General features: G+C 36.9%; 1 protein-coding gene across 1 annotated transcript; it reads left to right on the forward strand.

Moving 5' to 3' along the window:
• Window positions 1-23,292: 23,292 nt before the first annotated feature.
• MEI4 (meiotic double-stranded break formation protein 4) lies at window positions 23,293-90,835 on the forward strand. Its single transcript, XM_058835692.1, has 7 exons — window positions 23,293-23,309; window positions 23,637-24,111; window positions 32,731-32,746; window positions 32,933-33,181; window positions 44,083-44,636; window positions 54,800-54,931; window positions 90,584-90,835. Exons 1-7 carry the CDS (start codon window positions 23,293-23,295, stop codon window positions 90,833-90,835), a joined length of 1,695 nt encoding a protein of 564 aa, XP_058691675.1.
• The last annotated feature ends 53,344 nt before the right edge of the window (window positions 90,836-144,179 follow it).

Below are 144,179 nucleotides of genomic sequence, written 5' to 3' on the forward strand. Positions count from 1 at the left end.
GACGCGGTCATTACTCCTACATTTTAATTTGTTTACCTCCTGGTAACACCTAACAGATCACCTATGCCTGTCCTAATTTTTCAGTACAAAGAGATTAAATTCCTTCTTCTGTATCCTTTTTTTGTGAGGGAGATAGTCATACTGAGAATGAAGCTGGCCATACTCAGACACAGAGCTGGTTTGGGGACAAGACCACGGGCAGCACACGGGGCAGCACACAGGGCAGCTGGCCACGTGTGCAGCACCACCAACATCACAGCCATGTCTGAACCTGCAGACACATGATACATGGTTCTGGGTGCACAGGGATGGAGGGTGTTCTCTTTCTTTGGAAAAATCAAGCAAGGTCTTGGGGCAAGCTAGGCATTTGCCACAGCTGGAGAGATTTATTCAGGCTGGAACTGACATAGCCATTGTTCATGAGCTATGTGTAGATCAAAAACTGATCTGGTTTGATGTGTCTGCCAAAGACCCCTTCAAGATAGGGGCTACAGCAGGGATACAGATAAGCTCTCTGTAGGTGCCACTCATGCCCATCTATCTCCAACTTGCTCAAGAATTCAAAAGCACTTTTAGCACAGGAAGACACTGGACTGACCCTTACTCATCTGAGGAATGGGAGCAGAAGAGGGATGCTGCCCAGCACAGGTACCCGTCCACTGCTGTTACACTGGCCTGTGCACTGCTGACACTTCTGGTTTCTTCTGTTTTCTCTCTGGGGTACCATTAAATTTCCTGAGAACTCTCACAGCTCAGCACAACAAAAATCTTCAGGCTTTAACACAGTGTATTGGGTTTGTGGTTTGTGCTTTTTTTGGGGCTAAACAAAACAAGTTATGCCAAATAAAGCAACGAAAAAACTTCAAACATCCCTCCTTTGCCTATTACCAGTGAATCCTGGGTCCTTAAATAATTCAAAAATATCTGGTACTCAGGGGTTTTTTGGCTGGCTTTCTCTTGAGTTTGTGTGAAGACTTTACTCCACAGCAGGGAGCCCTGACCATCTCAGTGGTGTATTGCAGGGCATGTATGCATACTTCCCATTATTTTGGGAACTACAGACAGAGCTACAATGCTATAGTTGGCCAAGATTTCACCATAAGGCTTTGGTAAGGTACATGAGCTTACACAGAGATGACTGCCCTGCTCTCCACCTTATGACTGAGTGAATAAAGGAACCACTTTTTCCCCCATATTCATACAACTAATTTCAAAATAATATTTTTTTAGAAAATTGTCTCCATTACAGCAATGTTGGAAGTGGTAGAGTGAGGCTGAACATTAAAAATTCTGGTTTAATATATTTTAGTAATAAATGTTCACAAACAAGCACAAATTAAGTTTGTTCTCTATATTTTAAATTGATTTTTCCTCTTCAGTTTATAAGACATGTCTCACTATATGATTTTAAGCAGTTTCACAAAATTGCTTCAAAAGAAATGATTCTGTAGAGTTTGCATATAGTTGATATATATCTTTGAAATTATTTGTTCTTGTGCATGTTTTTAGTTACAGAATAAAGACTGCTTAAACTTTTATTGAGACAATTCAAGTAATTTCTTTATAACTAAATGAAAAGCACATCATTAAAAGAAGATTTAAAGGCAAGAAAAAAGCCTTTTATGAGAGCACAACTCTTGAATAATTACTTCAGCTCTGGCAGTGAATTCTTAGTTATTTAATGAAATCTTAGTATGCAGTACTTTATCTCAAATGTGTCACGCGTTTTCAGTGAGAGAAAATGAGCTTTGGTCCTAATGTATACTCTGGGAGTGAAAAGCACATGGCAAATATTATAGCAGGTCATTTTAAATGTTATTTGCTCAGGTATCTTGGAGGTATCTTGGGTGGCAATAACAGCAATTTTGTATTCTCTGTCAGGCCGTGCAGGAAAAAATGCGTCATTGTCCTTTCTTCCCTCCCCACCCAGTTACGGATCACTCATGCTGATACACAATCCGTGTCCCCAGGTCTGTCCCCAGCCTCCCTCACAGTGACTCAGCTGCAGCTCTTCACCCCACTGTGGTGTCCACCCGAGCCCTTCTGTGCCTGTTCCGTGTGATACTGGGGCCAGCGCGGTGGCAGCTGCTGCCCTGAGGTACCGCCACACTGCTGGCCACACCTGAACCCCAGAGCCCAGTACAGTGTCTGCACTGAGGCTGCAATTCCTCTCACTTAACCTCAGCTTTCTAAAGGTTAGAAATATAGATACTACTCTATTCCCTTTCCAGCTAATGGAAGGAGACGGGAACAGCTGGCCAAGATTTCCCCGGGTGGACCTCAGCGCTCTCCAAAGGTGTCTGTCCTGCACCTACAGGGACATCAGCTGGCTAACGCTAACTGCTTGTGGCAGTGCCAGGTCTCAAGAGTTTGCAGAGACACAGCTTGACCTTAATGTGCACCAAAATTCTTTTAGCATTAACAGAACCTTTTTTGGCAAGCACGTTGCTCTACATAAGGAAAGATGTGCATATGGTCCTCCCAGTACTTTGGCCTAGTATTTCAAATGTTGCAGATTATAAGATGCAGGAGCAACACAAACAAAAAAGTTTTCTCAGTGATGAAGAAACATCATTAGAAGCTAGTGAAATACTTTTCCAAACCATTTAAAACCATTTTGCCAAACAGGTGAAGTGCAAACTAAGTTAACACAAAAGGACTACAAATACTGATTTTTGAAAATTAATAAAATAAATAAAATAATACTAACATTACCTGAACAAAATTAAAGGTGTAACCAAGAAAAGTAGAAGCAAATTATGTATATTTCTCAAAGATTATATTTATGTCTCTAAGTACAAAGAGGAAATTGAAAAACCTATAATTTATATCTCAGCACATTTAAAGTAGTATTACAGAAGTAATTCCAATGAGTATAGGTCCAATTAAAAGCCATATAGCATAGAAAAACTGTGCTCTCATTATGTGTAGTGCTTTCTAATAAATAAGTGAACCACTGACCAAATTCTTCTCATTCATAACCTGTACAGAAGAAGACAAGGGTAATCAGTAGGACAAAAAAATCTGTCAGTGTCCAATATGAAGTTCTTGTTTAGTGCCTAATTAAAATTTATCAGTTTTTGTCTGTCACTATTCTTTTATTTTTTTTATGTTAAAGATATATTTGAATAAAAAGCCATTTGCAAATATGAAAAAAATCTGAAATTTGATTAAATACATTTATCAGAATGTGATTTTTGAAGACCTTACAGTTTATTGAATGCATTTTAAGCTCTTTTTGGAGGGAAAAAAAAAAAATTCTTTGCTTTCTTTCTAGCACTACCAGTAACTTTTTTTACAAATACACTTTCTGTACCTTATTTTTTCATGATGGAGCTGTTTTGACTGATGTCACAGTTTTAAAAGTCAGTGAAAAATCTGTTTCACTGAAGTGGAAGCCCTGATCAGGCATTGTTTTTTCTTCTTAAACCTGAAACAAGAATAAAAGCATGTCTCTTAGAACATTTAGATCATTTTTTTCCTGCACATGAACAAAGAATTCAGGAGTGGAGGAAAAAGACAAGGCTTTCTCTGTGACAGGAGACAAAGGCAGGGGAAAAAAAAGCTAAGACAAAATAACAAAAAAAAGCCCCATAAAACAGCTCCTTAAAATCCTTAGGAGACCAACTCTCCCTCTCACTTTTTGTTTTGTGGCTGGAGAGGTTTGAGCTGATTTGTGACAGAGTTGGGTTAGCATAGGGAACATTAACTGAAATGAGGAAAAGTAGCTCTTCAGTCAAAGACTTCCATATCTTTTGCTTTTTCCAGTGCCTCCTCTGTGCTGTTTTCTGAAACAGCATGACTATGTTGATTACTGCTGCAAGAAGATTATTACTGTAAAAATGTTCAACTGACAAAGATTTCAGAGTGTATCATTTTGTATGAGTCAGACCTTTGTTGGCAAAATCTCAGTGGAATTTCAAAACACAGACGTACAACTCTAAGCACAATACCAGTTCCATGAATCAAAGGTTTTCAGCACGTTTCAAACCAAAAATAAACAAAAAATAAACCCAGAAAACCACAAATAAACCCCCAAAAAACCACCCACAAAAATTGTGTTTATCTCAGAAGATGCAAAACAACTGTCTGAATGTGAATGTGTATACACACACACACACTTATCCACACATGTGCTCTAACAAATACATGCAACATCAGTCAGGCTCCTAGTATCTACACCCAAAATTACAAAGAGGGACTGTTTGACACAAGAGCATACAAAGGCCCATACCGAACTGAAAAGGTGGGAATATATTTTTTAAACTGTTCCTCTCACTGTCACCACCAATATAACTGTCAGAGCTCTCCTATCTATAATCAATTAATTTTTTAATTGCTGTAGGTGAAAGCTAGATTTAAACAAAAGCCTTGGAGGCATAAAGTTCCATATAATACTTCACTAAATAGCCAGTGTTACCAGTTTAGATTTCCTTTACTTGTGAGGAAAGTACCAAAGAATCTGGAGATTTTATTTGAGCTGTTTACAAAAATTTAGAGATCAATAGTAAAAATCAATTTCTAATAGTATTACTGATTGATAGAAAAAAAAATAGAATTAGTGAAGAAATTTAAATTAAAATGTCCAAAACATCCAAAATTTTTAGAGGACTGAATTTCTTCTAAAAGCCTTTTTTTCTCATTTTAGCAGTGCTCAATAAAACTGAAAAGCTATTAAACTAAGTGAATAAACTATCAGAAGCTATCCACTTTTTGGTGAGCCAACATACACAGTTGTAACAACAGCCCTGGTGTCAGATTAGGAAAACTGATTGGTCTAGAGAGGATCTTAGAGGAGAAATTTCAATGTCAAAATAACAAATGGTTTCCATGCAGCTTTGAATTTTTATTTTGCTTCCTTAAATTATATCAGAAGAAGAAATTTTATTCTCTCGTACACCAAGGTGGAGCTAGGCAAATTTAGTAACAAATTCTGGATAGATGGTTACACATAACACACTGAGTATTGCAATAGGATGTGACATGCTGCACATTGCAAATGACATAAATCATTAAATGTTTTAATGTTAAAGGCCCTTAAGTAATTTATGCAATTTACTAGTTGGTCCATAAGTCAGTGTGTCAAGATTAATCTTATACTGCTGTGGGTTGTTGAGCAATGTCAGTGGTCAGTTCCCTTCTTTTCCCACTGCCTTATTTTGTGGTTGTCCTTAGCAATATTTCTTAACGCTTTATTGAACCCCCATTTTCCTGCTTTCACCCTATGTAGATACATTTCTGTTCCCTGTAGCCAAGTACCCACAGAATGATATGAATACTATTATCTTTAAAATGTATTGTCATTATGAATACTTGCTTAAGCACACAAAAATTGCTTGGGCTCAGAGGCCAGTAAGTAAGGAGTCAGGCCAATCTCTGGTGCTATTGTCAAAGTCTTATTTTTCTCCTTAGGTTTGTACATACATGGAATCATATGATTGCATAGTTCAAAAGAATATTGGGATCTCATTCATAATTTCTGTTGGTTTTGTAATAGTACAAAACCCCTTTATCATCTTAGAAAATTAAGAAAGGAAAAGGGAATTGTGAGTTTTGTTCACCACTGTTCAGCATCCAAAATGTTACTCCAATCTATTTGATGAAGTTCCACCTGAAAATTTTAGCACTAGTGATTATTGAAATACACACAGACAGAAAGAAGAATCCTATAAATTCAATTAAAATAGAAGCACAGATGTCAAGCCCAAAAAGTCCCAAAAATTGTCAGTTATTCCTTTAACATCATCCTGTTCTATAAGGCAGCTGTGAAAGCAAATTACCTCCTTGTTGGAGGAAATACCAAGACAAATGCTATTACTGTACCCTCTGATTTTAAAAGAAGATGCATAATGTCAAAATGTTTTATTCCCAAAATGTATCTGACATTTTATTTTCATGCCTGTTTGTATGTGCTATAAAACTTGTTTTGATGAAATGAATGGAAAAAAGAGGACAGTAGAAATAAAAAATTGAAGTCGAGGCAAAAATAATCTATTAATTATTATAGTATATCAGCATCTCTCTGTAAAAATACCAAATATCCCTGGCACTGGGATAATTATCTGCTTGATGTGACAACAGATATATAGGAGGCACTACCTCACTGTGGCAGCGGCCTCAGGGAGACAAAGAGTTACATTGTCCCACCCCAAACCCCTTGTGAAGGGCGGCCCAGGAGTTCTGATTGGGTTTGAGTCCCTGGGGGGTTCTCCCTTGGTGTGTTTCTAATGGTCCCTGACCCTGAACTCCACCCTCAAAGGTGTAAACCCTCGGTTCTGTCCCTCAAAAACCCCGGCTGTGCCTCTGTTCAGGGCTCTCTGTTCTGGACCTGAGTTTGTTCTCATGCTGAATAAATGGTTTCATGAACAGGAGCCCGTCTCGTTGGTGTTTCATGCTGGTCTCCAGAACCCTGCTGCTTCTCTGGACGAGATCCTGAGGTTGCAGACTGCAACAAATGGTGAGAGAATGCGTGGCATCCAGTGAAGCACCAGGAGAACAGCAGGACCCGGCTCCATGGACACCTCGTAAGTCCCCGGCTGATGGCTTGAGAGCCGGCGAGACCCCCGCCTTGGAAAGAAGGACTCGAGAGTACCTGGCAGGGAGACTGGGTTGAGAGTGCCTCGGGCATGGGGAAGAAAAGGGCTTACGGAGGTGGGGGAGCCGAGACCAGACACTGGGACAAGCACCTAACATCACCCAACGAGACGTATTATGGACGATATCAACATTATGGACGATTCTGGACGATATCAACATTATGGACGATTAACATTATGGACGATTAACATTATGGACGGTATGGCTCTTCCAGTAGACTGTTTTTTGTCTTCTGTGGAGTTCCTTTTTTGGTGTATGCCTCCCTGTACCTTCCCCTTTCCTCTGTTCCTAAGGGCAGGACAAAGGGTGAAAAAAGCCAAGGTGGCTCGGGGTTGCTACCGACTCCCCGTCACCCCGGTGTCTCTGCCATCCCATCCCCTGTTTTCCTGAAGGCAGGCAAGGGACGGAGAACATCCAGAGTGATGCGGGTCTGCTGCCGTCTGCCCGCCGTTCCATGTCCTCCTTCACCCCCTGTCTTTCCGTATTCCCGTTCCCTGTCCGGGAAAGTCCGTCCTGGCCTCCCCCCCCTTCCCAAGATGGCGCCGGCCACGCGGTCTGGGATCCCTTGTTTCCCGCCTTGCTCCTTCTTTTCCAGTCCCGAACCTTCCCGAACCTCCCAGTAACTCCTGCTTCGGTCCCAGCCCTTTGTTCGGTGCTCCACCCCTTGAGGCTCTGCCTTTTCCATCGTGGGCAACACCTCCTCTGGGGAAATCGAAACTGTAACCGAGCTCCGAAAGCCAGTGTTTCACCCAGATCATCTAAAGAGGCGACGCCCACATGGGAGCCGGAGCCGAAGCTGGAGATCGAAGAATTCTGCCCCTCGTAAGAGGAGATCTAAGAGCTGCACCCTTCCTAACAGAGAATCCTAAAGTGGAAGAGACTGAACAAAAAAAAAAAAAAAAAAAAAATTATGTTTGCATTAAGTACCATCACCGTTTAATTTGCCCGGCGTAGTCCGAGATTTAAGTGTTTGTTTCCAATTTTGTTTTTTCTGTTTGCTTAATGTGTTTTGTTATTGAGCTATTGGTGTCCCACAAAGCAAAGTGGGTGCTCTGTGGAGGAGGTGAGATTTTAAGGTGTATGTTTGGAAACATTTTAAGCTCCTAATTAAAATTTGAAAAAAAAAAAAAAAAAAAGGAGCAGATGTGGCAGCGGCCTCAGGGAGACAAAGAGTTACATTGTCCCACCCCAAACCCCTTGTGAAGGGCGGCCCAGGAGTTCTGATTGGGTTTGAGTCCCTGGGGGGTTCTCCCTTGGTGTGTTTCTAATGGTCCCTGACCCTGAACTCCACCCTCAAAGGTGTAAACCCTCGGTTCTGTCCCTCAAAAACCCCTGCTGTGCCTCTGTTCGGGGCTCTCTGTTCTGGACCTGAGTTTGTTCTCATGCTGAATAAATGGTTTCATGAACAGAAGCCCGTCTCGTTGGTGTTTCATGCTGGTCCCCAGAACCCTGCTGCTTCTCTGGACGAGATCCTGAGGTTGCAGACTGCAACACCTCACCACTGTATGCGCTTTCATTGGTGGCATCCAGTCTTCTCAGGTCCATGCAGCCCAAATTCGACCCAGAGAGAAGCTCCAGTTTCAGTTGCAGATCCACATCTCTGTGTCCCCTGACATGACTATTCTTGTCACATGAAATCTTCAAGGTTAGCATGAAGCAATTTTTGCTTCTTTAGAGAGGTAGGACAGGAACAGCACATCCTACCTGGGGTTGGTGCAAGCAGTGTTTGTCTCATTTTTTTATATCATGATTTCCTTTTGTCACCCACTGATGCAAAGAATGTAATTAGACTAATACTAAATTAAAAACTACTTCATATTACATCCACAAGCAGTGTTATTGCAGTGTAAATTCCTGACAGTTAATGGAGGATGGATAAAGAGGAATACTTTTCTCTTGTGCATTTGTCTTATTAATAATATCAATGAGCAACATCAGTTGTCTTCTTAGGCAGGTTGGGGAACAGAAGCAACTGTGGCTGTTCATTATCTCATTTACCCAAGTAGTCTTTGCTAAACAGGCACATATTCTTGTATCCTCACTCACAGACAAGACAAGATTGATGGGGATCAAAAAAAAAAACAAAGCAAAACAAAGAGAAACCCAGAGGGACCGCAGGTACTTATTTAGTCACAGGACCATTTACCTGATTTTCATAAGGTATTTGCTTATAATTCAAACCATTCATAATAAGGAATAAACAATTCACTGAAATTTGAGAATTAGACATAAACACAAGTCTGTTTGATCTGCTGAAGTAAACTGAAAAGAAAATTTCACAGTGTCTGGCACAGTCAAAGGTAGAAATCCTTCCTCTTTATTCCCCTCCCCCAGATGCTTACCCCTCATCTCCAGGAATACATCACGTGAGAAAGAAACTTGTCAATTACCAAAACTTTTAACTCTAAGACTGTGATTAGACAGAAAATAGAAATATGTTTCAAAATTAATGCAGTAAAGAACTGTGGCAGTAATAAAAGAAGCCTTATGCTTCATTTTAATATTTCCTCATTTTAGTTATTGGTTTGCAATATCAGTCTCCCATCAGAGTCTAAGCTACAAAGACTTCAAGATAATAGATTTTCCTTTAGGCACCAGCATTTGAAGGGAAAAGGACAATTTAATATTCTAAAATCAGTGGAACTGTGTGGGCAGTAAGGAAGAGGGGCTTATCTGTAGATTTACTGTGAAACAATTATGCTCCTGCAAGCTCTAAATCCCTCTCCTACTCACAATTAAAGGCATAGATAACTTCCTAATGTACAGCAGCTGACAGATCAGATGATGGAAAGCCAATATCTATCACTCTCTGTTTACTTCTTACTTTGTATGGGGAAAATCAGCCATATGCAGAATCCATTTGGGATGAAAAGAGCTTGGGCAGCAGAGCATAGTATGAAACGGTTTCATCCATCAACTCTCTTCAGAAAGACAGAACTGGATGTTTCATTTGCAGGGCAGAAGAGGAGATACCAAAGGAGGAAGCAATCAGTTCAATAACAAAGGAAAAACTCTCAAGCAGAATTTCAAGCTCCTAAATGACTTACTGAAAGGCTCTTGCACAGCTCCTTATTAGTTCTTTTGTTTGTCCTCAGAAAGGCAATTGCCAGAAACTTGATTTCAATTTGAAAGCTTTCATTTATAAAGAATGCAATGCCAAAGAAACCGGTATGTGATATTAACCGGTACAGTGAATCAAATCTTGAAGACTTTCTTCAGAGTTTATGTTTTGTAGCCTATAAAAAACTCTAAACCAGACCTGGCAGAATCTTTAGCACTTCAGGAACCCCAGAATTTGGCTTGCTGGGTTTACCTGTGAAGCTCATACCTCCAACTTTTAAACAGTTTGTACATCTAAATTCAGTTTCTGTCACTAGTAAAATTAATCCAATCCACCAACAAAGCTTACATTTAATGCAAATTACTGTTCTCTTGTGTCAGAGAAAGTTATGAAAGTGATCCTGCTGAATCTAAAGCATCCTATGACTCTCCTAAAGCTCTTTGGAAGCAGAGAGACTTGCCCATTGCAAAAGGAGAGATTTACTGCCTGGGAACTCAACATCTATGACACTTGGATTGTCAGCTTAAGTACTTTAAAACTTTCTTCTGTGTCCTTATTTTTCCTACTAATCTCTTATCTTATGCAATATAAAAAGAAGACTGACAAAATAAATTGTGCAAGTAGGAATCCAAATGAGTAGTTTGGCTTGCTTCCAAAATATCAGTAAAAACATCCTCATATTCACATTACTTTTCAAATTTCTGTATTCTTCCTTCTCCCCATCTCTTAATTTCTCAGGAGATTCCTGACTGATCCTTACTTGTCGTAAAGATTTTGCAAGGAATTTTTTAAGGGGGATTTAATTAAGATGGTTACTAATAGCTCACTTTTATTAACTCAAGCACAGCATCACCAGCTGGTGAGGGAATTGTCCTGCTCTGCTCTGCACTGGGGCTGGGGGCAGTTTTGGGTGCCACAGCGTGAGAAAGACATTAAGCCATTAGAGAGTGTCCAAAGGAGGGCACAAAGATGGTGAAGGGCCTTGAGGGAAAGCTGCATGAGGAGCAGCTGAGGGCACTGGGTCTGTTCAGCCTGGAGGAGGCTGAGGGGAGACCTCACTGCAGTTACAGCTTCCTCTTGAGGGGAAGAGGAGGGGAAGGCACTGAGCTCTTCTCTCTGGTGACAGTGACAGGACCCAAGGGAATGGCCTCAAGTTGTGATAGGGGAGGTTTAGGCTGGATATCAGGAAAAGGTTCTTCACCCAAAAGGTGACTGGGGTTCTTCACCCAAAAGGTGACTGGGCACTGGAAGAAGCTCCTTAGGGAAGTGGTCACAGCACCAAGCCTGACAGAGTTCAAGAAGTGTTTCCACAATGCTCTCAGGCACAGGGTGTGACTCTTGGCAACGGTCCTGTGTACTGATGGACTCAATGGGTCCCTTCCAACTGAGCATATTCTGTGCCTGAGGAGACCTACACCTTTCTCTATCTGCCAACACTTCTGGGTCCAAACCCCCATGCTTGATGTTTGAGCCTTGGTGTATGGGGAAAACTGCATGAAATAACTTGCACACAGTGTGCACTTCTCTGTCTGCTTGCCTGGGCCAGCCACTACACAGAAGCCTGACAGATTCCAGCTAAGAGCTGGAAAGCAGCAGGTGCTATGTTGACCTCAGAAGTAAACACACCCATTTCCTGGGCACTAACCCAAAGGTCCACTGCTGTAAGGGATATGTGAAAGGAGCTGAATCAAACCAATGAGAAATCTTTTTTGGAGAAAATCTATTCTGCTCATCTCTTGATAACAAAAGCAACACCTTGACCTCCAAAACATTTACCTAAGGGGATACCTTATCTCAGTCTGAAGAAAATCTGGGTACCTTTCACATTGTTATATCTCAATGACTGAAATAAAGTCAAAACCACTGTGCCAATTGTGCTCCTTCTGGATTACATTTCAGTCTCAGTGACATTGATGCAAACAAGAAATGGCCATGGCAGACGCTGGCCAACAAGTAAGTTACTTCCTTTTTATTCACTGACCCGTAGCTGAAGTGACTGGAAATCACTCTCCCAGAAAATGGTACCAAGAAGAGCAGATTCAGCTGTTTTTCATCCAATTGGCTGTTTAAGTTTTTGCAACAGATTTTATTTTTTAAAGAAAGGATGTTTGCTTTCATCTTATATATGTGTATAATTTTTTTAACCAGTTCAGTTGTACCTGAGTAGCATGTTTTGTGCTTAAACATATTGTGCAGAGACTTGCACAAAGGAAAACAATAAAAGGAATTGCAACAATTCTTGTTTCCAGTTTCTATAGAAGTTTCTATAGTTACTTCTATCCAGTTTCAGAGTCTTTAAATAGAGCAACTATTTAAACAAGAAGACACTTCTTTACAAGGCTTTGGAGGTTTATTTTAATGATAGACATCAGAAGTCGATGACCTGTTTCAACAGATTAAAAAACATACTTTAAAATGAGATCCTACTGTACTGGGTGCTTCTAAGACAGGGTTAGTTTTCCCCATTGCAGCTTTCATAGTAGGGGATCTAGAAAAGTGTTGGTAACACAGCATCAGTGCTGTCCCTCCAAGAGTCCTCTACTGCATCCAGTAGATTGGAGGTGGGCAAGGTCTTGGGAAGGGACATATCCAGGACAGCTGACCTAAAGCAAAAGGATATCTATACCATAGGACGTCTGCTCAGCAATAAAGGCTGAGAGGAGGGGGAAGGAGAGTTCATTAGTACAGCATTTGTCCTCCAAAACAACTGCTATTTATACTAAAGTCCTACCTGTGTAGGCTGAGTATCATCTGGGAATATTTTGTATATGAAGTTTTCCTTTGCTTCTATGTCCAACCTTTGCTTTTGCTTTATTAAAGTGCCTTTATTACCTTGAATCATGAGTTTTTCTGTGTCTTATTTTCTCCACCTGCATCCTGCCAAGGAGGGAAGAAATAGGGTGTCTTGGAAGGCACCTGGCTCCCAGCCCTGGTCAACCATCACAAATATCAAATATTTTTAGCATCTTTCAGAATCAGAGGTGAATTTACCCTTACAATTTTTGTCACGTTTTTTTGGTAGTACTTATAAGTAGGGGATTAAAGAACTCACTGCCAAGCATGACTGCTTACTTTTTTTTCTCCCATTGAAATAGTTAGCTGATTGTTTCATGTGCTAATCAATCATGCAAGAAATTTAGCTTCTAAGTGATCTCAGAAACCAAAAATCAAACTAGGGAAAAATAATGAACAGGATAGGAATATTTCCAATGCACAGATTCACCCTGTAGGTTTTGTGGAGGCTAAAAATTATTTTATGGTCTTATTATTTCTTTGTTTTAAATTGAAAATACAAATCCATGCTTTATAATTTTTTTTTATTTTAGTTTAACTGTTTTAGTCACCTAGCAATCCAATGTTCACTATTTTCTGATATTAGTAACTCAATATTTCTTTTAAATTATTTCATTTGAAATCTCACTGTCTAAGCCCTTATAACAGTCCAATTTGAATGGCATTTATGATTTTATAGTGAAGGATCTGCCAGTTTTTTAATTACAAAGTTTTATTTTCAAGGCAATTTACAGCATCATTTAATTGGTTCAGAGAAAACTGAATTTTTTTTTAGAATTTCCCATATTTGACAAGATTTTGCAAGGTTTCTGTAAGCTATTAAGATATTTCTCAGGGGCTTTCTTAGCCTTATGCTGCAAGCTAAGTGCATTTAAGTCATGCAACTGTAATTTAAGCATAGAAAATCTGTATGAGATGGCATTTGATGCAGTACTCAATCGCAACTCTTTCAGATACAAATGGTGTAGTACCTTTAGAGTTCTGTTAGAAAAATATAAATCTGCTGGAAACATGCAAAGAATTTAGATTTGAGGGATAGTGGCTTGGACACATGTAAAAACCTACTCTATTTCATTTATAACAAATTTATCTAAGCACCCAGTTATTCAAAACTAAATTAATATCTCTGATGCATAAATATATATATTTTTCAAAAATATAAATAGTGATGGTGTATATGGCTGCAGCCTGACTTACAGCTGTCATTTCACCAAGGAGAAAAAAGCCCAAAAATAATTCCAACCCATCAAAATAAGTCCTCTAGCAAAAAAACTGAAGTAAGGCTCCGTAAAATTTAATTGATGAGCTTTGAGGGTAATAAAAATGGAAAGAAGACACTTTTGAGAAAGGCAAATTAATGGAAATCAACTTCTCTTTGATGTCTCCAAATTCTTTGTTGCTTCAAGTTCTCTGTCAGCAATTGAACTCCTCCCTTTTGCTTTATTGAAGACAGTTTCATCTTACTGTCTTTCTTACTCTTACTATCTAAATTTAAAATGGTTTGGTATTTTCTGCTAATGGAGTCTCCAGTGGCTATCAGGGGACTTATCTCCTGTGGGTAATTAGCTGAAATCATCTTGACTATGATCAAGACACTATGATCAATAACACTGGGAACAAAAAAACACATTATTGATATTAGTAAAGACTATATGTATGAATTGCATTTAATTTTTGAACATAACAGACAAGAAGAAAACCTAGTGGATGATCTTGGAAACAAATATTATGACACTGAAGAAAGCTAAATAAATGAACAACTATGAAAGAGACTAGGTTAAAAAAAGCAACACTTAAGTCCAAGTTAGTTGATCATCAGTATTTTTCTTAATCACATGGGTCAAATAGGATAACTGACTTTATTCGATAGGGTGCTAGTAGAGAAGCCAGATACAAAAGTTTAGTTCCCTCACTCCGTGGCTGATTTCCTGTGTTACTCTGTTCAATGAAATTGAAGCAATGGCACATTCTTACCAAAAAGATACAAGCAAAACAGAAGGACCATAGAATCAGAAGATTATAGAATAGTCTGGGTTGGAGGGGACCTTAAAGATCATCTAGTTCCAGCCCCCCTGCCATGTGCTGGGACACACCTCACTAGACCAGGTTGCTCAGAGCCCCATCCAACTTGACTTTGATGAGGCATCTTCAACTTCCCTGGGCAACCTGTTCCAGTGCCTCACCACTTTCACAGGAAACAACTTCCTTCTGATATCTAATCTAAACCTACTTTCTTTTAGTATGAATCCATTCTTCCTTGTCCAGTTGATGCAAGCCCTTATAAAAAGTCCCTCTCTGTCTTTCTTGTAGGCTCTCTTTGTATACTGTAAAGCTGCAATTAGGTCACCTCAAAGTGTTCTCTTTACCAGGCTGAATAAACCAAATTCTTTCAGCCTTTCCTCATAGGAGAGGTGCTCCATCTCTCTTAATCATCTTAGAAGTGGCTTCCTCTGGGCATGTTTCAATAGGTTCATGTCTTATGCTGAGGTCCCCAGAGCTGGATGCAGCACAGGAAAAAAATACTGACCAGGAATGAAGGATGATAGTTTACAGCAGTAATGAAGAGCTCAACAGTGTCTACAAGCTGAAACAGCACACAATGGAGAAAATACGTGCCAGCAAGCAAACTCCAGAAAAACATTCTAACAGCCTTTCCCACTGCACTGTATGAGAGACAAAACTGGGCTAGATAGACCCTTGGTCTCACTGAGGTGTTCATTATGTTTCCAATGTGTGTTTCCCTTCTTGGTATTACTTGCTACTTGACTTAGAGAGGTCCAGGTGAAACGTATTGATTGACAGTCTAAGGAATGATCTGTGGGACACTGGGACCATCTCTTTGGCTCAGTATTGACTTTAAACTGAACTAACTCCCAGAGCATTCAGGCAGTCTATCTGATCCGTTTTCCACAAATAAAATGTAAGTAGCAAGGACAAGCTCGTCTTCATGAATATTGGCAGAACAACTTTTATCCCTGAAAACAAGTGTAGAAGTAATTCCTTATGAGGAAGAGAGAGTTTCTTAGCATATGAAGAAATGCCGGTGGCAGCATACATTTCTTTAAATTTTGACAGTACTTCAAAAACTCTGGACAGTCTGAGGCATTTAAAAGCTGAAGCATTTTAAATATCTGAAGACATTTAATAGCAAGGAGTAGTGTTCTGAGGGCTACATAACTGAATATTTCAAATGAGGAAACAAAGAGGAATTTATTTATTTTTTTACTAGAACCTCACTTGTAATGGCCACAATTCTGGTCAAGAAGGTATTTAATTTCTATTATGACATTTAGAGGTTTAAGAACATGATCTGTTGTGCTAATATAGTTCATGTTTGTTCATTACCAAATTATAAAATTATTATCAAAGTGTAATAAAAATTCAGTCTGGCTAGTTCTGAGGTATGGAATACAAGCAAACAGAAATTGAAAAAAATTGAAAAAACAAAATTGAAAAATGTTTTTTTACACTCCAGCTCATGTAGCTTTTATTTTGACATAAGCTTGACATATAACATATCTTGACATATCTTATATGTCTATATATAGTTATTATCTATAACTATATCTTGACATATAACAACCTCCTTTGACATGTTTGAAGAAATCTGGTTTTGAAATAATCAAGTCATGCATCTTAGAACTGCCTACCCTGGTCACAAATGTGCCACATTGCATATTTATTGAAAGCCACATTTTCTCTTGAGAGAATTATATTCATATGTGCATGGCTCTAATACATTCACACACATATCTGTGCGTTGGATATGGGAATAAAGCATAAATAAAATATTAGAGTTGAAGTAGAAATAAAAATTATGAAAGCTATTGTAAAACAACTCCTCTCCAAATGCAAGGTTCATGGGAATACAAGAAGATCATCTCCATAAATACACTTCATCCAATTTCACCTTAGGTTCTCACAGATCAGTGCAGAGCAAAACTTCTGATTAAACTTCAATTTAATTTTCTTACAGACCTTAAGGAAATTATATATAAAGCACATATATCAAGTATCATATGTACTCCACAGAACTCATATTTCTTTATTCTCAGACATGAATTATCCAAGTAACCTACATAAGGATTTCACTCTGCTGAGTTGCTGCTTTCATTGTTTCCTAAATCCTTGAGACAAGAAGTTATACAATCAATCAAGCTTACAGTAGAGAGCAAATGAATGTCACAGTCAAAATGAAGAACTGTGCATTTATTTTACATAACAGAAAGATCAAACAGTGAATTATTTCAACAAAAGTCTACAATTTAGTTAGAAGTAAACTAAACACAACTTAGTTAGAAGTGAATTTAGTTCATTTTATGAACTATACTTATACAGTAGTTTCCACAGATTTAAATGAAGTGTCCTTCCCTTTAATATGGGTTTTATTTTGTTGTAAGACATGACAACTATGTCTAGTCTCAAAATTATACATGTGATAAAATTTAGGTTCACTTTTATTGCAGACAATTCTTTTCAATCATTTTCTTCATTATTCCAGGGTTTGGCAATCCTGGTATCATTTTGGTTTTTTGGGGGGAGTGGGTGTGTTGCTTTGGGTTTCTTTGTATTTTTTCTGATGTTTTCTACTCATTCAGCAGAAACATGATTAAAGACAACACAGATATTTTGGCAGATGGGTGATTACCTCTTAAAACCTCCTATGGAATGGCTATTTGTAGCAACTTATGGGAACATGCAATTTTCTCCCCTTAAAATATGCACAGCCCAATCTTTCTAGTTCTAATGTGCAACCTGAGTCCCACATATGGACTTTCAGATTTCTGGACAGCTGCATGAGGACATAACTTGTACAGACTGATTTGAATTTTAAATTGTATCATTTGAGTCACATCATGCAACTTTTAAATGACATCTTCATTTGTTCTTACTGGTGCTCACATTTGTGTATCACCATCAGTTTATAATGAGCATGGGAACCATGGTAATGTGATCCTCTCTTGCTGCAAGCAATGCTCTTCTTCTCTGAAGCAACAGCCCAGCTGCTTGGAGAAAGGATTTATGTCAGTCCATGGCCCTTCCCTGATGAGTGCCCAGAGCCACAGAAAGCACAGATTAAGAGTTTTGAAGCAGATACAGTGTTGATTACAGCTACCTTGATCTGTCAGAATTACCTGTTGTTATAGTTGAAACATATTTATCAGATAAATGAAAGTACTATCTCTGTTTCTTTACCACAATCTGGTCCCCTTGTCAGCTGTGTACCTATCCATCTGTCTAAAACCATGTATATTTATATATATTTGTATATGGATACCTCTAGACATGACCTATTCTATTTATACAGCATTTGCTTTAGAAATTCCTTTTACTAGTCTAAAATATTTAAGTTTTTATGAAGAGTGTTTTTTTCTTCTCCAGTCTTCTTTACACAGTTGCCAGATACAAGGAATTCTGGGCTTCAGGATTCTACATTTTTAATACTAACCTGAAGCCTACATTTTGCACTAGGAAAAATGAATGAATTAATGGTTTAAGCCTGTTAAATTCAGTTGGACATATTTACAATTAGAGGAAACTGACAAAATTAGTTTTAAATGAATGAAATGGTGACAATTACATGGTTGAGCAGATGGCACTCCCTCTCCTCGCCTACAAGAGCAGTACAGTATAGTCGCTTTGAGGAAGGACATTAGCATAACTTTGAAGACTAAACTGGACTGCACAGTCTATATTAATAGATTTATTATGTACTACTTATATATGCAGCCAGCCTGACATGCCACAGCATGACCATGACTGTGCCACAATATAGCACAGGTCCATAAAACAGCTTCCATGTTGCTATGCAGTGCAAAGATTGTGGATTTTTTTAGCAGGAGACTTCTAAGCACTGCTGCCAAGGATCCTAGGAGGGATGGAATTGGCAAAGGCAGGTGCCATGGGGAAGATTCTTGCATAAATCAAAAATCTTACCTGTGTGTAAGACTGTCAGACCACATGCTATTTCCTTTGGTGTAGATCCACACGTATATCCACACATGGCTGACAACCTCCAAAAACTCTCCTGTGATTTTATATCTGGACTACTTAAATTATTAAAAAATACGGATAATAGCTATGCTAACCAGTTTCTGTCCAATAAGTCAGTAGCCAGAGGGCTGGCACGCACAAATTCCTTTTACATCTGTGTCAGTGTTACAGCCCATCTCCTTCACCTTGCAGCCCAATCCACCAGATTACAGTCAATCTTCAGGCGGTCAGGGAAAACGTCAGAGCGGAACACTGAATTTGGTTTGGTTTGGTTTGGTTTGGTTTGGTTTGGTTTGGTTTGGTTTGGTTTGGTTTGGTTTGGTTTGGTTTGGTTCAGTTGCCTGGTTTGGTTTGAAAGAATTTCTAGAAGGTGTCTATTCAGCCCAATGTCCCACTTTAAGTAAGACTATCACCAAGATAACACTGCTACTACAGCTCTTCCATCAAAGGAATGACTCTTTCGATGAGACAGCACAGGATCATAAAACCATTAGGAATCACTGGAAAAGATCTCTAAAATCATTGAGTCCAACAATTCACCCAACACTGCCAAGTCCGCCACTAAACCATGTCTCGAAGTACCACATCTGCATGCCATGTGGTATCATATATAATCCCTCAAATGAAGGTAATTTGATTTCTTATCAGAAAATAGAGCAAATTTCAGTTGTGTCTAAAGAAAAACACATGGTACCTGGATCAAGGAATCAAAACCAGCGCCCTCATCTTCCTGCCTGGTAATTACTCTTTCACCTTATTATAGCTCCCTGTAGCCTAAACACTTTTAATTTCATCCAAAGCAGAACATTTTTGGCAAAACATATTGAGACAAATCTCTCCCAGAACACCACTGTGATCGTTGGGTGCACAGCTCCTTTGGGAAACAAGGTGCAAACTACCACAAGAAAAGAATTTACTCTGTATACTTCAAGGTCTAAGCTGGTTAGACAAGTGAGGTGCAAGAAGCAATAGCACGACTACTGTGTCTGAAGTGTTCACCTGGCCCTTCTAGTGTGTGAAGTGTAATTAAGTCACTGTGTTCCAGGAAATGAAACTCATTTCATCAAAATCTATGCCTGACCCATCTGAGTCAACAGAAAGAAATGGACATTGCAACTCATGATTCAGCTGACACTGCATGCTTGCACAGAGGAATGCTAATCAAAATGTCTCAGGATTCAATCACAATAATGTGGATATTTCAATGCACTCGATTTTCTATATTATAAGGCAGTTAGCAAGGACTGCTCATATGTTGTTTGGTTAAAGTTCTGTGTTCAGAAGTGTAACTTGTATTTTTTATATCCTAGGACAGCTATATAAATTACCTGTTTACTTCTTTGCCTTTTTATGAACTTCATGAAGAAAACCTTGTGGAAATACAATAAAAAGTACTAAATTAAATTAAATTTAAATTAAATTAAAACTCTTTATATGTTCTTACTCTAATTCTTCTTTCTTCTCAGATGTCTGTTGCTGTACACAAGGATAGTCTTGCAACACTGTTTTGTTACTCTTAGATTAATGCTGAAATGTAAATGCAGAAAATTATCTGCTATACTGTCACATTAATTTTTAAGGATCATTCTGATTACTTGGTAGCATGCTTTTATCATTTTTCTTACCCAGCAAAGTAAGAGTCTTTCTGTACTGATTTCCAGACAGTTAAATTCTTTGAGAGAAAGGTTTTATCTTTCCTTAGGATATACTGTATAGAAAGGAATGGGATCTGTTGTCATTAATTTTTAAGAGATGAAAAAGCACTATAAAGTATCTATTCATGAGTGATGGCATGATGCCTATAAACAGTAGCAAGATTTTTAGTTTCCCTGTTCTTCTCATATCATGTCTAAATTTTTATATTGTTTTTATAGAACAAGGTTGTCATTGCATCAGACACTGAAATGTGATCCTTTTTTTCCTGATGATAATGCTTTGTCTCTGAACAGAAAAAAAGATGCCATTGCATAACTCACTGAACATCCTGGATCAGATGGATTTGTTTAGAATTGCAGATTATGCTCAGAGGGACCACTTCAGCCACATTGGTTCCATCAGAATTACATAGGAAAAATAGAGCCATCACAAACACATTATATTCTGTTTTGAAAACAGCTTGATGCTGAGTAATGAAGAATTATGTTGCCAATTTTTTTTATTTTTAATTAAATATAGCACTGAAACACATGAAAGGCTCAAATGAGTAGATTTTGATGTTCCTGCTCATGATTTTCACATGCTTTTTAAAAACATGCTTTTTAAAAATCTGTTGCCTATCCCCAGCTACAAATTTGCAGCTTTGATAGTTGAGACAGCATGTTTCATATATGTTTTCAGACACTTCCAGTTCTCAGGTAAATAGACATTCATTAAAATATAAAGATGTCTTATAAATTCTGACAGACTGTAGTTCTCCAAATGAAAATATATTATTCCATGCTCAAATTGTTGCTGATACTGTAACCATCCATTAAGAGGGGGCATGCCTGTTTGACAGTAATGTAATCCATTCACTTTTAACAACTCATTGAAGCCTGTGGTTTTTTTGGTTTGTTCTTAGTTAACTACTTAGTTGTTTGAAATCATTCAGCATTCAGGTCAAATACTAAGAACTCATGACCTCTTATGTGATTAAACACCTCACTGTTTTTATGTTTAATTAATAACAAAAACAGCTAATTATTTTCTATGACCTTTTGCCTCAAAGATATCCTTTGACTGTTCTTGAGATCAAAAGACATATTCATAAAAAGATCAAAAGAATTTATGTGCAACTAGTAGAATCAGCTTCCTTCACAAACTGCAAACTGCTTAATTCAAACTGAAGCTTCATTTCACTGTTGTTTCACTTGAGATTACATGCAGTGCTAATCCCCCCAGGTTTTGATAGCTTATTTTATATTCATTGGATATAGCATGAATTTTGCACCATACACCAATACATGCGCATATACACATTGTTTCTTTATGAAAAAGTAATGTTAGATTATGCTGCTTGGACATCACAAAGAAACTCTTCACTGAAAAGGTGGTCAAGCATTGGAATGAGCTGCTTAGAGAGGTGAAGGAGTCACTGTCCCTGGAGGTGTTCCAGAAATAACTGGATGTGGCACTCAGTGCCATGGTCTAAATAGGAGTGTGCTGATCAGTCAAAGATTGGACTTGATGATCTTGAAGGTCTTTTCCAGCCTTAATCATTCTATGATTCTATGTAAACACTGGGAACACTCACGGAAGCTAATGTAAGTTCTACGCATTACTTTTGAAAAGTGTTCAATAGAACAGGAACACACATCTCAGTGATTCTGCAGCTGATTGTGCCCAGATTTTGCTGCTTTCAGATGAAAAATAAGTTGTTAGAGATGCTCTGTTAATGGTGGGGGTGCAGCTTTTTTCCACCTAGAAAATACTGGGCTGCTTCAACTTATTTTAAAAGAAAACCTAAAAACTGTAGTAAGTTGTACCTGAATTTATACTCCTTTAATTTATATAGTTTAAGTACAAAGCAAAAACATGAAAAACATCCCTCCAGGCAGCCTAATGGTAGACAGCCTCAAGATTTTTAGATGCCTCTCAATAAGCCTACAATTGGAAGGAGAACAGGTACTCTCAGAAAAAGCAAAGCCACTTTCTTTTTTAGAACAGTAATATTACTACATAATAAAATAACAGTAATATAGGCTCCTGCCTAATTCTACTTTTTAGGTTCAGCTCTCTGTTTACACGTGACAGGTTTGCAAACTGATGTCTCTGAATCTTTTATTTCAGTCTCAGAAGATTATATGAAAACATGGATGTTCCAGTCTACATAATGAGTGTCCAGTTTGCAAAGCATCTGCATCACTTACATGCACAAAAGATGCACAGAAAATGATAGCAAAGCTGCTGATATGTCACTTTTATAGAAAACTGAAGAATGTTTTGTTATTTTTTTCCTTGAGTTTCAATGAGGAATAAGGAGTACTGTCAGAATGAAAATGCTAATTTATTCTATGTATTTTATTTTTATCATTTGAAGTCTAAAATGAATGTTTCAATGTGTTAACAGTTTTCTGTCATTCGGGAGGTAAATCTTTCAAAATTAAAAAAAAAAAAAACCAAACAGAAAATGTTTATTAGCTCAGAAGTTTTCCACAATGTATATTGATAAAAAATAAGTTTTTTTAGGAAAAGAATATGATAAAAATTATGCTGCTTAGATTATCCAAGAAATGGGTATGAGGGTTTTAAAAGTGTGTATTGTTTGTTACATCTGAATATTGCTGTGTTCAGAAACACTGACCCCCCCACCACTTAAAAACTTGATATATTGTGATAAGCCTAATTGCACCTAATGCATGTGACTTCATTACTCATTTCTTATCTCTTCCATCCTCTGTCCTCAGCCTCCTCAACCAAGTATTAGTAAAAATTTCTTCAGGCTGTCAAGCATTAGAACAGACTGCCCTGGGAAGTGGTGGAGCCACCATCCCTAAAGTATTTAAAAGGTGTGTAGATGTGGCACTGAGGGACACGATTGAGTGGTGGACTTGGAAGTGCTGAGTTAATGGTTGGGATCCATGATCTTAAAGGCCAAAATGATTCTATGGGTCTAGGCCTCTATAGACTCCATTTCTGGACAAGCCTTATCCCAGCCTCCTCAGCACAGTTGGTATAGAGAACAGAGTTTTTCACGGATAATTTCTCAACTGGTGAGCTTGGCTCACAGAGTTTCCACTAAAAGGCAGATTCTATTTCTAATCCAGTGTTAAAGAAATACTGTTCTTTAGTTTCATGAGCCTATTTCCTCTTAAGATACTGTGCTGGTTTTGGCTGGGATACAGTTAATTTTCTGCGCAGTCGCTAATATGGGGCTGTATTTTAGGTAAGAAAAGTTTAAAGAAGCGTAAGTTAATCAGTAAAACACTCTGAGAGACCTTGATGCAATTTATAGCAGTAACAAGTTTGAAAGCACAGGGGATGGTTCCGGGTGACCCCCGAGGCCCAGCGTGCGGCCGGACTCCAGGGCTGGGACAGGCAGGCCACGTTCGCTACAAGCCTGCCCACAGCTCCGCTCCCTTCCTTCCCGGGCGGAAGCACCAAGGGCCTTCAGATGTCTCATGTGGGGTTCCATGGCTTCCCCCTTCCTGCACCTTCCCGACTGAGGCGGCCTGTGCAGCCAGCTGGCCTTCGCGCTTCCCTTTCACTGCAGCCCCGGCAGCGGGAAGCGAGGCCCGCGACTCGGCGGGCTCTGCCGACTCCCGCAGGGCAGAGCCGTGTTCGGCCCAAATAAACACGAGCCGGAGCGAAGGGCCCGCACCGAGCAGCTGCCAGCACCGTACCGCGGGGCCGGGGCTGTGCCTGGCCGCAGCGGCGGCGGAGAGGCCGCGTTCCGGCCCCGGGCCATGGAGCCCCGCGGCGCGGCCGCCGCCGCTGCAGGTGGGACGGAGCGCGAGGCTGCCGGGGCTTCCGTGGAGGCTTGTGAGGGAGGATGGGAGAGGGCTCCCAGGGGAGAGCACCGGGCCCGGGAGATGCCCCCACCCAGCGGTGTCAGTGGCCTCTGGGGACATCCCTCATGTGCAAACTCTGTGCCCAGGGCTGCTTCGGACGGTGCTCCTGGTTCCCCTGGAACAACAACCTGGTTCCCCTGGGACGCCTGCCTCGTCCCCCTGCGGGAGGCCTTAGCGGTCAGCCCGAGGTGATCAAAGAGGGGGTTCCTGAGGAAAGGTTGAGTTCATTTGGGAGGAAATGGAAGCCTTCTTATGAAAACTGCACTGCTTTGGTTAATAATAATGAAGACTATCAACTATTTATTACATGTTTCTCTTTTTATAAGTTATAAATCTGAAGTTTTCTCCTGACCATTTCACCTGAGTCACAAGGAAAAACACTACTGTTGTGAAGTTTTGTTGGATGGATGCTGCGATTCAATTAATGTTGTTAGTGCTCCGGATTAAAAAAAAAAAAAAAAAAAAAAAAAAAAAAAAAAAAAAAGCAAAAAGTTGTGTGAATAAATAGATACAATAGAATATCAAAGAATTATCAAAGTTATCAATATTTTTACCTGATTACTTGTAATGTTAGTGAATTGAAACGGTAGTTTCTGGTGACTGACTTTAGGAATTCAGAAATCATAGGGCTTAGTCACTTGCATTTTTCTCATTGACTGACAGAAGAAAGTAATGATTAATATTGTATCATTACAGAATGACCTGGAGTTCTAGGTCCTTAAAGATTATATAGTTCCCACCCTTATGCTATGAGCAGGGACACCTTCCACTAGACCAGGTTGCTCAAAATCCAATCCATCCTTGTCTTGAACACTTCCAGCAATGGAGTTTAACCCTGGCTAGCAATGAAGTACCACACAGCCTTTTTGTTCAGTCCCCCAACCCCAGTGGGGATAGTCATAAAAAAAAAAAAATAATAAAAAAAAATAAACCTAATTGGTTGAGGTAAGTAAAACTTAATAATTGAAATAAAATATTATAAAAGCAATACTAAGTATGCTATTAATATGATTAAGAAGAATTGTCTTGGAAAGGAAAGGAGAATAACAGAACCAAAGAGAAATAAGTGATGAAGATAGTTGCTCAGCTCCTGATCACCAATGTCCGTCCCATTTCTGAAGAGAGATCCCAATATTCCTTTGGCCAGTTTGGGTCACCTCTCCTGGCCTTGCTCACCTCCCAGCTTTCTGTGCAGCTCCTCAGTAGCAGAGCATGAGACATAAAGTCCTTGACTTAGGGTAAACACTATATAGCATTAGCCAAAACATTCGCATGTTATCAACATAATTCTCATACTAAATCCAAAATCCACAGCTTTGTAACAGCTACTAAAAAGAAAATGTCCCAGCTAAAACCAAGATTTGCATCCACAGCTTCTCCAGGCAATCTGTTCCAATGGCTCATCACCCTCACAGTAAAGAATTTCTTTCTAATATCTAATGTAAATGTGCCATCTTCTAGTTTAAAGTCATTCCCTCTTGTCTTGCACTTGTAAAAGTCCCCCTCCAGTTTTCTTGTAATACCCTTTAGGTGCTGAAAGGCACACTGGAGCATTCTCTTCTCCAGGCTTAGCAGCTTCAACTCTCTCAACCTGCATTCAGAGGAGAGGTCTTCCAGCCTTCTGATCATCTTCATGGCTTAGATGTTGAGCCAGATTAAAGTGTAAAAAAGTACTTGTCTATGGACTTCGCTGTGAATCCTTGGCAAGTCTATTCTGTGGTTCGCTCCAGTGCTTCATAAATTATGATTTAGACACTACATATTTAAATGTGGGTATAGTTCTGTTAGTAGCTATAGTGTATGTAAGGATTCATTCTCTATTCCATGCTGTATGCTGGATTCCTAGCAGTATTCCCTTTTTTCCTTGTCCTCTATTAGAAACATTTCCTTCCTTCTGAACAACCTCATCTTTCTTTCAACCTGTATTAAATTTCTGTAAGAAGCACAAAACTAAGGTTTTTAAAATACAATGGATGCATTCTGGAAGGTTACTTGAGTGAATCAGTATCACTGAAAGATACTGATCTTTTAGGTTTAAAAACTTGTGGAAATGGAATTTTTCAGGTAAAGGCTGAAAGTGTGAAACTGGAAAGGAAATTATGGTGATATTTTAGGCACTATATTTTAACATGGGAAGAGGAGATAAGAAAATAGTCTTTGTATAATCCTCCAAACTCGTGATGATTACTTTTTTTTGAACTGTGCTTTGAAATTATGCATTCAAAAGCTACTATAGTCATGGCAATAGGTAAAACTGGGGAGTTACGGGCTGCTTTCTTGTTGTAACTTGACGGTGTATAAAGGCTGGGATTGTTTTCCACAGTCCCAAATGCCAGTTGTAAATTTATTCTTTATGTAATTATTATTAGCATATATGAAACTTTGTAAAAAAATGAGGGCTTGAATTTCATGGTTTCCAACATTTCATCTTATGAAGCTATAATGAAAGGTATCTCCTCAGTTCGCAAACCAAGTGGATTTACACGCAGCTGATTAAGTGAGCACAGTTCTGTTTTGGTAGCAGAAGAAATCTGTGCTGACATAAGAATAGATAAATTTACACCACTGAGTTATACTTTAATTTCTGAGCAGCAGGTTTTTTAGAATAAATTCCCTATTCTGGAAACACATTAGTGTCTTTAGTAGTCAGAATAGTAAAGAGAAACATAGTAATGGTACTGTGTGCCAGATTCACTAAATGTTGTGAGTGACACATAAAAAAGGCCTGTTGGAGGAGAAAAAGGAGTGCAAAAGGAAGAATAGGGAGAATATATATACACAGTTTGAAACTACTGTAAAACTCAGGCTTAATTTATTATTTTCAAATGATCTTGTTGAAGAGTGAGGCAAAGAAACTTTGAGGAGCCAAACTGATTTTTTATGCTCATATAATTCTGAATGTATTTGATGTTTCTCATGTCTTTTATTTGAACCTGTCTGCTATTGTGTGCACTGTAATATGTTCACTAGGTTATTCTCACAAACTTTTTTCCATGACTTTCGGGTTTTCTTCTAGAAGGCTTTTTTTTTTTTTTTTTTCCCTCCCAAGAGATAGCGAAAAGATCTAAAATTACAAACGCCTTTTAAGGGGTGCTGCTCTCAACCTTGCAGAATTTCTCTTGTTAGTTAGGTACCTTAAATAGGTCTTTGAAGGTCTCAGCTTTACTGCCTGTGGTGCACCAGCTCATCTCAGAGCAGTTGACTGTCCACAGTACATGTGTGTGCATCTGATGTAGGCTTAACACTCTTTGTAGTCCATGGGGGGAAACAAATGTTTCTGGCTCATGACTTTACCACAAAATGTACAAACGACTTGGCTTATTTTTAACATTAGAAATCTCTGTTTCTGCCCATAAAAGAAGTCTAGACAGCTAGCTCAGTTGTAGCCATCTAAACTGTAGGTTTCTGTCGTTAAGAGGCGATAAATCTACATCAAAAATGTTACAGAAATCCGGAAGGATTATGCTTGCTTATGTTCTTAAATTCTCTGAAATTGTTATAATACGGTAATAATAGTAAGTTCTAAAATTTTTTTTTCAACTCATTCTTGTTATTTGGATTTGGAGAATTTATAAGATTTGATTTTAGAATCTAAAATTATTTAAAAGTTATAGTTTGAAGAAATAAGTCATGCAACATTTAAGTTTCCTTGTGCTTTTGACTTAAAGTATTTTATATATTTATTACTTGCAATATTGTTTTACCATTTTGAGTCCATTTGAAAAAAATATGCTGGAGTTATTGTTAAGCTTGTTGTATGAAAAGCAAGTTCTTCACTCATTGACTATCTCCACATTACATATCTTTGTGTATTATGAGCATAGGTTGTTTAAAGATGACACTGTGGAGTAGCCTTGGTTTAATATACACTTTTACAATAAAAGCTGCTTAATTGGAACACAAGGCATACTTCAGTTCATCTTGATTATGTAGCTGTCCCATTATCATTGTTTATTATATACACAAATGACATTGTGCTAGGCATACCAATTAAATCAAGTTTATTTTATTGTTGCTTAATGTTGTGGCTGTAAGTGTCTGAGTTCAGCCCAGTTCCGTTAGAGCAATTGCAGCATTTTGTGCTCCATCATAATGAGTCAATGTCTTGGTTTCTGTTGTATAAAGCAGATGAGGTTACAAAGACGTGGGTAATTTTTTCACCTTATTTGCACTGTGTAATTGACAGGCTAGTTAAAGTGAAAATCATGGCAACAAAACAGTTTTTCCTTTAATGTTTTTACCTTTAAGGACAGACCATACTCTTAAATTTAGAAAGAAAAGCATTTTTTCTTATATTTAGGGCTGTCTGTGTAGTAGTGGTGAATGGTAATTTGTTCCTGTCCCAACAAATCTTATTTTTAAATAAAAATTTCACATGTGAAGAAAACTGAGCCCTGGAATGGCCTGGAAATTATATGAATTACAGTCTTTTTTGTATCTTATGCTATTAATTTTTTAAATTATTTTTGAAATTTATATGTTAGTGGTCTGAATAACAAATGAGTGTCCTGACATAATCAATAAGGTTTTGTCTATGACATTTGCAGCACTTTCCTCCATTATTAGCCATGAATTTTGTGGCCAAACTTGGAAATCACACCTAAGATCTATAATTCTTTGACATTAATGAGTCAAAGTGTTGAATTATTCCAAGTGAGTTTAGGTCTTGGGTTTGGTTTGAGATACCCTATAATTTTAAATCATAGCATAATTTAGCTATCTTCCCCCCATTTCTCTCTGAGTTACCTGTTTCCAAGGTCAGTGAGAAAACTGTATATACCACTCAGAAGAGTAAATTATATAAAATTCACCTCCTTTACCCATAAACATCCCTTAAAGACTTCTTAAAATCACCTTCTGCAAATGGCCGATTCTTTGAATCATTAACCCTTAACATTTCAATCTCTTCATGTGAGCTGCTGCATCAAATGCAGCTGCAAAACAGGACTGGCAGGTTGGTCAATTAGGGTAGTGCTTATGAATCAGATTTATCCTGGTTCTTTCTGTTATCCTGTTTCCTACTTATATCAAAGGTCCTCAGTAGATCTTGCACCATATCTCAGTTCCCCTTGATTAGGTTAAACAAAGCTGAACGAGACAGTTGATCATTTCTTTTGTAATTATTTCAGCAGGTGAATAATTGCTCAGCAGTCTTCTATGGCTGGGATCTCAGCAGGTCTGTGGGTTCTCAGTACCCTCTCCCTGCATGAGAGCTGGAAGCATGGGATGTCGTTCTTGTGTTGGAGATCTGTAGACTTAGCCGTGTTCAACAGTGTTTTTAACTAATTGTGTCCTGTGAGAGCTCTTCCAGTATCAGCTTGTGGATTGAGGGGTTTGCATAGGGAACCTGTCACCAGATGCTGTGTGTTGTTAGTGAGCTGGGCCCTGCTTCCAGCAGTTTGCAAGGAATTACTGGTTCTCTCCTTAACACTGAGTAATGACAGGAATGGAGCTTTGGATAATTCTTGAACCTTTCTCTTTGTCTTTATGTCATTTATATATTAGCAGCTAGAATTAGACTGGCGAGTGTTTTCTACTCTTGTTTGGAACTTGTCTCAGTCAAAGAAAGTTTTTGGTTTGCTTCTAAAACTTTTTTTCTGGCCAACCAGTGGTGTAATTTCTGTGCTGATAGGAGCAAAAACATTATTGATAAAACTCTGTAGCTGCCAATATGCTTTCAGTGGAATATATTTGGTGGTTCAGCACTTCCCGAGAGCAACAGATTGCTGTGCAATTTTTGCTAATGCACAGTTGGCCAGCATCCCCATATTTCTAATAGCATCATCCGGTGTGCTATTTTCTAGAAGAGTTACATAGTAGTTTCTGAGACAGCAGTTGTCCCTTTAGGGGAATGGTGAAAAACCTCAATCAACTCTTAGAGCTTCTGCTTTTCAATACACAAACTTATCTTTTCTTAATCAGAGAAGAAATGAGGAGAGATGGTGATAGTGTCACTAACAGAAAACAAGTGAAAGATCTGAATATGCTCCATAGAATCTTTAAGAAGTCTCTTCTTTCTGGAAATGCATTCAGGAATATTGCTATTTGTCATTAATTATCTGTTTTTAAACAAGAGACTTTGTGATTCCAACAGAATGACTTCTCCAAAAACTGCACTGTGTCTTTTTCCTAAGAACCAGCTGTGTTTTGTGATCTATCCTGCTGTAGAGCTGTTTGTTTTGTTTGTTTTTTTTTCTAACAGCATCTTTACAAGTAATTTTTCCAGAAAATGAGTGATTTTTTGCCACCAGAATATCTCCCTAAACTCATTCAGTGTAAGGCACTCCTACTATAGAAATGAGTCTGTATAAGATAATAAAGAGGAAAATGCCTCCCTCAAACCCCAAATTGCATTAATTCATTAATTAAATGTATGTCTTAAGTGTTAAGGTGGAATGCTATTTAAGATTCTCAAAGCAAAATTAGGTAATGGTTCATGTGGTTTATATGACTCACTAGGGATACATCTACTTCAGAAAATAGCATTTTGGAATGTTGTGGTGGAAAGTTCCTTTTACTTGTCTCCATTGTACTGTTATCTTGTGCACTAAGGTTTTTGTTATGCTTAAAACATATCAGTCCCTTTCAAAACAAAATGAAAAAGTGACTTTCGTTTTTTTTTGATAATGGGTGGGTGGTCAAAAAAATGCTACCAAAGTATCATTTCACACTAATAGCATAGTGGTAATATGTCAGTGGTCAGACAGCAAACTTTGTATTTTCTATGTAATACTATGCCCTGTAAGGACAAATAGAATACAGTAAATAAGGCATTGGTGGTGACTCTGATGATAAAAGGAACCTGAGCATTCATAAAATGCTGGAATAAATACCACTCCCTGGCCCATACTGGAATGTTGGTCATTTTGCAACTTCTGTGAAAATAATTTAAAGGAAAATATTAATACTGACAAAACATGTTGTGAAGCAGAAAGTAAATATGTGTTTATCCTTAAAAGGAAGATGAATCAGAAAGCTTTGGCAGAGTAGTCTCTGGAGGTACCAAAATGTTAAACAAGCGGTTTAAGACATTTTTCTTCCTGCCCTATTTTATCGTTCTGCTCTGCACAGGGACTTGGTAAAAATGGTGCTTGACAACCACTGTTTGAGTAATATCTGGGTGAAATTTCTGTTGATGAGATAATCTGGGAAGCACCTTTCAGATTCAAAGCCCAATGTTTTGGATACCTTACTGTTTAATCTTCTTTCAGTGTGTTCCATGTATTTCATTTTTTTCACAGCTTTGAAGGCAGTTCCATTACTTGCATGCTTTTGTATTTTTAAACATTTCCTTTGATGTATTAGGCAAGCAAGAGTCTTGTCCAATTAGACAAGAGTCCAGTTAGCTGTCCCACAGTTGTGATAATCCTTTGAGATTGAGAGAATCAATTTCTGCTTCTCACTGAAATTCTAGATATTAATTGAAAAGTTGTGTGAAATAGATTTTCTTTATTAGAAATTTTGCGAAAGTACCATTTAGTGTACAACTGCTTTAAGTAAGGGATATATACTGTATAGTTCAGTTTCTAAAGGTTTACTATTTAATTAACTTTAAGAATGCACTGGTGGCTTAGCTTAGATGATTTTGCCTTGACACACAACAGGAATGGAGTGTTTCAAGTAGAGAGAAGAGTAGCCTAAAATATAGCTGTAGGTAAATAGATCCAAAAGAATTTTTGCACTCTTGTCCTTTGTGCTCTGTACTACATAAAGTGTTAACTGTCTGCTGTGTCTGAATGGACAGTGTGCAAGGAGTGCACAGGGATTGTTTGTGCATTTCAGAAGTATTTTAAAAATGAAAGAAATACTTAAAAAGCAGTGCTTTCTGTAAGTGTCCCCGATGGATAAATGAATATATGATGATTTATGACTTACTATCCAAAGTTGAGTAGAACCAGAGGAAGAAATCAGCTTAGTGATAGCAGATGATGTGATGAAAGGATGACCTAAAATAACTTTTTCAAACCTGTGCTGTGACTTTTTCAGAGTTACTCAACAGAACTTATTAGTGCTTAACCTACAGTTTTGACAAGAAAAAAACAGCATTGGGAGAAAAACATAGAAGTCAAGGTTAGGGTAAAAGTGTAGGAAGTGATTTTTTTTTCTTAAATTATGATTTTGGGAGTGATGTTTTTTCAGGAAAAAAATACATTGAAAAACTGAATGAAAATGGTGTGGAATTAGGAAAAAAAAAGTAACTTTTCTAATTTGACAGAGTGGTTAATGTTAGTTTGTTTTAATTTCCCATTTTCCTTCTCTACTCTAGGCTCTGTGCTGTTGCACATGATGCAATTATCTATTTAGATATTTGTTTCTCTGACACTTAATAATGCCTTTTCCCCATCCTCACTGTTTGTAACAAAGCTTATAAAACTGTCTTCTCTTACCTTACTAGGCACTTGCATCACTTTGAAGCTGTCTGCTTAGCTTTCTGCAGGCTTGATGCTTAATGTAGACTTAAAACTTCAAGGGCATCAATACCAGGTGTACAAAACCAGAGACAACCTCAAAGTTTTATCTTTTGAGTACTGGGACTTTATGGTAAACTTTCAAGAAATTATATGTATTGTATTTAAGTATAAATAACCCCAAATTAATTTTTCTGTCATAGGTTTAGAATTCTTTTGCGGAGGGGAGGGAGTGTCCGGGTGGGTTTCTTGAGGTTAATATTTTTACTTCTTTCATCCTTGTTTTAGTGGAGATTATATCTGCCTTTAAAATTTTGATAGGATAAGCCTATTTGAAGTGCTTACTATTTCCACAGTTATTCTCAAACACTGGATTTTATTTTTATAGCTGAGCGCAGCTCATGGTATGTTCTGTTTTTGCACAGATGCTTGTGTTTCTGTTCTCCTTGGTGATTTAGGAATGCACTAGAAATTAAAGAATTGGTCTCACTATTGAACAGTTTTCAAACACAAGAAAATATTGTGCATAATTTCCTTAATGGAGTCATAGTGAAGTAACCTTTTTGTTTTCTGTTTTTCTAATGCAATAGAAATCAAAGGCAGAAGAGAAAATCAAATTTCATATTTGAAAATATCAAAACTAGCATTGGCTTTTGCAATTATCCACTCAAAACCACCAGGGAAGAGTTCCAAAGAATACACAGAGTACCTTTCCAAAATTGTATCCGAACAAGATTTTGGATGGAAATGGAAAGTGGAAGTGCTGGAAGCTGAAGTTCTTCGATTACGGCAGGAACTTCTTTTGAACAGGATCTCTCCAAGATTCTGCTTGGAAAATAGTAAGTTACTCAAATATTTCTGGCTGTGTTGCAATAGCAAGGAACCAAGCAGCTTTCATGTTGCCTGTACCATTTCTTGTACTTAGCTGTGAGAGTGTTCAGTGTACAGTTTTTTGTTTTCCCCAAAGTTCTGAGATAGTGGGACACTTAATTCATTTGAAATGGGATTGTGCTTGAAAATTTGATGCTTATGAAGAATTTATATATTTAACTTTCAGAATCAATATGTATTATACAAAAAAATTGCAGGCAAAACTTGTCAATACACAATGTCGCTATATAATCTTGAAAATACTAGTTTGTAAGAACTAATTTGTGTTTACATTTGGAACATGTCTTAAAGACATATTTCATATTTTTTAACCACCCTAAAGATTTTACAATCAGAATTTCAGCCTAAAGTGTTGGAAGCAATAATCCCTAATATAGGTAACAGGGCTATGTATTTGTTATTTCTGTGAATGTTTTTCACAGCATATGATAAAATATTATGAGTCTGATATTATTGATTCAGGAAAGCTTTTAGTCAAAGAAGATTAAAAAAAAAAGTCTCAAACAGCACTGTTTTTCAGACTTGTGCATGTGTAGTAAGTCATGCTCAATTTAAGATATCAGTGGCACTGTGTGAGCTTGAAAATAAGCAGTGGAGGATTTCTAAAGGCTCTGGGGAGATACTTTCCTGGAAGATGGAGGTCAAAACACTCTGGGCTGAAGGAGAGAGAAAGTTCACTGTTGAGGGAATCTCTAAAATCTGGATGTATAGCTAATTGTTTTATGACTTGATATTTTTAGAAGGTTCCCTGGTGGAAAACTTGATGAGGCTTTACCCCACTGCTTTTGTACTGAAACAGTAGTGTCTTTATTGCCTTGCCTAAAGATTTCTAATTTGTAACATTGACTGATGGGGGGATCATTAGACTTCAGCTACAAGCTCTAATGGTGTATGTATTTAATTTGTATAATAGAACTTTCTCTACAGAGAAGCGATTTAATGACTGTTCTTACTTTGTTGTTGTCTATTTTCTGCAACCTATTGCAAACATGACATTTAAGACTAAAAGTAACCTTTAAGATGCAGTTTCCAACAGGTGTCTTATGTTTTGAAGAACTGGCTGCAAATTATCAGGAGGAAGTTATAAACATGTAATGTCTGGAGAGGATATTCTAATTGTGGATTAAGCAGAACACAGCAAAAACTACCATTTAGCAAAACAGCAAAGAAAATCAATTCATTTGCAACTTCTGTGTTCTAATTTTTTGAAAGATTCTTCTGAACTCTAAATTTTAATTGTGAGATAGGCAGAGGAAACTGTCCCTGGCAGATAACACCTCTTGCAAGGGATGTTAATTTTAAGTACCCTAGTCACACTGAAGTTTGCTCACAGACTTAAAATGTGATAAATCTTTTCTAATTTTAGATGTCTTATACATACAGAGATGTCACTGTTTCTGCTGAGTGTGCATTCATGATTACAGTTCCACTGGATACAAATGCTTTTGAATAAAGAAAGATTGTTAATGGTACCTGATGGAATATCTGTGGGTGAGATCTATGCACTCCTTGGGGTATCAAGTTGATGATATATATCAATAGCAGAACATCTGTGGTTGGCATGTATGGGAACATGGTTGTAGAAACAGGGCCTACCTGAAACAGGGGCCACTGACATCTTTTGCCCCAAGATAAAAAACAATATTTTTGTGTGTGTTGTGCCAGTTTTGAGATTTCTCAAGCCCGTGGAGAGCAGAAGCTAAAGGGTGGCTACTGCTGAGATACAAAGGCACAAGGAGATTGAATCTAAGTTAGGAGAAAAAGTGGTAATAAGTGGTATTTCATCCATTCAAGTGAAACTGGAAACTGTTATAGATCCATCAAGCCATCATTTACAGGTTTACCACCTAATATTATACCAGAGGTATGTTCTTTAGGGCTGAGGATGATAACTAGGATTGTTCTTAGCACCAAGTAATCTGCAGAAATCCTGGATCCTTTTCCTCCTCCACTCATTTCTCCAGCCTCATTTCTAGAGTTAGTTTTCTGCTTTAAATAATGCAGCCTCTTAAAAATATTTCAAACCCCCAGCCTTTCTATGGCTTTCTTCTTTTTTCAGTAACAGCTCTTTAGATACAGGAATATCTGGGTTTCACAAAATCCACCACCAGAAAAATCTCATGCAGTAAGGATGAGACTGAATTTATTCCTGCTGGTGCCTCTTGAAAACTGAAGAGTTTGAGTTCTTCTGCCAAGGTTCACTTTGCACCTGTGTCTTTTCTGCTTTGCATCTCGAATGTGAGAGCTTTCCTTTCCCACCTGCTGTTTGTAGTAATAGTAGTAGGTCTTTCAGAAGCTTCAGGAATTATTAGAAACTGCCCATGGAGTTTTATTTCCCTAATGTAAGAAATTTGTGAGCTCTTTGAAGCTGTGGTACCTGTTTTCCCCCTCCACATACAGTTGAGCACAGTATGGATGTGCAAATACATGAAGGATAAATAAAAGAAAATCCATTTTTAAAAGAAGTGGTGCCTAAATTTCTTTGTCCCATCTGAATAGTTCTTTGTCCGCAGAGACACTAAAACAGTTGTGGGTTCCTAACTTAGGGGGAGAAGCATGCTTTGCTGCAGATAAGCTGCTTGGTGATATGAGTTCTTACAGATTAATGTGTTTTTTATGAAGTGCAGTGGTGAGTATTCATTGACTGTGCTGTGTCTGGAAGTTCCTTATTTGACTTATTGTTCAGTTGTCTTTCTGAATACATAGGCTCTATTCCTTGGTAGTGCTTTTGGCTGTATGTCAATCATATGAGGAGGAGGAGAAACAAATCTTTTTGCAATTTTCTGTTATTTTTCACCTTGACAGTGTTGTCCTGACAACTATGCTCATGGGTAGGAAAAGAAGTCAAATTTCATATTAAATCAAAGTTTCATGCCTTTCTTTGATTCAGGTTAAAATTTCACAGAAAGGAGGATAGAAACTTCTTGGTGTTATTCTAAGAATAAGCATTTATATTATTTGAGCGTTGTGCTGTCACTGCTTTGGAGCAACAAGAAAAGATAAAGGGTCTTACAAAGCATTGATGAATTGATAGGTTCATGGATTGGAGCACCCGTCCTCTAAGACAAATTCCTTCACTCTTACCAGTTCATAAAATCAATGATCGTATTGTTTCTTGGCAGAAAAAAAGTGTTAAAGGGCTCTGAAAAGCCTGCAGCTGTTACTCCAGCCCAAGAAGGCATAAATGCAGTATTCTACCCTTTTTTTGCCAAGCATATATTTTAGGAATGACAATTTAAAGGATAGATGTTTATTACCTTGGTTGCTTCCAGCTGATACTCTTGAAGGTTCCAAATCGATTATCCAGAGTATATGCTTAGCAAAACTTGTCACAAGTGTTCCCTCTTCCTTAGCTTCACCTTCAAACTTGGTTCAAATTATTCCATTCTTATGTACCAGGTAGAAATTCACTGAACTGCTTGCTCCTCTAATTAAAATAAAAACCAGATTCTTTTCACCATATACCTTTTTAGAATTCATTTACTCTTCCTTTTATAGATAATTTACAGTAGAACTCTGCTGTGTTCTGGAATTCCCTCCTGGTTTTAGCCTCCACAGTAGCACATGTGCCAGCCACCCTACCACAGTGTGTCTGTGTGTTTAGGGAAATGATGACCTCTGAGTCGCAGTGTGTTTAACCTGGATGTCTGATTTTTAACTGTATCCTGTTTTTTATCCTGGGACTGTGTTTCACCTTTCAGGAAACTGTCCCCTAGATTTATTCTCTGTGTCAAAGAAGCAGCTTGTATCTTTTTTGGGGAATATAATACACAGAGAAAAAAAAAGAATTTTTATCTCCTGCTTCACTCATTAATTTGGTGTGTTTCTTGAGGCAATTAGTTGTATGTGTGGAAAAAAGGGAACAACTTCCTTTGTAGATTAGCACAAATGAAAACACTGCAGTCTCATTTCTTCTCACTGGGAGTTTATGGAACTGGAACCAGCCAGTTCAACAGCTGAAGTAAAACTGATTATAAACATTACATAGCTACAGTTTACCAGCAGCCTTGCTTTGGGCCACTGAATTCAGCCTTCTCTTCCCTTTCCACTTCCCTGTAAGTCATGGCATGGAAATTTCTTGCTCAAAAGAGAGAGGCAGAAACTCTGGGTGCTCATTTTATACCCCAGGATTTCCTGGGTAGGCAAAGACAGGATCAGATAAGTCCTGCTTTGATGATGGCATAAAAAATGATGGCCAGTCAAAATATTTACTGAATAATTCTATTTCAAACTTCTGAAAGGGCAAAGCTCTCCATCATGACTTAAGTAGTGTAGCTGGTGATGTTTCCTCTGCCTCCTTACATGAAAAGGAGTGGTGAGAGAACATAATTGATAATAGATTTTTAAAGCTCATTTTCAAAAAGGAGCCAATCAGTTGGATTCCAAAAAGTCAGACTAGAACCTGAAGATTTCCTCAGTGGGTATGTTACCTGCAGCCTCATAAAGGAGTCTTCTTTGTTAGTGGGAATAACTGCAGTCCACATCTGACTGAATAGTAATGATACAAACACATTTGTCTATTTCTGGGGAGAGAATTATTTCCCTCCCCAGAAGGTAGATGAAATAGTGTGAAATGTGGATTTGCGTATGTTGTAAATAGCACTTAGCAACAATTTTAGTTCCTATGACATTGTGATAAGGTAGAGGACTACAGACTAGAATTTCCAAGTTACCATGCTATGTTTAAGGAAAAGCTATTTTTTTCAGGTTAGTGTGTGTAAATGAGCAGCTGTTACAGATTGTTGTGTCCTGTCATCACTTTCCCCCCCTGGTATTTGGAAGGAGTACAAAAGCACAACATTTGCAGAGGAACTGTCAGCCTCTGAGGGGTATCTTTTACTTCTGTCTTCCTTTCTGTAAGGTCAGAGGATTCTCCATTGGCCAGCAGTCAACTCTTAATTTGATGTTGCCATGGAAAACAGTTCTGATTATTTTTTCAGGTGCTTAGGGATGTTTCTGCATAAAGACATTCTACCTTTCTACATCTTGCCTCTCCATCCCCCTCAAATAAGAATAGGTGTCTTTCTCTCCATACAGATCCATAAGGGGAGCCCAGTGTGTCATCTCAACATTTTTTTCTCTAAGGCATAGGGCTGTCAGACAAACTGTACTTCAGAAATGTCATTTGACATCTTAAGTGTGCTGGTGTATTCCCATGCATCTACCAGTGGTAATGCTGCAAGTAGGCAGCATGGCGAGGAATGTCTCACAACTTAAGAAGTATTTTATGTTGTTATGAGGAGAACAAAGAAATAAGAGCAGATCTGTGAGATGGCAAAAATGAAGTTAAATTGTGTTTAGCACAGATTTATAGGAATATGACTCTTGGAATATGATGATGAGATAAATCTGTTCTCCATAATTGTATTGACACAATGAGGAACTTTATGAAAGCTGAGGCCTTTTCAGGATAATTAAATAAGTTAATTTGCAATCTGCAAAAAGCACCAGCTGGAGTGTAATAATTCACTGAAATCTCAGAGTACTGCTCCTTCCATGGATAACAGGTCAGTTTTGGTTGTGGAAACTTTCTCCCTTTGAAAACAGGTGCTGCCTATCTTATCCAATGGCATTGCTACAGCTGTTCTAAGCGCATACTTGGGGTAAAGGGGCCCAAGAAGCATCCTTTTCTTTCCAGATTTCTGTGTAAGGAACCCATTCAGAGGCAAAACCAACCCAATTTTCTGAGCAAGAAAAAAAATTGTTACTATTTAATTAATTCGTTACAAGATGCAGAGTGATTATTAGGAATAGGGTTTATAAAAGCAAGTGGAATTAGTGTAGACTAATTTCTTTTCTTCTGGGTAACAGAATGATAGTTTTGGGGAAAACTGAATGTATATGGTATAAACAGGTTAAGAAGTGTGGCCATGGCAATTAGGATCCTTTTGTCTTTAATTTCACTGTGGGAAGCTAGGAATTGGTCAATTTTTTTCCTGGAAATACAGAATCACAAAATGGTGGAGGTTGGAAGGGGCTACTGATGATCATTTTGTCCAAGCCTCTTGTCAAGCACAGTCACCTAGAGCCAGTTGTGCAGGACCATGTCCAGATATTTTCTAGGTATCTCTGAGGATGGAGATTTCACAGTCCTTTTGGGCAACTTAACCCAATTCAAACTTAGGATCTAGTTCCTCAAGCAGATCTTTGTTTGTATCCTTCTGGATATATAAAGATAGAAAAGGCAAGAATTTATACCATGTTGTATTCAAGAAAAGTGATGTTTTTATGAAGGCACACTTCAGCTGATTTCTTAGGGAGTCAACTTCATTTTAGCCTTCAGCTCCCTAAGTTGCATCCAGATCATTGCAGTCTTCACTGGCTATTTCCTGTCTCTTAGCAAAGCTCAGTGTGTTTCATAATGCAGAGCATTTTCACAAAGACATAATGCTTTCAGTATAGTACTACCAGTTCAGTCAGGTAGTCTTTAAAGATAACATTAATTCATGTAGTATTTTGAAATATCCCCTGTTTGGCTTAGAACTCAAATTTCAGTCATGTCATTGAGATGGTCAATATCGTAAAGCTTGTCAGATCTTTTGTTGTCAAAGCTGCCTGATGAGCATTAACTGACTCAAGTATCTTTACTGCAAGTTTGCTTTATTTGACTTGAACTGAGGAAGATTTGTGCTGTCATCTACAGACATCCCTTAAAAATGAATGTTTATATCCTCAAAATCCTTCTCAGTTCTTACTGAATTCTAAACATTTAGTGCTTTCTGTAAGCAAAATCCCTAACAAATTGAAGTATATTCTTCTAAGCCTTTAGAGGAGCATTTAAGCCCTAGCATTGAACAATTTGAGAATTTTACATACTCAGTCCTATATTCATTTCTACGAAATTATCCCTAAATGGGATAAAATATGTCAGCATGCACCTTTAGCATAAAAAAGCACCTTGCATTTAAATGAGACTTTTCTAAGCCAGTTACAAAAAAAATACCCCATGGAGATGCAGAAGCAAATTGTGGGATAAAAGGCTTCTAAAACTTCTTATTTGGAGAATTCTAATATTTTCTAATATTCAACAATATTATGGCATTATTATTATGGAATAATGAACATAGAAGTTTGGCTTGGTTCCAGGTCAGGACAACAATGGGGTACTAAAGACATAAGAGTTCATGAAGGAGGGAGAGTTGTTTTTTTCTTCAATCAGCTTGGTTAGTAATGAAAACAGCAGAACAGAGTTGCACATGAAAGAAAAGCAAAGAAACTGCATGGGGTTTTAAATAAGAAAATAAACTTGATTTATTGTTCAGGGAAACTGCATTTCAATCAAACCAATCAATGAAAATTAAGTGAAGAATAACAGAGCCTTGAGAAATGTAGACATGGACATAATTTCAGGTTTTCGTTTCCTTTAGAGGTTATTGACTGAACGCCTACTTGGAAAGCAGAATGCCGTATCATCAAAGAGGTTTCTATGAATGTCGCATTTTTACTTGTCTCTTGTTTTTTCTTTTAGAAGTGGAGCTGAGAGTATCAATTGTAACTGAGTTTTAAGAGAGTTTTACATATCTGATGTCAGTGGTTTTGATTTTCATGTGATAATCCATGTGTCTGCTCATGAAATGAGAGAATATAAACAATGTCTAATGCTTAACACTGAGGTAATTTTTTCTTTGCAGAGTTCAGATCATGTCTTCACCTTGCTTCTCATCTCTGCCACCTTCAAGTCACTTTTCTGTTCTGCAGTCCCTGTTGATGGTGGAACTGCAGGTAGATTAAGTTTTTTGAAAGACTTGAAGATTGTTTTAGCATTTCACAGCAATTTCATCAGTTGAGAATTCTTCTTCCAGTTTTTAAATTTAGAACTACATGCATTTGGCCTTTGTCATTCAAATGTTCTCTGGTCTGAGGCAGCCACCAGCAGAGTGCCTTAAGAATGCATCTTCCACCACTACAGCTCCTATTACACAGATCTTACACAAGCTGCCTCTTTTACTCCACATTGGGTAGTGAGAGAATGAATGTGTGAGATGGGATTGACTTTGGTGTTTTCTAGAGCTCTGCTTCCTTAGGACTCCCTGTTCTCTAGTCATGGGCTGGTTGGCACCTCACTGCCCTGATGAAAGCCTCTGTTTTGTACAGTTTGTACATGTGAGTTCTAGTGCCTGCACACCTTGCTGCCACACTGCGCAGTATGTAAGTCATTCCCTCATCCCTTGATTGGCTTCTGATTTTCAGGCCATACTCTTTCTGCCCTAGGGGATATGTGTAGAGGGATGTGAGTTCTTCAGCCTTTGCACCCCAAGGCTCTCTGTGGGACCACATCTTGCTTTGTTTCTCAACTCAGGATCTTAACTAAGTAAGGAGCTAAAGTCCTAAATAAGAATTAAGAATTTAAATATTTCCTGAATTTGATGTGACAAATTTAAGGTCATTGTAAAGTTGTTCATGACCAGATATTTCATTACTTATGGTGTTGTAAAATTTGTGGTCACTTTATCACACACACTAAATTTTCATATTTCTTGTTCCAATACACTTATAGTCAAATGTTCTTGAAATTAGTATTTAAGGATTCTTGTTAGTTTGAGGCAGGCTTAATGCCATTCCTTTTATTTATTTATTTACTTGATACCCACATGGCGTGAACATCAAGGCTGCTTTCTCATTTCAGTAGTAGGTAAAGTACAAAGTGATGAGTTTAGCTTCTTTCAAGAAAGCAATTACAAGCTATTTCTAGATATTTTGAGGGAAATAACAACTATTTCCTGGTGCTTTTTTTTTTTTTTTTTTTTTTACAACAGAACTGCCACCTCCTTTCCAAATGACTGGAACATGTAAATGGCTTAACAATTTTAAGAATTTTATGTTTCTCATTTAGCTGGAAATATTTGGGGCAGGAGGGATATTGATATTGGGGACTTAATGTAAGAGGGTTTTCTGGAAGCTCATTATGGAACAGGAGTTTGATATTGCGGTGGATAGGAACCTAACCATAAATGCAGCATTATCTCCTAGTAAAAGGAATGCTTAATTGAATACCCTACCTCTTTTATTTGGGAACATCTTAAGCTTGGTTTCTGTGGATATTACTGTACTAGTCTTCCCTTTCTCTTTTCTTCACCTTTCACTTCTATTTTTTTCATTAAATCCTCATGAGCAATTTTCATGTTGTTCCATGGGATTAAGAACAGGAACAAAACAACCACATAGTGGAGCTCAGAGTAGATGGATTCTCTTGAAAGGCTTATTTTCCTTAAATGGCATCAAAAACAACTTTCAATTTTTTTCTTCTGAAATGTGTTTTGCTCAAAACCCTAGGGAGAGAAGACATGAAAGATGGATGTCTATTCTTGTTAGTCAGACCTTTGCTACTTTGCTTGCTTTCCCAGTTTGGGTATGCAGGGCATTTGGAAACAGTGTTAATCTATAAAATGCTAGGCTGGCCTTAAATGTCCAGCTTCTCCTACCTCCTTGAAATGGCAATTGATTTCCCTACAGTTAGCCCTTTAATTTTGAGTCAGCTCGTACCAATACTGTGCAATTCCAAATATGTCTGAATGTTAAAGATGTGAAAATCAACACTGAGTAGTATAAACCACATTTCCAGTTTTGATCTCAGTAATAGTACTTTCATTGGTACTGGGATTTTTTCAGAGACTGAATTAATGGTCAGAATTAAATTGAAATGGTGAATTTAATGAAGTCTGTAATAAAATTTTTGAGTAGTGTTTTATTAACATACAGAGTACTGTTGGTTGCTACTTAGGGATGTTTTCTGTGTTAAAAATGCTTTTTTAACTTGCTATGAAATATAACATTTATTTCCTGTGAGCCCAAACCTTCTATAATTTCTTTTAATTTGAGAATACAAAGGCAGAGGAGTATGGTACTGGATTGGATCCTTGTGGAAAATGACCACATAGGCGCGTTTTCCAAGAGTGGGAGGGGGAGAAGTTTGTGACTCTGCCGGGCTGAGCCAGGAGTTGGTCAGATGGGGTTCTAGCCTTGCCTTGTGGCACTGAGATGTTTATGTGTGTTGGTCTTCACTTCTCTGGCTTGTTTTGACAATGATCTTTTGGCATAGGTAGCATGTAGAACAGGGGTCTTTTGTCACCTAGAGCTGAGTTTATGTCAAGATGTATTGTCTTCAATGTATTTAATGTGTGAAATGGGATCAAAGAGATTCTACAGTAGCACACAAAAGTAACTTATTGGTGTGAATGTATTGTATACCTCTTGTAATGTAGTTTGTGTGTCTTTGAAGGAGATGGTATGAGATAGGTGATGACTGAAGAAGCTTTTGATTCTGAATGTTCCTCTTTGTTAAATAATGAAAAAATCAAACCTAATGTTCTGTTCAACTTTGACTGTTGTTAGAATTTCTTTCGTGACTGGGGAGAGAGAGTACACATAAAGAAGAATATTTTATTTGATGCACTTACAGTAACAGATTTTCACTGCCTTTTAAAAGCAGTCTGAGTTTCTGAGAATAAAAGCAGCCAAAATGTTTGGAAGACCAGAAATTTACATGCATTTTCTTCCCTGGAAATTAATGGGAATATAGATGTTCACTTAAATTGTTTGGTTTATGTCTACTTAAATTGTATATATGAAAACTTAAAATTTCTGACAGTTTTAAAATTACTATTCATATTACTGTGAGTGTAAAACATCTTGCTCACAAATAGGCATTAACTTCTGAAAATTTTGGCTTTAATTTAAAAATATCTTCTTCCACAGCTAAATTCTAGTCATGGGAAGTCCTTGGGTAGTGAACATACACAGATATTACATGATTTTTGCATGGAAGCAAAAAGGAGAAAGTACATATGGCACATTCAATAAGCATGTATTTAAGCATCGCACAAATGTAATTTTCATGTTTGCATTTCAGGAAAACAGGATACCTCTGCTGAAACTCTTCTGGGTCAGGAACACATAAACCCTACAAATTACTCAAGCCAGCTAGAAGACTCTGGATGTGATGTCTGTAATGACTCTGCATTTGATTCTTTAGGCATAGCTTCAGATTTTCACCAATCTGAGCATAATGTCAGCAAACATTGGTCGGAAGCAGTTCCCCCACTACATCTTTTCCATACTAGCAAGGAGCAATCTGTGACTGCTCCAGTGCATTTTTTGCAATGCTTACTTGAAATAAGAAAACTGTCAGAAGGAGGAAGTCTTCAAGCAGACTATTCACAGCTTGAGAATGATTCTTTTACCATATGCAATTCAGTGTCTCAGTTGCTTGATGGACTGACTGTTTTTTACAACAGTCCCGAATTCCCAGCTCCAAGTTTCCTTAATGAAGGAGTTTGTGTTCTGATCAGTTTGATAACTGATACTAAATTATCTAATCATGTTTTGAAGAAGTGTTTCAAGAAGATGGAAGAATTTAAGAAAAATCTAATTCAAATTATATTAAGAAATAGGAGTGTCAATAGGGTAAGTTTAAAACATTTTCCTTCTTTCATATCCAACTTCCATATACTGTAATATTCTGGTTTTATGCATTTTTAAAATACCAGTTTGTCTTATATTTTGAAGAGTACTACTCAGAGATTTTTGTGATTGTTCTTTTCTGAAATATGGATAATAAATGCTCTGAAGCACTTAGAAAAGTTCTTGCTCATGCATGCAAGAGGTTCTAAGCTATTCCTAAGTACAGGACTTTTAAATAACTGATAAAAATGCAGTTTAAAGCAACTGATAAAAATGCAATTTAACGCAGCTTCATAGAAAATATGAGGGGGAAACACATTGTCTCTCTTGCTATATGGAGATATAGTGTAGATATTCATTCATATGTGATGAATTCTTATTCTTTCTTGAGCAACTAAATAAAATAATTTGTTGGCTTCAGATATCCATCATTCTCTAGCTACTTGCAAATTTGCATTTTAGAAATATATAAGCAAATGAGTGGAGAGTCCAAAAATAATGTCCCCATCACAAACAACAAATAGGACTGAATTTCATTTTGTTTGTATTCATCAGTGTGTGTTGTTCCATGTATCATTTTGTTAATTTCCTCGTTCATACGAAATATCCTTGGTCTGTTTTCACAAGAAGCCCTACAGGTAATGAATTTCATTGCCTGTCTTAGGATTTTTGATTTTCATTCTGACTTTTAGAGTAACTTGGAACGGCCACGATGGTGGTATTTTTTGACACTTAGATATACCAATTTAGTGTCCTCATGTAGGTAGCTACGCTACCATTAGAGCAAATTAAGATCTTATCCCTGTAATCCTTGGAGCCTGAAGAATGCTTACTGGGTACTAGGTCCCTATTTTAGGATAAACTCTAAAGTTGCCTCTCAAAATGAGAGCCTGGACATCTGGTATGCCTGTGCATGGATGCACCCATTTGCCTCAATTTAAAATGAATCCAGCTCACAGTGTATTGAGTGTTTACCCCAGAACATGAACATCAAGCAAATACTATTACCAAATTAAGAGGGCATTAAGTAAAAAGGATGTACCTGTATTTTGGTTAGGAAGCATTCAGGCTGAAATCTTTTCAGGTCTAGAATCTTGTGTTTCTAATACCAGAAATATTTCCACTTTAGTGTCAGCATGGTGCAAGACTTAATTTTTAATTAGAGGTGTCCCTGGTCAGTGTTTTGAAAGGATGTGACCATACATTCCAGTTGTGTGGTGTCAGGAATGGAGTTATACAGGTGTGACTCCTTTTTTGTGTGTGTGTGGGATCACTGGATACAAAACAAAAAATTTGAACAGTCCTTCATTAAGGACTTCTTTATAACTGATGATGTCCAGTGTTTCCACCATTTCCTATCCCCTTATGAATGAGAACTCAATAAATAATTGAAATATGGTTAAGTGTGGAAGAGCAATCCAGAGATTGTCTGGAGATAGACTTTCTGTTGATTGGAGGAATCTGGCAAAGTTTAATTGAGAGGTGTCACATCTTAAATGGGAGAAAATACTCTGATCAGGGATGTTTCAGGTCTGAAAAGTATTTTTATGAATCATTCAGGAGAGGTGGAGTACATCCATGTAATTTGAAAGTGACATATTTTCTCTGAATAACTTCACTCAAACAGATGGCTTTTTATGAGATGTGTTGTATCTTGCTTCCACAAAAATATTGACATAATAAAGAGTCATTACTATTGGCAGCCATTATTTCAGTCAAACATGTTAAAAGAGTTTAAAAATTGTACAAACCAATTACTAAGGGGTAATCTTGGAGATTAGATCTTCCTGATTAGATCTAATCTTCCAGTTTAGAGGTTTGGTTTTCTTTAAACAGTATTTAAAATGGAAACAAATGTGTAGCATTCAGAAATAGTAGTGTAAATTGTAGAACTAATTCTTCACATGCTGTGCACCAGATAACTCCCAGGAACACTTTGTACAGGTAGTGATTAAAACACCAAGATTAAGGGTTTTTAAAAAAAATTGCCATTACTTACAAGGCTAGCTTCTGGAAAGAGTCACAGGCTGTATGAATTTCAGTTCCAGGAAAATGCTTAAATCCTCCAGCATAAAAATATTAAGAATTTTGCTATATCTAACCTCATTGTCAAAAAGTGTTTGTACAGACACATATGCAGCGATGTAGTATTTGACACAGCTTTCCCTTTACCATCCTCATAATTAAAACTGTCAGGAATTTTCAAGGAGGACAAAGGGCTGTGAGAAACACCTTCAAAAAGCTCACAGAGAGAAGTAGCCGTGGATTACACGTAATTAATTAATTAATCTTCAAAAGCAATCTCAGCATTTTTCAGAGTAAATTAAATAATTTTAAATAATCTTTGATAATTGGAAAAGGAATCATTATCTCTACCTTAGATGTAAAGTAAGAAAAACATCAGCAGAATTACTTGCTGTAACTGTACGGTCCTATTGTTTAAAATGTTTCTAATTATAAAGCATTGGAAGCTGTAAAACCAGCAAAGACGTGTATTCAGAATTTTTTCTTGGATTCAGCTGCCTAAAGCTGTGGGTGTTGGTTAGAGTCTGACCTGAAACTCCAAATTGACATAGGTTTCAAAAGAAAAAAAAAAAAAAAGAAGAAAAAAAAAAAAAGTCTCTCAATTAAGGTATGTGACAGAAAATAAAAGGTAATTTTATGTAAAATATTCAATTATTTGTATCAAAAAACCTAAAAATGGCCTCTTGAATTTTCCTTTTTTAAATTTTCTCCTTTCCCTCTATGTTCTAGAGCAGCTCAGAAATATGCACACAGTTGTTAGACACACAATATTTTGGTATAAACCTTCTAGAAATAACTCAAAAAAGGAGCCTCAAGTCACAGCTGCTCAGGGTGAAGCATGAATGTTCAGAGGTTCAACCATCTGTGCAAGGCGTGACTTTGCACCTTCTGCTGGCATGGTTTTGCTTCCCTGTATGGCTGCCACAGAAAAGCGTGTGAGGATCCTGTGTCTAACTCTGGTACAGATGAGCGGTTGCTTCCATACAGCAAAATGTGTGACAGTCACTGTTGATCTGTAGAGCAAGCGCTTCGTTCATCACCAGTTTTTGAGTCCTCAGCACTGAGACCTTTGGGGGTTTGCAGGCTGTGTATTGCCTTTCAGTTGCAAGTTGTTCATTTGTGTTGAGTCACTCCACTGACACACTCTGCTGTGTCAGCAGAACCACTGTTACATTTATGTAGGCTCCTTGCAAGTCCTGCTTTCAAGCAGACCCAAGTGTACTATAAAACTCCGTGAGATTGTATTCAGTTGGCAGAGCCACTGGCTCTGGCTTTCAAATGGACTCTACTACCTGACAAAACATGGGAAAACATTTTGCATGGAAAACTCTGGTAGGAGCTATGGTATGTAATTACAGCCCCAGTGGAGTAGAAACTCCAGAAAGGAAGCACTGGAACATTGTTTTTTTGCTTAATCTACCTTTTCAGGATTTGACAACATCTGTCTTCACCCACCTCCACAGAGGCACAGCAGATATTTCTCCTGCTCATAGCTGAATCAGTCACTCACTGGCACTGAAATGTGCCTGTTCTATTGACATTTGTATTTGTTGTCCAGAATGTGTTCGAACAGGGGATCATTTCTCCTATTTCAAAAAAATACAATAGTTGGAGGGACAACCCAGGATTCACAACTCCCTGTGCTGTTCTGGGTAGCGTATGTGTTTTGTATTTCTGGTGAAGGTTTTGGACAGCTCATGGAAGTAGATCACTTCAGAGATGACATCCTAGAGCTTGCCTGGAAGTCTCCTGTGGTGAATCTAGGCTGGCTGTAAGTTCATAATGTATGGAATTAGCTTTAAAAGTCAAATCTGTCTAACAGAAATTAAGGCACTTTATATTTTTCATGTTTACATCTCTTGCCTATACAGCTTTGTGAAACTTTAAAACAGTTATTGTGAGGGAATCCAGAGTCTAATTTATTACTTTGGAGATAGAAGAAAAATAGGTTTATCTTTAGCCTCTTTCAGTGCAGTTCAGTTGTGTTCAAAGCTGTCACGGCCAAGTACGTCACAGGGCGCTGCATTACGTGGGATTTCTGTGGTGTGATCCTTAGTGGTGTCACACCATTTGTCAGCACTGTAAGCAATTCAGTTCACTGGTTGTACTTCTTTTAGGTGCAGTTGATACTGTAATTCAGAACCTGGCTAATACATCCATTACAGGCTAAAAGATCCTGGCCTTCACTCTGGGTTTTTTACAGAGATCTGTGTCTGTTTCTTGGATCTCATGTTTTAAGGAGTTAACCAAAACACAAAGACACTTCTTTTGGGATTCTAACAATGAGCTGTGTTGGGCTCCTGTTCAACAAATGCCTCATCTCTCTGGCCCATCTCGCTCATGGTCTCTTTCAACAAGACCTGGAAGGGAGATGTGTTTCAGTGAGTGGTCTGTTGTTGTTTGCTTCTTCTCATGCTATGTTTAAAACATCAATACTGACTTTGAAGATGCTGTTAAGTCAAGAATCGCTGCTCCGGTCAAACAACACACACACAAAAAAAGGTTATGTTACATTTCCTTCCTTTTTAAAAATATTTTTCAGAAATTTTCTGCCTTTAGGGTAGTTTTGAAGTTACTAGCATTAACAGCATCTGGAGGGACACTGAGACATCAACATAGTTTTAGGAACTTCTCTTACCCTGTTTGGGACTTTACTGCCCATTTTAATTTTTCTCTCATGTTTCATTTAAAAGCCTTTATGTAAAAATTTGCCAGTGCTCAAAATACTACTATTGATAACATTTAACAGGAAAGCAAATGCAGGATTTCTGAGAAGTAGTTTAATGCCTTTACTGGGTATTTGTGTGAGAAAGAATTCACAATTCTTCATGAAAATAACAAGTTGAAAAGTAATACATTGAAAGGAAGAAAGAAAAATATTTAAATCTCAGTAGCAATTTTATAATGAAATGTGTATGTAAACTTGCACAGTTAAAACAGCACACATTCATCAGAGCCATGGTTTTGAATCTTTTCTTATCTAGGATAAAATTTATATGATTCATTAATGACTGAATTTTTCTGGAAGAGAGCAATCATAAATTTACTCTGGTGCTTGAATACATGCAACAGTATGCATTTAATATGTGCTGCAGGTAGTTGTGGGTGACAGTAAGTTTCCCCAACTGTGTTTGGGTTTGCAGTATCTTTTGTCAGCCACAGCCAAGACAGGACTTAACTCATTGCTTTACAAGAGTCTTTCCTGCTTAGGGACAAATAAGATTTAAAAGTAGTTATTCATGTCACTGGTGGTTTTCAAATGTAAAACGAGCAGGCTTCAATTTTTGTAATTAATTGAGTCCCAAGGGGAATACTATGGGTGCATTTTCATCAGGCAAAAGATTTTGCTTTTACAGGGGAAGAACACTTCATTTGTATGAATATTAAAACATGTTGCCTGGATTTTGAGGTCTAGTAAGAGTCAATGTTTGAATCTCTTGATTATTGAATTAAATTTTCTCAGCAGTCTGTTGTCCTTATATAGAGACTTAAGTCAAATGGTAATCAAAATCCATTGTCTTGAAAATTACTACTGTCTAAAGCAATCACCAAACTGACTGACCCTCATTTATTTCAGTAAAGTGGATCATAGAAGTAACTAGACAAGAATGAATGAAACAAAATGCTGTCCATCTTCCGCTCTCAGACAGCTTCAGCTGATGCAGAGCAGCAATTATGGAATTGCAAAGCTACAATTATGGAAGAACTACAGGACAAAGTTAGCTTGTCCAGCAGGTAGTGGGCTGAAGCTCCCCATCAGAAGAGTCTGTGAGCTCAATGCTTCATGTTAAAGGACTTTGTCAACAGGCTGCCCTCGACCAGGGGCCTGTAGTAGGCCCCAGTCACAAGGTTCCCTTTGTTGCCTCAGTCTCCTGCCCACAGGCTCTCAAGCTGCTCGTGGATGTTCTTCCAAGACAACTTTCCACACTCGATCCAGCTCATGATGCAGAGGGTGACCCTTCCACTTCTTCCTCCCATCTATTCTAAGCACTCTTTAGCCTTCAATAATCATGTTCCAGTCATGGGGTTTGTCCCACTGAGCTTCAGTAACAGCAACAAGGTTGTAGCTTTCTAGCAGCACTGTGGCTTCCAGCTCCTCTAGTTTTTGCCTATGCTGTATGCATTGGTGTAAAGGCACCTCAGCTGAGTTGTCAGCAAAGAGTTGAAATAAAATGTATCAATTCTTGAGACTAATAGATAGAAGAAATATTGCCACGTAAACAGGGAGAGCCATCAATTAATAAAGGAAGCAATGTGGAGATAAGAAAAGGGGTGCTAATGTTGTCTGTATAAAAGTGAGCTTTTCAACTTGGCATTGATGATTAGGAGTCCAAGTCAGGTAGTACTAAATAGGGAAGGATAATGTGAAATCAAAGGTGAAAATAGTTTTGTTTATAACATCTCACAATTTGAGGATACCTGGAATAATTATTTGCCTGTCCTGTGTTGCCAAATATGTCAGTTTATTGGGAAAGAAAGCTGTTACTTGGGACAAAAACTGTAAATTAGCAAAACAGAAAGTAAGGTGCAGTTATCATAGATGTCTGGTATAGTGAATCATGCAACTCATTAAGGAATTAAACTCAAAAATTTTAGACATCCACTATTAAATAAAATCTAACGTGCTGATAAATGAGTTCTAAAAAACTAATTCCTAAGTTTTTTATGCTGTTTCCTGGGAAACAGGGCTTACTGTGTGCTGTCTGCTTTGGTTATCAGTCATTTCCTCTGTGAGTAACTTTTGATAGCCACTAGGGAAGTCACTAGGAAAGAAGTGAAAGGTCAATAATACCTTCAAGTAGGCTTTAAAATCTGTAGCTGGGTGAAGGAGAAACCAAGTTAGTATTCCTGAGATAAGCCAAACATTGACATTATATATTCATTCTGGCAACAGCCAGGTCAACGATCCACACATCCTTCCCAATTGCTGTCACAGCATTGCCTTCTATTGCTCTGCATACTGAATTACATGGGAAGACAGTAGAACCTGGGGTGTGGGAGGAATGGGAAGGAGAGGTGTTGCAGGACCTGAACAGTGTACTAGGCTCCATCATTTCCTGTTTCTAATGGTATGTTTTTTATAATCTAATTTTCTGACTGCTTTTACCTGAGGATTCCTGAAATGCATTGATTTTATTTCATCCGCAAAATTAAACAAGCCAAAGGGATTAAAAGATTTCTGTTTCTTTTTAACATTGGATAGATTTGAGAGCTGAACATATGCTTTTATCTTTAATGAAGCAATATAATATTAGATTTTTTTTTAGTTTGAATGTTTCCAGAGTATAATTAGCAATACATGAGCATTGCTGTACAACAAAGTCTTATTTTTGTTTGCTGTTTGCAGATTTATTGCTTATATACTATAAATTTGTTCTGCATGCAGTCTATGAACATTATTTGAACGTTCTTTGTTGTCTCTTATTTTCTTCAAATATTCTTATAAGAATGTAAGAGATCCATCAAGATACTATGTAAAACCAATGCTCTTTAATAAATCAGCAGGATTTCAAAAATCAGTATTAATATTTATTAAATATATTTTCTGTAATATCTTACTGTGAAATATTTTTATTATAAGGATACATTTAATAAGAATATTTATTAAATAATAATGAATTCACCAGTGGGATTTTTTGGTGCCTTGATACCCATATCTCAAGTACCCTAAGTGTCATCATTACAAAATACAAAATACCAATTTACTTCACTTAGTAGAGGCTGAGGCTGCAAATTTCAAGGTTCCCTGTTATCTCATCCTCAAAAATTCCAAATAGAAAATGACTGGATAACTCTTGCCAAACCGTAAAGGATACGGAAATTTTGGGAAGATCCTATTTTAGTTAAATCTCAGCTGCTAGCATTAATAATTGCACAAAAATATTTCATTGCTTCATTATCTGTCAAAAGTTATGTAAGCAAAAAGAGCAAAGAGCTCAAACAAGAACAAAATATTCATGTTTTACTGTGATCTTTGGGAAAGGTTACCTTAAAAAACTGCTCTGGATTGCCTAGATTTCTTGCTCGCCAAAGGCAAATTAGCAAGTATTCTCAGTGTTATGCTCTGAAAATGTAAAACTTTAAAATTATATCCCTTCTTAATTTATTAAAATAAATAAAAAGGAATGTCAGCTTTACTGTAAAACGTGCTATTTTTTTAAGGATTTTTTAAACCTTGAGTTGAAGCGGTTGTACTCTTGGGAACATGGGTGTTGTTAAGGCACAACTATCCAGGTGCTGAAAACTCGTTTCTAGTAGATACTGTGGAAGACACTTTCAAAATTGTAATTTCTACTTTATTTTTAGAAAGAGGAGTCATTGTTTTGTTTGGAAGGGCATATATTTTCTGTATATGAAATTTTCATTTAAATTCATATATCCTCAAAGCACAGATAGATGCATGCATTACATTATCCCTTCATATCATTTTAATTGTTCAGAAATCTATTTTTATCACTTCTTCACTCATATTTCATATTTATAGACTCTTTGGTGTATATGTTGATGAATGATTTTAATTACACAGGCTTCTCAAAGCTGTATGTGTACAATTTATGAATTCTTTTCAATAGGTGGAGTTTACTTTGTATCTCTGTCTGCATGCAGATTTGATTCTGAGCTTGAGACTTGTGTGTCTTTTCTAGATTTCTTTTGCTACTTGTTTTGGGATTACATGCAGAAGTGAGATGGTTGACAGCAAAGTTTTATCAAAGTTGGATTGTTCTGACTGTCCATAGGACTCTCACGTTGGGCACTTCTTCAGCAGGAAGAGGCTGGTAAATAGGCATTGCATCAACTGCTGATCAGGCAGTCAAGCAAGAACTGTAAAAGCTACCTAATTAATTGTTTTTACAGCAAAATATTTCAGTTAACCTTGCTTTCTACTTACCTAGCCCAAAATTTGGTCAGTGACAATTTTACAAGAGACAGTGTTGAAAACCATGTTAAAGTCTAGGTAAATGTTTCCCCTAAATAAAATCGTGCTGACTGCTCCCGGAATACCTTTCTGCCTTTCATGTGCTTGGAAAAGTTTTTCAACAGGACTCATCTAATGCAAATTTGTAAATGGTGGGCAAGTGTTTTTATTCATATATATGTGTGTATATTATATATATATATATATATGCATGTGTGTTTGCATATATATAAATATCTGCTTATTTATACACATGTGAGTTGGCTGGAGCTGTAATCTAGATTGTTAATAGGATGCCATGATCTGCTTTGAGTGGTTAAGACATCATACTTATTCAAATCGTACAAATTTATGTTAGAGTATCCTTTTTTCCAGTCAAAAATACTCATTTGCAAAGAGTTACTGAATATTAATGTTGTAGGGGATATGTATTTATATAAAAAATACAAGTTATAGTATGTGTCTTACTTCTTTTTCCTTTGAAATAATTCCAGTATATTTACATATAGAAAAATTTTGTGTACCTTATAGAGCAGAATGCTTCATTATATAGCTATTTATTTCAATTTCAATTTCAGGGAACAAAGAAAGCAGTTTATTTTTTTTTAGTAGAAGAAACTATGGCAAAAAATTACTAATATAATTCTCATGTAGGTCTACATCACTTCCCTTGTGGTTCAGGAGTAATGCATTGTTAAAGAACAATATGAAAATTAATTGTTTGGATTTGAAAATACATACAGATACATAGTATGTCTTCTAGCAGTTAGCATTTAATCAAGTTTTTTCCCAATAACTATATTGACTGAGCACCCTGGTACAGCTGTCAGCTTATGTGTTTGAATTTCAAAGAATTTGTTCATTTATTTGTCTAGCTGTGAAAAGCAGAAGAACTGTATGTGCAGGGTAGTCACCAATTTGCTGTGTGAGGAGATGGGTATGATGACATCTAATGCTGGAAAGCGTTGTCCCGAGGAGTTCACACTTTTGGAGCTGTTTGTTCACATGACAGTTTCCTGTAATGTTAATCTTGTGAGGATGGATGTTGATTTCTCATAGATCCCATATGTCAGTATGTCAATTATCAATAGAATTTTAAACTCTAAAATTTCAAATGGGACTATGTATCATTTTAATATGTAAATCCTTTTTCTACTTGATGTTTTGGGATAGAAAAGATTGAGATGCATTTTGAAAGATTCAATTTACTGTTATTTCTCTTTAGTTTCAGGCACTGCATTCTGTTTCACAAACTCTGAGTTTGCTAGGAAGGAACAACATACTAAGAAATTCTTTAATATTGCTTCTCCTATCGGAAGTCCGTCAGTTCGCTGAGCAGTTGTTGCAAGCTCACCAGGTACTGTCACCTTTCCTTTTCCAGAAAGGCTAAAGAGTGATGTTGAGGAGTGTTTTAGCTGTATTTATTTGTTTCTTAAAATGTAAAAAAAGCATCATTCTATAGAATATTTAGATTTAAGAACCCAGAAAATGCTAGGAGCTACCTTAAACAGCAAATTCAAAAAGAAAGGCATAAAGTATGAGAAAATTCCATGTGGAAAGGTAAAATTATTATCAGACTGGATAATAAATAGACTGTATGGGTTTTTAGATCATAGTATATAATTTGCAGAATACTTGAAGTAATGAGTTATAAGACTTAGTGCAATGTATAAATTGTTGACTCTGCGGGCAATATAACTTTAGTATTCATCTGAACATACAATGCAGCTTTGTTATTCTCTCTCTAGCTCATGTAAAACTGGATAATCAGCTGCTGTATTTTATTTCAGAATTAGATTTTGTGTTTCACATTATTATTTCAATAATATCAAATTACTAATTTTCATGATGAAAATGTTATCCAGCACATAATACTGTATTTAGTTTGTTACAATGAGTAGGAGGTAAAGAGCAGAATAGAACTTTTGGTAAAATTTATTCTTAAATATTTTTTTCCAGTAGACTATAGAGGAAAGAGAGGGAGAGAGAATGGATGTTCCTTCAACATTTAGAAAAGAGATATATGAAATAAATAAGGGTTACATAGATTTTTCATGTATTTCTATGCGTTGGTATGTATTTTATGCAAAATGTTCCACTTCACTTGGGATTGCAACTTGATTTTACACTATCCTAAAAACTTTTTATTTGGTGGAAAATAATGTATTGATACATATCAAAAACATCCACCATAGATTTATTTTGCAGTGGTCTAATTTAACAAAAGGCTTAAATGTTGCTCAAGCAGTCTTAACTTTATTCTTTTTACTTCTAGGATATGATGTAGTAGAAAGTTTGGGATGTTGGAGAGTGAGTATGTAATTCCCAACCCAAATTTCTAGTATGTTTGAATCATATTCTGAAAATGCCCTTTCTTGAAAGAATTAGACAATGAGCTGTGTCTTACTTTAGGTCACTGCTAGAATACAAGATTTATTGATGGCAATCAAAAGTCAACAGACTTTTAACAATTGTAAGGATATGGAAATGTATCATTTAAAACAATAATTTTTTTTTAAGTTTAAAGCAGTTGTTCATTTTTAACATTATTAAATCTCACATGTTTAACAGAATTAGCCATCTTTCTTTTCAGAGTTTTGCCAGTGGCAACACAAAACCTTTCAATGTTCCACAGTGATGTCAAGCTCATGCTGAGCATTGTGCTTTACTGAGTTAGTTACTATGGAACTTCTTAACCTTGCCATACTGTAATTATTTTTGTTGCTTTCATATTTGCTGAAGCCTCAGGAGCTGGGCATCTGTCAATCTGTAGCTGACACTGTAGGATTTTGAAGTGCTGCAGTACATGTAGGAAAAGTAACTGAAGTTCTGGTTTTCTTAGCTTGTGGTGAAGTCAGTGTTTTTAAAGTTCATACATTCTTGCATTTAGTCCAGATAGATGTGTTGTGTTCATTTACAAACTCTCATATATTCTATATGTGATAATATTCTGTAAATATATCACAATAGGACTCTAATTCTGAGGGTCTGATTTATGGATCTGCTTCCAAACGTTTCCTAATTTGTGTAGCAAGACTTCTGGTAGGTACTATTCTAAAAAGGATTAAAGAATTTTTTCTTGTTTTATAATCAAATCTAATAATACAGTATCAGTTTGAAATAAACAAAACACCAGCTTTAAAAAAACTCTTCATAAATACTTAAATTAGAGTTTGGAGAATGATAATACTTCATATAATCAAACTTCATTAGCTGACAAGTATCCTAATTGTGTTTTGTTTCTTAGGCAAAACCACTGTTAATTGCAAAGAGTATCTCCCATTTAAAACAATCAAATTAGAGAGTCTGAATTTTAGTTATGATTAGAGGTGTGGAAATACATGAGGTTTGGTTTGCTTCATTATTAGTTTAAATGTTGTTGGCAGATAGGAGGAATAAAGAACTATCTAAGGCCTATATCCGGGTTACTTTGCAATTAACTTTTGAACATTTGATGGAAAACAGAAATTGATAAAAACATCTTATTCATCCAAGCAAATTTCTGCTTTATTTTTCATAGTAATATTTTATTACAATATTGTTGGAATAAAACAACATTCCTTTTAATTTTTCTAAATGAAGCATTTAAATAGCTCAACATTTCTATTTTAACTTCCTCATTAAGACTTGAGCTAAATTCCAAATAGTTTGTCAAATGCATGAATTCAAGAATATTCAACTTTATATTTCATCATGTCTTCAGTAGATGGAATGTCAACTCAACCCCTTGCAGGTTTGTGTATACATCTTGGATAAATATTAAAAATATTTTACTTCATAATTCTGACTGGTTTTAGAGAGTTTGTAGCTATATCCTCTTGGAACAAGTTTACCAGTCTATGACCCACAGTTCTAAAGCACTGTCTGTGTCCCATGCTTTACAAATTAAAAAATTAGATTGTCTATTGGACAGTGTTTCTAATGAACTATAACAGAAAAGTAGAGGGATTACTCTGAATATTTTTATATTGTTGTCTAATTGGTTAAATCCTTTAATCTTACAATATAGCAAATTAATGTCAAATGAATTATATAATTTTATATATGGTATTTCCACGTATTAATATGAAAAGTAAAAGTAATAAAGAAGCATGTAAAACAGTACAGTTAACCTGATTTTCTACACAGTTGAGTTTTATGTTACCAAAGTCTCAAATAAGTTAGTAGTTTGCTTTAATTTGTTTAAGTAATTCATCATGAGCTCAAAATAAAGCACATACTTAAGTGCTTTGCTGACACCAGCATGCTGAATTCTAGGCAAAATCATATTAATATAAACTCAGTTGGATCTCTTTATTTTTGCAGATGTTGTATATGGGCTTTTGAGTTTTATATAGAATAGGAATCTTCCATGCTTCATAAATACAATTTATAAGAATACTGTAATTGAACCTTAACTTACTATGAAATAGGAATTTTCTGATCCCCAATTGGATTCCTACTGCAGGACAGATAGAATTGTAAGATACTAAGATTTCAGAATGGAAGATTTTAGATAAAATGGATTATTTTTCAAATGTTGATCTTCACTCATGAGAGCAGATTTTCCTTTATGGTAACTTTCAAAGACAGAGGCCCAGAAATGGAAAGCACATAGGTTTACTGGGTTGTTTTCCTATAGCTGGGTTCAGCTAGATGATCAAAAGGCTTAAAGTGCTGAGAACTGAGCTATTAATGTCAGAGCTTGTCCTCATAAGCCTTTCTCCATGTATCTCTTCTGTATCCAGTGGTTGCTCTGAGCAGGTGTGATATGCACCTCATGCTTTTTTCCAAAGGCAAGTGTGTCTGATGTGATGTAGAGAATTCTTCAGACAATCTTCTCTTCCCTAGAAGTTTATTTATGCAGTACGTCTAATATCTTCAAACGTAAGTTTATATACGTTGTAATAAAGGTTTCTTGTGGTTTAGGAAAAAAAGCTGTACTATTTTTTCCCAACTATGGTAGAACATGGCTAAAATAGTTAAGAAAAAAATGACTGAGAATATTATGCAGCTAGAGAAGCTGAATACTTTTTGCAGTCTGCTGCTGTTTGAGGTACCAAAATGGTTATCAAGTATATTTGGCTTTCTGTAATTTCTACTGTTTGACTTTTGCTGATACATCAGATTAATAACTAGGTAAGAAAATTTAATAATTAGTAAGAAGAAAGAGATTGGTGTTATGTAGACCCTATGAAAATAGTTTAACTTTCATCTGGACATCTGCTCACACTTTTTAAGATGTCATTTCATTCTTTGTTATCTAAGCAAAGATTTTAGCATATTTCCAATTGTGAACTGTTAAAGATGCTGCAAAATAGTACGTAATAGCAATGTAATTTTTAGTCCGTGCAACTGCTGATGCTACTGATAACGAAGGAAATAATGGATGGATAGGATAATTAGTGGATCTGCATTTTTTTCTTATATACCTAGTGTGGAGATATGGATTTGGGAATACGTAAATCTCTTCCCTGAAAGGCAGGAAAGAATCAGCCGAGACTTGGTATATGTCTAGAGAGTGTCATACACCTTGGAAGTGTATACCTGCTTTTGCTGCATATGTCATCCCCTATTACAGATTAGATTTTGAGATGCTTGCATGTCGGACAGAACTGGAAAATGACAAATGGTTCAGGCAGTTTTCTCTTCCCTCTCATATTATCTTGAAATGATAGCATTAAGGAAAAAGGAGTTTAGAAGTGTTCCTACAGAACTAAAAGGTAGCAGGGCTTTGACTACGCTTAGGTGCTTGGCAAAATTGAGGATGACATGTAATCAGAAAACCTCAGGTGTGTTTGGGAGCAGAAGCAGCAAATATCAATTACATGAGAAGAACTCTGTCAACTAGGGTATTATTACTCTTTATATTGGTGAATCTTGTCATTCATGGAAACATAATACTGGAAAAAGGAAAAACGCTTAATTAAAGATACCAAAATATATTATAGCTCAAAAAGTTACAAAGTAATATTTATGGAAATCTTCATGTTTCAAACTGTGCACAAAACTCAGGCTTAAAAAAAAAACAACCCAAAACTAAAAAATCCCAAAAGCCAAAACCCAACAAAACCAAAAATAATATGATTATAAATTAATTATTGATTATTTGAATCTCTGATGTGGTTAAGCTTTCATTCCACCTTCTTTTTTTAAATGTGGGCTGATGCTGGTTTTACTTCCTTATTCTCAGTGTTAGTACCATCCTCATATTGCTTTCTTTACAGCTCATTTAGTTCTTTTGCGTGCCTGAAAGCAGAATAAGAATAAGGACAAGGTGTCAGATTTTTGTGACATATGTGGTATACCTGCTAGTTGGGAAGACCATTTGAGTTTTACTCAAACCTGTGTCTTCAAAAAGATAGTTTTAATGTTCCTGTTAAGCTCCCTTCCTCATTGAGCATTCCTGCTTACTGACAATGATTTGCAAAATGGAATGATGTTACAGAAAATTGAGCACTGTTTCCTTAATGCTTTTAGGGTATTGCAGTTGTCTCTGTGAATAGCATATACACCATATGTGCTCTTAAAAGTTCAGTTTCCAGGAAAGGTAACAGATTTTTGTTACAGATTTACCTTTGGCTTTTGATTTTGGAGAATTGTTTAAAGTCTTCATTATGCATGCTTTTAACACAGTTTCACGAAATGCTTTTTTGGGATACATTATAAATGCACAGTTCCTGTGTCAGTGGCTTTGCAGTCTATTTCCTGCTTTAATATTTTGCATCTTCATAAAATGGAGAAGTAAAGAGTTGTAGTCCTAGAATTTCTAACTGGGAATCGCTGATAAAATAATTTTTTGTTTAAAGAGTAACTTCAGCTCATAATTAAAACTCTCGTTAAGACCTTAGATAAATATAGTAAAATGTAAATGGAAACTATGGAATTATAGAGGATAGTAGTGTAAAATCATAATTTCATCTTTCTTTCAAACATTCTTTTCATTTTACAGGACACATCAATATCTTGGATTTCTTAGCTTTGCACAGACTTGTCTCTAAATGTGTGACAGATCTGTACATAGTGACTTAGAACATCAGCTTCTCCTGTTGGAACCTCCTTGGTTGATTTCATTTGATTTTGCTAAAAATACATTTAAAGCTGTGGTTATCTTCCTCTAGAGCTCATGCATAACCATCACTATATTGAAGACCAGGAAGATTTGCTGATGTTTGTTTGGTGCTTTCTGAAATGTTCAAGTGCTGCTGCCACAGTCGGAAGTAGCTGCTGTCCCAAGTTTGGCTCTGAAACAAGCAGAATTTGTCTCTCATGGATTTAACTGATGCAGAAGTTATTAACAGAGTATATTTATATCTGAGATGAAAGGTATTAGCTGCATAGAGTTTGCTTTGTGTCTGATTGAAATTATGGTTTGCATGACTGAGACGTGGAAGATGAAATCTGGCTCCATACCATATTTTGAACTTTGTACGTATTTTGGGTGACAGCACTCTCCCTGGCTGGTCAAGGCTTGATCTGGCAGGACAGCAAACCACTATTAATTCTGTGCCCAGAGGGGAAAGTGGGTTTCACAACTGGTATCAGCAGCAACTCCTATTCATTGCTACATTGACAGCATTTCTGGTGTAGCTTTAATTTAGGGAGATAGGGTGGGATGAGCTAAAGCTGAACATCTTTATAGAAGATATCAGAGATAGATTTAAGGTTGTTGTGCTGAGGACTTAGCAATCTGAGGGTTCAGTTTTAGGTGGGCACTGATGATGTCACCTCCATCCACAACTGATTCAGTGTGGCTACTGTATTGGCAGGCCTGAGTAAGTGTCAGAGTAAGAGTGAGTTTATTGACACAAAGGGGCTTTGGAGATGCAGGAATGGAATACTGGACTAGGTTTGTAGTTAGAGAGAAGGAGAACAGCAGCTAAGTGTGTTTAGATCTGCATGTTAATTATGAGTTGCAGGATTGGTGTAAGGTTTGGATGTCCAGGATTTGAGCAGCAGGGTATATTTTGCTGAAGTTGGAGGTGTTCCTGAAAGAGAAGTTGAAGTGTCCTCAGGCAGGATATGTGATTTTTATGGCTTGATTAGATTAAGGATTAAGACATTGCTGGTTGCAGTCTTGAACTTGTATGAAATGCAGGTAACCAGATACCCCTGCTGAGGTGAACCACAATTGTCAATGCACACTTGCACACATATACTATTACAGAAAAATTTATGGCGCCACAATTTGTATTGTGTATCTTGCAAAATTATTTCTTTTCTGCTGAAGTATATATTTGAAACGCATGTAGCACCAACCTTACAGAATTAAAAGTAATTTTAGAAAATAACCTTCTTGAATCCACTCCAGTTTAGCTTCCTGTTACATAAGAATGGATTATTTTCACTTGGTTCTTATAGCAATGACACAGGGAGAAGCCAAATGCATGGAGCAGAAAAAGGAGAAAAATAGAACAAAAATTTATGTTTATTTCTCATTTTTCATAGACAGTGGCATCCCAGGTTGCAAGATTATAGTGCAGACTTTGAAGATGTAGCTTGTACGTTTTGAATATCTTGGCATCTGTCACTCCTGGAATTGAGTTGGCAAAGCCCAATTAAACCTCTGAGTATATTGTCTTGAAACAAGATCGTTTGGGCTCTATTTCATCTTTATAATTAAATCTTTCATTAAAAGTTAGTTCTAGTGTCTCTTGAGTTTTCAGATTATTAAACTTCTAGCTGAACTTGCAGTTTTCAAGAACTCTTTGTGGAGCCTTATAATTTAATCAAAGCTCTTTTACTAAGCCTAGCTACTACATGTAATACAGAATACTATAGCAAATTCTGTAGGATAAATATGAGTGGAGTAATAGGGTTAAAATTTTAAGTAGTATTTCTGCCTATTGGAATAAATTGTGTAAAAAAATTAGTTTAGAGTAACTGAATAAGTTAATAATTTTGAGTTCTTCCTACATAATTTGATTATTTTAACTATGATTCAGTCCTGTTGATTAACTTAAACAGAGTGATTGTCAAAGTATGGAATGGAAAAGGTTGGAAACAGCATATGGAAATGATCCAGTGCAGCAACCTCCTCAAACCATTTTTTGCACTTCCGTTTGCAGCAACTCAGGATTTCTCTTGGCCTTTTGAGGTCATTCTGAATGGTGGCATAATCCTCTGGTGTATCCATCACTTCTGCTCTTGTATCATTTCTAAACCTGCTGTGTTTGATAAATTTTCTAGAAGTGAGATTATAGTTGCAAATTAGTTGAGTTCCTGAAAGAAAAGATGTTAAGTCATATAGAGACAAGTCATTTTTCTACCTACAAAGAAGTAATACTGTTTAACAAACCTTAAAGGAGCTTTAGTAACACTAGGATTTACAAACTAGTGAAGATAATAATTATCAGTTTATGGAAATGTAAGGCGAATATTGAGACATGCTCTGAAATGTCTCATTTTTCTCAAACATCCTTTAGAAAACCTTTCATATACCTGAGAAACTTGGATGAAAGCACATAACCCACTAAATTAGCCCTTAGCCTTCCAGGACTGAAAGATATTTCAGAGGGACCTTGAATAACAGCTAGAACTAATTATATTTAATTATGTTCCATATCTTTTCTCTTGTTTATTTTTAAATTATTTTAATGAAGGAAGCAGTTTCAAGGAAAGCAACACATTAGCTTCTTTGTCTGTTTAATTTAGAACTTGCCTGATTTTAAGTAGGGTTTTGAATTACTTGAGCAAGCTAGCAAAATTATTTATCTAGAAACTTGGATCTTTTAAAAGCTGTTTCGTTTTTCATTTAGATTTGTAGTTCAGTTGGGAAGCGTGCAGCTTATACAGTAAACTTGATGAACCTTTCTTTGTGTCCACTCAAGTCAGAGAACATGCATTCTTTTTGCTTCTGGAGGAGGTAAAGTGCTGCTGGTTAGGCCATGCAGAAGGAACAGGTAAATGACCAAGGATTACTGAGAACTCAAATTACCTCTAGGTGCAGTGCTTGCCAGGAGCAGGAGTCATTAACATGGTGATCCTTCACTGTGATTAACCTCCCTTCTGTACCCATCTAGATATTCTCACTGTCTGCTGCTATTGTGTTACTGCTGTGTCTTTCATGTTATCACACCTCCCTTCCAGCCATATAAACCCCATCACAATTACCTTTCTTTTACTTCTCAGACCTGATTGCATACCAAACCTTGTATGTCTTTCACAGACTCTTAGCTCTTATCCAGGAGAAAGTAACACCACAAGTCTGGGGCTAAAGAGGGCAAGGCGCCTTTAGGCTTGAAAACTCTTTCTCACTGAAAATAAGAAGTAATTCTAGATAATTGGTATGTTTTTCTCAAAAATAAATGATGTATAATTCCAGTTCATATTTCCAATATTGATAGCAAAATTAGACTAGTGAGTTGTGCTTCTGTCAGATAAATGCTGTATTGTTGAAAGACATTATTGTACCATCTGCTGAAAACAGAATGAATTTTCAGGAATAATGTGAAAAGAATACTTTTCTCTCTCAGAAGCAAGACAAAAGAATCAATTCTCACACAGTAAAAGTCGCCCACACTGTAGATCAGGTAAATTATAGTGTTTTCTATCATAAGAGCTTTTTTTCATTTTGTAAATTTTGGAAAATGTTTACCATTCAGACTGAAACTTTTTTTTTCTGTAGATTTCTTTCTCAGGCCATTTTTGTATGTGAAGAGGAAGCCTTAAGTGTTTACAGTTTTCACAGAAGCCAGCATGGGCTTTGCTTTGAATTTATGTATTTCAGTGTAATAGCAGGCATTGTAAAATCATGTCCTAGAGGCCAAGAATGGATTAGCAGCTATATTGCAAAGATTCTTTCTTAAAAGTAGGAAAGCATTACCTTATTCTAAAAGCATGTATGAAGTTAAAGTAATATTTGTGGTTTGTGGTATGTGTGGCAATTTTAGCAATGATTGTCATTAAAAAAAAAGAAAGTATTAATTCAGTATTCAGAGCAGAGACTGAATACTACACATTTCATGGCCATGCATATAACAAGAACAGAAGAAATACTGAATAATATTTACTCTGATTGAGCATCATCCATTCTCTATAATAACAGAAGCAAGAACCTTTTACAAAAAGAAAAACCAAAACAAACCAAAAAACCAAATCACAGCCAAACACCTGTAGGCATAGAAGAAACAAATTAGGCTTGTAGTGTCATTATATGTATTTTAAATTGCCTTTCCTAGCAGGGAGCTAGTAGTACATTAAGAAACTATATAAAATAAATAAGATCATTATTTGCAATATAAAAGAACATAGTCTGAATCATAGACTTTAATTTCCTCAATGTTTCATGATTCTGCTAGTGAATTCTTTGGCCGACCTCTGGAATGTGTCCCACTAGTTTATTCTGCATGGTGGCTGCTCAAGAGCTGCTCAATTCTACTTAGCTTGGAAGAAGAATCCACTTAAATTCAAGTGTCTGAACTTAATTAATTAGAAGTTCATACCAATGTTTTTCTAACATAGGAGCTGATTCCAGTCTGTGGATTATTTAAGATACAGTTCTCCATGGTCATGGGTTCTTAAAAATTAATTATGATGCAAAAGACAGCTCTTTCTAAACCGTACCCGTCTGTTTCTTTAGAGTGTAGATACCACTGTAGAAAAAGCAGAGGAATTAACTTTCAGGGAAAGCATAAAGCTGCTGAGATTCTCCGTATATATGATTTAAGATCAACAAAAAGGAAGAGGGTTTCTGCTCCACTAATGACTTTAGAGTCACATGGAAATTAAACTCCTTGCAGAATTATATTTTTTTATGGAATAATATTTTGTTATTTGCTATACAGCATTACTAATCACCTTTAAAGTGTAACTTCTGAAATAATGGAAAAATTATTAATATATTTCTCAAAATTTGCCTGTTTTCTACAGATAGTGTTGCTAAATAGGCCAAGCAGTAAATGGTGTTTCATGATGACTGTGAAATTTTGCCCACTATTCATTGTAATTGTAATGTAATATTTATTAGAACTGTGCCACTATATAAATAGGCAACATAGGATATATGAGAAAGAGTTGATCAAAATATCAGAAATAAATGTGATTACTAAAAAAAATTATTATTGGTTAGTTTGTAGTTTGGGTTTGTTTTTAAAGTTTTGCGTTTATTTAAAAATACAATAAATCACAGAATAGGGCATTTTCATCTTTTATAAGTAATCTTCATGGGATTCTTTGTGTGCATGTTTGATGTGTTTAGAGATACTGCTCACAAAATATCTGTTTCTACAAAATAATCTGAAAAAGAGAGGACTGAGGGGGAAGAGAAGCTGTGAATATCTCCCAGAAAATGAAAAGTTGTTATAGAAGGAGAGTAATCCTTTTGTGTACTGGAGTGAACAAGAAACGTACGTGGTGATTAACGTTTGATGTCAAACTTATTGAAGTACTGAAATACATTCATGATGAGCACCTTTTGGAGGTGACATAAGTCATACTTGAACCTATCTCAGAGTGAGGGTGGAATTAAACACTTCAGCACCCTTTCAGCCATATATCTGAACTCTTTAACTCCTATTTATGTATTACATTAACATTAGTAATATGGTCAAAATTTTCACAAAGGGAGAAAGGAGGCAAAACTACACTAGAATAAACTGAAATACTATTCTAACTGAGAGTGTGGATGCTAGTTTTGGGGAGATTTGTATAATAAGGATGTAATAATTAATGCTAGTAGGTCAGGAAAGAGGCTTTAAAGAAAATTTACAAAATTTGACTAATTTTAGAAAACTACTAACACGTCCCTGTCAGGATTTCAAATTGCAGACGGTTAAAACTCTCTTCTTCAGGCAGTTGTAAAAATTCAGGATGTAGATTGGATGTGTCCTGGCAGGCATGTTAAACAGGTAATTTTTGCACAGAAATGACTGATTTGCATCAGAGGAAGTCTTTTGGGGATTTCATATTTGGAGTCCTGTGAATTCTGTGTTTCTCAGACAGATTACTTCTGATGTCCCTGGTTATATTCAGTCTTCACTGTAACACCTGTGTATAACACAATTTATCTCTAAAGATGGAGGAAATGGTGATCTTAAAAGAGGGCTTGGAGACTGGGGGAAAAAAGTAGCTGAAGACTGGACTGCACCACTGATCGAGACCTTAGAGAGTTGTGCACAGTTACACATAAGGATCTGAGTAATGAGTAGATTACAGCTGTATTCACTTGAATAGCATTTCAAATAATATGAACTGTTCTGGGTTGTTTTATGCTAATGACAAAATTAATAATACTCAAGAACCTTTTTTCTCATTTTTGAATATGTCTATTATAAGAGCTGTTCTTCAAAATGTGTTTTAGCATACATTTTAATTTCAGAACCTACCTTTTAATTTCCTTGCAAAATATTTTAAATTAATTTGAAAGTTAAATTATATTATTGAGTCATGGATTCGGAGGTCAGAGGGAGTCATTTAGTCCAAACACCTTTCTACACAGGCAGTAGATTTTTCCAGATGCTGAATTTAAGGATGTGTTATTAGTACATCAAACCTGAAAGCCTTTATTGATTCTGTTCATTGTTTACAATTATTATTCTCCTTATTCTTTAATAATTGCTTATGAGTTTTGGCTTTCTCTGCTTTATTGCCTAAAATTAAGTAAAAGCTAATAAAAAATCTGAACAAATGAAAACCCAACAAAAATTCCTGATCAAGAATGACAGAACATGCTGAAATAGTATTACAGCTGCATAAAGTTATATATGGCTATATAGAAAATATAATTGTATAAGTTAGAGAAATTATGCATGAAGTGTAAGCAGTTGTCCAACCACGTTTATGTTGAATCAAATCAAATCACTAGTATTGACTAAATATTGTTTTGTTGTGATATGTATTATCTATCTGTTAAAATATTTATTTGAGGAATAAATCCATCTGCAGGAAACTAAATTTTTCATAGAACTCATGGCGTAATAGTAATTCTGAATACTACTACATTCAAAATTTAAAGACTAGATCCAGAGCCTGTTGCAATCACTGGAGGTCCCCATTTTTCAGTCAAATCACATTAAATGTTTGGATTTATACTATGATAACATAATATAGTTTCTGTGTTTGGGTACTCTTAAAATAATAGAATTTATTTGAATTTAAGACAATAATTAAGAAATCATTCATGTAAGTATAACTGAGTTTCCTTTCTCCTATTTAGAATATATATAGGATCCCTCTATATAGAAGGATTCTATAAATACTTCCTAGTAATTTATAATTCCTGCTACTTCTTCTTCTCCTTTTTCTCCTTATTCTCCTTCTTCTTTCTCCTTCTTCTTTATATAGCCTTTAACTTGTATCACTAATGTTTCTTATGGCTCTGTGTAAATCATGATTTAATCATTTTTTGTTGTTTATGAAAAAAACTCTTAGCTAATGCTACCTGTGCTTATCAGTGATGTCTACCCTGGTTGTCTCTTCTACCTGACACTCTGAAACACGATTCTTCCCTCTGTCTCTTCATTCACAAAGTTCACCACCTTTAGCAAACCTGAAGTGTTCTATTTGCATTTTCAAACTTTGTCTTGTCCACTTTTATTACGATTCCTATAAGAAAGCATCAGTTACAGTAGTATCTATTCAGTATCAAACACAAATGTCTGGTTTAAAGAGAAATCTTAATAGTGTAAAATATCTTATACTACTTTATGGTTGTTCTCATGCTATTCACCTTTTCCTTCTCTTACTGCTCTTGTTTGAACAATTTAAAACTGCAGAGTAGAACTGTAAATATTCAAAGAAGAAATTAAGTAGAGATTTTGAGGGGCTATCAGGATACAAAGAAAAGGTTATTTGAGATAACTCCAGCAATTCAATCTTATTGATTCTTAACACTGTTGGAATGGGGAAGAAATTTTTGGTTTTAACCCCCAGAAAGATATATCCAAAATAAGATGTACTAAACATAGAAGAGTTCATAGCACAGTTGCCATGGCAAAGCTGTTCTTTCTATGACAGGGATGTAACTGGGCAGGCTCCTGCTTTTCCATGTGACCCTGGTAGCCCATCAGTCTCTGGTCCTGTGGGACAGCACCCGGGAGAGCTGCTGCCAAGCCAGAGAGCAGCAGTTCTCCCTTTAAAGCCAAAGGATCATTTGCTGACTTGGCACCCCGGCACATCTTTCGTCATCCTGAGCTGCTTCCTGATTGATTCTCCTGCTTGTAAAGTGAAGGCAGAGGAACCAATGCAGGGCATTTTTAAATATCTTTGCTGTCAGCTTTAAAGACACTTTGTCACAGACTACTGTGACTGTTGCAGTATGAGAAATTCTGTCAGAATAGCAGCATGCAACATTGTTTTTAACTCTGCATATAGCACCACCACCTCTCCAGCCAAAAAAATCTCAGTTTTTTGCTGGTTGTATTGTCTTTAAAGATGCATTACTCGTGACCGCTTTGTCTTCAAATAAGCAGTTCAGTGTTAGGAAAGAGTGTGACTTTATTCTTCTGCCTTAATCAGTATCCATTTGCAGATTTCAATTCTCTGTGAGCAACTGAGTGCAGTTCATATGTGCAGAAGTGATGGCTCCCAATGAATTTCTGCACATGTAGGAATTGGAATAAAATGAACATGGCAAATATTCTTGTAATCTGTGCACAAGGTACCGATTTTTTTTTTTTTAATTGCAATTGACTCAGCAGAAGACAGAGTTCTGAAATTTCACTGACAAAGATAACATGCCTGTAGCCATTTGATCAGTAATATCTTACTTGTAAATTACCTCCGTATGCTAAGTTCCAAATTCGAAAGTAGACTTTAAAAAAGTAATAAAAAAATTTAAAGCCAAGTCTAAAATACCAATTTATTCCTAAGGAACATGTTTCTCCAGTAGGAATTTAAAAGACACAGGATTTTCAGTAAAATGCATCATGTTAAATTTGACTTTCAGAAGACCTTCATAAATTTTGTAGCTATCAGTGTAGTTATGAAACTAAGTTGACAGTGCAGCCTGTGGATTTTTTATGGATTTAATTATGTTGAAATTGAAGTATATTAATGTAATTGTCCTTATATCAGGGATATATGGACAATTTTCTTATCCAATCATAATTGTTACCATCATTGGCAAAAGATTTTTTCCTCCCAAGGTCTGAATAGTAAAGTGTAAAAGCATTTGCATGTAACTCAGAAACAGAACTCCAGTTTCAGTTGACATATTTCTAACAAGACCTTCAGGGCTTTGTTACTATAGGGAATTATTAGCAATTAATGTGAAATTCAGCAAATGCACATCTGTCTGCTAAGCTAATAAATAAAACATAGATGGGATATATTAGTTGCCAATTGTATCCAGGAGCATAAGCAGTGAACTGTGATACTTGATACTTAAAATAAATTGGCATCTTACAAATACTGTTTGAGAAATAATTATGGTCCCTGAAATGATTAGCCATAATAAATTTTATTTTTTCCACTTCTTCATGCTATTTAAAAATCAATTAACTATGTAGAAGTAAAATTATATTTTTGTACTTTAATCAAATATCTGTTAGTGCCGAGAACTTTCTGGGGTTGAAGAAAGGTCTGCTTCCTTTGATATTCTTTATTTGCAGTCCAAACCATGAAATATTATGTTTGTATTGAACAGAATGCTTTTTACACTAGAATATTTGCACTTCCATAACATTCAATATGAATGTAGGGGCCAGAATTGCATTCCAGTCAATTCATAACTGTAGTAGAATTAAGGAAATCCCCTAGCAGACAGGCCCCACTGCCTTTTTGACAAATTCATTATTCTGTTGAAACAGATCTTCCAAGCAGTGATCTAGGATTATTATACATTATAAGTTTGATGTTCTAATGTGGGTTTTGACATATATTCATTATAAGAAATACTGCAAAGGTGCTCTGTGAGGAATTTGAGAGATCTCCTAATGACGTGTTGGGTTGTTGCAGATGATTTTTCATATCCCCAGTTTAGTAGGATCATTCACACTATCATATGGAATAGAAATATCCTTTTCTTCTTCTACTTCAGGATTGGAGCAGAAAACATTCTGGACTATTTCTGGTTTGGGTTCTTTTCCTAGTTACTTATTTTCTTACGTTAAGTAGGGTTTCGTTCTTGTAATCTGTGGCTTTACTTTTACTTTACTTTAAAGTTCTTTCTTTTGGGATTTTGTTTTTTTATTTGGGGAGGGGTGGGGAGTGTTTATTTTGGGGATTGTTTGGTTTGATTTTTCTGGTTCGTGGTTGTTTTGTTTGGTTGGTTATTCAGTTGGACAGATGTTGCTGTAGGACACGGAATGATTCACATGGACATGATTCAATGTAAGATAGGGAATAAAGCTTTTTTTAATTTTCCTGACTCGAGTATTTATAGATTCTTGACAATGACCAGGGATTGGATAGTTAGGTTACCACCTTCCCAATGACACTGGTCATGCAAAACGTCCATCACGTTTCTTAGAAAGAATGTATAAACATCTATGTTTGTAGTTACTTTCTTGGGAAAGTGACTAGAAACTATGAAAACAAGATCAGAAGGTTTAATTTTCAGGGTGACAGACGGTTTTTTACTTTTGCACTAAATGATATTCTATGAACCTTTTAGCTTCTCTCAATTACTTCCATGACAATATTTACCTTACCTTCAGTGCCATTCATTGCCACCTGTTCTAGTTCCTACATATAGATAGATTATTTAATGTTTTATCAGTACTTTCACTTTTTTTTTTATAGATTCACTTTTACATGGGCATACTTTACCATTTCCAATGTTAGTACTTGGAAAACTCAACTGTCATACCAGCAACTTACATGGAAAAGCAGCAACTTCTGTAGTTTATTATCTTTAAGATAAAGTTATGTATACTTTTGAAGGACAATTAAATTCAGTTTCTGGGAACTTTCAGATCAAACAGTGTGGTATTTGTGGTCCTTTCTTGACTTAAAAGTCAGGCTGTGTAAAAACTTCTAATACATTATTTAATATTTTCAGATACTTTCAGATTCTTTCATTAAGAATTTGGAATTATTTTTTAAGAGAGGCAGAATTACTTCTCTGGTTTTTTTGGTGTTTTTTTGGTGTATGTTTCTTTGCTGTAAGAACTTTAAGTAATAGTATGTGTTTGGAAAAATGTGACTGTTAATTTAGTTTGGTTTTACCTACTCTTTCCAACCCTTCAAGGGCAGTTCTGCTGTAGAAATACCAATGAATGGATATTAATTTCAAATTAGGTAGGTTATATCTTAGGTAATAAGATATGAGCACAGCAAAAAGAAAGCCTTTGAGAACTGACTTCTAAGTAAGCAAGGAGGTATTTTTTTAATTATTCTATGGATTGTGTAAAATCTCAGCCTTCTCAGCAGTCTGATTTTGACACACAAAAATAGAACCATAACATGTCACAAACTAAAGGAAATGCTACACATAATACACAACCAAACTCTGTTGTAAATTCTAAAATTAACTGATTTCTTACCACCTTACTGTTTCTGGTGCCTAATTTGTGGGCCTGCTTGTACATAATATTTGAGACTGAGCAGTAGATGTGTTTTCCTAGTTAGGGTGCATTGCTCAAAGTGGGCTTGTGAGTCACTGTCATTGTTTGGCTTTTTGCTGTCAGACAGTTTTTGCTGTCTTTCTTAAATCTTTCTGCAACTTTGTCAGCTTTGGATTATTAGTAATATTTCCCTACTATTTCACTATACAGTTTGCTTTAAGACTGTTGATTTTTATAGTTTTAGAACTTCATACTTTTGACTGACTACTTTTGTAAGCTAAACTGCTATTCTTCTAATTTTTAGTAAATATTCATATTTGTGTATTAATTTTAAAAACCCAACAGATATTTTTTGTGCTGTTAGTTAAAGAAAAGGATGCATCTTAGATTTTGTTTTTCCGTGCAACTCACCTGCAGTATTGCAGTTTACAAACCCTAAATGATTTCCAGAGTGAAGCATGTAAACCATTTATTTCAAGTTGGAAATGAGAAGGACATTTGTATATGTCCTTTTAAGTGAAGTCAGTACATAAAAGTTCTCTTGATGTCTCATTTTCTTACAAAGAATTACTTTTTTGTGAAGAGATAGATTTGGATAACCTACCTGCTGACTTAGACTTCTAACAGATTGTGCTGTTCTTCACAGCTTACTGTATTCTTTACCAAAGCACTTGACGTACCCCTTACATAACATACACATTTGATAAATAAAAACAGTAAAACCAGTCTGGGAATAAACAGGAGAAACACTTCCACAGCTGCTGGACATGAAAGGGTTAGCAGCACAGGATGTCTCCTGTTAGACACATTACATTTTCCCAGTGTCCTGATCCCAGCCACAATAGGATTAATTTTTGCAGTAACCAGGAGGGGGCATGGCCAGGAGCAGGAGGTTATTCTATATCACTTCATGTCATTGCCAGGGGCAAGAGGAAGAGCATCTCTTCTGAGGAGAAAGGGGTTCCTTCCTTATCCATGGTGTGGCAAGGGAGCAGTCAGGTAGTGGTGTTTCTGTGTGAGTCATTCCCCTCTCTTGTGCACTCTGTCATTAGTATTGTTGCTGTTACTGTTCATTTTTTTATCTCCTTGCTATTTCCAGTAAATTACTACTCTTATCTCCACTGTGATCTTTAACTTTTGTGCCTCCAGTTCTTCTCTCTAGCACTCCAAACGGGAGGGCCAGAGTGAAGCAAGCAAGTGTGGCTTCAGTGGGAGCGTTAAATAGGAGACACCCAATCTTGCTATCTCGCGGTTTCTCACCAAAACTATCCTTAAGTACTGTGTTACGCTAATTTTCTTATAGATCATTTGTATCTGTATTGCATTTCCTCCCCTTTCATTTGCCTTCAAGCTATGTTAACATCCAGAGTTCATTCTTAAAAGAGATTGTAGATTTGCATTAGTCTCTTAATCATCTGTCAGTATGCTCTGATCATGTTACTATCATGCTGTATCTTTCTAAAACAATTTTTATCTTGATTGTCTCTCCAGTGAATACGGCAGTTACTGGAGTAATCACTGTACATGAATTAGTTAACCTTTTTTTAAAAACAAATACCAAAGACATACTTTCAGACATGCACAAAGTCAAAATAAATCTAAAAAACGTTCCTCGGTTCCTGCAAAATTATTCCCACCACTCAATGACTATCTTCTCAAATGCTTTTAATATAAATGCAAGGAGAGCATTTCAAAACACGAGTATTTTAAAACCAGTAGAATGGCAATTACAGTCTGTGTAGAATACTAATGTGCTACTTAGTGTGAAGTAGGCCTATGTTACAAGTTCAATTCATAGGTGAGCCAATGTAGATTGTTTTCAATATGAAATATGACAGGCAGTGATATTAATAAAAACTTGTTGCTCATATTGCCGTCACTTAATATGCAATTAAGCACAGTTTTAAATCCTAAGATAAATCATACTGCATGCAAGAGCAGCAAATTAAAAACCACTCCAAGTATTTTGTCATTACTCTTTCATCAATTAAGGTAGCAAGGTGGTGCTAGATATTGTAAATTTAAAACTTGAAGATTGCGGTTACTGTAATTTTTTTATTCATTAATGTAATGAATGATTATTTTGTTTAACCCCCAAGAGTTAGTTCTTAAATGTTATTAACCAAGTACAGAAAATAGGGTTTTAGCTATTGTTTCAATGCAGAGCAACTGCTCTAAAATAGATATTAAGATTGTAAGAGAAACAAGATATAAATGATGAGTGGCAGCAAAATTGGTTACACGATGTCTTCTCAGAAAATACATAACAGACTAGAGAGAGTTTTGGATAAACACAACAGGTTTGGAAACTTTTAAAATCCTTGATTCTGAGCGAACAAAAGATTATAACTTAAAGAGCAAACAAATGAGAGTTACAACATATGTATATAAACCAGTGTATGATATAAAGAAGAGAAACTGAGTATTTTTTTCCTGCCCTTTATCATTGTGCAAGAACTAAATTAAAATTTGAAGGTAAGAAAAATCCTTGCATCTGAGAAAGAGACACCTTTGTTCAAAGATAATACCTAGTATAATTTCTTTCCTGATCTTCAGATCCTGCACAAGAACATTCTAGCTATATTCTCTGTGTGAATATTCCATAAAAATTCTTGTCATATGAGCTAATTCTCTGTAAAATTTCTTCTTTCTCTAATCCACCTTTTATCTTTGGGCTGTTGATACCACTGCAGATGTGCTTCTCTCTAAGGCAGAATTTTCAGCCAATACTTTGTGCTTCTCTAAGGGTCCACTTCTAATGGATCCTAAAGGCTGAGTAAGAATAGTAAATTCTGGAAATACTGAGATTCTAATGTGTATCTTGTTCTCAGAAACTGTAAGAGGATGCTGCAATTTAAAAAAAAGAGTCCTAAATGTACTAAGAATTAAAAAACAGACTTTTATTTTTTTTTAAATACCCTCACTTGGTGTTTCTGAATGATTCCAAAACTTTTGGTTTTTCAGAAGGAGAATGGGGTACCCACTGACAAGTATGGGATGATCAGATCATTTTCATCATCACAATAGTCTCCCACCTTTGAATGCTGATTGCTTTTAGAAGGAATGCATGTGGATTACCCACCTGATCTCTTAAGCCTTTTTTTTTTCTGGAACAAATGTGGTGAGAAAACATTGGTTTGAGAATGTTCTATTGACTGAATCTCCCAGTTCTTACAGTCCTGCTAATCATCAAATATAGTTCACCTTTTCTGCTGTTGTACACCTTTGCTTGATAAGAAGGCAGTGTCTTAAGTCAGGCAGTATGAACTTAATGTTCAAACAGAGCTGTGAAACGGAAGGTGTTTGTCCCAAACAAGGATGATTTCCAACTGAGTGAAGGCAGAAAGCTGATATTTTAGGCTCTACTACCTTTTTTCAGTGTTAAGGAAAACAATCCACTAAGTTTTGCACAATTTCTGCTGTTAGTAGCAATTTTGTCATTTACCTCAAATGAAGCCAGAGAAAGGCAGCAAAAGGTATTGATTTTATCCAGAGGTCTTCAGTCTTGTGTTTCAACACCAGTAGGAGATGCATATGCTGTGTCTGGCATCACTTTCATTATTACTATTTAAAGATTGTGGTATATCAGAACTACCTTTGGAATTGCTTGAGTTCTTTCAGACAACCTCAGGCTAGACCAGCTGGCTTGGGGATTTGGTGGTATCTCAATGCTTCTGTCTCTTCAGACTTGTTACGCTCCTCATGATGACACAACTGACTTGCTTTTGTGAGTTCTGACTTCCCAGAAGCATGGGATTCTGCCTCCTTCCTTTTTTCAGTTGTTTACCAAGTGAGAGCATAGGAGAAGCAACACAAATCCTAGAAAATCAGTTGACATCCTCATGAAAGTCATGAGGGGGTATTGTACTGTTCAGCATGTGTGTATGCTTTCGGGATGAGCCTACATGTTTTTTCCCAGGTTGATCCCTGAGGTTCTGCCATTCATTCTGGTTTAATCACTGTACATCCATGTCTAGAATGCTTCCTTTGTCACCAGATGCTGGCCAGAATATCTCTTTGTTAACAAGGCTATTTTAAGTCTGGCAAAGTCATAAAAATATCCAGTTTCAACCTCTGTAATTAATAGATAAATTAAACAGAAACAAAGCAAAACCAGTAAAAAACCCCAAACCAACCAACCAATCAATCAAAACCAAAAAAATCACCATGGGTTGATTTACTTTTCATTTCATTTGGGTGAAGGAGTTTTGTTGATACTTCTGCAGCTTCATGGTAACAAGTGGAATATAAATATGAATAAAAGTTAAGTTCTAGGTGTAAGACCAGAAGCATGACATTGGAGTTGAGAAGTTGCATCATCAGCTTCTCTACATAGTTATTAAGGTATTTATGCAAATTTAAAGTTCTGCCTAAACTGGCCTCCCTCGGCACTCTTTTTGTAATGTCTTCAAGAGTTGTTGCTCCAAGGTTTACTCAAGGTTAATTATTTACTTAATGCTATAGGCAGCAGTGGTTGTGTTGACGCTCCCTGTCAGTCAAGGTGCTGTAGAGTCTTCATACGCAGCACCTGCAAGTGTGAGTCGGTTGGAGGGAAAACCCGGACTGGACTTCTCCCAGAGTACGGAATTGAGTCAGTCGGTAACTTGGAAAATCTGGACTGCATATCTCCCGGAGCACAGAGCAAAGAACGAGGCCATTTAGCAGCCAGCTTGTGTGCAGTGCTTTTGGACTGCAAGAGGAACGTGGCTGCTGCTTGCCCAGCCACTGAAATGCCTTTCCCTATGGTCATCTACCTGTGGGTAACTTCATTCTTTCAAATGATAGAGTATATGGGATGTTTCTTTTCACTGGACATTTTAGAACCATATTAAGATCCCTTGCCTTAACAACAATTACTTTTAAGAGGAGTCCAGTTCTGGAGATTGTACTTAGTGGAGTTATACTTTTTCACTGTTCCACACATATAGCCAGAGTTTGGTCTGCTGAAATAATGGTGTTAGCATCACCCACATGACAGCCTAATTTGAGAAAGGTTTTTTTATATACCTACTCTGACATTGTAGTAGACCCAAGAGCAGATTCCTCTTGTTATTTATTACTTTTTCCACTTTTGACTATAATTCCTTCTTTTAAGAATTGCATTTACTCTGTATCTTTGTGTGTACATTTTGTATTATCACAGCCAGCAGTGGTTCCATTTATTTTTCCATATTGTCACCTGGGACCGCTGTTAGCTTTGCCCCTTTCAGGGAATGATGCTCATGAAAATCTTTCACAACAGGTTAAGTTTTCTTCTGATCATAAAAACTAATTCAAGTTTCTGTAAGTGAAAGGAAGGTTCTTCAGCTTAGATTTTTGCGTTTTTTCCTAAAAGACAGTGGAATTAAAATTAAGATACTAAATTCCTTCATCTGCACATGAGTATTTGAGCTGATAACTGTTACAATCTCATACATTCAAAAATTGTGTTGGGGAAAAAGCCTCCAAAATGGATTTCCTTCTTGTTGCTAAATCCTATGTCACCTGGGGACAGAAGTGTTTGGAACAAATAATAGGTTGTGTTTTATTCTGGAAAGAGATTATAGCAGTCAAGAAAGTTTCATGGGAAAGTAAAGTAACAGAGTAGTAATGGCTCAATGTTGACCTTGCTGAACACTAGACTAAGATCCCACTGAGGAAACAGTAGGTGGAAGGAGCCTAATTAACCCTTTAGGGTAAAGAAAGTAAAAATCTTTAAATTCTTGTTGTCCAGAGGATTGAGAACCAAAAAGAGTATTTAATGAGCCCTAGTTCTATATGGTGATAATCCTATCTCCTCCCTCTCCAGTAGGGAATATAAAATATAGAGTATTAAGGAAGAGATATGGAACTGGGACAAAACCAAATTAGAAATTTTTATGTTCCAGACTGAAAAGCTTAAAGCTTTACTAAAGAAATGACTATGTGCCCATATGGCATAGAAGAACCTTAATTCAATCTAAATGAGTTAATTTCAGTAGCAGAAGCAGTTGGAGCATGAGTTCCCTATTGGCTAATTCACTGTCATCAGGGAATCTTGAAAGAATGTGTTGCATGGCTACCTTAGAGCCATAAAAATGTAGCAGTTTTCTCTTTCTTATTTGTTCAGTCTGCAAATTGCTGTATTATCCCAGAAGTTTTCCCTGTGCATACATATTCTTCACAAAAGCGTAAGCACAAGAATAGTGACTTATTTTTGTAAAACAAGTTTGAACATTAAAATAGGAGGGTTTCTTTATACTGCAGCTGATGTCTTCCACTCATTTGTAATGGTACAATTGCTATGTTAGATATTCAGACCTTCTAAAAACTAAAAATTTGCTAGGAGTCAGTTGCAGCATACCAGAGATGATCTATGTACCTCAATTCTGATAGGATTTGATTTTGTTTCTTCTCTCTTCTTTCAATGAGTCAGTCTCTAATGATTTTCTGTCATGTTTTTGTTAATGCATTCCTGCAGTCATCTGAAACAATTTTGAAGAGCTAGGTGGCCTCTGCATTTAGTATGATTTGTTAATATGATCTTTTAATATCTTTCACAGGGATTTAAATTTTGCTTGATAAATTAAGCAATTATGTTAAATTGCATTAAATTTACAGCAAAGAGTTGTGTTAAAAAGCTTTGCTAAATAATTTTATGTATTGCCTACTGGTAATTATTACCTGATTGTAAATAATGTGGTTTATAAAATAATGTAGAGGTATTTTGAATTCTTACATCTGGTCCAAAGTTATGAACATGCTTTATTTCTTGTTCCAGATCATTTAATTAAAAAAAAAACACCCAAAAACCTATCCCAAACAGAAGCTTAGCTATCTTTTTGAAAGGCTAGTCATCTTCTGAAATGTTAACATTTTTCTAACCTTTTCAGCCCAATTTTTTAATAAATACAATGTTGTATCTAACATTGCATTCTGATGCACAATAAACCTGACAAGTGTGCAGGCAGCTGCAAAAAGACCAGAGTCCTCTCTGACAATCTTGATTGAATGTAGGTTACCTTAATTGTGGTAGGTATATGCTGTTTGTTGTTTTACACAAAAGGTCATGTGCTGTCTTAATGGTGTTGAGAGTTAGGGACTGTTTTATGTAACCTTCTTGAAACTCTATTAAATCTTGAAATTCTTCCAGTAAATACCATATCCTAATTGCATTTTTAAACTTTGCTTTCCATAGAAGCAGCTTGCAGAGTTTTACATAGTGCTAATTTTTCTGTTAGTCCAGTCCCCTTCAAAGCATCCATGGTTTTGTAGTGAATGTTTTGCATCTTTTGCGTCTTTTTTTTCAGTTTGAAGATTTGCTCATTTTCCATTCTTCCATTTTCTCCATGCTCTTGTGGGAAGTTCAAATTTTTTTAAAAAATTGTATTTTCTCCAGATTTCAAAATCAAAGACATGTCCCAGACTCATGGTTGTGCCAGTGGAACATTTGTCTTCTATTTTTTAGAGATGGGGGATGGAAAAAGTAGAGAAAAGCCAGAAGGATGGTGATGGGAGTACAGCATGGAAAGGAATGGCAGACCAGTTTGGAACTGCTAAGGAAGACAGGAGAAGTTTTCAGATGTAATTTATGTAATATTATCATTGTTTCAGGCCATCAGAGGAAATCACAGCCTTAGCTGAAAGGTGGATTTCACCTCCTTTTTTTATAAAAAAATAGAAATAGATTATCTTTAAGGTCCCTTCCAACCCGAGCCATTCTAAAATTCAGTTCCAACAAGTACATGTTCTTGACTTCCAGTAGCATCCCTGACATGCTGCTCTTTTGCTGCCATTGTTTATGGTATTCCCTGGTGTTAGTCTGGTTTTCTTCAGTACAATGACATTCCTTTTATTTAGCTGTCATACCACATTCACATGAGTGACGGTGTGTTTCTGGAAAGTTTAGTTTACTAACTGTTATCGGGGTCTCATATGGGCCCCTATATTTATGTCATCTTTCTGTAACAGACTCACCAGACACCTCAGCCATTTACCTAAAGCATTGTCTTCTAAGTTTCTCAAGTCAAGTGTTCTTTCACTGGGCTTCATTCAGATCCTTTTTGACTTTGAATGTACTTTGAGCTCCAGTTGGGTTAGTTTTTCTCTGGTTGTATTTTTTTTCCAGAATTAATGCTTCTGATTCAAATTTAATTGCTTTAAACTTCTATAATATCTCTGTAGTTTAGTTGGAATAGCCTCCTTTTTGGTGACTCAGTGCAAAAGAGTGCACTTCTGCTCATTTTTAGCTTTTCTTAAATATTTGTCTTAGCAAAGTCATTTGATAAAATCAGCTGTATTTTTACTAGGGTATTCAGCTCTAATGTATCCAATTCAATCTCAAAACATTATCCTTCAAACAGGTTCTGTGGAGAGTAAAAAGTCTGTAGTTTCCCACTACTTTTCAGTTCTAGTTAGTTTTACTGAGCTGTGTTGAAGCATTGGCATAAGAAATTATACCAGAGTGAAAAATCACATGCTTCTCTTGCCATATGTAAACCTTCCTAGTTTTCCTCTAGGTCATTTCCAACCCTTTCATTCCCAGTTTCCTTTCTTGATAGTATCCTTCTAGCACAAGAAATGTGGCCTGCTATAAACAATTCTGTGCTCGCTGAAAATACTGATGTTGTACATCCAAATTTTGGCTTGACTCTGCACTCTTGAAGACGTTTTCCTTTAGTTAAGGCCAGTTGTACCCTTGTCAGCCTACATATTTGAGATTTACAGAATCGTCCAGGTGACAGGTTTGCCATGTAGAAGCTCTAATTGCATAGCAGACAACTTTCCCCAGACTAGTTCAAATGGGAGTCAAACTATTCTGATTTTGTGAAAAGGAAACCCTTCAACTTGGTATGACCTAGTAAATTTCACTGTATAAGAGTACTCAGAGCACAGCACTTTCTTCAGTAATTCTTTCATTATTTGTTTCACCTGATTTCATAAGTTTTAGAATTCTAAGCATTTTCCTGTACATAATCCTTCCTGTATATTTCTTACATTTTCTCCTTCAAAGCTAGAAAAACTAGTTGGCTTTTGATGGTTAATTTAGAATTTAATCCCTTTCAAGTTTACTCTGCTTTTTTTTTTTTCTTGTCAGGATGCTGCAATTTTCACACAAGTTACAGAAGATTTTCAATTTCAAAAGGATCTTCTGAAGTGTAACTGGCTTTAGACTTAGTGCTTGGCATGCTGAACTGTAGAGGGCCAATCTTGAACTGTCTATCACTGCTTTCCAGAACCGTGACACTCAGACATTATAAACTGCTGCTCTGGAATTCTGTGTTTTTACCCTACTGTGCTGCTAAAACAGTTGAAACAAACAAACAAATAACTTCTAAAAGTGAAGTTGTCTAGACAGCTTCTCATTTTGGATCTTTCCAGAAGAGTCTAGCAAATAATTAATGGAAAATTAATATTTGAATGCAAAACCATATTTGCTTACAGTTATACCCATCTGGTTTCTCTAAAGCCTAAAAAGATTGTAGGTAGCAATCTGTTCCATTTTCTGTTTTGTTATGTTTTTAGTCAAAAGGTCTAATTCCTTCCAAAATTAAGTTTTGATCCATGTATGATGCAAACTTTTAGATATATTGTGGTGTTCTCATGATTTCATGGCATTTTATATTTTGTGTGATTTTCAGTTGAATATGTTGAATGTGTAATTTCTCACATCCTTAAGCTTAATAAGCAGTATTTTAGTGTTGTTAGATTTGATTAACCGACTCAAGATTTATTCTGCATACATATTCCACATAGTTTTAAATACAATAAATAAGAAAAAGAGTACTGCTTGTTAACCCTGTCAAATTTTTATGAAATTATATCTCTTGAGTCTTCCATGTCTCCCATTTCTCTTGAGTTTTAAGGTTTGGAAGACTCTCATGGTATTCTTTGAAAATTCAGAGGTTGTTACGGGATTTGGTGACATAATTGTAGTGGAAAGTGGGTGTTTAAGACAGATGGTAGAATCACTTAAAAACCATTGTTGTCTTGTTTTAGTTGTATCTAAGGGAAACATTAATCCATTTTAGGAAAATAGTTTGGGAAAACATTGTATATATGTGAAATATAAACACTTTCCTGAAGCCTTTATATCTATACAATAAATATAAGATTTTTATCTAAAACAAGAGGAAAGATAATAGATAGCTAAAACACTTCTTCCTAATTCAAAGGTTGGTTTAATATTAAGTTAAATATTGCCTTGAACAGTTATAGAATATTAAGCCTCTAATTATGGAAGAGGAAAAATAACTGCCTAATGAGAAGGAAACGTCTTCTTTAGCAGTATCATTTTTTATTAAATTTATTCAGAGACTTTGATTCTTTAGATGAAAGGGATTTAGGAAGCAGAAGTCAACTTCTTTTTCTTACAAACATTAAGCTTGTGTTCCAACCAGGTTTGTCCTTTTCCTTACACCGGGAATGCCTTGAATCACTCCTCTTGCTCCTTCTTAACAGTTTTGTGTTGTTGTATTCCTGGATTTTCTGTTTTCTTTTGCAGCAGATAAATACAAGCATCAGGCACACATTTGTTGACAATTAGTCCAAAGCCACTTAGGTTTGCTCATGTTTGGGCTATTTTCCTTTGTGATTTTGAAACTGGAGTGGTGAATTCTGTCTCTGGTTTTGGAGCAAGGACTGATCTCATTGAAAATGAAGGGATGCATGTAGAACCACTGGTTGCAAGCTTCCAGAGCTGCAAACTAAAAAAAAGACGATTTTCTTCTCTGAAGTAACTTACAATTGGTAGAGGGTGGGACAGTGAATTTAACTGGGAGATAGAAAAAGGTGGGAATGGTCATTCTGCTTCTGACAGTGCTTACTGTAAATGTTCAGAGGAGTTTGGAGATGTTTTCAAGAACATTCTCCCAGTATCCATCTATTCGTTCTATTCCAGGTGAAGAGCAATTGATTGTTTTTACATGTGTGTCCATGGATTTCATTGCCATGCAACTGTTTACTTTTCTTTCACCCCATACAAGCTTTCAGCTTTCACAGTGTCCTGTGGAAAGCAATTTAAGGGCACGTTCTGTGACAGCCTTCTGTTTGGTTTATTCTTGGACCAGCCATCTGCCACTTGCTAGGTTCTGTTGATTCTTTCCATCCCTAGCATTGGAAGAGATAATTTTAGGAAGTCAAGCTCTATGTGAGGCAAAGTTATCATGCTTTTAGGAAAGAAAAAGCCTTATGAGATGAAAAGCACGTTGAAAACTTCTTTTCAAAAATTAATGAAGTATAATTCAGTACAAAAAAAATGTTTATATCACATTACCATCAGGATTGCCTGCCCAGTACTAGAGTCACTAAAAAGAAAAGTGATTGCTATTTATTTTCAGAGCTTCTTGTGCATTTTATAAAATAGGTAAACTATCAAATATTTTGAAACTAATGTGGCTGTATTTTTCAGCAATCCATTGTTTTCTGACATGATTTTAATTAATGGAGGAATTCTAATTATTGCTATTATTCAAAATTAATCTTATTGCCTTAGTGTCCTACTACCTATAAAAATTCTATATCTATGATGTATATTTTCAAGACCTGCTTAGATCACTGACCTTGCTGTACTTACAACAATTCTCACAGGACGAGAGCTTAATTTCTTATGTCAACAAATAGCATCTATTTCAAATATGTGGCTATTTCATGTAGTACTCGTACACTTGTAAAGTAGGCAAGTCCTCCAAAAATACAAACTGCAAAAAAGTGCTTTCTGTAATACTGAAGTGTTCATAACTGAAAAATTTTATTAGATTGTTTGTTGATTGATTTCTCCTCATAGAAACTACATGGGATTGTCTGATCTATAACTCCATTTTCAAGTTAGAAATAATCTTAAGTAGCACACTTAATTTGGAAGGACATACACTACAATAGATATATTTGCAATCTTTATTTCAGATTCTTTTCTTAAAAAAATACAAAACCAAAATCAAACCAACATATTTCACATGCTTCAACTTGTGAAGGATTAATTTTTATAATTCTAGAATAAATTTTAAAAAAAAGTACATGTGAAAAGTCAGATTTGAAGTATATGCCTTGTAGGTTGGAAGAAAATGTGTTTATAAATTCCCATTATCCTAAGAAGGTTCACAGATGCATACTTTTTGGCTGTTCTCTCCAAATGAGATAGCTTTGTGACTTATATTTTAGCTTTCTTTAATAGGATAAAGGGGATTAGAATTTGGGTTTTAAAGCTTTCTGTGTCTTTGTTATGTTACTTGCAAGGCAATTGTTGTGATTCTTACTCCAAAATGGAAACGTCAGTGCTTTGCTGCTGACATACTTGATTTTTTTCAATATGTTGTGGAAATTGTTTTACTAGATAAGAATAATATTGCTTAAGATGTCTTGGGATTTTCTCGTAATTCAGTGTGTCACACTAAGGGTTAGTAACAGATGACTGTGCTAAGTGATATGTGGAAGAGGAACAATGCATAGATACCTCAGGGATAAGTATCTTCCCCTTGGGAGATAGCAAAGAGAGCAAACACTTTAAATTCTATCAAAAGTATTTTCCGGGCTATGCCAAATAATTATGTCTGGACAGATACTGTTTTTGCAACATTCTTACTGTTGCTTCTGAAACCTCTCTAGCATGAGGCTGTCTGGGACTTCTAAAGTGTTGCTGGCACTATCTTACTCAGTACTAGTCACTGCACATGATGTAGATTAAATTGTTCCAAGAGTTTAGCTGGTGGTCTCTGCTCTGAAATTTAAATGTTAGAATGTTGGTAATTCCTTAACCCTTTCTGCATCTTGATCTGCAAACAGAATAGTTGAAACTTAGGGATTGACTTGAGGATAAAGTGATACTCAGCATGAATAAAGACAAAGCCAGAATTTCAGAACCCATTGAATGAAAGATGAAATATTTTGAAAATTTGGGCTGTAAGATAAATTTGAATAAGGAATTCTATATTATGTGAATTTTGCTTGAGATACGGAAAGAGTTCATGTATCAGTTTGAACTTACTTGGCAGGTGAAAAATTGATATGGCTATGAGGATTGTGATTATTGGGAGAGTTGTTCATGAAATAGGCATTTCAAATCACAAAACAAAAACCTCCTAAAGAGACATGCTAATCAGCTAAAAACTGAACCCTGCATCATGACCATTTGTAATTACCCTTTACCTTAACACAGTAGTATTACAGACAGAACAAAGAGGTTTCTAGTAAAGACTTTCATGCATGTCTGCCTCAAATATTTTATGGATGCATATCTGCATGTTATTTAAACACTAAAAAACAATTACAGGTAATCTCTTTTATCCTACTGTAATTTCGTGTACTGTGGATATTGTTGGGTTTGTAAATTTTGATGATCAAACAGAGGTTATTTACATGTTTGCAGAATATCCAGTTAAGAAGATTTCTGTCTTGTTTTGAAATAAAATGCCTACTATGCAAATGTTCTTAACTGTACCCTGAAAAATGTTTCTCTAATATTTAGCACTTGAACACAGCAATAAGTAACCTGGAAAGGGATTTATTAAAGGAAAACTGAAGGGTCTAGTAGAGAATTCACAGTGAGAATTAATCTTCTCTATTCATAAAATGAGAATGTATTGACTTGAGTAAACAATTCAGTGATTCTTGAAACATATTTCCATTAATCTCCAACCTAGGCTGGATGAGTAGAGTAAAACAGTGTTGATTCTACTGAAAACTCAGATTTTTTTACTGAAAACTTAGATTCCCTTTGTAAACACAAAATTTACCAAATGGTGAACAATTGTTGATTGAGTCAGTCACTAGAACCAGTCAGTCACATTTTTCTTTTTTTTCATTATGCTGAAACATTTTTCTTAAAAGGTATGCTCTCAAATATTGCTCCATTTGTGAACTTGTAGTTATATACTCGTTAGAACTGTAGTGTTAAAATGCAGAAAACCATTTTGGTCTCCCTCCTATATGCAGGCATCGTGAGCACAGAGAGGTAAGTTTATGTGAGCATCAGTGATTGCATTTAATATGTCACTTCCTTTTTGTTTAGTCTCTGTCACCTGCCTCTTAGTTCTAGATGGAGTATCCTCTCTTAACACCAAAAAGCCGAGGCAGCAAATTAAATGAATCAGCAACAAAAAAGAGTTGCAGTAATTAAACAGCACACCCAGGATTGTGCATCTCTAGAAACATGTAAATCAAGCTCAGACATTTTTTAACAGGCTTGCTTCTCTTCAGACATTTTCAAGTGGTAGACAAGTCCCATGTTCCACATTCCTGTGGGACATCAGCTTCCACTTTCCCTGTGGCCTCCTGGCCCATGAATTTTAATTTTCTTGCCCAGAATTCAGTCTGCATGTGTACGTGCCTCTAGTGCCCACCTGCGAAGAAGCAAGGGAGCACAGGGACTGTTGGCTGAGATGGTGTTTGTTGATATAGACTATGCGAAGAGAAATGTATGCTCTTTGTTTCCACCTTCTCTAAATTTCTAGAAACTTTGGCTACATTTCCTTGCTTGAAGAGGGGACAGAGAGGCCATGAGGGATTTTTCCTGGAAATGGCTAGATGGCAGATTTGCTTGTGTTCTATCCTTCATGCTCCTTAACTAAGTAGTCACAGCCAAGCAGCTGAAGCTGCTGCAATTCCTGCTGCCTGTGCTTCCATTGGAAGGCAAAACTAGCCAAGCTGCAGCAGTTCTTGTGTATTTCGGTCTACTCTTTATGCTTCTCTGAAAAATACACATGTAAAAGAGGAGAAATACTACCTTTTAACACTTGATGTTTCAGTGAAATTTTACTTAGGATTTCTTGAAACACAGAAAGGACGCTTTGCTAAAAAGTTTGCTGAAAAGTTATATCCCTGCTGAATAGCAGAGGTTTGCCAAGAAATGGAAGAGGCAAAACTTGTAAGAAAAAAATTACAAGAAACAAAACTGTTAGGATATGATGGATTGGGAGATCTAGGCAGAATACTTTCCTGCTAAAATAACTATCTAGAAGTGTCAATTTTATAACTTTCTAAATAAACACTCATCTTTCCAGCTTGATTGAAGTTTGTATTGGTATGTCAGTGTTTTATGTAGCATTTTGTTGTATAGAATTACTTGTTGAAACATATATTTAAACTTGGTATTGCCATGGGACATAAAAAGCCTAAACAGATGTTAACTAAATTATAGAGATAGAAAAGGAGGGAAGCTTTTTGTCTGTAATCAAACATAATGGTGCTTCGAAATTAATTTTAATTGTTTTCATTTTGTCAGAAGTTCCAGCATTTAAATAATCCTCTTTTCTAAACCAAAACAAGAAGTTTTCTCATGTTAGTGCCATTCTTCCAATATTCCAAAGAGTATACAGGTGTTGTGTACACAGGCATCTGAGCTCCATAGAAGCAGTTGCCGTAAATATACTCTCTTTGATCTAATTTTTGTTTGCACTGGTAAAGTATTGTCTTTGTCCTGTACATCCTTTGAGATGTAAAAGGAATAAAACTTACCTGCTTATACTCAGAAAGTGTCATCAGCCTTCTGTATGTGAAAATTCCAGGCCCCACAGACTGTGTCACTAGAAATATGACTTGTGGCTGGTAACATGGCTTAAGAATTGTAGAGAATTCCTTCAATTACTTTACTTGTTTTGTATTGCTGATACTAATGGCATTTGAATAAATTATATAAATGTGCATAAACCATTAAGGCAGGAAACCAAAAATATTCTAAGTGCAATTAGGAATATGTTTCCTAATCTGTTTACCAAGACTCCAAATCTGCCCAGTAAGACAGCAGCAGCTTGGAATTTGATCTGGGGGCACCTGATCTGTTGTTTTGCAAAGAGGAATAAAGCCAGGGATCTGAAATACAGCAGTTCCTTTAGCATATTAGTACTGACTGTGATACCATTATAATGATTCTTCATTTTTCAGGTAAGAGAACTTCTCTGCTTTCAAATTGTGTAGTAAATATGTGTCTACTTCCAGGTGGTCACCATGTAATGTAGAAGAAGCTTGGAGAATTAATTTCAGCCAAACATTTTGACACTTTTTGCATTTTGAACCTGGTGATGTAAATACAATTAATTTTGATTAGCATCAGGTCCAGCTAGGAAATTAGCCATTGTAGCTAATTGTTTCCATCTTACCTAAAGCTTAATTTTATATAAATAGTATTTTTAAAAAATATTAAACTCTTAAAAGTTTATTTGTATTGAGAAATCATAATAAGAAAATAGTTTCAAAAGTTAAATTAAAAACTAAGGTACATGAAAAATGCCTATTACTACTACAAAACACATTTCCAACTACTTGGTGAGGCAAAATTGATGAGGACTGATCTCATAGCATTCAAAATCCATATTGCTTACCTGTCTGATTTGTAAGAGTGATTATCTTAAAACTAATTCTGAAAAACAGAGTTAGTGTTAAAGTTACTTAAAGCTGATATCAATATATTCTGGAATAGCAGCATATACATATATATATATAGAGAGAGAGAGAGAGATAGATATACAGATATATATATGCTTTATAGACACACCCTCTGAACTTTCTGGTGTGTACACATACGTGCACAGCTACCCACTCACACACATTGATGTATGATATAAATAAAGGCATCCCTTTACCAATTATGTGGCATAAATTTGCATTGGTAGTAATTGCATCAATCAGTGCTACAGAAGACATCTAACAAAAGAAACAGACACATTCTGTTCAGATTATTAAATGGATTGGAAAGGTTAATAATAAGCCTTGAGCCAGAAAATGTTCTAGACTGATTTTTTCGCCCTCAGTTATATAATGCAATATTTCAAAGTGCATTTGTCTCCAGAAAAATAATTATGTCAAAAAATACTTCCTCCTTGCCATTTGCCTTACCCTTTGTCTTCAATGTCAGTTCTGTGTGATTAAAACAATTTTCCTTTAACACAGTAGTATTTGTAGAGGAAGCTAATTAGTTAACTTGTGGAGTCTATTATCCATAATCAGATAGAATACTAAGCTGCAATTAGGTGCACTTTTTAAGACCCAAGCACAATTGCTTAACTGCATGGAAGAGCCTGAGGTTATGGGAGTAAGTGAAGTGACGTAATTTGCCTCTCTAAAACATTTTATATTGATTACTCATGTAAAAGGAGTGAATTTTCAAGGCCAAAACTTGCGAGTCAAACAAAGATTTTTTGCTTTTAATGTTGTACATCTAATTTCCAAATTACAGTAACTAAGAACACAGAACTTCCATACATTTTTCTTACCAGGTTCCAGAGAGACAGAATAGGAGTGTGCAAGGCTAGGGATAATATGTTTTAGTAGCAAACCTAATCTTTAAGATTTCTAGAAAACTCAGCAATATTCTTTTGCTACATTGAGGCTTTGCAATAGGGGGGCTGTGTTGTCTTAATTTTGTCTCTGAAGTGGGAGGCTACCTGAAAACCATTACCCCAGGGTGCTTCAACACAGATTTTAGATTTAATAACTACTATCTCAGGAAAGCAAAGTGAGCAATCTATGAGTTGACATCTTCCTCGGTTTTAGCTGGAGAAGGTAAAATGCTGTCTTTTTCTTAGATTCTAGTGGAATCTAAAATAAGTTACATTTTTTGTAAAACCAATGATTGTATAATAGATTTCACACTTTGGGAAGTCTTACAGTATGTAATCTAGACTGAGTAAAATGATTTGATGCATTTCATAGACCCATGTTGAAGCTTGATCCATCTGACTTTGTACCACAGGTCTAAACAGTTTTTTAGATTTGCTAGAGCTATTGGTCCATTTTCTAAAATACATAATTAGTTTTCTAGCAGCTATGATTTTACCTTCCAGCTCTGATCATCCACCTACTGTAATTGCAGCCTTTTGCAGAACAAGGTCATATACAGGTGTATATATACAGTACATAATATACAGTATATTATATATATGCAGTATATACAGTATCATAATATTGGTAGATTTTGCTGTTAAGGACACAAAATTTCATTCTAGAGAGACAATTCTCCAAGGTTTAAGTTTGTATCTTACCAGTTGTTTCCTATGTACAGAAAGCTTCTGTGTAAAATTCCAGTTTCTAAATACAGGACAGGTAAATTTATATAGGATAAAGCTGTAAGACTTCTAAAAAATTTTTAGTTTGGTCAGTGTCCTTGTTACAGCTTATTTGACAAACTGAATATTCCTCTTTAATGGCTTGTGCATTGTCCATTGAGATTGAGAATTTGGACTTTTAATTTGCTTTCTGGAAGTATCGCTTGAATAGATGAGTGCCTATATTTAGGAGTAAAAAATTCTTTTTTGGTCGTTATTTTATTTCTTAGAAAACAGAAATCCACCAATTCTAATTATATGCCCAAAATGACAAAGCTGTCATTGTAGTTATTTTTCTTTACATCACTATTGTATGTCACAGTCTGTGGATAATTAGGTAAAGCAAACTCTCTCATGAAGAGGAGGTTATGTTGACTTTTCATTTGGTAGTTTGATGCAGTGTTAGTTGCTTGACTGTTACCACAAAAAGGAAATCATTTTTTAGAAGAAATCATACTGAATATATATGTGTCCTGATTATATAAATAATACTGCAAATTTTAACTGTGTTCCTTAAACTGTCATCTGAGATGTTAGATTGCAGAAATGTTTTCACACTCTACTTATGTACTGATTTTTCTTTATTCCCAGGTCCAGTCTGTGTATGACATCACCAAGTATGAGAATATTTTTATTTTGTGCATGATTCTGGAACAACTTCTTCAAAATGAGACAGAAGAAAGTAACATTTCAAACTCAGACTATGGAGAAGAAGAAAAAATCAAATTTCTGAAGAACCTTGATCAAATTATTCTTCATCTCTCAGATGAATTCCCTTTGTTTTCTTTATATTTGTGGAGAGTGAGTGTTCTTTTGGACTCAGGTCGAATGCAAATTGATTAAAACAAGCAGCCTACTTTTTAACCGTGCTTTTGTTGTGGGATTGCATTGGAAAAGACAGGGATATTGCCCTTTTTGGAAAACATTTACTTTAAACTACTATTCTATACAGCAGTTTCAGAGATAATGCAATTTATTTCCAATTCTGAGTGTAGAAAAAATATAATAATCTAGGTACTATTTTGAATAAATGCTGTTTCTTGTAATAGAAAACACTGTGTTGGTGTTTGTGCACACAGTGAAAATGGAACAAAAAAAGTTGTTTCAGGTGCTGTTTAAAATAAACACTATGAATTTTAAAATACAGTCACTATACGTATGTAGAGCTTCCAAGTTAGGATGCTTCTCCTTTAAGAGTTGTATGGCTTCTCTATGATTTAGAATCATTGTCTGGTTGGCTGAAATAGAAATGTTTAAAGTAAACTTGGTAAGTTATCAGTACAAATTCTTACAGAACAGACTTTGTTACTGATAATCAAATGAGTCGTTACTTGAGCAAAATAAAATCTCATGCTCAGTTTCACAACTTTCTTACATTCATTGCAAACTGCTTGGCTTTACTTGTGTAAGCACAAGTTGAGGTACAATAGGCCTATTTCACTCTGAGCTGAGTAATGATTTCAGAGATTAATCTGAAGAAGTGAAAGTCCATTAATAGTTACTTTAGATGTTTCTGTTCAAAATTGATGAATATTGATAAAATCCCCTTTGGTATATTTTCATATTATCTTTAATATGTTTATTTAATGTTAATTAAATGATATTTATTTAATGTTAATTAAATGATATTTAATGGTTTTTTCCTGCATGATGGTATTATATTCGTAGTAATAATTAAAGTAACGTATTTAACGGAAATTATCTTTAAAGGTCTTTAAAGTGTGAGCTCAACAATACCTTAACCAAACCACAGTCTTTCTTAAATCTAAAGCATAACTATTATGATGAATTGCTCTTTTTTCTATTAGATAAACAACATTTTTTAATGTCTTCTAGAAATCTATATTCACTATAAATACAAAACATTTTGAGCATTAGTCCTTTTCCTTCCCCTTGAACTTGTCAGCTCAATTTTTATGTCAGGAAAACTCTATGAAACACCACTATGTTGTTAATTTGAATGCATTTCTTTTTTAAAAAACCTTTGCTTTATATATATGTAAATTACATTGATATTTAGAAAGCAGGTTGCTTTGATGGTGAACTGGCTCCCCAGAGAGTGTTTCTTAGTTAAGACACTGGTCCCTGTTGTGTTTCTTAAACTTCCTATTTGATATGTCATATTGGTAACATTTGTTTAATTCCTTCTTCTAGCTTTCTTCCAACAGAAATGTTTGATTTGCAAAACAAGTGTTCCTGACTAGTCACGTGAAAAAAATCAGATAAGTTTAGCCGAACTAAAGAAAATGCATCAGTTTGTAAGTCTGGTAGCCACTCAGGAGCTACTGTGCCCTTTTTGTTGCTGCTTTACTTGTTTGTTTGTTTGTTTCATTCTGGTGGAGGATCAGTTCTTCCTTCTCCCTCCACAGCACTGAAAGCATGATTGTAAAAACAGACAGAAGAGGAATAAACAAAATGAACAATTATCTAATTGATATAATAATTTTCATTTTAAATTTATTTTAAAAAGCTTCATTCAAATATAGTATGTAAGCAAAAGACACAAAATGCAGAAGGATACTGGAATCTGTATAATGGCAAATTGTATATTGTTTCAAGCCTGTTGTGTGAAAGAAAAGTTTCAACCACAGATTGCACGCCCTTTGTGCTCATCAACTGGCAAAAAGTATTTTTGTTGTTAGTAAAGCAGCTCAGGCAAAAAGTGACACATATTTTCCTCTTTGCAGATCGTAGCACTTCCTCACCAGTAAGTTATCTAAGCCACTGGAAAAACAATGGACATTTTAGGAAATATATTCATCCTCGGTGAATTTTGAAGTAACTGCTCACTTGAGACATGATTTTTGATTTTTTGATTTTTTTTTTCACAGCATACAGAAAGACAAGGTTTTGTATCCAGGGATGACACAACTACATGGCACTTGTGCTCTGACAGGGATTTGGAACAGTTGCACAGCTTTGAAAGGGTTGAGGCAGATTGAGAGTTCCCTTTGCAATGCCATTGCAGCAATCTAGGCACACACTCACCTCTCCACAAAAGTGCTGTTAACTGGTCAGCTGGGCTCTCTTGATCTGCTTAGTGTAGAATTAAATAGGGCAGTGAACCACATTAATGAACACCTCAGCTTTGGTGGGGGCAATAACCCCTGCAATCAGAATACTTGCTAGATTGTTGTCTCTTGTTTCCTGGAGATTTTTCACTAAGAGGGGACTTGCCTCAAGATGAAAATGCACAAAGGTAGACTTGTACATTTTGATGTCTCAATGTGGTTGAGATATCTAATCTATGAAACACTTGCAAAGTAACCAAGTGTTTTGGTCTGGGTAGCTAGCTGCTACCCCAAAGGACTGCAGATCTTCTCTAAGTCTTGTGTCACATTTTCTCTCTTCATGTAGATGCTTCTGATACCCTGAAGCATCTTTAGTGGCACTGTCACTTAAATGTGTCTGCTTAGACAACTAAACAGTGGTGATAATATGAGCTTAGGTATGCAATTTGCCACCACAAACAGGCACTTAGGTGTCTTAATCTGAAAACTAAGCCCCACATTTGTGATACCTTATATGTTTCAGAGTAGGAAATCCTAAGTTTAAATCCCTGCTCTTATGCAATGCATGACTGAGATAGTCCCTGGAGGATTTGCAACCAGGTTACAAGAAACCTGCCCACAGGTTTAAACTAAGCCTTCAAGTACTTACTAAGTAGGTATGACCACGTCCAAGTTTTATCTGTCTGGCCCCCAGAGAGGAATACCAAATCCAGAGAAAGTGCTCTTTACTGAGTGCAGACTATTGGATGTCTCAAAAGAACAATCTCAAGGTCCGATGTGCTAAGCATAACATCTCACTTAAATAGGAAACACTGAAAATAACTTGGTCTGACCTGTCATTGTTCTCTGGAGTGTTTTATATGATTTACCCTTACAGTTTTAAAATTAACAGTTCAAGGATATTTCTTTTGTCTTGCACATTTCATTTTTTGTAAATACATGTACTTTAGATGTTGGCAAAATACTATTGTTCTGCAAATGCAAATTCTTCAACCTTATAAAAACAAATGTATATATAAGCACACACAGTTAAATTATATATTTATATGGTTGAATTAGCATTGCTTATTTATAGTAGCCTAACAGCAGTTTATGATTTTATAATTTGTTGTTCTGCCACATTTGTAGCTTTCTGGGTGACTGACTTTCATGCCTGTCTTTATCTGTTTTAAAAATAATTTTGTGGTAGCGTGTCTCATTTCATGAAAATAGAAAAAATATCAGATGAGGAAAATAAATTTTTATTTTAGTGCTTCTCCACTGACTGTTCTATTCCCTGAAGAGTTTTGCATGCCTACTAAATGGCAGGAGTGGGTGGGATTTTGAAGTGGACTGTCTCAGAATGTTTTTGTAAACTTAGTTTGGAATCTTTTCATAATCTGGTTGTAATGATTTTAAATTTCAGATTTTACAAGGTATTGCTTATATATGTTGGTAACAGTGAAAATGAAGTTGTACCTTATTTTAATCCTGTAATAGTATTTTTTTAATTCAGTTGTCTATATATTACTGTCTGATACAGTTTGTAGTTTACTGTTGTGCAATATTAGTTGATGTTCACAGGATCATAGGAAAATTTGAGTCGCAGGAGACCTCAAGGTTTCTAGTCCAACTTCCTGCTTCAATCAGCATTAGCTGTGGGATCAAATCAATGTTGGTTAGATCAATGTTGTCTGTTGCTATTTCAGTATTCAGTCAGGTATTGAAAACTCTCCAGGACAGAGCCTGGATCTGCTCTTTTGCTTGACTATCTTTATGGTGAAAAAATGTTTCCTTGTATGCAGTCTGAACTGGTATACAGTTAATTAATTTATGATTGGTGTCTTAAGTCTTTTTGCCGCACAGAGCCTGGATCTGACGCCCTGATATCTTTCCCATAGGCACTGGAGGCTGCTGTTAGGCCCCCCTTCAACCATCTCTTTTCCAGGCTGATCAGGCCCATGTCCCTTAACCCCCTGGTGGCACAGATGCCCAAGCCCCAGGCGATTCCGCAGCCTTGTGCTGAATACTTCAGTTTATCAGCATTTTTTACTGGGGACCCAAAATGGGCAGTAGCAGAGCTGCAGATTAAGGAGTGCAGATTAGAGGGAGGTACTCCCTTCCGTTAAACTGTGCTCCTGCTGGCACAGCCCTTTGGTGCTCATCACTGCCAGGCCACTGCAGGCTCACAGCCAGCTCACTGTGCACCAGGGCCCCCAGGGCTTTGCCTGCAGAACTCCTCCCCAGCCAGGCACTCCCAACCTGTATCACTGCAAAGGAGACTTCCCTCCAGGCTGGACACTTAGCACTGGTCCTTCCTGAAGTGCTTGTCTCAGTGATCAGCTTGAGAGAGAAGTAATTAAAAACTACAGTCAGATAAAATCAGAGGATTACATTAGCATTAGCATCTTACTCTATTTCAGTTTAATAATGAAAAGAAGGGTGAGTTTTAAAGTATTTTTAATTATTCATAATTCTAAGCACAAATACAGGAAAAGCAAAGGATGTTATGTTTGTTTTCATTCCCTGAGCAGCTGTCCATGTATGTGTTTCCCTTTAGAACTCAAAGAAGTTTTATTGATTTTTTGCTTCTATAGCTATATACTTCTAGCTTTCCCAGATTGTGCTTTTTTTGTCTGTCACATGCCAGTAAGGGGTTTTTTTCTTTCTGCAGTTCTTAATTGCCTTGATATGCAACAATTTCTGCAACTTCATCCAGATGGTGCTTCACTTAGGCTTTTATTAAATCAGCTCCCCCTTATGTAAATTGTTTCACCTTCTTTATCTTTTAGTTTTCCCTATTTTGCATATAAGTAAATTCACTTAATCTGCACCTGCTTCTTTAATTGAACAAACGATGTTAGTTTACAGCCTTGCTTTAATTAAGCCATTCTTTCAGTATGGTTTCTTCTAAACTTGCTGATTTCAAATTCATCTTGAATTCTTAGGGGTTATGCCTACCCTTAAAATAGTTATACTAAAGAGAGACTCATCCTTGAGAAGAGCACTGTTTGCACATCACCTGCTTACCAGGCTTGAGTTCACGTTTGAGACAATCTTTGAAATTATGCTTAAGGAAACATTCTCTGCAAACCAGTAACATCCCCCAGTGAATAGAAATATTTCCAAGACAAGATCTTTCTTTAGGGTTGTTTTAAAGGAAAGTCTTTTTTCTTTGCTTATTCTCATAAATGCCAGCAATTCATGTGACTTAGGCCAATTCTAGCACCTTACAGAATTCAGCTCTTCAGTACATGCAGCTTTAAAAGCACCACACTTGCATTCATTTCAAATTTCTACAGCACATACAGGAGAAACTGTACACTACAGATTTTACCAATGATGCTGGTTACTCCTCCAAGATATCTCGGCAATTTCTTGCTTTCTTATGCTAGCTGCCGTTTCTGGTTTCCTTCTGTCAAAGCACAGGGATTTTTTTTTTCAGTTATAATTACTGAATTTAGTTATATTCTTTGGAGACTTTCTTTCCAGCCTGTGTTGACTGAAATTCGTTTATATCCTCCAGAGTAGGTGACCTCCCGTGACCCTAGCATGATGACACCTACAAATTTCATAAGTGTATTCTTTGATGTGTTCAGCTGAGTTTGTACAGTCAGAGGAATATTATGAAGTAAAATCTCTGGAGAAAACAACAGAAATTTAAACTCCTGTAAATGACTACTGTGTTCTGAAAGAAGATAAAACATTGAAAGCAAAGGTACTATTACAAGGCAAATACAGAGCCTGTTTTCTTGTAACATAAATGAGCTCCACTGCTGTAGTGAAGCATTTGCTTTATGTTTCTACTGAATTCAAGAAAAAAATTGTGTCAGTCTAATTATTTATTGTCTTTTTGACGTCTAGAATTAGCAAGAAGGGTTTACAACCACAGAAGGCTGTGAACACACTTCTATTCTACACATTTCTGACCTTTACAGCTCTTCATTCTGTCTTCCTCTGGAAAGTTGTTATTTTTGGCCATTGTGTATTCCAAGCTTTGTCTTTTGAATCAGAGATTAGGAAATACATCTTGAGCCAGAAAAAGAGAAAATGGAAGATTAATCTCGTATCTTACTACATTTTTTGGATCACCAGGGCAGGTACCTGGACACTTAGCAGGTAATTCACTACAGGTCTTCTTTATAAAACTAAGCATAATCTGCCTCCTAAATAAAGAGTCAGTTGCAGGTTTTTCATATGTGTTTTGTAAAAACAAACAAAAACACCTGATAAGTAGGGAATGTAGATTCCTAATGTCCCATTCAATATTATTTTTTTCTATTAGTTACCACTTTTTAAAGCAAACAATTTCAAAGGAGACTTTATTTTTCTCTTTTTCTTTTTATATAAAATGCTCTTGTGAGTAGAGAGAATTTATAAGAAACTATGTAACACTTTAAATGTTAGGCCACCACCATTAGAATGTAATAGATTTTTTGTTAGGTTTATAGTGCAGCAATTTGTTCTACTATTCAGAAAACAGATTGTACTATTTGACCTGTCAAAAGTCTACTCATATATTAGAAACTAATAGAAGCACAAAGGAAGCCTGTTCCACATGGATACTACTACAAATTCCTTGTTGCACTAAGGTATGTTTGCAAACACCTCTGTGTCACATTAATGTGTACTCTTGAGCAGCATACTCAACTTCACTTTTTTCTTCCTAATGATTATATAAACCAAAATTGACATCCCAAACTGTAAGAAGTAAACAGACTAAAACTTTAGGATTCTCTTTGGCATGTCTAGTTTTTGTTCCAAATGAGAAAGAAAATCTACTTGACATTCTTTATGCTGTAGTATTAAAACCACTTAAGGCTGTAAGTGAAACAAATAAGTTAAAGAAATATGTGCCAGTCGTGTATCTCACCGGAATTATTTTTGACACATTCTGTTTTTTCCACTCATGAGTTTTTAGTAAAGTTGAAAAAGGTACTGGAGGTCGGTTGTACTGAAATCATTTCACTGCTAAATTAATGATCCTGTTCCGTACAAAGTTCCCTTATGGCTATTTTGAGATAAACTAAGGGTTTTCATTTTTAACAAGGGAAAATGTTGATGGCTGAAAGGCTTTGCTGTGTTCTGTGTCTAGACTGCACACCAATACCACATCTACCCTTACTGTTAACACCTTCCCTCATGTCTACAGCCTTGGTTAGGCAGCCCATACAGTGAGAGCTAACTGTACCTGTTTGGCAGTTCATAAGAAGGAAGAAATTCTGAAATTGTGTGATCACCTTTAAAATGAAACAATCCCAAGGTCTTCTTACGTATTTTATTTTTGCAAGATCTTTCACCTGTGTTGTGGTGGCTGCAGTCACACAGACATAACTATGGGTTAGATTCTACATTCTTTACTCAGGGTAACAGCATGGGGGTTTTTGTTCTTGTTCCTGATTTATTAATTTTAACTTCAGGATGCACCCATGATGCAGGAATTAATAGAAAAGCAGAAGCATGAATCCCAAGCTCCCATAGCACTCTTGTCCCAAAGAGCAGAAAAGACAAAAACCTTATAAATTACACTGATGAAGAAGCCTGTATAGTTTTTAGGGGGGCTTTATGTATTTCTTCTGGATGTATTATTTTCAAAAACATTTTGAAGCGCTTGTCATAACCAAACTATCAAATCAAGCTCAGTGACTGAATTCATGACAGCAGCACTTTAAAGGAGGATGAGAAAATATAAGTGAAAAAATGTCTTATTAATTTCCAGACTGATAAATATCAGAACATTTTACATGTTGTCTTGGTAATGCTATAAAGTGTTGATAAACAGGAATACATACATTTAATATTCCATGTCCCTGTCAGATCTTATATTCTTCACTGGCTTTCTTTTAACTCTCTATCCTCTCCCCTATGATTCACCCTTTCCACACAGCATTATTTGTATTGATATCCTGAGCTGATTTGATAATGACTTTCTGATAACATTATTCTGCTTGGAGAGTAGTAATTCAGGCTGAGACTGTACTTGGTCTGCTTTGTATAATTGCAATCTTCCTGAGCATATAGCAGCTGCTTGTACAAAAGCACCATACATTGTGCTAGATACATTAGACACTGTCCACTAACACTACTGGATAGGTCTGTGCATTAAGATTTAGACATTGTGGTCTTTATTGTTTTTTTCCAGTGGAAGAAGCTAAACTCTTCTAACCAGTCTCTGATCATACTGGTATAGGTGTTTGGTTAGGATTGCTCAGTCTGGCACAAATGTGCTCTTCATTTCAACGCAGATGGTTTTGATGTGGTGTGAAGAAGAGCAGTTCAGTGGGCTGTCATGATGCCAGGAAAACGCAGTCTAGAGGTAATTTTGGGAAGTGACCTTTTCAGCCCATTCAGATGCAGTCGGGAAAAAGTAAGTGTGTCTGTAACCTTACTGTGTCATTGGGTCTACTTTCCTCTTTGTACACTTAACAGTTTTCTCTTTCCCCTTTCCTCTTTTTTAATTTTCTTCTTGTGATAGATTCTGTACTATTTGCATCAGTCACCACACAGATTTATCAAAGAATTTTCTTAAGCCAATATGACCTGTAGGGCTCCTCACAAAATGAATTTGCAGTCTCCTGGTTCAAAAGGTGGCCCCAGAAGGCAGTAGTAAGGATATTTGTTTGTTCTTCTTATACAGTATCTAGGTGGGTCACCCATCCAAGTGTGGAAAATCAGTGATCCCTACTCTGTCTGACATTTCAGCAATAGGTCATTTAACCTCTCTGTCCTGACACTCTTTAATTCACCAGTACAGACAAAGTCCTTGGGTTTCAAAGATCATGCAGAGACTGAAACAGGTTTTTGCACAGATGTGACTGTTGCCAGAAATTTGTGTAGGTGTGTTATGCTTTGCCTAATATTTACTTATGTCTGTTTACAAATTCCTTTGCAGGGTTTGTGCCCTTTGCTTTAAATGTCACCCTATCCCGAAGGAAATGTCACCAGAGCTTCTCAGCTCTGCAGAGGGTGTCAGGAAAAGTCCTAGAGGAAGAAGGGGAGCAGAGCACTATATGGGTAACATGCCGTGGGGCCTGAACTTCCAGGAAGGAGAACAAAGGGAAGTCAGAGTAAAATGATTCCTGAAAAGTAGATCTAGTGCCTGTGCTTCCAAAGCAGATGTGAGAACTAGATCACAAATAAGCAACTGGAGACGATACTGTCCTGGGCTGAAATCTCTAGTACATACAAGATTATTTTCTTCCTGGAGACATTAATTTTCTTTCTTTCTGAAAACTGAATTTTTCTGTGTTTTATTTATTCCTCATTAATTTTGACTGTTGATTTGTGATTTGCAAGTTCTCCCCTTATGCCCTGCCTATGTTTGAGGGTGTCACTAATACAATCTCTTCTCCTTCTTGCAGATCACTTCTGACAGTATCAAACATTGTCAGTCTTACCACCATCATCCAGAATTCATTCTATCCTGATAGCTCTCTGCAGTCATTCACCAACATTTAGCATTACTTTTTCCTAATGCTGCTTTTGTCAGTTTTTAGGTTACTGAAGTAGTAGCATGTCTGAGCCATGGGCGAACTTCCAAGGGGAAATTAAAATGACAGTCCGCATAAGGTCCCCAAGGTAGAGAACAAGCCAGACTTAAAGGGGGGGGATTGTCAGAATTAAGGAGCCTGCTATATATTCAGATTCCATCTCCAGCACCTGTTTAAATCTTTGATATTACCACTGATCTTACCCATTTATCAACTCCAGTGTTTATCATCCTGAAGGAAATAGTAACTGTAAGGGGGAGCAGCTGACAGTAAAGAAATTAAGACTCAGGGGAGGGTAAATCACTCAGAAAAGGAAGAGTATCTTGGTTTGACCTTCAAAAGGACAGCTTTAGTGGGAATAGAGCCTCAAAGAATTTGATGGAAAAAAAAGAAACTTTTATAAAAATCTGTAACAATTCAAAAAGTTACAATAGGAGATACCTGTTTTCCAGTAAAGGCTGTCTCCTGAAATAGCTGCAGTTGAATTATTATGGAAGAAAGAAGCTGAAAGTGAAGATGGATTCAGTGGTGTGCAAGAAATCAAGATGGTAAAGAAACAATAATAAATAAAAAATATGTTAATGCAAGTAATATTGACTTCTTCAGCTTTAATAAGTTCATTAGGGATTATGATAAAATTATGATTGTGATTGTGAATTTATGTTAGTGTAGATTTCTGTTCAGAGCACTTTTCAAGATTAACCTTTACAGTGCTGATATCATCATGAAATTAGGAGGGGCAAGTTTTTTTTTACAGCTGTTGAGATTAAGGTAGATACATTAGAGTTAGTAGTATATATTTTTTATAATTAAACTATTCTATTCTGGACTTTTATTAGAATTATCAAGCATTCTGTTTCTATTTTTATCTGGTTTTATAGATTTTTTTCAAAACCCATTAGCCTCATAAGATTAATACATGGAAGTAAGCAGATTTTGAAAATTTCATTTTAATTTCTAAAAATTGAGGCCAGCTACACCCAGTAACAACTTCTGCATATTGAAGTCTTCAGATTTCCCAAAATTTTAAGGATAATCCTCTTCTAGCACAGAAACTCTGTAAGTTGCAAAGACAAAAAGTGTGAACACACTGACCTGACTTGTGAAGGGCTTAAAAAAAAGAAAAAATTTAGGCATAAGATGAATCTGGAATGAATTGAAAGAGCTGATATAAAAATTTGCTTTAGAGTTGTAAACTTGAGTGCTTTGTCCAGTTCTAGCTAGGCCCCTCAGTTTGGGAAGGACATTGAGACACTTGAGCACGTCCAGAGGAGGCAACGAGGCTGGAGAGGGGCTTGGAACACAAACCCTGTGAGGAGCAGCTGAGGGAGCTGGGGTTGTTTAGCCTGGAGAAAAGCAGACTCAGAGGTGACCTTATCACTCTCTACAAATCCCTGAAAGGTGTTTGTGGTCAGGTGGGGGTCTCTTTCTCCAGGCAGCAACTGACAGAATGAGAGGACACAGTCTCAAGCTGTGCCAAGGGAAATATTGGTTGGATATTAGGAAAAAGTTTTTACAGGAAGGGTGATAAAGTACTGGAATTGTATGCCCAGGAAGGTGGTGGAGTCACCATCCCTGGATGTGTTTAATGAAAGACTGGATGTGGCATTCAGTGCCATGATCTAGTTGTGGTGTTAGGGCTGGGCTGGACTCGATGATCTTGAAGATCTCTTCTAACCTAGTGATTCTGTGATTCTGTGAATTATGAAATTTTGATAGTACTTACTTTGCATGAAATATAATTTCTGCAACTTCCCAGTTTCCTTTTCTAAAATTGGAATCTTAGCTTTGAATTTCACTTTATCAGTATAGATGGGGTTTATTTCTATTTTTTAAATGTATATGCATATATACTTATACTCTATATATACCTTACTTGTATATCTAATTTTATTTTAGACATTTCTTTTATGTGCTGTAATTTTGTAATAAATAGGCAAACATATTAATGACTATTGATATGCAATAGCAACTGAAACTTCTATTTTGAATTGTTTCTTCATTTTAGCTTAAATCTTACAAACAGCTGTTGCTCAGTTCTTCTTGAAATATGCTTGTCATTTTGTCTTTGGTCCCTCCAGTTTGAAACTTGAGGTGTTTCTGCAGTCATTGTCTCCTGACAGGTCTGGGGCACAGAAGAAAAGTATCTGTCTCTAAGTTTGATTTTTTTGAGTAGCACTTGCTAGAAATCTGCTGTCCATAAGTCTTTGTTCTCATGTATAGTCTATGCTCAGAAAGTTTGCACAGCTTACTTGGATTTCTAGATTGCCTGTTGCCTATTATCTTTCAGTATTGTTTTGTTTTAGCATTTGTATATAATTCCAGCTTAAACACTCCGTAGATGTGTTTCACATCACACTTGATTTGTCTCATTCTTAAAACAGTTATATCCAATTTATGTGTTCAGCAAGATTGTTCCAGTACTTTGTGCTTGAAAAGGTTTTAGACTGCAAGTGGCTCAATAAAGTGCTAATAATTAAGGATTTCAGTCAGCAGATCAGATTGCATTAAGTTGAGCTCAAAGTTGTATAGATATGTCAACAATTAATTCTATAGAAGCAAACATTTTTTATTAATGAGCTGGAACCCATTAATATACACCTCTTTGAAAACATGACCTGCAATTATAGCAGAATGTAGTCCTCTGATGGAACAGTTAGAAAGTTTGTCTCTTTCCAAAAGCTTTCCTAATATCTTACTGATTTATATTTCCTACTCGTTAAATAATGGCCTGATTAATGCAGAGCTTTGTTGTAGAGAAACAGTTTTAACTTTCTAAAATGTTGATCTTTGCATAGTTCTACTTTCAGCAGTATTTTCTGTCTGAAAAGGATGCAGCTCTGCATCAAAGTTGCCAGTTCATTTACTTCATTAATAAAATGCTCAGGTGATGAGGACTGTGGAAATTATGCAAGTATTTGTGTTTGCTTATTGTCTCACAGTTGCTTAAGTGTTATTTGAAGATAGGTCTCATCAGCAAAAAAAAATTCATTTACTGGGGTTTTTTTTTGTCTTTCAAGTTAAATTCCTTCCAGTACAGTAGAACAGACAAACCTTCAACCAAGAGAGATCCCTCACATAGAGCAAATTTCAGGCTTTTTGCTCTTCTGCAATCTGGTTGAATAAAGATCTTGAATCTGTTTCTTATCATTTTGTCTGCCTTAGCTTACAAATCTCTCTGTCTCTCACAACTTGGGTATTCTTGGTTTGATTAAAATCTCATTTACCTGGTGTTTAAATCTGACTAAAAATTCTACCTAAATTTAAGAAAACTTACTCAGAAAAATTTATTTTTTTTAATTAAAACTGCCCTGAAAAATAGGTTTTTCTGGTGGACATTTTTCTAAAAAAAAAAAGAAAAGAAAAAAAAAGTTTTCTTGAAAGTTCCCAGTCAGCTCTATTTAGCTGCTGAAAGGGAGAACATTTTGCGATTATAAATCATGCACAGCACTTAAAGATAATTTGTGGAGCAATTAAAGTAGCTACTAAGGTTTTATGGTGTGCAATTATGTTTCTTTCATCAGAACATCATTAGGAGAATACTTGTTTGCCCTTGCAAGTGAGCTTGTTAAATGTAAAGAAAAATGCAACTGGCAAGCAATAAAGGGCAGATTAAGGGACAAATAAGATGTCCAAAGAGTTCTTTATGAGTGGCTTTTGGTTTGGTTTGGTTTGGTTTGGTTTGCTCAGCTATTGTTTTTGTAGCCTTCCCTGGAACAAGCTCAGAAAACCCATTCAATTCCATGTAGTTGGCTGACAGTTTAAGTACAACTTCATGCATCAGTGGTAATTATACTGGGCTTATAGTTAAGTAAAAAAGCAGTACATGCTAAACATATAAACATCACAACATAGCATTGATGCACCTGGTTTTTTCAGAGCTTTAGGGACTCTCCGAAAGGTAGGCTTGTGTCTTTAAAGAAGGAAAATTTTAAAAGGAAAGTAGGAAAATTCAGGTTGGAAAGGATCTCAAAATGTCTAGTCCTGCCTCCTGCTCAAAGCAGCATCAACTAGAAGGACAAACCAGGTTGCTCAGTAATTTATCCAGCTGAGTTTTGAAAAATTCCAAGGATGCTCAGTTGGAAGCATGACTAGGTCATAGACTGCATGACCACTCTGATCAGCACATTCTGTTTTTTGGCCTCATGGTGAGAATGTTTCTCCTTTCTCAGTCTTAATGCCTTTTATTTCCATTTATCCTTGTTATCTCTCTTCTTTTCAGGCATCACTGTGAAAAGCTTGGCTTTGGCCCCTTGATAATCTCTTTGTAGCTAAAGAATTGGTGGTGGGGTTGTTGGCTTTTAAATTTCTTAGTGATTAGACATACACCCTGATGGTTGTGGAAGCACTGAAAAACTAGAATTCTTTAGCCTAATAAGGAGAAGACTTAGGGGAGCAATTAATAGAAGCTTTCAAGTTCATAAAAGGTGTATTTAAATATTACATCTGATTTTGAATTTCTGGTTCGTATGTACACTGAAGCTTATAAAGTTACTTGCAGGAATCTGCATGGCAGAACAGAGTTGTCAGATAGAGCATACTCTAGCTGAACTCCAGCTTAAAAAGGATTGGTTTAAAGTACAGACAGAACTAAGTCATGCTTTACTCTCCGTCAGAAACTTGATCTTTCGGCTGGAATAAAAAAGAAGAAAGCAGAAATTTGTTTGAGGTATTTGTTCTGTTTAATCTATAGTTTTTAGAAGAGATAAAAATGGAATGAGAATAAGGTCTGTTCAGAGAAAATATCCAAACTTCTTATTCATATTTGGCATCCTCAAGTTTTAGGGAGAAAGTGAAGGCAGGAAGGGAAGACTTCTCTGTTTACTGGACAGCTATTCAAGAGTGGTAGCATTTATGTCATTTTTTTTCTCGCTGCACTCCTGAGAGAGAAGCAGAAGTAATTCATCTCCGTAGCAGTACACTTGATTCCCAGGTGTCCCCATTGAAGGTGTATTTAATTTCTCATTTCAGACTTCAGCTGAGTAGTCTAGTATTTTGGCTGACACTGTTTTCCTATAGGAGTGAAAAACACCACTTCTTCTTTTAAGCTCTGCAGCTAGAATAGAAGTAAAATATGAAAAAACCCAGGTCAGCAGACACTTAATAACTTGAGTAATAGATTTCTACACAACTTCACTCAGAATTTCCATTTCTTCTTCTCAATTGTATCACCATCTCTTTCTAGACTGCACTAAACTTAACATTTAATTTACAGAATAATAAAAATATTAATTTCTGCCATAAGTAATTCTGAATTTAAATTAACACAGCAGTAAGCTGAAGCTAGAAGACCAGTTATAACAGCAGATGATATAATAAAAAGTGGGGTTTTTTTCCTATTTTTAGCTTTTAAAATTGTTTGAATTTGGGAGTTAATGTCCAGAAGACATGATGTAGTAGTACATGTTCAGAATTAAAAAGATCCAATTTTGCAATATTCAAATTATTTAAACTGAAATTTCAATTTCTGCAGGGTGGACCTTCTACTCTCTAATTAAATTTCTGGATAATGCATATGCCAAACCATGCCTGACTGGAGGATTGTTCACTTTTCTGTTATTTTAGGTTATTTCTCAAACATTCCTTTCTCTAATGCTCTGTGTAAAACTGCCATTCGAAAACTGTGTGATGATTCTCATTTCCTTTTGTCAGTAGTGGTTCAAGACAGGTGTAACATTTCCTATGCAGGCCTTCTGTTCTTGTCAATATAGTTTCTGTTTCATCATTTACTGGTTTGCCTTGGCCAGGAAAGTTTCATTGATTATCTTTTTTTTTTGTGTCATGTTGCCATCAACCACCAACCTCCATCTACAGTGGCTGAACATAGCCACTGTGTTATGCATCTGTTTCGCCAAAGAACATCTCAGGAAAATTGAGACAAAATTCAAAAAACGTTGCACAAGCAGATTTTGCAGTTTTCCTCTGACTGAAAGGGGCTAGAGGCCATGAGTCTTCAGCTCCTTGTCTGGAATGTGTGATACCTTTGGGCACCAGCCAAGTTCCAAGTCCTGAGAGCCCCTGGGAGGTCATTTGCTTAATGACTTTGCATCAGGACTCCCTTCAGTTTCTATGAGTAACCCTCTAGCCAGAGCTTTTTCAACATCGTCCCATGAATTCACAAATCCCATGACTTGAGGATGTATTATCTGTATTGTTCTTTTGCCGTCTGACAGCCGTTCCCTTTCTGGGGACTTTTTCAAGACATAGGGGACTCTGAGAGCCCATTTTTGCATCCTTTGGCAACATTAACATTGCATCTGATTTTTAAGTGTCTTTCTATTTTTGGTAGTATCATCAGGAAGGGAGAAAATATTTGAGTTCTGTTGTTCATCCTCTATCTGCAAATAGATGGGTTCCCTACAGTTTCTGAGATTTATCCAATTCAGAAGACTAATCTACCTGTATTCCATTAAGAACTTCTTACCCCAAAAGTGGACTCATTCTTCAGCATCTCCTTTGTCAAAAGCATTTTCACCACAGAAATCAGTCCCCAAGATTGTTTCTGCTGGTAATTGGGAAAACTAAATGTAGGATTATCTCCTGCAAGACGTTCTTAAATTGACAAATGAGTTATGTCAAGGTCCAATATGAGACTAGCAGGATGAGGGCTATCCTCAGCATTCCCTGGAATTCAATAAAAGCTCTGTTTCCATTATGAAATAGCCATGGGTAGTTATGATATAGGAGGTGTATTACTGACGCATACCAAAATGCTTCTTCCACCCAAGTGCAGTTTATCAAACAATTTAATCCCTCAGGACCTTGGATGACCTACTTCATAGTTCTACTTTCTTTTGGTTGGACTCTGAGCTTTACATGTCAGGGAAGAGTTGCCTACAAGCAATGACTCCAAGGTACAACAAAAAGGTTGCTTGGCACATTCATGCTCATATGCTCTTCTGTGCTCTTCCTTACAGACTTTTAAAAAATTGTGAATTGTGCTTGAGTGAGTATTAGAGCACTCACAGTGGGGCCACAGTCATGTGTGTCCCTGTGGACTGCTCCACTAGTAATACATTTTTCAAGTCTGATTTAAGGGAGCAACAATTTTAATAGACTATTAGAAGGCAATCTGAGTGAAGTTATATTTTGCAGTGCAAATTCCTAAGCAATAATTGCAGTAAATATCCTATCCACATCTATGAATCTGTCCTATGCTTTTTTAGACAGTGTATCTTTGGGTTCTGTTCCATTAATCATGTCTGGGTTTTGGCCCACACTCTTTCCCAGTAGAATTTAGACTGGTAGAAAGTTGGCCAATCTTCATCTCAGCCTCTGGATCGTCTCTTGCCTTAATCTTTAGTCTAGTGCCTTCTTTTCTCACTTTCTTGGCCTAGGCTCATGCTTGGCCATGCATCTCCTGTGTTCTTTGCCTCTTCTGGCTCCACTCCCATCTTGGCCTCAAGGTTTTCCTCCTATTTGTACCTAACAACTCCCATGAAGAACAACACTGTTCAAGCAGGATCTCAGATCTTAAACATCTACTTGTCCTATTCTTTTATTGGTTGGAATTTTTTATAATTTTATGTTGGCTATTATCTAAATTCATGTAGTTAAGATGAAAGAATTGTGTTGGAGTTGTTAATTTTTCAGTAGTTACCGCTATTTTTTAAGATTTCTGTTAATTTCTGTGAAGGAAGCAGGAGGAAAAACTCGTTTTAGCTGCAGTGAGATTTTAGCATTTGAATGAAGGGAAAGTACTTAAATCTCATTATTTTTTCTGCAATTAGCTGTCCTTTTTGGTGAACTCCCTGAGTCAAAGAGCTACATTAAGAATGAACATTCAAGTTTTTAAACTATTAAGTCAAGGCTATAGTGGCAGACAGGGCATTAGTTATTGGGCAAGGAAGGAGATGGATGGATGGATTTTTGGCTTTTATGTTTTCTGAAGCAAGGGATGTAATACATCTTTCAGCAGTATCTCTATGCATGAATTGCTGGGGTTTTTAAAAAAACATTTTTTCCTTATGTCAGCTTCATGATTTATTGTCTGTAGTAATTCAGTGGCTTGATAATTTCAAAATTCAGGAGCAAATTATTGATTCATTGGTTGATTCATTCAGTCTTTGATTTGATATATTCATTGTTTATTTTTAATTAGCTGAACAATTTACAGTAATTTCGGCACAGTCATTGTTATTGTTATTCACTTCTTCCTTTAATCATAATCCCTACACAGAGAAGAGAATTAATCTTTCAAATTGCATCGTTAACTCTAAGTTTGTCAATAAGATGTCAAATAACTTCAGTTACTTAAGCCATTTTTTCTAAATACTTGTGTCCCCCCCAAATGAACTATAAAGTCAGCAATTAAAAGCAAATAAGGAACATTCATGTATTTTGAGGGAAAAATATACCATAGATGAGTACAAAGCCAAGAGACCATGGCTCTGTGTCAGTCAGGCTCTGTGGTGACTGCTGAGTGGTGGGAGGTATCTTGAGGAAGCTGTGGAAGTAAGATACTCCACATTTGGGGCTGTCCTTCAAATTAAGTCATTGTGAATTAATGTCTGGGGCTCCTCTGTGGTTTCCAGCTGGTTTAGCTGCATTTTAGCACATTATTCCCAAGAGTAAGGTTGCCTCTGTTCCTCTCATTTTGGTACATCCTTCTGTTGAGACAATGCTTCCCAACATTGTGTCTGTTGTCAATTTATTTCACTTAATTATCTATGAAAAATACTTATAGTCTTAAATAATCATAGAATAGTTTGGGTTGAAAGGGACTTTTAACAAATCCTTTAGCATCAAGTCTAACCCTCAAGTAAGATTTGTCCAGAAAGCAACTTTCAGAGGAAATCCTCATCTGTCCTTGTAGTCCAACTGCAATGATTTTTTTCTATGTATCCAGATGTTGATGGCTTATTTGCATTGCACACAACTGTGCTTCTTTTACTACATGTGATTCAAAAAAGGTTTGTTTCTAACATTATTTGTAATTCCCATTTTGCAACACTGATTATTAGGGAAGAGCAATAGTCAATAGATATACCTTTACTTCATGGCTACCCAACTTGATTTATACATTAACTACTTTTTTACTGTTACTATGCAAGGCCATTTGCTTGTTTATAATTTCTGAGAAATGCTGAATTGCTTTTTCTCCTTTCCCTCTGAGAAAATAAATAAATCTGGAGATCTGGCCAGACTCAAAATTGAGCACTGAAACAATTCTGTGGTGTTCTCTAGGCATATTATTCCTGACTTTATATGACAAGTTTATTGGAAACATTCAAGTAAAATGTTTTGACTTATGGACTTTCCATGGTAGATTTACTGAATGCATAAAAATTCAGTGAAATTGAATAGGATTTTCATTAAATTACGCATGGAAAAACATTTTGGTATGAGTGAGAGATCACAATTTTGATTTTATTTTAAGGTGTGCTTTTACTCTTTACTATTGTATTAATTATACAGTCTTGTGCACTGGGCTTTTTGTATTATATTTGGTGGATTGTAAATGTGTTATAGGATGGTATGCACCTGAAATTAACATTATATTTCATGTTTTGTGGGAAAAAAGAAGTGCGAAGTACATCTTGTCTCCTCTTAACATCATCTGGTGATGAGGTATTTTAAGCAAAGCTCTGATGATTAATGTTGAGAAGGGCCAAACCTGTCCTTCTCATAACCAGTCAGGAGGATGTGCCTGCAGAGAAAATGAGACACTGCAACTCCTCAAGGGCCTCAGAAAATTAAAACAAAACAAAACAAAACTTGGATGCTGAATACCACAAATGCCCATACAATTGGAGAAAAAGATCTCCAATAGGCTGCAATCAAAAATCTTGCCTGGAAAAGGAAGGGATGCTCTGGTACAGGGAGTTCTATAAGGTTGGGTGTGGCTATTTACTTGGAGAGAATTAGCAAATGTTCCCCGGAGACATTGTAGAACATTAAGTTTCTCTAACATTGTGATTGTTGATGGCTTTGGAATAAATTTTACATAAATATACACTAGTGCTTCAAAAGCTTATAATAGATTATATGGTTTAAACTATATTTAAATAGCATAAATATGCTCCGAGTAGGCTGGGTTTGAAATAACTTTACATGGTTGAGTTCACATAACAAAGATAACTATATATTTTTTTTCTGGTCCCAAAATTAACATTTGAATTTAAAAAACTGGATCTAAATTTAAGTTTTAATGATTTTTGATTTAGAAGTGATAATCAAGCCATGTGTTCATTTATAAATTTTAATTCCTCTGGGCATTGCTGGAAAACACTAGTTAAACAGTGGTTTCTTTTTTTCTTGATAATATTGAAATAGTTTCTTGATAAAATGTCAATAGGTTACTTCTGTCTGAAGTAAGAAAAAGTTTATTTCTCTCAAAAATTTTCTTTCCTTCCAGTCTTAGAAAAATACACTTGTCAATATCAACTTATTTCTTAATCCTTTATGTGGAAATCTAGGGCAAATAGTAATCTTCAAAAGGTTTGGATAATTTTTGGTTCTAAGCATTTCCAGCATGTTCCACCTAGGATATGTTTTGATTATTGGAGCAAAACTCATTTTGTTGGAACACTGACATATTTTATTTAGCAGACTTTGATAGGAGCAATTTTAATGGCAGAAATCACAAAAGCTTAACCAATTTCCCCTTTTTTCTGCAGTAAATAGGTTTTGTAGTAGAACAAATAGGCTTTTCTAAGTGTTCTATACAATGTTACGCATGAAGTGCTTTAGAATGGTTGCCAAACTGGTGTTAGTATTTTACAGGGAAACCTTTCTGTTTGTGAAAGGCATTGAATTAAGAGACAAAAAGAACAAAACCCTTAAATTACTCTTCATGTAAATGTGCACATTAGGAAACATTGCAAAACAAAGCTATTTGTTATTTGTGTACCTTGCAAGCGCCACATGGATTTTGTGACTGATGTCAGGAACTGCAGTGACGCAGGACTTCAGAATTGGATAGACTCCTATCTGATGAGTAGCTTAATATGCTCTATTACTTCATAAATTAATTCACAATTATTGATACAACTATATGCACTTTTATAGGAAATGGTATCTAGTATGCTTGTAACCTGGAAAACTGTCTTGTTGTTGAGTGAATAGGTTGAATACCATGGGAAGAGGGGAAAAATTCCAAACACCCAGCTCACAAACCTTTCTATATAATGCAGAATCTCAACATATATCTCTGCCTTTGTTACATTCCAACAGTGTATATATATATAAGTATACATATATGTATATATATGTATATTTTGAAAAAATGAAATGTTTCTTTCATTTCCACTAAGTTAATTATAAGATTTTCAATACAGAAACTCATTTATTCATTTAATTTCATTTACCCGTTCTTCCTCATCACAGGAAATTATAATTATGCATTTTTGATGTAAGATGAAACATGATCAGCCTTACAAAGGAAAGCAAAGAGACATTATGTTTTTGTTTCAAAACTTTTAGTAGAGTTGTTTCAGAATTCATAATTACTATAGCCCTACTTCATTAGTCTTAGTTTTCTAGTGACTGCATTTGAAAATTTCAAATGCTAACATTTAACTAATTCTGTGTTTTGTCTGTGACTTAGTGGCATGTATCAATAGGTATTTCCTTTTCTGTTTGTCTGCTATCATTAATGCCTCTGTGGAAGCTGTTTTAAAAATGGAGAAGGGATGATTTTTGGAAATAGTGGAGGTGATTGTGCTGCACCAAATTTGTAGGAAAATTAAAATGGATATGGCTTTGGCCTGTAATGAACTTGTGGAAGCAGAAGCACCTGCATTTAACTGCAAACTTCTCTTCCAGACTTTTTCAAGCCCCAGAAGCTACAGCAGATCATGGAATCATTTAGACTGGAAAAGACCTTTAAGATCAAGTCCAACCATAAGCCTGACGCTGCCAAGTCTACCACTAAACCATTCTCTGCATACCATGGCCTACATATCTTCTAAATACCTGCAGGGATGGCAGCTTAACCACTTCTCTGGGCAGGCTATTGCAGTGCTTGACATTACAGCTAGTTACCATCTTCTGAGTCAAGAGACAGATGTAAATAACCAGCTGTTGATGGATGGTAGAGAAAAAGAGGTCATAGGCTGTTGTGTACTGATTTGCTGTGCGCTTCTCTGCTGCTCTTGCTGCTGGCTCCTTGCTCCTGGCAGAGTAGGGCAGTGGGGAGCTCAGCCCACCAGCCCTCCCTTGAACCCCTGCTGCTGCTCTGCCAGGGTTTGCCCTGTGTGGCATCTGATGAGGAGAAAGGGGATAGTGATTTTTCTAAGCTGTGATTATACAGGCTTTGCAATGGATATGAACAGACTTCTGTAAAATATCTCCAGAGCCCACTAGTGAGTCACTGGAGGGAGTTCAATCGTACATGGCTTAAATGAGTCCAGTGTTTCTCTGAGCTGGGGCATTTTGTCTCTATGTGACACATCAATGAATCAACATCAGAGAGAAAAACACAACCAGGTAATAATTTCATACAGGCAGAGCTATTGTTCACTAATTATTTCTCACCATTCCTATTTTATCCTTTAAACAAAATCAAAGGAACAACCAAAAAAAAGAACTTTCCTCTCCCGCAGGACAAATAACTGTCGTTTTAAAAATGTTACTAAAATCTATTTGTCCTCTTGAAATACAGAGTAAAACTGGAATACTTTCACCAACAGGATTATTTTACAACTCAGTTTCCTTTGATAGTTTTTTTTCTTCTTTTTATTCTAATTGTATCTGCACAGGAGCCAATCTATATGTAAGTGATGCTTATTTTGTTTTCTAAATCACAAAAAAAAAAAAAAATCATAGTTTAGTAACAAAAATACTGTCCTATGTAGCAATGGAAACTGAGATTCAATATGAAGCATGCGTGCAAATTACAATGAACTGTGCGTGCACAAGAACCCACCTAGTTATGTTACTGCCAAATTTTGTAGGTAAAAAATCACTGTGCTTTAAAAGACCCACTTTATGTTTATTGCATGTCCCAAACTCTCACTAAAACTCTCAATAAAGGGGAAAATTGGTTCAGAAATTACCATCGGACCCCAGGGACTTTTGCATTGGTTCTCTGGTGAGTTTTAAAATAATACTGGGTACACCACATAGTGTACCATGGGAGTCTAATAAAGAGAGCTTGCATTTCTGTAAAATTGAAGGGCTGCTACAGAGAAATACATTTTCCTGAGCTGAAAAAAGCAATGCTTTTTTGTTTGTTTCATTTTGTTTGGTCTGGTTGGGGGTTTTTTGTTTGTTTGTTTGTTTGTTTTTGTCTGCAGGGGCATGAAAGTAGAGAAAAGTAAAGAAGTATAGAATCCATACAGGTTTTCTATGTGAATGTCACTTGTTCCAGCATAATTATTTATTCATATCATTCTGAGAGCCATAGTGAGAGGATTTACTATCTCATGCTATGATTTTTCACTCTAGTTAATGAGGAAGAGAAAATCAGAAAAAATTCTCAGAGCAATAAGAAGAAAGTTTGTGTTTTGTTAGTGACATATTGCCCTTGTGTTGTATGTGTACAGCAACATACATTAGTGTGCTGAGTAGGAGCCCCATACCAGCAGAAAGGTTCTGGCACTATGGGGACACAGCAAGGAGCAGAACACTAATGGATGGAATTTAACAGCTGCCGAGTTTGTGGGGGAAACTTGCAGGGATGAGCTAGTGAGCGGGGACTTCCATGATGAGAAACAAAAGGGAAAGTAAAATGTGTTTTAGTATCAAAGTCTAAATTGTAAAGCAGATAATATAAACTAGAGGTTCAGATAAGGAGAAAAATCTTATATATACAGGATGGTGCAAATAGAGAAGAGGGAGGGGAGGAAAAGATCAGAGGTGTAGAATAAGCATGGAGGAGAGTATAGAAGAGAGGTCAGAAAGTCTACTGGAGATTCTTAAGGGAAGGAGGAAAAGTTTTAATTTGATTTAAAAAATACTACAAAGGCTAAGGAAAGCGATTGATAAGGTGCAGCTTCTGGAATATAAAATATATGTCACCTGACATGAAGGGTGTACTTACTGGAAAGACTTAGAGAGATGAAGAGCAACAGTCAAGGCAAGAGGACTTCAAGTCCGAAAGTGTTCCAAGAGATGCTTAGAGCAGAAAATTGGAATTCAGGAATGAATTGTGGTAAGGTTTCAAGGATGGGGATAGGTTTTCTCATAGCAAAACTCACATGAAGGAAATGCATATGTTAGTTATGAAAGCCTCTAAAGGTTTTCCTAATAATTAGGCTCTAAGAAGAAAGACAGAACCTGAAATTCAGTGCCTAATCGAGGTACCCAGCAAGGAAAAAGTCATAATAATAACCTGTAACAGGCTAGCCCTCTAGTTTATCTGGTTGAGATGCATAAACAAGAACAAAATTTAGTTTGGAAGGAGATAAAACAGAGTAAGGCAGCCTATAGAAGAAAAAATTCAAGCTCTCTTGTTTCTGTAAGTTCCTGCCACTCAAAATAGGCCTATATTTAGGTAGTTCACTCCCAAATGCAGTGCAAAGGAGAACATCGTTTTAAAATTGAAGCAGGTGAGGCATGGAGTCACCAAGAGTTGGAGGAAAGCACATCTGAATAAAAAAGGGAAATGCTGTAAATAAAAATCTGAAAGCCCAGTGCTGCTGACCCATTCATCACTTTGGGATTCATGGCTTGAACACTGTCTTGATCCTGTATGCCCTTTTTTCAAAGAACTGAGAAGGGATCTCTCAGATGTGTGACAGCTATTCTATACCAACACCAGGCAAAGTTCAAACTTTTGCCGTGCTAGATAACTCTGTCAGCTGTGAAGTTTGAGTTCTCTTTTTTCTTATCTTTTAAGTTTCATGCAGAATATTTGTTTGAGCAAAAATTCAGATTTTCCCACAGGATGTTTAATTTGTCCAGCCCCTTTTACTATCTCTCCCCAATGTTCTAGTTGCTAAGAGTTTTTCCAGTCTCAGCAGCATGAGTAATTTGTATTATCTTTTGCCTTGCATGTTAAAGAGAGTCATTTCTCCATGTAGGTGGAGTAGGTGCTAAAGGCAAAGGCACATAGCTGTCACAGCTGTTTCTTCATTCACCATCTGAAAGGAGATGACAAAAGGAACTAGGAATTATACAGTTATTTAAGAAAAATTTGGAGATTACTCGAATAAAATAGAACAGCTGCTTTCTGTGGAAGCCAATAGCACTATGGCAGAAGTAGAATCAGCTCCCTTTAAGCCAGATGTCTCTAAATTAGGAACAGACCAAATAAAATACTTAAATATTGATGTCCTCTATGAAGATACTGTAATCCTTTAGTTTGGATTTTGTTTCTGACAAAGCAGCCCAAAGCTCACTTCAGTACACAATCATAGTAATCTTTGTGTGAGGACTGTCAGGCATGTCAGAATGGCATCCAAATGGGAAAAACACTGGACAAGTGGTTGTTTGAAGGTGGATATCCAGGAAGGTTAGGAAGAAGGCTAAATGTAGTTTGAAGACCCACACTGATATTCCAGGGCAGACAGTTTACAAATACCTATATGGAAGCCCTTCTTTCTGGTCTGGTCACCTGATCTGTAGCCTCCTTCTCAGAGCATGTCTATGGTTATTCATTAATAGGGAACAAGACTCAGCCTATTCTTTCAAAGGGTAGCTATTTCGTAGTACTGCTTACTTCTTATATGCATGTAAAAAGTTTGATATTCAAAGAAAGAAGTCTTGGCTTCAGAATTCTCCTTAGCCCCTGTATTCCTGGCTGTAGTTCCGAGGATTATCTTAACCACCAATTTAGAGGTTACGGTAGATAGGATAGAGAGGTACTTCTTTAAAACTGAAAGGAGTAGGAAATTCATTGTCAGACACCACAACGGTTGTCATGGTAGCCAAGGCAGTCACCCTTTTCTGAGAGAAGCACCATTCTGAAGGGTCCATCAGGCGCAATCATAGCAGAGCAGCTCTGCTGACTCAAACTCACTTTTCTGGGAGTGTATAATATTAAAAATTTAAGCCACAATGGTGAATACAGATTGAAAATAACAAGGTAATTTATGAGATGTTAGTTGGCATATGGTGTACATCAAAAAAGAACATTACAAAATAAGTGGAATACCAGCTTTGTGGTTAATACTGATGATACCAAGCAAGCAGCAGCTGAACATGTAACAGCCACAGCTGGGTAACTCCAAAGGAGCACCTGCACTGTGCTGATACAAGGAGTCCAGGCAAATTAAATGCAGTCCATGTTTGCTGTATTGATTATAATCAGTTGTCACTGTTTAGTCACATAAGCCATTATTTTGCTTACATGTTATATTACTCACAAAACATCTCTATCAATTCACATTTGTAGAAATGTTACAGTCTTCAGACAATACCATTTCTCTAAAAAATAAGATCATCTAACAGGCAGGTCAGTGCTTGTATGGCAAGAATGGACACTTAACAAGATGACTGAGTTACCTGAGGAATTAAGAATTATTGTGTTGTGAATACTGTTATAAGTGCTACATAAGGCAAATGAAAAATACAGGTGCTTCAGTTTTTTGGGAAATAAAGCTTGCTTTTGAACTGGAATAGCCACCTCCTTGGTTAAGGTAATCACATGCCAGCTATAAACTGTCTCTGACAGTTCAATTTAACATACAAGTCAGGATTTTCAGGCAACACGTTCTAATCAAGTTAGAAAAATATAAACAATTTAAAATATTTTGAAAGAAAGATGGATGAAAGAATATTTCATACAAAGAGTCATGTGGTTAGAAGTAGGAACCTCTGGGCAGCAGAACTATAGATTTTTTTTTTACATTAAATTTCTCTTTCCCTGTAACCTTCTATGGTTATTATCAAGCTGAAAAAGTGAATAAAATAGCAGCAAGGAATGTGTTTAATATTGAATGTCATCCTTTGTCATAGATACATATAAAAGTATTAGAAGTGATTTCTTGTTGTTAGGGTTTTCAGCTGCAGGCACCCAGTGAAAAATAATGCAGCTTATTGAAAATAATACATGAAAAAGTTACTTTTGTGAACTTTATATGTGCACATGCACTGTTTGCTTATTCTGTTGAAGAGATTGGTGCATTATGTTCTGGGGCTTGTTATCCACAGGCCAGATGGTACTGTCACTTGCACCAGGTGAGGAGCCAATTCAGGATCCTTCTCAATGAAGCAATCCATGGGTTGAAATGCATTATGTGGTAGTGTTTGTCATCCAAATTCATCAGAGGAGCTATGGTACGAAGTGCAGATAGTTCTGCCTGTCTGTTTTTAATGAAGAAGATGAGCATATATTGCATAGCAGCATGGAGACTCCATTTCCCTCTAGCGCTGGTGCTACCAGGACTGCTAAAACTTTCTTGTGCACAGAATTTATACAGGCTTCAAAGGATTCTGCCAACCAAAAATCATCAAATAAGGTTTGAAAATCTTGAGGCTTATGTAACTATTTAGTTTTCTGATGAAGAGGACTAAAATAATGATTACAGAGATGGAAGGATAATTTGCCTTACACATGGCAGAAAACATTCAAGAGGGTCTCAATCAAACCAGCTAGTACTGACATGAACAGACCAGCTAGTGATGCTATTTCATTGAGGTATGTTTCCACTTTCCCTCCCTCATAATCTTTTTCTATCAGCTTGTTTAGCTTATTTATTATTTTATTAATGATTGACAGTTACTCATTCTGATCTCTATTTTCTTATCTAAGAACTTAAGGTAAGACTTTTTTATTCTGATCTTGATCATAGGTACACTGAGACTCTCACTTGAATCCCTGTCAGCTGGTTGATGAACTATTTTAAAGGATATTGTTAATTTGACACAAGTAAGAGGGAATAAATGGCAATACAGAGGTATTTTCATGTTCCAGGTTGTGCTCAAATATTCCAAGATGTTGTTGAAGGTGTCACACAGGCAATGTATCTTTTCTATCTGTAATCCAAAAAAAGTTAATGTTTGTTACCAGATTAGTGATTGGTGCATCAGCTTTAATGTTGTTCATCAAGAAGCTGTAAAGAAAATTTTAAAAACCATGACCTAAGCCTTGTGATTCTGAACATCTTGGCTTGTAGAAGATTCTCAAGACATAATGTGTCTCCACTGAGAGACAAAGCCAGTGTTTCATTTTGAAGAAGTTATTTTTTTTTCCTCCAGCAGGAAGGCAAACATCGAAATAAACTATAATCAAGATCAGATTTTTTGGTTTCAGTTATCTACTGACCAAGATCAAAGCTCTGACTCCTGAGCAAGGAGAAGGTGCCCAAAGGTTAATTCATAATTAATCTAATTGCAACTTGCATGATAGATGTGATCAGAATACATACTGGAAGTCGTGGGGTGTATGGGAGTTTTGACTGAAGACCTGAGATGATCTTCTATTTTGAGATGAGGTTGAACAGATCTGACAGGGATCCAGGGAAGTGAACTAAGGTGCTCTGAGTCCTTCTTGGAGGGATGGATCGATCCACAAATGTGTGTGAATTAAAGCGCAACTGAAAAGAAACCTAGTATGGAAAACTGTGTACATTTAGATGATAAGGGTTTTAGGAGCTTCCTAGAATATCTGTAGGGTTTTTTCCCTCTTTTGTTTTCTGACACATTTATGGAATTTTTCACTGTCTCAATTATTCTACTTCTGCTGGAAGAAAAAGCAAAATAGTTTTATTAATTCAAGTGCCGTCCTGTGCTGTAAGTCCAATTATTTTTTTCTTTTTTTTTTTTAATAAACCATGTTCCCTGGTTTCATACTCTTGTAATATCGTAACCTGCATTGCTAGAATATAGTCTTATTGATTGTAGTCATCTTACCATGTCCTTTGTCAAGGATAGAAGAATTTCTTACAATGTGCCAAATTTTTAAGTACATTCATAAAGAGATGGAGCATTGAAAAGATTCCCCAAGAGTCATCTCATCCCACTTGTGCAAGCTCAGCAGATACTTTATGATGACTATTTCTCTAACCCATTCCAAAAAAATTTCTGAGATTTGCCATGTGAACCATTCTTTCTACAATAAATAAATAATAAAAACTGCTGTGTACTAAAAAAGCTGCATTGAATTAGTGAGAATTTTTTCGCCATAAATTTTTCAGTAGGTATTTCAGCTTCAAAAGCATGTTTAAGTCCCTTCACTTTAGTATTATTAGATAAAAAATGTATTCTGTCATCTTTGTTCACCATTAACAAGTGCTTTACTTCTGTATAATGAATTAATAAATCAAATGGATTAAATCCCCGGAGAAAGAAAGGAATTTTTAGCAGATATTTAGGAAATTACTTGAACTCCTCAACAATGAACAACTTCCTAGATGACAGCAACTACTTCAAACTGAAAAACTGACAACTATTCTATATCCTTCAGAAGAAATACAAATCATTGCTTGCTCAAAATTGCGGACCTCAAAGCTTATCTATTTTGTACTGAAGTCACTTCACTGCACAGCAGCCAAGCTTAGCAACCCCATTTTAGTGTGTGTAACAGCCGAACCCCACTGAGACAGTGTGTTTGTACCCTGAAGCTTCAGGTCTGCATGGCCCTTTGGGTGCACAAGTGCTCCAGGCTAAATTCTGTTTGCAGAGACCTCATGAGCACAGCTTGAAGTAGGACATGTGATGGGCTTCTTGGCTGGAGAGAATTTTCCTGATATTTCCTGAAACTGCATTATATTTCAGTTGCTGGGATTGATAATAATCGTGATTTGGAGCTGAGCTCCTGCATCAAAGTTGTGCTAAATGACCAATATAATTTGTGTGCTGGAGTGGAACTGTAGCAGTTCAGTTTTCTTATTCTTCAAAACGGTTTACAGTTTTGTTTTAGATTTTGGATTGTGATCTAAGTATTCGTTGCCTGTAGAAACAAGGGAAAATCCTTTGCTGTGGCTTTTGAGGCAGCACCAGTGGATTTCTTCACATTTAGTTAAAGTATCTAAGTGACAATCTGGAAATGCTCAATATTTTCAATAGGAAGCAAAGGATTAGTAGAAAATGTGATTTCTGCAAAATAGAGTAAAATCAAGCCTTATGGAAACTTAAACTTTGGACATTTTTTTCTCCTCTTAATAGCAGTTAAATCACTCACTTTAAAGCAAGTATTATAAATATCTTGCTGCTGTCTCTCACAGGATCATCCTGGACAAAATGTCCAGCCCATGATAAGCACATCATGGGATGGGTGAGCAGCTGGTTCACAGACTGGGCACAAAGTGATTGGGGTGACATCAGACTGGTGACCTGTCACTAGTGGGGTTCCACAAGGCTCCATTCCTCAGACCCTGTGCTTTTCAACATCTTCATAAATTACTTCAGGGCAGGACTAGAAGAGATACTGAGCAAGTGATGACACAAAACTGGGAGGAGCTGCTGACTACCTCCAGGGCAAGGAGGCCCTGCAGAGAAACCCTGACAAATGAAATGCTGGACAAGTTCAACAAGGGACAGAGCTGGATTCTGCACCTGGAACAGGCCAACCCTGAATGTATGGACAGACTGGGGAATGAGATGCTGGAAAGCAGCACCTGGGGGTCCTGGTCGATGGCACATTGAATATGAACCAGCAGTGCCCTGGAGCCAGGAGGGCCAACCCTGTCCTGGGGGGCATCAGGCCCAGCAAGGCCAGCCGGGCAAGGGAGGGGACTGTCCTGCTCTGCTCCGCTCTGGGGCAGCCTCACCTCCAGTGCTGGGGGCACTTTTGGGTGCCACAGTGTAAGAAATACATTAAACTATTAGAGAGTGTCCAAAGAAGGAGATAAAGATGGTGAAAGGCCTTGAGGGGAAGCTGCCTGAGGAGCAGCTGAGGGCACTTGGTCTGTTCAGCCTGGAGGAGGCTGAGGGGAGACCTCACTGCAGTTACAGCTTCATCATGAGGGGAAGAGGAGGGGCAGGCACTGAGCTCTTCTCTCTGGTGACAGTGACAGGACCAAGGGAATGGCATGAAGTAGTGTCAGGAAATATTTAGACTGGATATCAGGAAAAGTTTCTTCACCCAGAGGTGGTTGGGTACTGGAACAGGTTCCCTAGGGAGGGGGTCGCAGCACCAGCCTGACAGAGTTTAAGGAAGCATTTAGACAGTGCTCTCCAGCACAGGGTGTGACTCTTGGGGATGGTGCTGTGCAGAACACTGATGGACTCAGTGATCTTTGTGGGCCCCTTCCAGCTCAGCTTATTCTGTGATTCTGTGCCATCTAGGCACTGAAGTGGCACTTTTTCAAATTCAAAATTTAATAGCAAGATGTGTTCTTGTAAAATCATGTGTGTATAAAGCTTAAGGAATTATTTTGAGGCTTTGAAAAAATATTTTCTTGTCATTTCTCTACAAATTTTGTATCTTGGTTGCCATAAAAACCATGTGAATAAGTTGAACATAAATGTGCTTGCTATCTTTTTCCTGGAGTAATTTATTTAATTTGAATGTAATTTGGTCAGTGTGAAATCCCAGATTTTAAGTGGTAATTTTATCATAAATTTATATGCCTAATAGCAAAAGTTTGGGTTTTGATTGTTTGGGGGTTTTCTGGTATGATAAAACTAGCTTTATTTCTAAATTACAGCCCACTGATCAGTGAAATGATCTTTCATCTCTGTAGTTACACTCTTTTCAAGCAGTACTAATCTTGTTACTTGCTTCTCACCAGTCTGCAGAGGGAAATAATGGCTGGGGCAAGCTGGGAAAGAGGAAAGGCAGGAGAAGACTGCAGAGCTTAGGAAGTGAGTACTGCAATAGCAGCTGCTGATACTGCTCTACAACCAGAGGATTGCTTGGGTAGTATTTCTGGAGGTATTCCTGGAATCAAGACTTTTGTGTGTTAGTCCTGGGGATGAGATGCAGCTGTTGATGGGTTCTGAACATGAAGGTAAATGTAAGAAATTGTTCATGCTTCCAAGTGTTTAAGTTACAGTGGAGAAGACCAGTCTGTGTTTCCCCATGGGACAGTGAATACCTCTCATTCAGGGCTCTGCCTTGCTCATAAATGTCAATCCTCACCAGCCTGGAGGGGTCTGGAAGACCACAGATTTCGAAGTCTAGCTTATTCCAGAAGATGATTTTGCTAATCCTCTTGTTCCTTTGGAAGATGAGGAGGAATAAGATGGTTTATAAAATGTCTTCTCTCCAGTGTCAGAAGTGAGCAGTGTCCCCTCCACGTTTCTGATGGGCTCAGACTGACCACGGTGCTGTCCAGGAGAGGTGACTGCCATTGCTTCATGTGAGTAGTGATGAGTGGGACTTTCAGCTACTCTGCCCCTGCTCTGTGTCATAAAGGCAGCTCTGTAAGTGACATCCCTTGCCTTTTGGCACAAATTAGTTGTTTTTGGGGACACTCTTTAAATGTGTTTATTGCCAATCACATACAGGAAGCAGACTGTGGGCAAGGGAATGAGCCTGCCTCAGTGCAATAGTGAAGACACAGTTTTTTTCATTCAACTCCAAGAAAATAACTTATCAACGAGTGCTGCTAGCTCCAGAACAGATCTCTGATTGTCTGAAAGAATAATTTCCATTGCAGTCCCACACATCCTCCAGGATCCCAACCATGGAGGATGTTGAAACTTCCTTCCCTTTGCAGCTCAGCTCTCACAAATGCAAAGATATACAACAAATAGACAGAAGATCTCTATAATTAGAGTGCATTGCATGGTGGTTGCCTTTCCCTTTCCTGTTGGGATTCATAGGTTTAGTTTACTCCACAACATTTAGTTTTCTGGTCAGCCTGAGTTTTCTAGATGACTAGGTAATGAACATATCAGGGAAGTTTGTCTGGTGTGTTTTACACGTGTTTTCACTCATTATTTCTTTCAACTGAATGCAAAGGATGAAACTGCTGGCAGTCTTATGTAATTACAAATTTGAATGTCTAAATTAGGTAAAATGGGCTCTGCCTGAGATGTTTGTCTAGTTTCTGTCATTTGTAAAGGATTTATGCCTGTGTGGATAGGAACCCACATCAGGTTTATTTGTCAGTAGGTTTCTGGTACATTGCAAAGGCCTTGTGATAGCTGAACATTCAGTTCTCATAAAAATTTGAAGTGGCAAGATTCAGTGTTAGTATCTCAGAACTGTAATTCTTGCCATTAAGATTTTCATGGTAGGTTTGTTCTTGTCAAAATAACTTGTATGTATGAGTTCTTAATTTGCTAAGAAAAAATGACAGATTTCTATTTGAAAACAGATTCTAAAAGAGCAATGAAGAGAGATAAGTGGAAAATAACATCTATTTTCTTGTGGAAGAGAGAAGAAAGTCAATATTAGTCAAGCTGCCAAACAATCACCTGAAAATACTGAAGAGTTCTCATGCTGGAACAATAGTGGACTCCTTAAGTTTTTTCCTGAGATAAGCAGAGAAAATCAGAACAGTTCCTTCGATACATAGCATTTTGGTTTTATGCTACTGAAAATTTTCATTCCAATACTTTACCCTGTTTAGTGTTCAGGCTTCTTCACCACCCAAAATTTGTGCATGTTACTAAACTACCACATGGCATAGGAAATCATTCCTCTTGCTGTACAATGAATCTCTCTGCAACTGCTATGTCAGTGCTGACAGACACTCTTGTGTCTCTGGGTCCACCCACTTCCCAAATCAGTTGTTTCCCTGCTCTCCATGTTCTCTCATGTGGCTTCCTGAGCCCCAGTCCCTGCCCTGCCTGCTGCCATCTGCCTTAGATGTTAGATATTAGACCTGAGAAGAGCTGAAGAAAGAGTGATTGAGAGCAAAGGACAGGTGCTCTTCTCAAAGGGCAGGCTGTAAATGGAGGAATCTAAGCCCAAGACCTGAGGCTGAAACTGCACCTCCTCACTTCCTCTTCCATTAGTGGTGCTGGGTTTCTGAGAAGGAAAAAGGAATTCCACATCCTCCATGATATAAGGTCCTCTGTGGGCTTTTGGCATAGGGAGACCACTCTAGGACTGGATTAAACCAGACTGGGCATAGAGAGACCTCTGTGGCCCCATCTATTCCTGAACATCTTAGAGTCATCATTGAAGAATATGAGGATTTTATGGGGTTTTTTTCCTAAGAATCATTTGAAACTGCTTGTTGTGGTTTTAAAGCAGTAACTAAAAAATTACTAGTAAACTTACTCCTGTGAGATATGGATTAGAACAAGAGCAAAACAGGCTTAAAACTTAAAAGGAATAAAGAAAGTTTATTAACAAAACTACAAGAATAAGAACACCAGAATAAACCTCCAGAAAACCCCTGTATTCCCTACTACCCAACCATTCCCTTGTTCACATGACAACATAGGGATAAAAAACTTTGGAACTTTGGTGTTTAAAACAGTCCTAATTCCTGCTAGAGTCTTTTCATCAGCCTTTGTAGACAAACAGAAGTCTTCTTCTGCTGCTCTATGGAGTTTCTCACAAGAAAATTATTTCTGTCATAGCTTTCTATTTCTCTGATGCCAGCTGCCCAGAAATCTGTCATCAGTTCACTCCTCCCATTTCACATCACTCTGAGGTGTGTTATGGGTCAATGAGTCTAGGGATGTCATTTTTAAGGATGAGTTATTCAAAGGCAAAAGTTCTCTTCATCTGTCTCTGTGAGCCTCTCTGGAAACAGAAGTTCTTTCTTTGCCTCAAGTGGCCTCAAATTTTCAACTATTACTTCTCCCCCCTCTGTTGCAGCATTTCACTGTATCACAATTACCTTTTGCTCAAAATCCACACTTTGAACACTCTATTCCTCCCAATATTCTCTGTCATGAATTAAAGGAGTTTTTTTGAACACTATTGTCCATCTCCATAGCTTTAACAGAAAAGTATTTCAGCTTATAAAGCATCTCCTTATTCTCTCTTCCCCATGTAAAACTTAACTCTTTTCTTCACTGTCTTTGATGATTTTATGATGTCTTCTTCATGTTGACTGTCGCTCTCTCTCTGGGAAAAAGGAGTAATCTGTACATTTTATCCAGGTAGTAAAAGAATTAAAGTCTTGGAAAAGCTGCAGATGTTCATGGTGTCAGGTTTCAGTCCAGCAGCAGAAACTACAAACCAAGCCAGGCCGGCCGGCTCCATTTCTCTCTCCTTCCCCCCCACCTCCGTCTTCTGCGGCCTTGTCCGGCCTGGAGGGGGGGGAGGAGGCCGAGACAGAGCCTTGTTACCTTTTCAGAAGCCGGAAACCAAAGAGAGCAAGAAAAGTCTGGCTTTACATCTTAAGGTGGTGTTCACAAGTTGATTTCACTTCTTAATGGTCAAAACTGCTGTCAATTCTTAGAAATGACCGATAATTGGTCAGGAGAAAAGACTCCCATCAGCCACCAGCAGCTTCAACTTCCTTAGCTCCCAAAGCCATCTTAAAGGTAAAGTCACCCCATGACACTGCTGTAACTTAGCAGTAAGTTACAGTTGAAACTGCTGTAACTCACGGGCTAAGAAGGAAGCTCAAGTCTCATTAGTGTTCTCCTCTCCCACGGTGTTTGGAAACACCCTACAAGGTGTTTGGAAAGGTAGTAGTTAAAATGCTATATCTAGAGCTAAATACTCACAAAAGCTATGGGTGACAGCAGCAGGGATGAGTCCTACTGAGCATCTATCTACGAAGCAGTGTTATGAACTGAGGTTCCCACAACTGAATTAATGAAGTCATAAGATTGGGTAGTTTCTCAGGAAAAATGCAAAAGGTAGGTAGAGAAATATCCAACAATACTAAATCTGTGAGTGAATGAGAGAATGGTTGGAGAGAAGGAAGGAAAATGAGCAGTAAAATAATATTTACTTATCAAGTACATGTATGGCTGGGTGAGAAACTGGAGAGGTGGACTGCTTGCTGTCAGCATTTACAAGAGTAAAGCTGGATTTTGCCATTTAGAGTTCCACCTTATTTTCCCTAAGCTAATGCTGAGTTTTCATGTAGACTCACAGTTTACAGAAATGTAAATCTGAACACATGGCCTATTACAGATACCCAGGGAAGGCATTTAGATTTTACAGAAATTTAGAGTTGATATTGCAGCTGATGTTTCTTTACTTTGCAGGGCCTTGGTTTTCCTCATAGAAGATGTAGATTTCTTTTAGGGTTTTCCATATGTTCTAAAGGTAAATATTGGTACTTGTGTCTTCACCATGTTGTAAAGAGCAGCAGATTTGATGGGCTAGGTCTTCAGGGATTTCTAGCAAGCTTGGTTATTAAAACAACAGGAACATAAAAACTTGTAAAAGGACCTTTCCTTAGGTCTTGTTAGTTCCTATAATAAATTCTTTGGAAGAACCTTGTCAGTTGTATAGAATCCAAATAAATCACCCCCACTGGTCACCTTTATCTACACAATCATTGATATCCTACTCAGGCACCAGCTTGTTAGTGCAGCAGGTACAGACACCACACTGTCACCTTCCCAGCAGACTGTCTCCATCCATCTCCTTCTTTGTTACAGGCTCTCTGTTCTTCGTCTCATCAGAGCTGAAAGTCAGTCCCCAGAGTCTGAGGTGCCTTGGCTCCCCTGCAGAGACCGTAACACTGATGTGAGGTTTTATCATCAGTCCTCTGGCACAATTGTTGTTTGTGTGACAGGTTACTCCTCAAGAGGGTGGGAAGGGGAGGAAACATCAGTCTGATCACTCTGGCTGCTGAGAAACTGATGTTGCTTGTGCTCAGGAAAGAAGAAAAGGACTGGGCACTAATTATTAGCAAATACTATGTTAAATAATGTCAGAATGCTTGATTGAAGTTGTCAGTAATTAGAAATAAGATTAATCATTCACAAGCTGCTATCTAAGTGTCTTAGCCATTATATTCATACACAATAAAAAAAAAAAATTATCAGAGGAAGGATTCCCTGCACACCTCAGGCCTTGGGTTCATGTACACACATGCAGCAAGAGTCCTGCAGACTGATATAATTCTCCCTGAACATCCTTAAATTGTCATTCCTGTGACTTTTGCCCAGTCTCATTTTTTTAGGCCACTTCTCTCTTGCTCTTTCTAACAATGTGGCTTTGTTTGCAAACTGGGTATAAATACGTTTTGAAAGTTTGAAAGTGAACATGTCTGAGACATCCTTAACAATAAAAAAAATTATTTTTGATTCTTCACTAAGGCCTTTGCTACTGCCTACAGAAGCAGTGGATGGCATCACAGTTATAACAAACGTATTTCTTCAACACTTTTGGAAATACTGAGGGTGAAGCAGTACCCCCTCAAAACTGGCATTTACCAGAACTTGTGACTATTATTCTGTGGCTTTATATAGACTTCATGGGAAATTAGCTTAGGGAATGAAGAGCCAGGAGCAGATCTAAAAGGATGAAGGCACTAAGAAGACGAATTCTTTTACATATTATTGTATCAAAATAGCTGCTTGTCTGCAACTTTCTTGTAGAACTGTGACGCACTAACATCACAGGAGCACAACAGAAGTCCAGAAAATATTGGAACAGTACATATTATATACTATCATAAAAGTATAATAATAAGTCTGACTTATTTTATCTTCCTAATTATGTTTTTTTAAACAGCCACAGCTGAACTATTTAAGGGGAAAGGAAGTGTGATGGTTGTGTATTAGTTTATCTTACAATACTTTTTCTTTCCCTGAGCAAAAGTTTCAGATATTCTGTGTAGGCACCACAAAGACTACAAAGATGGGTCAACCCCCCTTTGCAACCCCTCCTTCAATCCCATTTCCTTGTAAAATTTTCTTTATCTTAAGTGGACCTAGCCCAGGAATAGCTTTGTTATCTGTCTCTTTTTTGTCCCCAGGCCCCTATGACTGGCCTCTATATCTGCTTTTGCATGAAAGGCTCTGTACAAAACCCAAATATTGGGTGATGGGAGTGGAGGAAGAAGAGTACCCTTCTGGATGTCTTTGCTTTTGTGACATTCAGCTTCTGTATTCTTTCCTGAGGTCACAGGTATGATATTAGTTATCATTGTGTTGCTCATAATACAATGCCCTCAGATCATCAATGTTCCTCTTTTGGTTTAAAAAGTTCACTGCATACCTCAAAACCCTGTCATGATTTTGCTGAGTTAATAAGAGATAAAACTGTTTTCTGGGAGATGTAATGCTGCATTTCTTGCCCATCTCCTTAAAGGTTATTTAACAGATAATCTCTGTTGATTTGAAACACAAAGCCATTGGTAACCCTGGGACAAATTAATAGCTGACACAGAAATAAAGCATTTAATCAGCTGTCAAAGCTATTAGGATGCTGCATTATAAAGCAAATTATGTCATCCTGTAGCAAATCATAAAAAGAGAAGAAAAACTACTGAATGTCCTTTTGTGTGGTGGCATCAACGTGCTGAGGTGACCGCAGTGTTTTGAGCTCTCTGCTCTGTGACTCAATTGTTCAGTACCTGCTGTGTTTGTTTTACCCATGCTTGCCATACATTCTGGACCCAAGTCAGACCTCTAAGTGTGCAATTCCTATCAGAGGCAGAACTCTGATATCTTTTAACCCTGGATCTGCTTAGCCCAATGATATATTTGTCCTTTCACCATGATGAACTGAGTGGGGTTTTTCTGGGTTTCCCTCCCATCAAGGGTATTTGGGCTTCCTTGCCATCAATCTCATTGTGTTCTCTAACTGATAAGTTATTGTTTCCACAATAGCCAAATTCCTCTTCTGATTTACAAAAAGTTTAAGAACTGTTATATATTAAGAACTTATTTATACTGTGCTGGGCTCACCCTCCTTCAAAAGAAATGGGGATATGAGTGACTGTAAGGGTCAGCTTGTGCTGCTGGGTGAGGATCCTTGCCAAACACAGAACAGAAAGTGTGAGGTCATTCTTCAGCACCTGATTGTTGCCCCTCCAGACCCGATGCCTGAGTAGGGGTTGTGTCTCTTTGTGTGTTAAGTTGATTTTCTAAGACAAGCTCTTCCCAAGCTTTTCCTAAGAAAACTTGCATTTGCTGACAACAGTCTTGCTGGCTTGTGCACAAGAATGGGGAGGCCTACAGCAACACTGTACTGTATTTGAAAAATCCCATCACGAAGGAGAAGAATTTCTCCTCAGCTAACAAGAGGTCCTCCATCACCTTTCCAGAGTCCTCTTGAGAAACTGAATTCTTTTTGTGTGCAGTGAGGAATCCAGAAAGATATTCTCTCTTAAGTTATGGCCTATGTCAGTGTTAAATGACAATATTAAATTGTTCTCCAGGTCACTCCCTTGTATTTAAAAAAGGAAAAAAGCTCACACATATGCAAAAAAAAAAAAAAAACAACCAAACCCCAGAACCAACAAAAAACCACCACCACCACCAAAAAATTTCACAATGAAGTTGTCTGAACAAAGGAACACATTGCTTAGGGACACTGTAGTGCCTTCACTCCCAGAAATTTTCCAAACTCAAAAAGGCCTTGAGCAGGCTGATCTAACACTGAAGTTAGCCTTGCTTTCAGCGGGGGTAACACTAGATGCCTGTGAGCGTCCTTCCCAGCCTGAAGTACTTTATGATAATTTTCATAACTTTCCCAAAAGGAGCTCTCATGTTTCTATCTAGCTGAGAACTGTCAGGATTCAAAATATTCCTCCTATTCATTTTTCAGCAATGCAGCTCTGCTACACCTTTTTTCTTCAATGGAACTGTTTGTGACTATAATTTCCTCTTTTGGACGGCAAAGCAAATATCCGTCCAGACCACCCTTGGAGATCTGTTGCTTAGCATAAGCAAAGTGATGTGGGAACAGGAATGTCTCTGTGTGTCTTGTAGCTGCAGTTCAAAACAAAGGTGTTAGACCTTGCAGGTGCCTCTTCTCAGATAATGTCAGCAGATGAGACAGGGAGAACTAAAGCTGAGAGGTCCCATTAACCTTCTTCAGAAAACAAGTAACTGCATAAGTCAGTAAGATTCATTTCTTCTGTAGGAAAAAAAAATGTTTAAACCTTGGGCAGAGGTGGAGGAGTGATTTTTAAGTTTTAACGTTTCTCAGCAGTGGGAAATGAAGAATGTTTTGAAGTCCATCCATCTGCTCTGCCTTCTTGTAAAGGTCTTTGTCTTTCCCAATGCTCTATCTTTAGCAGTTCCTATGGTGGTTTTTTCCCCCATCACGTGCAGAACTGGCAGTGAGAAAATTTTTGAATGACAGCCTAAATTCTTACCACTCCAAGCATTTCCTTGTGGGTGTGTATTGAAATATTTCTGCAGGAACTGGAACTGATAAAAAAATCCTCTGCAGCTGAACTGTGTGTAAGTTTGCATTTTCATTGCATTCTCTAAAATTTCAGCCTTGTAAAAAGAAAACAGGAAAACTTACAGCTACAGTTTTTCTAGATGTTTTAATGTCAGAACAGCATGTCTGCTTTTGGTCTTCACTGGCTTTCTAGCAAGGCCATGCCATGTTTTCCACTCCTTTGAAATTCCTCAAGTTTTGTGAATCCTTTTAATTTGGGGGCTTAGGGAAATGTGCCTATTCACACCAGTACACATCTCCAGCTCACTCGTAATCACTGCCATGCTGTGATTTGTGAATCAAAAACATGTTATGATGATTTTTGTTCATGCTCATGATTTGATCATAAACATGCGTTCTTGCTGTGTTTCCTGGTTTCCATCATTTCCTGTCTAACAATACCTCATCCCATTACCACGAGGTACCTCTCTGTGGAGGTTCTGCTGTGGAGGTCCTACCCTGTGGCTCTAGCTACAGCCATCCAGTTAACTTGGGTATAAACAGGTCTGTTGTGGTAAAGTTGTTAGAATGTTGTTAAGTTAGTTTATGTTAGTAGTTGATAGCTTGAAATATATATTTTCCCCTCTTTTAGTTGTGATTCCCCCCCCCCCCCCCCCACTTCTTTTTCTCCTAATTGTTTACCTGGCATCAGGTGACCATGGTTATTGAAGTTTTTCTCCTCAGCTCCGTGGTAAGAGGCCAGATAGAGTAAAGAGAGGACCCTGCTGGCATTTCCAGCTGCTTGGAATTTCCTTAGCCCAGGAGACCTTCTTTCCAACACAGAAGTTTGTAACTCTGTTTTTCCTGTCCCAGAATGCCTCTGAGCTATGGAAGCTGAGAGGGCATGCTTACCTTGCCTTCCCTTTCTTTCCCCCTGTGTTGCCAGGAAACCTCCCCCCTCTCTCCCCTCCTCTGCCCCTCTGTGGAGAATACTCCTACACCTTTGTGGGCATTTGAAGAAGTTGGTGTCTGTTATTTCTTATCTTGGTGTGTGTAACCTTGATTTGTAGAAAGTTTGTAAGACGTACTGAGAAAAATAATTGGTTCTCTCTCTGATGTTCCCTCCCTCCGAGAAACCCTGTTAAAAGAGACCCCCAGACCCCAAATCCTTTGTCTCTCATCCTTTGGATTCCCCTTCACAGAAATAAACTGTGGAATGTAACCCCGAGTAGAGAGTCCACCCCTGATTTCTTTACTCACTTGATAGACTCAAATTATTGAAGAAAATCAGCGAACCCCACAAATATATGCTGGCTCAAAACCCGAGTGAAGAGAAACCTCATCACTGAGCTAGCTGGGCCACACTCGGGAGGTAAGAGTCAAGGTCCATCTTTGCCCACATGAGAACATCACAGTGCTCAGCTGGTTTTCCTACAGCTGCATCCCATGGCATGAGCAGCAGTCAAGCTCAGTTTCTGCCTTCTGCAGCCCCTGGCTGAAGCCCTGGTTTACTCAGTTCAGAACTCAGCATGCTGGTGAGTCTAATAAAAAAATAAAATAAGTTTGTATACTTTTTTTGTATTTTGATAAATAACCCTTGTATTTTTCCTTCTTGTTTTTCTTCCTCTAAAGCAGTCTTCTGTTTACTCCCAGTGTGCAATGCTGTATGGTTTAGCTGAAGGCAAGGACATTTTTCTGTTACAAATGTGTGTTAGAAGCAGCAGGAAGCTACTCTTCTGATAACAGCCCACAGAATTCTGTCACTTTATAGCAGAATCTCTACAAATCTTTGGCCCTTCTCCAAATCCTCCAAAAAAGAGGGACAAACCCTCTAGTTTAGTCACATAAAGGACCAGGCTGTTCCTCAGAGGATGGCTTTGAGGACACTGCTGTAAGCAAATTCAGTAGCTGTTCTGCAATGTCCCTGTCCGCATTCAGTCTTCCAGAGGGGAAGAAATATGGGTTAGGCTGGAAAATGAGTGATACTGAGATGATAGGCTTGATAAAAGCTGTAAAGACAAACTGGGTGTGTAAATACCTAGGATATGATTATTAACACAAAGTGACACAAATACATCTCTCAAGGAAGGGTCTGCTCTGACTTTTCTGTTGGACAGTTCAGACTTTGGCTAGTCATGCGTGGCCATCTAATCAGAAACCTACTGGGACAAAAGCATCTTACAGCCCACAGCAGATGTACACTGTAGCAAAATGTGAATAATTACAGTTGTGGAGACATATCTTTGTCTATGCTTTATTGTAATTTTTTGATGAGTAGGAGCAAAATGAATGTCTCTGTAGTTAATGCTGATGACAGCAGCAGCTAAGGCAAACCTGAACTGATTGCAGAAGTACCCCAAGCAGGCTAGTGAACACCTAAAGGGAAAAAAAATGAGCTCTAATTAGATTTTCATATCCTTTTGCAGCTGCTTGAGTTTGTTGAAGATGTATCTCTTTGAACTGTGGTTTATAGCCACCGTTACCATTTTCTAATGTACCAAACCCCCAACTGTGTCAATTGCTTTTAAACATGAACCAAACAGCTAAAACACAATTCACATTTTCTTTTTATTGGCAGTATTTATCCTCATTTTCTCAGAGGAGACTAGCTAGATTCAATATAGTAACTGCAGCCAACAGTCCATCTCGGCACTGCTCAGCTTTGTGCCAGTAATGAAATTTCACACAGATTTTGTTTCATTTAGGGCTTTTAAAACTATTTCATGAAACTGGAATTGTCTCTACATTAAAAAGGAAGGCTCAACAAAGCTTTTGTCTGGGAAAGGTAAGATGAAGCACTATGATTATATAATTCCCAGGAATTTAAGGAAGAGGCTGTTGGCCCCTAACAGAACAATGTCTGCTTAAACTCTAACTTCTGTGTAATTTGACATGCTTGCTCTTTGGAGATTACTGTGAAGATCTACTGAGTTGTAGAAATGATAGAACCGTGCCCAATCAAAATCTGAAATCTGGGAGATGAAATTTGAAACTATATACTGATATTTTGCCTCAGCATAGTTTCTCACGGGCAATCCTTGAAAGATGAATAGCTGGGAGTTTGTATCACTGCTTTACTGTCATCAAGCTGAGAAGTTTGAAGCTGTGCTCTCAATAAAAAAGAGTGCTGAAAAATTAATGTTGACCTAATTGCTAACAAATAATATATTAGCTTGTATGTCTCTACCTTATCACCTAATCACATATCTGAGAAAGGTAGCCAAGAATGAATGCATTTCTTTCTGAACTGGTAGGTATTTTCAAGTGAATGTAAAATGGATTTTCATTCATACCAAGACAAAAAAAGAGGAAACAATAATACTTCTTATCAGGATTCACCAGCTTTATAGCATCAGTAGTGTATGCAATGTCTTTTTTACAAGTACAGAATCCTATCTCATACTACAAAGACACAGAAGTGACTACTTAGTACCAAAGGGCATATTACTAGCTGATTTCTTTGATCTAAGATAAATTAGTGGATCCAAAAATATGTATTCAAAACACTTTTGCTGCCCTTAAGCTGTAGAAAGGCATCATGTACCTTCCAAGTTAAAGCACTATCCTATTAGATTTCAACTACTGGCAGCTGCTTTCTTGAAAGAAATTCCTTCAAGGAACTTGATAATCCTGGTACTAGGTTGGAAAAGCTTCATATTGCAACTGCAGAGGCTAAAAGTTGCTTCTTAGTCTTGCATTTCCATTACAGAAGTCCTTTTCAGTCTTCCCATACATGGTGCTGGAACAAGTGGGATGCAATGACAATATTTTATATAACAAATTAACGGCTGGAGTCCATGGAGGACCATGGAGGAAGTTGGAGTCCATTTGAATTGATATTTTTCATTCATAAACAATTCCCTTTTTCCCAGCACCATGACTGAAGCCCCTGAGCAGCACCAATTCTTTTGGGAGAGCACTTGTCTTGTTGAAGTTGGGATGATGCTGAGTGCAGGATTCACTCTCAGCATATGTGTGTGTGTCTGAGAGAGAAGAGCAGCTGGGTGTATAAGTGCAGTGCTGTAGATATTCAAACAGCAGTGGGGACATTGCCATGGCTGCAGCTCCCTGGACACTTTGTGGTTTTTAGCCAATGGCTCCTGAAAAGTGACTATTTAGAAGCCTTAGTTTATGTGTTATTAAGGATGCAGGCATTGTTTACTCTTTTCTGTGCATGTTCAGCATTTTAAGGGCACATTTTGGTTGTGCCTTTGTGTCAGTTCTTGTCATAGAGAAGGCAGAGAAGGTAAAATAGCCTCACACATGCTAAAGTGGCCCATGTACTTTTGTTCCAAAACTTAGTTTCCATCACTTTTCCTTCTTCATCTCTTCTGTCCAACAGGTACTTTTTAATCTGTTCCTCATGATTTGTTTATAAGCTGAAGGCAAGGGTTGTTTTCCTTCCCTACAGCACAGCACGTTCTGTATTAATCCAAGGACAAAAAAAGAATAGTCAACTTAAAGTGTTTTCAACTTGCCACATGATGCCAGTATTCCATTGAATTTCTCTCAATTGGGGTTGCAGGTAGAGCAAATGATAAGTGGCTTTATGTATTTATTTAAATGATGCATCATTTTTCCTGTCACTGTGACATCACTGTTTGTGTTGCCTTTCTGCAAACCATGTGCAGAACGTTCTTCCAGCAGAACCTCTGCAAATGTGAAACTTCTCACTGCAGTCCTTGTGCATTTTCAATTCTGTTCCTGTGAGCACTGGCACCTGCACATTAAGCACATCCTTCAACCTAGCCGTCGTCAACAAAATACTTAAGGATTTGACTGAGTGCTCTCCTCAACTAGGGCCCTCAGCTCCAATTCTGAGCTCACTGTAGTTGGTGTAAGTTTTGATGAGAGCTGCAAATTGAGCAGCCTCAGCCTTCCAGCTTCAGTGAATATGTGAAGTGCCCTTAAAAGTTTTTATTCGACTTTCCTAACCTTGGCTGTTAGTATCTCCTCCTACTGCAATTCTCCTTAAAATGCTTCACTTTTTCATGCCTTATTTGTTTTGCCTCTTGATGTATTAAGTGGAGGACAAATGTAGCATTGTGGGAAAGCATTTTGGTTGCCTTCTGGGGACAATATTTGTTAGGTAGGTGATTCCCCTCCAGATGGAAGCAGGGACCCTACAGGTGCCTCAGCAGAGCACTGCACAGCTCTGCAGTCCTCACATCCAGTATTTGCAGCAATTTTTCTATCACACCTCAAATAATAAGGAAACACTCTATATCTCCTCCTCCACTATCTTACATCATTTTCATGAAGCACTGCAAACTCTAATTATATAAAATATTCAGGGAAAAAAAAATAAGTGTTTATACAGCTACAGACTATTCTCTACTTCTCTATTTTTTAAAAATATGAAATATTTACTTTTATGATTGAAGACTGAGGGTGACCCATGAAAGGAAGTAAACATAAACTTACCCTGGACCAAAACACTTAACTCTCATTGATTTAAATGAGAATTGAGCACACACTCAAATGCCTTTATGAATAAAGACTAAGATAATGCCCCAGCAATTGAGTTAAACTTTTCCTCCAGACCTTCAGACAAGGATTTTCGCAAAAATTAGGGAAGGAGGGTAGCATGGTCTCCAATATTAAAGATAGCAGCACTTTCAACTTGCATATTTCTAAAAGTGCATTTTAATTTAATTCTGGGAATGTTAGTTCTTTCAAAAATAAGACTTTGAAAAGCCACTACTCTTTGAATTAATTGTCTACTGTATATTTTTAATATGTGAATCAGATCAAGTGCAAATTGCTTTTTAGAAGTTGCCAGATCAAAAACTTGTTTTTTCTAGGGCTGACTTTTCCCTTCAGATTTAATATCTTTCTACTCATCAAAAGGTGTCAAAGTTCCCCTTTTCCAGTGCAAGTATAGCAAGAAAAACCATCATTTTGTCTTTCTTGTGCTCATTGCCACTGAAACAGTATCTACACAGCGGTATTTTCAGCACTGAATATAATTAACAATGATTTACATAACATTTAATAACATTTTAAGAAGATGAAATTTCATTACCGTTATTGAATTATTCCCCCGCTTTCAAGTTCTGTATCACAACTGAAGTGATTTTTTTAACATGCAAGTTGCATTCTCAGCAACGTATTTCAGTCAATTTATATTGATATTCTGAGGGTACTCTCATTCTACATCTCTCCGCTTTTATTCCAATTTAGAAGCAGCAAGAGGTTAACCAGGATTTAAAGGAAATGCAATAGACAATAATTCATTCCATTGCATGCCTGAACCATTTGCAATTATGAATGGTATTGAATTTTTGTAAACTGAATTTCTAATTGAATTTCAGAAAACATTTGCCATCATTACATTTTATAAAGGATAAGAAGTGTTGCATAAGGTTCGGGTTTTTTTAATTAGCTATTAAGCAAGGTAGGCAGTGTTGCCTTTCAATCATTAACAGAAGAGGCAGCAAGAGAGATTAGCAAAGTTAATACCAGCAATAAACCCTCTGTCTCAGAGGTAAATAAGATACTTAGATAGATGAGATGTTTGTAGCTCTTCCAGACCCAATGAACTCCATTCTTTGACAGAAAAAGCACTTGCTAAAAAGGTGTGGGAGCCAACAGCAACCAGCTCTGGGGATTCACAAAGGGAATGGATGAAGCATCATAAATAGATCACATCATTTTTGCTTTCCCCCCTTTCTCTAGAAGGAACAAGGATGAGGAGAAGCAAGGGAGATACATAGCACTCAGCATAACTTTAATACTCAGAAAAACTCTGGAACAGATAATTCAGCAACACATTCATAAGTAACTGGAAAATTATGAGAGGAGTTGCATCAACTCTTTTTTTGTCTGACTTGTAGCATGTAACTCATTCTTCACAGATCCAAGTAACTCTTTTTACAGTGGAATAATGGCATTTGTGGGTAGAATGGGAGTGTGAATATTTTATACCTGGTTCTTCGTAAGGCTTTTCACAATGTTTAACATTATATTCACAAGTCAGCTACAGGATCATAGTTTAGATGAAAGAACTCTAACCTGCAAGCAAAATTGAGCTCAAGAAATACTTTTCAGCACTTTCTTGACAAAAGGGGAAGATATATTTATGCAGCTCTGCAGGATTTTGCCTTCTAGTTTGATTTCATCAGTGGTCTCGGTGATGGAACGGATAGGGTGCTTATACTAAAAAAACACCAAACAGAACTATAGTTATGCTGCAAGACAGAAAAAAAGAAAATGGAGAAATAATCTCAAAAAATCTGCACATTCAGTAGGAGCAACTGGAACGTGCTACACATAACCAGATATAGTCTAGTGAATAAATAGGGAATGGAGAGCACAGGACTCCAGTCTCCAATCTAATGATTGCAGCCTTGGGCAATCATTAATGGCACGGTAGTTAGCAAGTCCAAATATTGGATCCTGCACGAGGGATGAAGTAACACTGGCCACAAGCATGAATAGGGAGAGAAGTGGCTGGAAAGCAGCCCTGCAGGAGGGAATCTGGGGGTGCTGGTTAGCAGCAGTCTCTGCACAAAATAACAGCGTGCCCTGGAAACCCAGAGGGCAGCTCACATCCAGGGGTGCATCAAGTACATCATCACCAACTGGACTATTCTGTTCTACGGAGCCATTCTCCAGTGAATATCCTGACAATATCATGTATTTTTATTATGTAGATCTGAAAAAAGAGAAGTATTTTCCCAGTTACATTCTGGGATGTATAAACTGCAAGTACATCTAGCATATAGAGCAATCCTTTAATTCTGGCTAGTAATGCCAGGATCCCTATTGTAATCCGCAGTCAGGTTTTCAGCAGCATTTCCAGGAAAAAGAGGAAATGTTTCTGAGCAGGCTGGAAACGCACCTCTCCAGAGCAACCGTAAGGCATGCAGATGCACATTTGAGAACCCATCCAGCAATACTCCAGGCTTTTCTGAACAAAACCAAAGCACAGGAGATGATACAATACGTTCACAATTTTAGCTTTGTTTGTGTTTCTTTTGTGTTGCTGCTATAAAATTTAACTTGCCATTCAGTTTGACCCATCTTCTCATGAAGTTCAGATGTTCATGAAATACAGGGAAGAAAACCCTTTTTTTTCCCCCTCATTCTTTTCATTTTTGTGGATGAGACTTTTCCAGATGGTGCTTGTGATCAACAAAATCACATATATATATGAATATTGGATACACTCACTGTTATTTCTGTTTAGGTTTTGTTTTTGTTGCAGTAGTTTCTTCAACAAACACAGGTTTATTCTGAATAACAAACATACCGCCATCAGTTTGAGGAGTCAAAACAGAGAATTCTGGTTTCTAAAAAATTTGAGGATGATCCTCTTTCTCATAGTACTCCCTTGGCTGTGAGACAGCAAATTACTGTTTTCTTCTGTTTACAAAGTTTTGCTATGAAAATTTCTCCTGGATCTTTTCTACTGACCTACTTTATTGGAAAAAAACTCCTAATGCACACATTGGGGTCATCAAAAATATTTTGGCTTAACTGGAACCAATTTCTGTTTCCAATTCCAGTTAAACAAAATTCCAGACTAATTTTAGATCACTGGTAATGTTTGAAGAGAATATGCATTCATTTTGTCCACACATAGAATTTGTGTATCATTTTTTCCTCAGGTAAATGTCAATGGACCCCATTTCTGCAGAATGTTCAGATTATTATCTTTTAGCATGAAAAATATATGCTTCATTTCTATCGAGTTTGAGATCATACAGAAAATTATATTCCTTAGGTGTCAAATTTTTTATGTCGCTTAGTCACATATTTATGCCACTTTTCTCTTCTGAAATGAGACATGGTATTTAGAATACTGCAGATGGAAGCAATCTCTAAATCAGTCATGCAAACCACTAGCTGTTTTATCATATAGGACATAGATGTGAGACCTTTTCAAATCCTCTTTTACATGTTAACAAAGAAATTGGCCTTTAAAAAAGTGATAAGGAAATGGAGTTCAAAAATATCAACTAGATGGTGTCATTTTAGCAGGATTCCTGGATCCTTCTATGGTGTGGGATGCTTGAAATCCTAACATAGATTTTATTTATCTGAAGCCTTACTCACTCTTCCATCAGCAATGACGCTGCTTCAGCAATCACCACCTGGCTTTCTGCAATGGGGGAAGAGCTGGTTGCCTCCCCCGCTTTGCCAAGACTCGTGCTAGGAATTAGGGAACAGGAGAGGTTGCAGCAGGTGTTTAGGACCACCTGAACCAGCTGAGCATTTGCTTGTGCCACTTTGGGAATACAGAAGAAAAAGGGAAGCTGAAGTGGCTCTTAATAGTATTTCAATATTTTTTTTACATTGAACAATACACTGGACAACAAACATTTGTTGAAATTGAGAAGGGTGAAGCCATCTTCTCTTTTTCCCCCATGTCCACGGTGGAAATTAGCATGATGGCTTTCTAGGCTCAGCAGGCCATTGCTTGTGCCCAGAATGGACTGCAAAGTGACCTGTCAATCTGGAAGATTGTCTCTGCCAAGTTAAAAAGGATGAGAGCTCTCCCAAGAGCAGAAAAGAGGATGTGGAACCCATATTTGGAAGGTATTCAGGAACCTGAGGATGGAAGGAAACACTTGGTATTTTACCATGGCTCCTGGGTCATTATCACATTGTCTGATAGCCAGGCCTGAGCCCTAGAATTAAATACTGAATGTAGATGGGATGTTGGCATGCTATGTATTTCTCACAGGGAAATTAACTGTCTTGGGAACACCCCTTACTGCATATAGCTATTCTTACTGGATATTCAGGGAACTCATCTTGATGTGTTGTATTGTCAATATGCCGCTTCCTGGTGGTTTCCAGGAGGTCACATAGGCTCTGCTTGGAACCACATTGCTCTCTTAGTTCTGGACAAGGCATTCTGCTTGGGATGTGGATCAAGAGGGTAGATTGATATTGTGGGAATGCAGCAATGAATAGCACAGTATTAAACAGTTGTAGCTGAGCAGCTCACATCAGTCCATATGAAAGCTTTGACAGAAATGCCTGGGTCTCTTTGTATGGCTCTTTGAAGATGGACTTACAGTTTGTAATTCCTCCAAGCAGAACTAGATCTCTTACCCAAACAAGTCCCCCTCCAAGGCCTGTATTACTGACATCAATTACTAGAAATATTCGTCATCGGAAGAGTGAGACCATGATTCAGATTTTTTACTCATTAGTTGAGGATCTTGTTGCCAACCGTTGAGAAGATTATCAGCTTTCTTTCTCATTCATGCAGCCCACTTGTGTCAAAATGAAGGTTTTATTAGGTGCTTTGCATTAAAATAGAGATAAAAGGAATGTGTTTGCTTGAAGCAGAACAAGACAGAATAAGCCAGATCTTCAGCTGATATACATTTGTCAGAGCTCTATAAAGATAATGAAGCGGCACTAATTTACATTAGTTAAGCAGCTGAGCTTCTTTCTCCCGTAGGGACTCCTCTGCAGATCTCTTGGTGATGACAATGTATTGATTCTGGCTCAGATGGAGTTAATTTTCCCTACTGCAGCCCTCACAGTGCTGTGGGTTGTATGGGTAGGTGCTGATAACACACCAGTGGTTTGGCTACTGCTGCACCAAGGCTGTCTCCCCAACTTTCTCCCCTCACCAGTAGGCTCAGGGGGGAAAGATCTTGAATGGGGACCTAGCCAGGACAGCTGACCCAAATTAAACAAAGTTCTGTACTGTATGAAATGTGTTCAACAATTGAAGCTAAGGGAAAGGAGGAGGAGTGGGATATTTGTTTTGACATTTGTCTTCCAGAGCACTTGCTGAAAACCTACCTTTTGGGAAATAGCTGGACATCATCTGCTGATGGGAACCAGAGAAAAAATATTTTCATTTTCCTTTGCTTCTGTACACGGCCTTTACTTTTGCTTTAATAAACTGCCTTTATCTTGACACATGAGGGTTTTTTCCTATCTTATTTTCTCCCTGTCCTGTCCTGCTGAGAAAGAGAATAATAGAGCAGCTTGATGGACACCTGGCATCCAGCCAAAGACAACCCACCACAGACTGGCAACCCTGACAGCTTCTAGCCCATGCCTCAGATAGGTCAGAAATAGTCTGAGTCGTGCATCTGCTGAAGGTGGCTGATAGGCAAGATTTAGTTGCAAGTAAATGGTGGAATGCTTACTCTTTTTCCTGAACTGTCTTTTGGTATTATTAGGCAGAACTGTTCTGCTTTACCTTTGCCTTTAGGGAAAGGGATTTGCATTTTTTCATGACTGCTTGGAATTCATCATGTGGAGTTAAGAAAGATGTGTTTCTCCAAATCTGGCTGGAGACACCCTCCAACCTCTCTGTTTTTCACCTCTTTTCTGCTTTCTCTTGTTTCTCAATTCTTAGGCAGTCAGTAGGTTTTTTCTTACATTTTCTACCCCTTTTAACAATCTTTATCTCGCTCAATTTACTCAAATTTTCTTGTGATGCCACCTCCTCAGAAAGATTCAAATATCATTTACCTTATTAAATATATTTACATATATTTCTGGCTGATATTGCTCTGCTTTCTACAGTGGCAAAAGAAAATAAATTTCAATAATTTGGGTTTTGAGTAAGTAATGAAGGTTGAAGGGATTCCATACTCTTGTATTATTCTGAAAATACAAACATCCTTTGGCTTTCATGAGCCCATGAACTGAATCAGAAGTGTGCAAGTCCCAGTTAAATACCAGATGAAGCTCCCAGGTCCTTTTGCACACATCACTGTTTAATTCATGCAAACTGGAAGAAAAAATGATGATAAGCTAAGAGAAGTGTCCCTCCTGTTTTCCCTCGCTGGGAAGTTAATACAGTTTTCGTGTCTTGTGACATTATTTAGTGTTCCCACGGATGGCTGCATAATCGCAGCCTGACAGCCGGGGGCACTGGGAACAGACACATTCCAAGTCCTGTAACAGCAAGGGTCTGGGACAAGTGATACAAACCAGGTAATGAAAAATTTACCAGAAAAACAGCACTTTCATTCTGTTCAGAAAATAACATAATTTTATCTCTCCCAAACACATTAAGAAATTAATTTTTTTTTTTAAATGCAATTTTTTGTGGATTTGTGCGTGTGAATGTATGAGCTGGTTTTCCACTCAGAAATCAATGTGGGAAATTCCTGCAGGTAATTTTCTGTCTTTGAGTCAGAGTATTCACTGAGATATAATATTCTTTTCATTAGGCTCATCAGTGTTAATACTGTTCAGCTCCATGTAATGAAACAGTGAATTAACATGTGCAGTAGTTCTCTTTCACTTACTAATTGATATATGATGAAAGTTCCCATGCTACCAGCCAGTACATCCTCAAAGAGAGTAAGTAGAAACAGTGGCTTAAGGGATTTTAAAAATGTATGTTTTTAATGACAGTGATAGCCAGTGTATGCTATTTAAGAGAAAAATGAAAAAAAAATGTTGCTGGATAACAAAATCTTACACAAATCATTTTCTTTCCTGGGAATTTGAGCAGCTATTGTACTTATGCAGGAATGGTCTTTGAATACATATTTCAGTAGCATTATGCACTCCAGCACAGGGATTATCATTCTGAAATCTGTTCTCACAGCTGGGTTTTTTTGGTGGACTTTTAACTTTTGATCGTGAGCTTGCATCTAATTGAAGAAGTGCTTATATGACTGACTGCTGATTGCTAGTCAGGAAAGCCTTGAATTACTAGTTGTTTTCCAGGAAGTTAAAATGGAGGATGGCAGAATCTCATCTGATGTTAATCACATGATCTGCTTAAAACTGGGCTCATCAAAGGATGGGAAAGAAACCCCTTAAGGAATCACTAAAGAACACCTCTGTCAATGATAGAGTCACACAGTTCCCCAGAAGACTTTATCAGGCCTCAGCAAGCACCTGTTACCAAAGGAAACTCTGAATGACCAGTAAGGGAAAAAAAAGAAAAATCATAAACTTCATCAGTAGTGCCTTGTGGGTGACTTCACTCTTCCTAAAAAATCAGCAACTGACTTCCCCTTCTGTAGTAACATATGCCCACAAACCCTCAGAGGGAAAACACAGAGACAGGCGAGAATTAAAAATGCAAAAAGGAACTGAAAATAATCCATTCTGCTGTAGGAAGTATGGAAAAGACTGCAAATAGGAGCTTGCACATCTCCCAAGTCATCATGTTTTAAAAAGGAATGGATCAATGCAAAGAGGAAGCAGCCTTAGTCACTTTGGAGCCAAATGGATCTGCTCAAATTGCAAAATATCTCTGACCAGGTCTTGCAGCATTAAAGGTACCCAAACACTGTACAGAAAAGGCACCAAGTTGTTTAAAAGTCGTGTTCCCCTTGGCTTGATGGATCTGCAGTGATGAGGTGCTGCTCACCCACTAGTGACAAAATCCAGGGCTCCACGCCATTGTGTTCTCTGAGTTCTCCTGTCCCAGCAAAGACATTGCTTTCCTGAGACAAACATGCTGCCTGCTCCCATCAGCAGCTCCAGTGTGTACGCTGCCAAGCCATATGGCCCTTGCAATGAGGCTTTTCTTGGCAGGAAAAACCCGGGGTGCTCAGCGAGGCCACTGGAGGGCTGCTGTGCTCCCTGCACTTGTTTTAATTGGGCTGAGCTGCTGTAATTCTGCCAGAAATAGGTCTTGCAGCACCTGCAGAGACAACGTGGTAGGCAGTTTTCATTTAGCTAGAAGTGAACTTTGTAAATTCAAGGTATTTATTTTATTATCCCAAATCAATAAATCTTGATTTCTCCCAATTATTTTTTCGTAAGTATCTCAGTTA

The sequence above is a fragment of the Poecile atricapillus genome, chromosome 3 (genome assembly GCF_030490865.1).
Source record: "Poecile atricapillus isolate bPoeAtr1 chromosome 3, bPoeAtr1.hap1, whole genome shotgun sequence".
In the NCBI taxonomy this organism is placed as follows: Eukaryota; Metazoa; Chordata; class Aves; order Passeriformes; family Paridae; genus Poecile; species Poecile atricapillus.

Coding starts and splice junctions, on each gene's coding strand:
- MEI4 (XM_058835692.1), top strand. Junction 44,637..54,799: donor GAAATAGGAGTGTCAATAGG/GTAAGTTTAAAA, acceptor ATTTCTCTTTAG/TTTCAGGCACTGCATTCTGT. Junction 54,932..90,583: donor AGTTGTTGCAAGCTCACCAG/GTACTGTCACCT, acceptor CTTTATTCCCAG/GTCCAGTCTGTGTATGACAT.